The sequence below is a fragment of the Cydia splendana genome, chromosome 17 (genome assembly GCF_910591565.1).
Source record: "Cydia splendana chromosome 17, ilCydSple1.2, whole genome shotgun sequence".
NCBI classification, from domain to species: Eukaryota; Metazoa; Arthropoda; class Insecta; order Lepidoptera; family Tortricidae; genus Cydia; species Cydia splendana.
This window is the reverse complement of record NC_085976.1, coordinates 14160850-14272530: the sequence shown is the minus strand read 5'-3', so window position 1 is coordinate 14272530 and position 111681 is coordinate 14160850. Positions and strand designations below refer to the sequence as shown.

The 111681-nt window shown below is 38.4% G+C and overlaps 3 protein-coding genes across 3 annotated transcripts; 1 reads left to right on the top strand and 2 right to left on the bottom strand.

The window, feature by feature from the left end:
* Positions 1-703: 703 nt before the first annotated feature.
* Positions 704-67512, top strand: LOC134798857 (neuroendocrine convertase 1-like). The gene is made up of 15 exons (XM_063771248.1): positions 704-1057; positions 18738-18839; positions 21126-21302; positions 22066-22212; positions 32333-32434; positions 34055-34172; positions 42452-42570; positions 44294-44373; positions 44912-45044; positions 45206-45306; positions 45691-45783; positions 45874-45993; positions 49800-49957; positions 65681-65814; positions 67151-67512. The coding sequence occupies exons 1-15, from the start codon at positions 833-835 to the stop codon at positions 67475-67477; spliced, it is 2136 nt and encodes a 711-aa protein (XP_063627318.1). The 5' UTR covers positions 704-832; the 3' UTR covers positions 67478-67512.
* Positions 67513-73281: 5769 nt separating this feature from the next.
* LOC134798850 (alpha-tocopherol transfer protein-like) lies at positions 73282-82585 on the bottom strand. Its single transcript, XM_063771241.1, has 5 exons — positions 82398-82585; positions 80132-80226; positions 78519-78660; positions 75680-75873; positions 73282-73756 (listed from the first exon to the last, which is right to left on the bottom strand). Exons 1-5 carry the CDS (start codon positions 82537-82539, stop codon positions 73463-73465), a joined length of 867 nt encoding a protein of 288 aa, XP_063627311.1. The 5' UTR covers positions 82540-82585; the 3' UTR covers positions 73282-73462.
* An 8564-nt stretch (positions 82586-91149) lies between these two features.
* LOC134799018 (clavesin-2-like) lies at positions 91150-96813 on the bottom strand. The gene is made up of 6 exons (XM_063771441.1): positions 96672-96813; positions 93865-93959; positions 93144-93288; positions 92558-92751; positions 91958-92106; positions 91150-91306 (listed from the first exon to the last, which is right to left on the bottom strand). The coding sequence occupies exons 1-6, from the start codon at positions 96811-96813 to the stop codon at positions 91150-91152; spliced, it is 882 nt and encodes a 293-aa protein (XP_063627511.1).
* Positions 96814-111681: the final 14868 nt, after the last annotated feature.

The following is a 111681-nucleotide window of genomic DNA, read 5'->3' as shown; positions in this document are numbered from 1 at the left end:
GCGACTTTTTTACTGACAAGATTTGCTTGACCAGCTATATTTACGATATAAGTGCGAAAAATAGGAAATTCGCAACGAGTCCCGAATTTTAAAACATGATCGAAGGGAGTGTTTTAAATCGACACGAGTTGCGAATTACCTTTTCGCACGTGTATTGTACGACGTTTTACAGTACATATGGCCATTTAAATTTTCGACGTAGTTACGTAATGTGCTTATTATAGCACAGGGTGTCGTAATTTATGTCGTAGAACACCAGATGTACTGTAAAAACACTAAAGTATCCCAAAACTCTCATATTCACAAACACCCCACTAATAATATTGTTTATTGACGTTACATCGATGCTCACGGCCGAGCCGATGATCCACTGACACACTCGAAACATTTTATAAATAAAACACTAAAAATATACACGGTTTATAGCGCTTTGGTAGTTTTTGTCTGCATACAATGTTTTAAACTTACGGGTATTTATTTCACGCCTCGGACCTTTTACAAGCTTAAAAGTAAGTAATGTAAAAATTTGGTAACTAACGAGCAGCTACCGCATTTAGCGAAAAAAAAATTATAACTCAATCTGATGTTTGCGACGTGAACTGTATTTTGCGATTGAACGCGAGCAAAGCGCAACAATACATTTTCAATTCAATCTCAATACGTACTAAGCAAAGAATAGACACAGAACGTTTGCGCACTGAAAGCCATGCGTCAAAGGACAACGCCGGACAATACCTACTGAATCGGCCGGAAAACAGTTTTCGCAGTTCTTTCGCGGCAGTGTTTCACTGGCCGCCAACTTGAAAACAACTTAAAAAAAAACTGATAAAAAATGTTACTATTCCAAACTTTATTAGTGGCCAGTCTTCTTAACACCATATTTTCATACAGTCCCTTTGATTATGAGTCTGTGCTACCAGGAGATCATGGGTATTACGGAGTACATGATGGCATGGAGCGAGCTGATGGGATGAATGAGTGGACAGTGGAGGTGGATGGTGATGAGGAGGTGGCGCAGCTGATCGCGTTGGAGTTGGGATACGTGTATGGAGGGCCGGTAAGTTCTTATGGAAGTTCGTCTGAATAATGTCTCGAGAAATAGTTCATTACGATACAAGTACGAAAAGTACCAAATTCGTAACGAGTGGCTATAAATTAAAACAGACCGATGGGAGCGTTTTAAATCGACACGAATTGCATTACGTATTGATTCGTACGGGTATTTCAACATTTCTACTATTTGGCCACTTCACTGGATTTGGAAGCTAATTCCATTGTGTATTTTATTCTTCGTAAAAAGTTTAACAACGTCTGTTTGTTTACCAAGTCACTAATATCATTAGGTATAATGTATTTGAAACTAGTGACGTTGAGCTAGGAAAATTGAACCAAGCCCATGATTTTCCTGGTTTTTGACAATATTTAAATACGGGGATAAATGTTTTGTTTTCCCCAAGGGGGCCTTAGGCGCGAAAAAAGGTTGAGAGTCCCTCTTACAACGAAATATTGTATTACATTACATACGGCCGGTCTGGCCTAGTGGGTAGTGACCCTGCCTGTGAAGCCGATGGTCTGGGTCGAATCCCAGTAAGGGCATTTATTTGTGTGATGACACAGATATTTGTTCCTGAGTCGTGGTTGTTTTCTATGTATTTAAGTATTTATAAATTATATATATCGTTGTCTGAGTACCCTCAACACAAGCCTTCTTGAGCTTACTGGGGGACTTGGTCAATCTGTGTAAGAATGTCCTATAATATTTATTATTTTATTATTATTTATTATACCTACTTATATATTACGGTTCTAATTTCAGTTTAATCTCATCAATGTGATACATAGCAATAGACATTCGATCAAAAGATGCGTTCAGATTATTTAATAAATATGTGTCTAATTCAAAACGTTATGGCTGTGGGGTGCAGGGTCATACATACAAACGTATTCAGCTGAGCTTTTCTCGTCAGCCGAGTAAAAAAAAATCTTTATTGCAACTTTGAGTCATTAACTTATTACTAAGTATATGTAAAGCGTTTGAATCCACGATATAGGAAAAAACGTAACTACGTAGAAGGTATACCCTCTGCGGTTCAGTACTCAGTACAGTCACCTGCAATAATATGTTACTCTTCGAAAGCCGAAAAAATATGTGACACGCTCTTATGGCTCTACAAATAAGATCGTGTCAGATATTTTTGCGGCCTTCGTTGTGTAACATATTATTGCAGGTGAGACTGTACCTGGCTCTCAAAGTAGGTTTCCCTGTCTCTCAAGCAATAACAAGCGTAAGGTTACCATGTTAGACATTGTATTAAGTAATAAAATTTCAAAAATATTAAAATTAAATTAGAGACGTTGTAACCAATTACCTCCAAAGCTTCAAAATACTTATAAATTTAGAACATCTAATCTCTTAATTAGGAAAGGCTTTAGATTATAATACGCCCAGTTTCCCCAGTTTTCTGATAGCACAAATTAGATTTTAGGAAAAGGGAAATGATTGGAAATTGTTATTCACCTAATTAGGGTTCCGTACCCAAAGGGTAAAACGGGACCTTATTACTAAGACTCCGCTGTCCGTCCGTCCGTCTGTCACCAGGCTGTATTTCTTGATCTGTGTTAGCTAGACAGCTGAAATTTTCACAGATGATGTATTTCTGTTGCCGCTATAACAACAAATACTAAAAACAGAATAAAATAAAGATTTAAGTGGGGCTCCCATACAATAAACGTGATTTTTGACCAAAGTTAGGTAAGCAACGTCGGGCGGGGTCAGTACTTGGATGGGTGACCGTTTTTTTGCCGTTTTTTGCATTATGGTACGAAACCCTTCGTGTGCGAGTCCGACTCGCACTTGCCCGATTCTTATTAGGTGACGTACAATTTCCAATTATTTCCCTTTTTACATTATTAATGTTTTTACATTAGGGACCTAATATAATTCAAAACTTTATTAATTATTATTAAATGAGAATTTTTGCCTAATTTTTTCAGTGACCGTTGTCTGGTAAATGTTTTTAGAGTTCCGTACCCAAAGGGTAAAAACGGGACCCTATTACTAATTAGGGGTCCGTACCCAAATGGTAAAAACGGGTCCGTCCGTCCGTCTGTCACCAGGCTGTATCTCCTGAACCGTGATAGCTAGGCAGTTGAAATTTTCACAGATGATGTATTTCTGTTGCCGCTATAACAACAAATACTAAAAACAGAATAAAATAAAGATTTAAGTGGAGCTCCCATACAACAAACGTGATTTTTGACCGAAGTTACAGCCCGTTCACTCAGAGTCTCCGTATTTACGGTACCCGTTTTAACGGATACGACAAAAAATTATGCTTTGTTCACACATAGGCACCGTATAACGTTCAACGTATCCGGCATTAACTGAGAGCCCGTTCACACATATGTAGTCTCCGTCCGGGCTCGCTTAACACAGTTTTTGTATAGGATTTTGCTTTGTTCGTCATTTCCGCAGCTCGGCCTTCGGCCTTGCCCAAAATTACTGGGGGTGGGGCACGCTTGGACATTCGGGATGAAGCTCCGGGCCTAACGGCCCTCCGCGGGGTCGGCCTTCGGCCTCCCAGGCTGATGCTCGCCCTTCGGGCTCGCTTAATCTACTTGGAAATTTGAGTTTGGCCCGTGTCCGCCGCCATTTAGGATTTGTTTTTTTTTAATGCAGTTTGTTTTGTATGATAGCACCGTTTAAAAGTTGCCATACAAAATAAAAGTGGCCAGTTTTCCCACAATTGTAGAATTTTTCTAAAAAAAATTTTCCCCTAGGGATCTAGGGGGCTCCGAGATTCCGTGACCACAATTTCAGCGCGCTATCTTGAAAAAATTTAAAAAAAAGAGTCGGTCATTTTGAAAAAAAAATGCGAGGCCGAAGGCCGAGCTGCGGGAATGGAGTGCTCGCATGCGGATCTTTTCTTTCTAGCAAAAGTACAACTTCATTTCCTTTTCCCTCTGGAAAACCAACTACTACACAAAAACTACAGCACCAACAACAGCACAAACAACAACACCAACAACAACAATATATTTAACAAAAGAGCTCCCCCCGCCCCGCACCCCACACACAGTTTATATCCAGTAAAAACGTACGGATACATGACGGATACGTATTCCGTTCATCCAGTATTTCGATGACAAAACGGAATGTCATAATTTAACGGACCGACATTTTTTACTGTATACTGAATACTGTGTCATATGTGAAGTCGCTCATACAACTCCATACGCCATCAATGAAAAAAAACGTATACGATAAAACGGAACCGTAAAACGGAGACCCTGTGTGAACGAGCTGTTAAGCAACGTCGGGCGGGGTCAGTACTTGGATGGGTGACCTTTTTTATAGATAATGGTACGGAACCATTCGTGTGCGAGTCCGACTCGCACTTGGCCGGTTTTTTACATTATTAATGTTTTTACATTAGGGACCTAATATAATTCAAAACTTTATTAAATGAAAATTTTTGCCAAATTTTTTCAGTGACCGTTGTCTGGTAAATGTTTTTATTTTTGTTGTCGTTTTTTTTTTACTCAGATTTCGATAAAATCATTCCCCCTAGTGTAAATTTAAGTCGATAGCGTGACGCGACGCGTTGAGTGTCATTTTGTATGGGCGTGTGAGTTTCCAAAACGTCCCGCTTGGCGCGCTGTTCAAAATCCCATACAGAAATAGACAAAGTAATGCAAACGCGAACGCTCGGCATGCTATCGAACGAAATTTACACTAAAGGGGCCCACTGATTAACATTGCGGCGGACGGTATCGGCCTGTCAGTTAGAACAAAATTTTGACAGTTCCGAGCAACTGACAGGCCGATACCGTCCGGCGGACTGTTAATCAGTGGGCCCCTTAAGGGTTCTGTCTGGTACTTCTGGTGAATGGATAGAGTTCCGTATTTTTTGCAATATATATATATAAAATCTTCTCATGAGTTTCGTAACTCAACGGAAAATTATATATGTACAGTCAACTGTAAAAATATGGGTGCACAAATCATCTCAAAAATATGCCCCATAGCTGTTATGTCAGCGAATTAAGAACTATGGGACATATTTTTGAATAAGTTGGCTACTCCCATATTTTTACAGTTGACTGTACCTACCTTCATTCTAATTTTTTTTTCCTTTTTCGAACTTATTTGCATATGGAAAATCAAAGCGATGACGCCGTGGATATCTCGAGTGGCCATCACAGATAAGAGACAGTATATTGCGGCATATCGCCACTAACTGATAACAGTGATAACATGGCTCTAGTTATTGGACGCTTAATTAATTTTATGAACTGCTAGTAATAAAATAATAAAATCTAGTAAACTTTCATGACGTAGTGTAACGTTAGGTACTATTTTGTTGGAATTCACCTTCTCACGAATTTTCATTTCACGTGCAATGTTTGTTTATTTGTTTGTTGCAAGCACATTTTGATCTACCTAATGTAACAACAAAAACAACAACAAAATACCGGACAAGTGCGAGTCGGACTCGCCCACCGAGGGTTCCGTACTTTTTAGTATTTGTTGTTATAGCGGCAACAGAAATACATCATCTGTGAAAATTTCAACTGTCTTAGCAGGCGTGGCTCACTCCGCGATTTCGTCGCTTTGCTTAAAGTACATCCGTTCCACACCAATTTTGGGGAAAGCCATAATAAGCCGCGCGTGGCGCTGTCGCCAGCTAGCGGCCATATCTGTGCTGATCGTAACAGACGCGTTTTGTTAGAGAGTGAGTCTTCTGTACTATTATTTATTCTGTGCTATAGCTATCACGGTTCATGATGCCACCGAACATATATATCCATATATGCGTCTGGTGACAGACACACGGACATACGGACAGACGGACAGTGGAGTCTTAATAGTAATAGGGTCCCGTTTTTACCCTTTGGGTACCGTACCCTAAAAACTATGCCCGATAGGGCTGAAATTTAGCATTAATAATATCAAAGTAAAATGACGATGGGGATTTTCATCAAATACTTTTAACGAAATAATAATAAATTATTTTAAAGACTATGAACTCTAAGTACTAGAGAAGTAGAGTAGAATTTTACTAATACTGTAGTTATGTAATAGGCAGAAAAAAGTTTGGGGCGATAGACTAAAAGTTTAATTTTAATAATCTGAATTAACAGAACTGTTATTCAATATTGACTTGAAAATTTTACTATTAAAGTGCCTTTATTACGCAGAAGCTTAATTAGGCTAGCTTAGCTTAGAAATAAGTTCATTCGAATCCTAAATGCAGGAGGACCTCCGAATAATTCAAACCTGTACAGTACGGTTACCATCAGTTTGTCACTGACATAAACGCCGTCGAGAACGTAATTTACTTTCTATACGTCCCGTTTGCACTAATATGCGAGTGCGAGCGAGATGTATAGAAAGTAAATTACGTTCTCGAAGGCGTTTATGTCAGTGACAAACTGATGGTAACCGTACAGATGTAGACTATGTTTTCACGGAAACGTAAGTACGAACGTGCCTTGCTATTTCAGTCAGTCTCGGTACAAAAACTACTGAGGTTGACAGAAGTGACAAATACGATGGAAGATGGAAGACAATTTACGCACTACATCTGTATAGGCAATAGGGGATATTACTGCTATGTTCTGCCGCCAGAGTGCAGCACTACCGACTCTAGTAAATTCATAGACTAACTTATACATACTGTGCCTTAAACTGTTTTTTGACAAGTTTTCACAGACAATAAAATATGACATTGATGCATCAAGACGGTTTGTTAACAAGGGCCTACCGGTATACGTGAAAATCGAAATTTAGTTATCTGCCTCTTTATCGCTCGAATATGCAAGAGTGATAGAGAGGTTAGATAAGGAAATTTCGATTTTCTTGTTTCGCGGTAGACCCTCAAATTGTGTCAGATAGTGGTAGTGGCGCTACCTACGCAGAGTTTCGCGTAATATTCCCTATTAGGCATTATCATTATTATTCATTATCAACAACAAATTGAAACAAATGTCTGTCGAAAACCTTTAAACATACTACATATATTGTACCCAATTTGATCAGGAGGTTAGAAGTTTAAGAGGGTTTAAAACTATCCCAATATCGATTGATAAAGTTTTGCTTTCATTTCAACATCCACACGGCCATGCGAGCCTCGTGTGAGTCTATGTACTTCTAACTATCCTAAAACTTCGCTGTTTATGCTCACCTGGTAGCAAAGGCATTTATTTACTCTGCTAAGGTAAAACAGAAATCTAATCTGTGGTAAAAAGCACAAAATAACCTGATTCAGATTTAACAATTTGTTATGGGTATGAACTAGTTTTGACACGACCTTGATGACTTGACTCGTCTTGGTGATTGGCGCACATCTCACGCATGAATTCCACTTAATTTCGCAGCTGCGATCTTAAAGGTCGTATCAAAACTAGTTCAAAATCATAAGCCATAAGTTAGGGGTTGTGCCCTTCGAGCAACACCGGCTTAACGTTGTGCCACTTGTGCCACAGAATCAATAATAGTACTAGGTACAGAAGACTCATTCTCTTACAAAACGCGTCTGTTACGATCAGCACAGATATGGCCGCTAGGTGGCGACAGCGCCACGCGCGGCTTATGGCAAACCCCAAAATTGGGGCCGAACGGATGTACTTTTATGGCTCCTCTTCACGTTGGGCCAACGCCAACGCCAACGAGGGACGCATTTATGCGTTAGAGGGAGCAAGTGATATTGCTATCTCATTCTACCGCATGGCTGAGTCCCTCCTTGGTGTTGTCGTTGGCCCAACGTGAAGAGGAGCCATTAGCTACCTGTAGCAAAGCGACGAAATCGCGGAGTGAGCCACGCCTGGTTGTGCACAAATCACGCGAGGTGTTTTTGGCTACTTTTTGACCCCTCCCTCCCTCTTGGTGAGGTTTTTATTTGAAGAGGTTTTCGGCTACCCTCCCTCCCCCACATAGCCTCACGTGTATTTTTTTTTATTTTTTCCATCCGACTGGTCAGGCAATGTCGCTCCAACTCCAAATTCCAATATTTCGTAAAATAGACTCGCTATTTTGAAGTGCGGAGTGAAGATTAATGTTTAACGAAAGCGAAAAAATGTATCTACTCATGTGGTAGGTGTATTTTCTTAGTTTCGTTCACTGTAGAAAAAAATACACATCCTTATACCCCCCTCCCCCGACGTGATCTGTCGTGATTTTTTCGTGACCCCCCCCTATCGAACCTCGCGTGATTTTTGCACAAGCCGTTACTTAGACATCGCTTGACGTAGTTCGGGTAATAGTGACAAACGATCGTCAGTTTGAATCATTTGTTTCACTTACCTTGCGCGTCACATTTACATACGAGTAGGCTTTGTACTAGTATTGTTGTAGAAAATAGAAAAACGGTTCGAAGAACTAGCGATGTATCATGCATTTTGTTATTTCCTGAGTTTCATGCCACATTATGTTCAAATACTTCAAATCACTACCCCAACACTCATAACCAGTTTATATAAGGAATTTGTTGCCCGAGAATAAGAATAGTTATTTGTTTTACAAGGGGGCAAAGTTGTTGTTTAACCGCTCGTGCTAATATTGATACCCGAGCAAGCGAAAGATTCCAAAATTGAATCACGAGCGTAGCGAGTGGTTCGAAAAATGGAATCTTGAGCGTTGCGAGGGTTTCAAAGCACGAGGGTTAAACAAAATTTGCCCCCGAGTGTAACACAAAATTTTTCACCACACCAACCCGAACCAAATATTAAACGTAAAATATCAAACAAAATCAAACCAAATCAAATCCAAATGAATGTTATTAAACATTTATCATCCAAAATTTTCATTTAAAAGTCAATTCTACTAGCAAACATAAGAAAACAACTCAAAATTTGCATTTGATTACTTTGCCTCACATGTGAATAAAATGCAACTTTGCTATCAGTTTTTGAAGCGCAAAGTAAGCCTTTCCGAGCTGGTGTGGTGAAAAAATAATTGAATGAGTTTTCCAATGGCAGTTGCGGCTGTTATGCTAGGTGCGGCCAATTATGAAATGACTACCTATACCTTCATATATACAGGGATCATATTTATACCTATCCAACGATTTAAAGGCTTTTTCACCAGACCAGCTCGGAAAGGCTTAAATACTTTGCACTTCAAAAACTGATAGCAAAGTTGCATTTTATTCACAAGTGAGGCAAAGTAATCAAATGTAAATTTTGAGTTGTTTCTTATGTTTGCTGGTAGAATTGACTTTTAAATGATGATTTTGGATGATAAATATTTAATAACATTCATTTGGATTTGATTATGTTTGATATTTTACATTTAATATTTGCTTCGGGTTGGTGTGGTGAAAAATTTTGTGTTTCACTCGGGGGCAAAATTTTGTTTAACCCTCGTGTTTTGAAACCCTCGCATCGCTCATGATTCCAATTTTGGAATCTTTCGCTTGCTCGGGTATCAATCGACACGAGCACGAGCGGTTAAACAACAACTTTGCCCCCTTGTAAAACAAATAACTATTATTTTTATTCTCTTCGATTTTTTGCGTGCGACATTTTCAATGTGTTCATGGAATTTATAACTACTTTAGAAAAAGACTGGATAATAAAATAGAGAGAATTGTATAGGTACTTAATTTACTTAAATAATATTTTTAAACTATTTTTAACCGGAGTTAAAACTGTAAATCCAATAAAAAATCAAGTTAATAGAAGAGACACAAATCCTCTTAGGCATCTGGGTAGTTTACCTATCCCTTACGTTTACCAGTATTGTCTGACCTCTGACGACGTTCAGTTCTTACGAAGTTAGGGGTCTAGTTAGAGCGGTCATTATCCGACAGACAAGATGTTTAGTGAGCAGTGACCGGACGAGTGGTCTAATCGTCTCTGACACTTGTCTTGCACCACGCTTGCTTTTCTTGCTGCAATACTTAATTTAAAATTAAGTTTAGTAAATGAAATATAATGAAGTGTTGTAATGGGTTATATCGTTGTTAAATTTAAATTATATATACATTCAAACATTTCATGTGTAATTGCGATAATCGATGACAATTATTATGAACTTCATTAAAATAAAATTTTTAAATATGCATTTTTTATTTTAATGCCGGCCCACCCAACGCATTTTTAGGGTTCCGTACCCAAAGGGTAAAACGGGACCCTATTACTAAGACTCCGCTGTCCGTCCGTCCGTCCGTCTGTCACCAGGCTGTATCTCACGAACCGTGATAGCTAGACAGTTGAAATTTTCACAGATGATGTATTTCTGTTGCCGCTATAACAACAAATACTAAAAACAGAATAAAATAAAGATTTAAATGGGGCTCCCATACAACAAACGTGATTTTTGACCAAAGTTAAGCAACGTCGGGAGTGGTCAGTACTTGGATGGGTGACCGTTTTTTTTTTGCTTTTTTTTTCGTTTTTTTTTTTGCATTATGGTACGGAACCCTTCGTGCGCGAGTCCGACTCGCACTTGCCCGATTTTTTTTTTACAGCATCGCACTAAAAATTCTGAATACGGTTATCTAATGGTTGTTACGACTGTTGTGCGTGTGTCGTCGGAAAGTTTCCAAGATTGCTAAGTTTCCATATTCCAATATTCCGGAAACTTTGGATGGGGATCGAAATTTTCTGTTTCCAAAATAAAAGTTTCCTAGTGCCCTATGAAATTTTCCTGAAATTTCCAAAAACTACGTGGAACGGTAGGTATATGACAGGCGTACAAGGGTAGAATGGAGACAATTCCTGGATTTCGTCTGTTTTCAGCATGTTTTCAGGTATTTCTATAAAACTAGCGTCATCTGCTTGCTTTTCAGCAGTATGGCAACCCAATTATTTTTCAGGGCGGCGCTAACAGTAGATTTGGCGTCGCTTCTACCAGGCACTCATAACAAAACAGTAGTAATATTTCAGCGGCTTCAGCGTCGGAGCGAGACTGTAATATCTGAAAACAAAGGGCGACGCCACGCGAGTGACAGAGATATCGACGTTTTCGGAGCTCCTACGTCGTGCTAAAAATACCCAGCTGAGGAAAGTGATTATTATCTTCCTAATTAACATATGGGTGTTACATGTTTAGCGGCTGTATTAACCTCGTAAGTCCCCGCGTACTTTACAAGTACAAATTAAATTCGAGTTTTTAACTCTTATAGAAATAAAAGAAAGTTCCAAATTCAAAAGCGCAAAAATTTGTTTAGTTCTTACGAGGACAACGTTCGAAGATGTAATAAGGCACGACTTTTAAATGCTTGCAGTTCTTGCACAGTATGTTTTTTTCTTGGAGGATATAACCTAACGGAGTAGGTATTAACAGGCGTTCCCCTCTGTCGAAACTCTATGACCAATGGTCATACACATTGTATGGACTGACGTTTATCTGACATGGCTAATTTTAGGTACGTTACGTATACATTTGACGTGCCCCTCCCCCGCAAAAATGGGCAGACTGTTTTGTACAGAAAATTACAGACAAAGCGTCTCCATATGGATATATCCTCCAAGTGTTTTTTTTTGTTCTTTTTAGCTGTGCTTGTAATAGATCAAAAGTGGCTCCAGGAACTTTAAGCAAGGCAAATCAATTAATTAAAAAATATGGGCTCGTTAGTAGGTAGTAAATAATTAACTCAAGAAGAGTGAGTAGGTTCGTTCGTTAGTTATACTGGGCATTTTCCGCAAATCGAAAACAATTGTGCCTAATATTACTGAAAATGGGGTAGCGCTAGCGGTACCGACTTAAACCATTCCAGCTTCTCAACGAAACCTAGCAAGGTATTCAAGTTGCTAACTGCCTTCTTTTGCCTACACGCAGACTTGTAATGTGTAGGTAAGTGTAATTCCTATCAAAATGGAGGTAAGAGTGGTAAGATTACTGAATACATTACAATATGTGAGTTCTATAATATATAACATGCTTATTTTGTACCCAGACATAAAATGTATGTCAGTTTAGATATGTTACATCCGTCTTCCTTTTCCCTGTAAATAAATAAGTACCTATAATATTATCTCACACACATCCGTCAACCCTTCTCCGACCTACCCCACACGCACACAACACACGAGCTCCTCGCCCGTCCTGATCGCCTGGTACATATGTGACTGCAAAAACTCACATGGCTCCAAAACCGTCACACGTGACACATATGTGTGACGTGCTCATGGTGCAAACATTTCTGAGGCACTGAGGATTGGTCTGAGTCTGAAGCATGTAAATACATATGTGTAACATGTTGTGAGTGATACATATGTACATGTACTTAAGTCAACTCATATTGGATTTCATATGTGCGAGTTAGATACATACGTGATACACAGGATACGTGAATGTACGCATTGTATTTTAAGTAAATGTAGCTGTATAACGATTTTACTTCTACTATAAAATTAATGAATACCTAATTCAAATGCCTGAAATCATCACATAATTATGTGATAATTGATTGTGTGATATGTGATATGCAATAGGCTGAAAATCACAGTTGGCAACAATGAACACAAACACGTGTGAATCTATATCTCAAAGTTTATGACAGCCTAGTACGTACTTTCGTTTGGGACATCACATGACGGCATCCATTTTATGACACGGGACGGGAAGGTCAATGCCCTCCACGACACACCCATCCTACTTTGATAATTTTTAGGGTTCCGTACCCAAAAGGTAAAACGGGACCCTATTACTAAGACTTCGCTGTCCGTCCGTCCGTCCGTCCATCCGTCCGTCCGTCCGTCCGTCTGTCTGTCACCAGGCTGTATCTCACGAACCGTGATAGCTAGACAGTTGAAATTTTCACAGATGATGTATTTCTGTTGCCGCTATAACAACAAATACTAAAAACAGAATAAAATAAAGATTTAAATGGGGCTCCCATACAACAAACGTGATTTTTGACCAAAGTTAAGCAACGTCGGGCGTGGTCAGTACTTGGATGGGTGACCGTTTTTTTTTGCATTTTTTTTCCGTTTTTTTTTTCATTATGGTACGGAACCCTTCCTGCGCGAGTCCGACTCGCACTTGCCCGGTTTTTTAAAACAATTTCAATGAATAATAATGATAGAGGTTTTACTTACAATAACTAAAATATTCGTTGAAGAATTATAATTTAACGTTAATTATCTGCACAGAAATATACTAATTTATATTTAGTGTGCATTTGATACCCTGGCATCGTCCCATGTTCCAAGCACCAAAGGTGCTGCTGGCGCTGCGGCTTCCTCAGCCGAAAGCCTCAAGCACCGCAAATATGCCGCTCTGGGAACCAGCTACATATTTGCGGCGTTTGGTGTCGAAACTTTGGGGCCATGGGAGCTAAGCAGCAGAAGTTGCTAAGCGGGCCAGGTGTTCAAAATGATCTTGACGCAACTTTATTGTTAAGAGAATAAGAGCGTGTCAAGGTAATTTTGAACACCTCGCCCGCATAGCAACTTCTGCTGCTGACTGTTACAAAGACTTGTCGGCGCGCCTTAGAGCCTTCTGGTGACCAGTACGGTTACCATCAGTTTATGTCAGTGACAAACTGATGGTAACCGTACAGAGGGCTGGCCACTATCTCGCCCAGCGTATTAGTATCGCCGCGTGTATAGTACAGCGGGGAAATACGGCCAGCCTTCTGGGCACCTTGCCCGTTGACGGCGATCTAGGTCAATTTTTTTATCTGTAGGTTTTAAGTTTTATTATGTTTATTTATTTCTTTGTTTTTATCAATAAAGTTACATTTACGTGTGCATTTAGTTAGTGTTAAATATAAAACGTTCCTACTGTTTTATACTAGCAAACTTTACCTTTTATCTCAAGCATCTCTATTTTATACAGGAGTTTTTACATTCTAAAAAAAAAAACAATTAATTCAATTCAACGTATTTAAAACTAATTTTGATCCGACTATTTTTTTTCTTCACCTAGCGGCTACGACCGTGAAATTACCTGAGATTTCATTCTATTTTTAAGCAATCGTTGTACAATTTCTCATTATTTCTGTCTATTTATCTAACATTGTCTGAGATCCTCCCCGCCCAAAATCTGAGCCGTAGGGCGCCGCCTACATCCCATTGTCTTAGACGTCAAATACTAGGACAATAGAAATATGCAGGAGTAATGACACAAAGGGGCGGGTGCAAGCGATGCAATATTTGGCAAGGGGTGAGTGCTCACACCAATCAATATTGCACACATGTTCGAAACGTGTGCCCAATATTTTACACCCTACGATGTGAAAGAGACGGAGTCTATCTATAAAATATTACTAGTGGAAGTAGACCTTACGAACCATCATAGTTCCGCCATTTTGAAAAATAAAACTGAATTGCCAAAAAAGTATTTAAAGCAGGTTGGTTGCCCACCAAATTTCACGCGAATCGGTAGATCATGCGACAAGTAAAGACGAATAGCCGGACAACCGGACATACATTCGAAAGCATTTTTGTCCAAGCTGAAATGGATAACTTCACTATTGCTCGGTTAATTAGGTTTGATTGGGTGTTGTGTATTACTAGATTAAGGGCCAGTTGCACCAACCACAGTTAACAGACTGATCAACGTCACGCAGCAGAGATCTATGAAACTTCCCATGCAATAAAATTTAGCGAACGATCAAAGCTGTGACCGACGGTTTGGTGCAACCGACCCTAATAGGTACAGTCACCTGCAATAATATAATACTCTCCAAAGGTCGCAAAAATATGTCACACGCTCTTATGGTTTTACTAATAAGATCGTGTCAGATATTTTTGCGGTCTTCGTTGTGTAACATATTATTGCAGGTGACTGTACATAGGTACAGACGAACATGAACACGCCAGCCTTTCTTAACTTCCTTCCAATCGAGTGTTCCACGTCACCCACAATTCTTTTGTTTTCGAACATCACGGACTAAAAACTCAAAACTAAATACACACCTAATTGTTCGTTTTCACTTCTGTCGGCACTCCCGGAGTGATGATGATGATGATGCATTCCTGTTATCCCTCATTAGGGACATTAGGGCTCGCAGAAGAATCCTCCATTTGTAACGATCTTGAGCGGCTTCTTCCAGCTCTTTCCACCCAGTCCACAGAGTCCAGTTGAGTTAGCCTCTTTCTCAACTGATCGCCTCCATGTAGTACAAGGCCTCCCCGACCACCTACTGCCGGCCGCATGCCAGCGGAGACCCTGCTTGGCCAGATGGCTGTCCGGCCTACGGAGTACCTACGTGTCCGATCCAGCGCCATTTCCTTTCGAGGATTTCCCTTCCTATGGGCTTCTGTTCCGTCATCTGCCATAGTCTGACGTTTGAGATGGTTCGTGGCCAGTAGATCCCTAGAATGCGTCGCAGGCATTTGTTTACGAACACCTGCAGACGATTGGTGACATCTTTCCTCACAAGCCATGTCTCGCAACCGTACAGCAGGACCGACTTGACGTTGGAGTTGAACATCCTGATTTTCGTACGTCGAGTTATCACCGTGAGGTGAACGTCCATACAGGCTTCAGCTGCGCATATGCTGCTCGCGCCTTGTTGATGCGCGACTCAACATCGCTGTCCGCTCCCCCTGAAGGGTCGACCGGAGTGCGATTTTTTTTATATTTGTGTATTTTTTTACGTACCTAAGTAACTACCCTAATTATTCTCTTCCCGATGAAGCGAGTCAAATTGAGTCATGCCGTGGTCAGACTATATTGAGTGAAACTTCACACTCAGTTCACAGTGGCACAGTATGGAAGTTCGACCATAAACTTCAAATTCTTATGAAAGTCAGATGATTATATGTAGACGTATAAAGTGGCACTACCACATTTAGTCACTTCAAAGCCTTTGCTTTGCAAAGTTAGCTTAAGTACTTACCTTACCTTTAAGGGGCCCACTGATTAACAGTCCGCCGGACGGTATCGGCCTGTCAGTTAGAACAAAATTTTGAGTCTTGCCTCGGACTACACTCCCGAGCTTCCGCCCAGGAAACGTGTGCGTCGTCCGAGGCATGTCTTGTTGGATCCAATCGATCAAACAACGATAGACCAAAATCGAGAGGCAGAAATCGACAAAGGTAGGCTTGTGGCGAATAGTGGGAATGCCCCTACTATTCGCTACAAACCTAATCTGCGCAGACCTGTGGGGTTCAGTTAGGGCTTGCAATATCGGATGGTTTCCAATTCCGGAACTGATTTTCGATATTGGATTCCAATTCCGGAATTCCGGAACTGGTTCCGGAATTAGGGTTTATCATAGTTTTATTCGATTTTTTAGAAAAAAACAACAAAAAATGTGAAATTCTCATACTTAAGTTTATTAAAGTTAGTATTGTTTATAATTTATAAGGTTTAAGAGAAATTTAATTTGAAGTAGGTACGTTTTTTTACCACCCATTTTACCACCTTATTAAAATGGTTACTTTTATTCACTGTAATGATACGGGGTATTTATTTGGGGAAACTATAGTTGCTAGCAAACCATTCGATGCATAATTTTATAAAATAGTTAAATATAATAGCTTCCTCTAGTGATGCACTTACCGACTATTGATTTGGCCGACTAGCCGACTAGCCGACTAATCGGCGCTCGAATGGCCGATTAGTCGGCCGACTAGTCGGCTAGTCGGCCAGATCATTAGTTTCGTATAAGTATCAGGTGAAAAACAATAGTTTTGCTCCTTTGGTTGCGCCATTCATCATAATTTAGCTTGGCTAAAAGGTGTTCTCTGCAGGTTCAAAGACCTATCACAAGAATCCTCGTTAAATTTCTGTCTTTAGTTCTTTTATTTTGCGATCCTGAGTAGACCGTCAGTACAGCTTGTAGGAGGTATTTCCAAGGCTCTATTTCCTGTACGTAGTCGTCAGTTAAGAACCTATCCCCTGTGGTCAGCGTCTTTACGAGCAACGTGCCCTGACTAAGTCTCTTAATTTTGCAATAACATTAATAGTTACTCATGGCTCCAACATTTAAAATGAAACAAAAACTGAATAATAATAAAAAATAATAACTATCGAACTTGCACATGAAATTACACAAGAATCAGTTGAGATCGACCTGTAGAGGAAAACACCAGCCCACCAACATTCGATAACGATCAAACGGTCAATTATATGAACAAAAGTTTTCATATGCACCCTGAATAGGTATTTTAGTAAAATAAACATAAAACATACTGTAACTATTGACTGTTGATTTCTTTTTTCTGTTTTTCTTTCACTAATGAAGTGCCGATTAATCGGCCATTTTTGTGACTAGTCGCCGACTAATCGCCGACGACAAATGTGGCCGGATAGTCGGCTTTCCCGACTAGTCGGCGACTAGTCGGTACATCCCTACTTCCTACTCTTCCTAACCTTGTAGTTAGTGGTGTTGTTTAAGAAGTTGAAGGTCTAAGTTTGGCTTTTTCCTTTGTAGTTCCTAATTATGATTCAGAATATCATATATTATGTGCTTCTACAGGATTCGAAATCGTTAATAAAGAAAACCTCTTTTTCTCTGAATTCAAGATAAAAAGTCAAAATATTATTAAATTTCAATTCTACAAATTCGCTTATGTAGGATTCAGACTATTCTGACTATTCTAAGCAAGTAAATCGCTCTGCTTTATTGTATTTTTATTTTTTTATTATGAGCCCATATTGTCCCACTGCTTTAGCAAACGGAAAAGTAAAATATACCTATACTATAGCTCACTGAATGACTAAGAAGCACTTAATAACGACAAAAAACACCCCTACAGTGTAGTTTCTTAACAATTTTTAATAATAAAGGTATTAAAACCTACAAAAAGTACTTAAATCCAATTCCGGAATTTTCGATATTGAGTGGTATCAATTCCGGAATTGTAATATCGGAAAATTTGTCCGAGATTCCGGAATTTGGAAATTCCGGAATTCCGGAATGCAAGCCCTAGGTTCTACTCTCGCCGCCCCCATTGGGAAAATAACGGACCGTGCAGGAGTTAAATACTATTATTAGTATTTAATTCCTGCAACTACCTCATAACATTCTGAAATGGCGTTATTGTTGCTCCGAGTTGAAAACGTCTCTTCTCTATTCTTTGCTTGTCTCTATCCTATTTCTCTTCTCTATTCCTTGCTATCCTTACTCTGTAAATTTCCTTTCCCTTTCTTCCTTGGTGGTGCCGCGGACCTTTCGGCCACGACACCAATATCTTCACACCAAAAGCAGTCGCTGGTCACTGTGTCGACCAAACTGTGTAACCACTTAAAAAAAAAAATTGACAATTCCGAACAATACAATTACATATTTGCCGTGACTTATTTTTAAAACGTGTTTTTCAATAAAAACACATCAAGGTTGTTTACCTTTATTTCTAATGCTTAAAAAAAAGACGAACTATAATGACGAATGTTATTATTTCCTGTTATGTTTTGATTTTTAGGGTTCCGTACCCAAAGGTTAAAAACGGGACCCTATTACTAAGACTCCGCTGTCCGTCTGTCCGTCCGTCCGTCTGTCTGTCTGTCTGTCACCAAGCTGTAACTCATGAACCGTGATACCGTGATAACTAGACAGTTGAAATTTTCACACATGATTTATTTCTGTTGCCGCTATAACATAACAAATACTACAAACAAAATAAACTAAATATTTACATAAGTGGGGCTCCCATACAACAAACGTGATTTTTTTCATTTTTTGCGTAATGGTACGGAACCCTTCGTGCGCGAGTTCGGCTCGCACTTGGCCGGTTTTAATGAAGTGTTACTACTGCTACTACTTACCAATACCATTGAGCATACTTAGCATGTATTAACTATTATTATGTATTTGCATTTGAACACTTTACAGGTGGCCGGTTTCCCGAACACCTACTCGTTCCTGAAGTACCGTCACAGCAAGCAACGGCGCACATACAGCGACTCGTCGCTGGCTCTCATCAAAGACCGGAGGGTAGGTTTACTCCTTACTAGCTCTGGGAGCCTGGTACATGGGACGTCCGGGTTTTGGTACACGTGGTCCCCCATTGTCGCTTTTCTTAGGCGCGTACCAAATGCAAACATACACGGTACATTTTTAATACATTTGCGAAATATACGTCCCACTGCTGGGCACAGGCCTCCTCTCATGCGCGAGAGGGCTTGGTTTGGGCTATAGTCCCCACGCTAGCCCAATGCGGAATGGGGCCTTCACATACACCCTTGAATTTCTTCCCAGATGTATGCAGGTTTCCTCACGATGTTTTCCTTCACCGAAAAGCTAGTGGTAAATATTAGCATATTAGTAAATATCAAATGATATTTCGTACATATTAAGTTCCGAAAAACTCATTTGTTTTTGACAGGTTTTCATAGATTATTTGTTATGAATAATTGACATTGACATCAAGTTTGTTTACAATTTTTGCTAATGGCGCCCCCTACGCAGAGTTTTGCGAAATAATCCCTATAATGCAAAGAATACAGCTATAGTGTCTCATTCAGCTAATTAATCAAAAAAACATTTTAGTGAAATCCTGAAGAAGTCACTCAATGCTCTCATTACATGAGTACTCCTTGTTACTACTGTAAGCCTGGTATATGGGACGTCCGGGTATTGGTACACGTGGTCGTTATAACCGAACCCAGGCAGGGATCGAAAAACTTAAGTCTAATAAAGACAACACGTCTCTAGTTGGTACCCATGTAGCCCATGTCAGTAGAAAAAAAAACTATATTTAGGTGCGAAGGGTCGATCTTCAATAAGTACATGAATTTCTAGTGTCCGACCGAAGGTTCGGTTTCGGTTTCGGCTAGTTTCGGCAAAAAATCATGTTTCGGCTGAAGTTTCGGTTTCGGCCAAAAAACGGCCGAACCTTTCGGCCGGGCCGCACCTTTCGGCCGGGCCGAACCTCTGAAATGGTACTTCGGACAAAGACCAAAAGTTGGGGAATAAGTAGGACAACAATATTAATACATACCTGCATATACTGATTCATGTATAGGTACAGAAATTAACTGGTTTATTATAAAACACAATTCCACTAATGAGAGTGCCACTGGACGGTCGACGCAGTCTTAAGAGGCTGTCAATACCTATAACGCGCACACTGTCTAATTGTATCGGAGTGAATGAGATAGCACTGTCGCACATAGCCGTTGGCCGAGTATCAGCTCGGCCCGAGTCGAACGATGTTTTTTCGCTCTTTATTCACTCACTTATTCAGTCATTTTTCTATCTACCTCTAATGGCAAATTTTAAGCGAGGCTAAAGGCTACGCTCAACTAGGGCCGCAAAGTTGATTTTTCTCAATAGTTAATATTTTGCGAAGCTGAACAGCTGACTATTGATTAAAACGAAGAAAAAACCCTTAAAAGTGTCCCCAGTACAGTTTTTCATACGAATGCTTGACCTTAGCCTCACTTTTTACCTCAATTTACCTTTGGTTTGTGTTCCACATGTCCTCTACTTCAGCTTAGCCTTTGGCCTCGCTGCGCCATGCTCGGCCTGCGGTCTCGCTTTTTAATACAATGGACATTGGTTGGAGTCTGTGCTTAACTACTTATCCTGAAGTCTGAAGCACGGCTTTGACTTCGCATGAAAGTTCGTCTCACTGGGGCACTTCGGACTTTTAGGCCCAGGTGAAGATCGGTACCCGGCTTTGCGATATTGTTAACAAAAAATTTCGCGCTCGCTGCGCTCGCGGCGTTTTTGGTTGGTTTTTTGGTTGACCCTGATCTACTTGTTAACTTGACTGGTGAATGAATAGAGTTAGACCAAGAAAATTCTGCAATGATTTTGATAGCATACGCAGTGCTACTAGTGCAAATGTTATTTATACGTCATAATTTCATAAAAGCTTTGACGTTTAAAGTAACACTTGCACTGCATGTTGCATGTGTTATCAAAATCGTTGCAGAATTATCTTGGTCTAACTGTAGTAATTTTCTTAAAACACTGCTTAAGCAACATCAATTTCAAGGAAATTGGGTGTTGACAGCCCCATAATATGTGTGTAAAAGCGGTTTTATGACATTTTTTCAACGATTTTAACAAGTCTACAAAAGTTTCGGTTTCGGTTTCGGTTTCGGCCGAAACTAGAGCCAAAGCCGAACATTTGGTTTCGGTTTCGGCAAAAAAACATGTTTTGGTTGGACACTATGAATTTCGCATTTTAGAATAAACTTTTTTCGATTTTTAAATTTACTCCAAAACTGCTGTATTTCCTTGTGCCTAACCTCAATATTCAACCGATTGCAGATAAGATGGGCTGAACCACTATTCTCAAAGTCGCGAGTGAAGCGTTACCCAACCCCGGAACCAGATGCGTCTCTAGAGCGTGTGAAGAGGATAGACACTCAAGCAGAAAAGAGACAGAAGAGGGAGGTCGACAGGCCTCTGTTCAACGATGAATTGTGGGAAGAAGAATGGTATTTGGTACGTTATGCTTTTTTGGGACATTTTATTTTTGCGCCAACATACTCTTTGCCGAGGCGGCGATGAACCCCGACAAACATGGATGGCCACTATACAGACGACCCGGGACAGACAGCAGACAGTTCTGGCGAAGAATTACTAGGAGAGCCGACCCCAAATGATGGGCTTAAGGCTAGGAAGAAGAAGAGTACTTTTTGCCGACTGTATATATTCCAACGAGCCCAGACTAATGTCAACTATCAAATGACTAATGAGGCATGTATAGCTTCAAGGTACCGCAACAGACGTGCACATTTATGTGCTGCACATAGCACATGACTATGTGCTGTTATTGACTAATAAGTACATATTGCATTGTCATTCATTTTACACAAAAGTAATCGAAATCATACAAATAACGGGAAGTGGGTCCGGAAACGGGGTGATGATAAGTGATAACCTAAGTATATCGTACGTATAACTGTATAACCGAAACTAGTCCTAGGACAACAATTCAATCAATAATTATTTTTAAGGGTCTTAAGCAAAAATAGGTCTTCTTCTTTCTTATTTTCATCCTGTTACCCTCTGTTTGGATGTAGTGTAGGGCTCGAAACATATTCCAGTATCCCTGACTCCGGTCCTGGGCAGCAAAAATAGGTAAACAACTAAACACTCAAAAGAAAACCGTGAATAAAATAAAAGCACCATTTAACTACACGTTCATGCGCATGACTTAGTAATCATTTTTGGTAATGAAAACATTTTTTTTTGTAAATTCCAGCAACACTCGCTCAACGTACGCTCGTTACACCGCCTAGACCTGAACGTGTTACCCGTGTACGCCATGGGGTACACCGGCCGCGGTGTCCGCGTGTCCGTGCTCGACGACGGCGTAGAACACAACCACACCGACCTGCGTGATAACTATGTGAGTATGTCCAAGTGACGGAACGTGTCACCCGTGTACGCCCTGGGGTTTACCGGCCGTGGTGTCCGCGTGTCCGTGCTCGACGACGGCGTAGAACACAACCACACCGACCTGCGTGATAACTATGTGAGTATGTCCAAGTGACGGAACGTGTCACCCGTGTACGCCATGGGGTTCCCCGGCTGCGGCGATAACTTTACATCGTTGGACGTACAGTTAACAGTGTGGGCGATGTTACTATAGCAAACTATTCAAAAAGCAATTAAATTCATTTTTAACACTGTCTAACTGCCGTATTCGAACTTAAAAATATTCACAAGAGACGACACGTACTAGATCCATTCTAGATACGTTATAGTTTAGATATCAACTAGTTCTCTTTTGCAGCGCAATTCGGGCAACCAATGTCACTTTTACGTTAGATAGAGTAAGATATCTATTAGATGTGAATTGGATTAAGGCTCTTATAGAAAGAACAATATTTGCAAACACTACAAACTACCTATGTAAAGCCCGACCAGAAATATATAATCATTGTCAAGAGGGCGCTGTTATTCTCATGTATAAGGTGACAGTTCAGGTTAGTATGAAACATTTTGTTCCAATAAAATTCCACAATATAGCGCGTGATCAGATATTACTGGTCAGGCTACCATTCTGTCGCCTTAAGAAAAAAAACCATAAGTGACAATTTTTGCGAAATTGAGTTATTGACACCCTCGAAATCAGGAAGAAAAATGTGATTTTTCTATCTAGTAGTTATTTCTTTATCTCTAACAGGTCACGATTTAGACAAGCATAACTACACGCCATTTTGGTAAAGTTACTGCCTTTTTGAGAAAGAAAAAGCATAAGTATATATTCATAGACAGAAAAGTACTAAATTGAACGACTTGTGTTTTTTTCCTTTGTCTTGAATTTGAGCCCAACAATTATTCCACAAGAAGAAAAACCATAATATTGGTTTTCTATAAAATTTATATGTAAAAAACCCATAAGTTGACAGAAGTGTTCATTCTTGTTAGTATAAAATAATTAGGGCGAGCGAAGCGAGCCCTATCACTAATCGACGAACTATGCATTCTTGTGGTACACTTTACGGAAAAACTACTGCACTGTTAGGTTTGAAATTTAACATAGTAATTTAAATTCATGTCTAGATGTGTTATCAAACATAAAAATATCATTTTATAAACCTAAAAAAATAAAATAAAGTAATAACACTTTGTATTACTACTAGCGCCATCTGTTTGCAAAATGATGAATTAACATTCGTGCTAATGTTAATTATTTCTTTCTCTAACAGATGGCGTTAGTAATAAATAAATAAATAAATAAATATTGGACATTCTTATACAAATTGACTACTTAAGAAGGCTTGTGTTGTGGGTATTTAGACAATACGATACCTATGTGGTGTTTTCAAGTTCAATAATGTCGATGGCGCTTACGCCATTAACAACGATGAATACCAAAGTGGGTACAATTTTGGATTCAACCCACCTCGCTTCACTTGGTTTGATTCCCATTTTAGCAATTAAGTTTTTGTGAATACCTACTAGAACAATCAATCTTGCTGTATATTTACTGCGGAGGTCAATTTACTCGTATGTTTTGTGACGCTGACGATGTGATGATCAGTCATGTTGTGTTAGCAAACTTAAATCGGGTATTTTCAGTTCGAGATACAGTTTTGGCGCCATTCATTTATTACGTAAGACGATTTTGGGGTGGAGGGCGGTCGAACATATCTTATTTTTTCTTACAAGGGGGTGGGAGGGGGTTTTCATAGTTCTTAAGTAAGATCACAAAGATGCGATATTTTTTTTAATTTCTATGAAATTATGACGTTTAAAATAATACTTCCACACTCTATGCTATCAAACACGGTGCAGAGTTAGCTTAAACGAGCTCAAGTACCTTTGTACAGGTACAAATAAACATTCATAAAAATATTTTTTTGAAAATAAATTATATTGGTGGCTGGACGGGGTCAGCCTATTCTTATTATTTCTTACATAGGGGAGGGAGGGGGGGTCAAAAGCTGGCAAAAATTGTCTTACGTAATTTAATGAATGGCGCCTTTAGTGTTACTATTGCTTGGAACTGCTAAAATTATAAATAAAGATAAGCATAATTAATACAAACTTCAGTGACTTAGGGCCGATACAGACGGACTACAACCCGACTGCAACTTGTATGGGAACTGCACGCCAATCGAAACGTCGGCGTGCAGTTCAGCAAAATGACCCAGTACCCTGGCAGTACCTAGTGACACTCGGGTTTGGTGAACAAAGGCACATTATGGTTGGTCATCCGACTCATCTTGATGAGCACTTAGGAGAGTAGTACCCAAGATAGAGCCGATGCCGAACCCTGGCAGTACCTAGTGGAGCTCGGGTTTGATGCAACATACATAGACACACGCTGTTTTGGATATCCGACTCGTCATGATGATCACTGGGTAGATCAGTACTTTCAGTACCCAAGATAGCTGATGCTGAACCCTGACAGTGCCTAATGGAGCTCGGGTTTTATACAACATAGGCACACGCTGTTTTGGTCATGCAACTCGTCTTGATGAGAACTTAGGAAAGTAGTACCCAAGATAGAGCTGATGCTGAACCCTGGCTGAACCTAGTGGAACTCGATCAGGTTTGATGCAACATAGACACACGCTATTTTGGACATCCGACTCGTCATGATGAGCACTTGGGAGAACAGTACCCAAGATAGAACTCATGCTGAACCCTGGCAGTACCTAGTGGAACTCAGGTTTGTTGCAACATAGGCACACGCTGTTTTGGCCATCCGACTCGTCTTGATGAGCACTTAGGAGATTAGTACCCAAGATAGAGCTGATGCTAAACCCTGGCTGTACCTAGTGGAACTCAGGTTTGGTGCAACATAGGCACACGCTGTTTTGATCATCTGACACGTCTTAATGAGAACTTGGAAGAGCAGTACCCAAGATAGAGCTGATGCTGGACTCTGGCTGTACCTAGTGGAACTGTGTGTGTTAGTTTATGTGCGGAGCAGCGTGATTACCGCCAGTAGGTGTCCAGACGGGATAGTTTTTCGATCAATTGTGTGGAGTGGACGCAAAAATAAATTCAAGAACATTGGCTCGCTGACCCAACATTATGTAGGAAAGCCAGTTGGGTTCCTTACAAAAAGTACTGGGCGACCGTGTAGGATGTAATGCACTTATGAAATTGTATATTACGTGTGGATGATATTGGCAATTTGATTTTGTCGTCTGGACACGTTTTTAAAGGACAAAGTAAAAGCTGTAACAGACAGGCGTACCGGACAGCAACCGGTTCGGTACGTTAAGGTAGAAAACCTCCGCGAGCCCTTACAAAGCTCTGCTTTTTGCTAGTTATTAGTCATAACTCTCGGAATCTGAAAAAAACATAAGTTGCACGTTGTGTTTTTTCTATCTCGTATGACTCTTCCTTATAAATGCTTGTTCTGTTTAGTGTCTGTTCCAAAAAAGTAAACTTGTGCTTTATTTATCAAACGTTGTTGTCAGTTATGCTTTATCAGGCTAGTAGGTAGTCCCCCTCCGGTCCCCTATAAGGACAGATTTCGGCCGGTTCACTCCTGGTAACTTTCCTTTGGAAGAGGTTGCGCGTACGACGCACGTATTACTTACTCCTGTGCCTACTTCAAAAAATATTAGAAGTGTTAATGTGTATACGTGATTGTAATAAGTGTCAAAAAATATTCGTAAGTAAGTATACTTATATCCATGTTACGTTTCTCATCTTGTCGCGTATTCCAGATTTTGCCTATATTTTTTAATAACTTTAGGTAATTTGTCGCGGTCATTTTATAATAGTAGCTACCTACGTTAAGGCTTGGCGCGCGTATTCAAATGTATACCTATGCGTATCTGGAATTAACATTATCTATTTATTTATATTGGTGTTAAGTAACTTGTCTATTGAGACTGCTGTTGAATATCTACCTAAAACATATTATAAATAACCCTAACCACGAATTTAAGGTACAATTGTTTAAAATAACGTGGCTTTAAGTTTCGGTCCTATGTGTGATCACTCCGGCACCACCAAGCTTTATGTATGTTGGAAAATAACACGTACAGTTTTACATTGGCACATGGCTTAATTTTAGTACGGGATACACCGCCCAAAGTCATGCTTGTTCATGAAACACGCATTTTGCACATGCACAGGCAAACCTCATTTCAGTTTTGTATTACATTTGACATTTTAAAGGTCTCTAATAGCATTTGTACTTAGGTAGTGCAATCTAATTGTGCAATTTTTTAGTTTTATATTACATTATTAATCAAATATCTCTAAAAATATCTCATTTGTTATCTTTTAATAAATAATTCTGAATCTTCATCGTATTTTTATGAACTCCTTTAACGAGATAAATCATAATTTGATAACGTTAACTAAGCAAAAAAAAACATAAAGTACGCAATTGTGCTTTTTCAGCTTCGATATCGGTCAGTAACATAAGCACAACTGTGTACTTGTGTTTTTATTTCTTAGACATCGTAGTGCAAAACTAACACAAAAACCATAAGTACACACTTATGTCATTGAATGTTAGTAAAGATATTTTTATTTTATTTATATCACGAGGCAGTAACTATTTTTTCTAAATAACTTATTTAAATAAAAAGATAATCGAATAATTTACAACGCATAAAAATTCTACACAATTACTTAGTTCATTAACAAAAGTTTAACTTTGTACTTTGAATTTAACCTATTTGAACAGGAGTGCAAAGTTTTTTGGCTTTTTCTCGAAACTTACTTTTTGTCAGTTATGGTTTTTAGGGTTCCGTACCCAAAGGGTAAAACGGGACCCTATTACTAAGACTCGCTGTCCGTCCGTCCGTACGTCCGTCCGTCCGTCTGTCACCAGGCTAATGGTACGGAACCCTTCGTGCGCGAGTCCGACTCGCACTTGACCGGTTTTTTTTTCTTAAGGCGGCAGCATTGCGGTCGCTCTTGGCCGACGGCGAATATTTTGCTCGCGAATTTTATGCTGCCTTGGTACCGGAGGAGCGTTGGTAGCACCCTAGCTCGACCTAGACAATGGAATTGGAAACATCGGTGGCTGTATGCGAGTGCTTTCTTCACGCTACGTGACGCTACTGAGCGTCGAATGACTCGAATGTACTTCATATTCCTAATTTAAAATTTAAAAGAGTTCGTCCAGTTTTCAATAAAACCAGTGTGAAGTGAAGTGATTCGACGAGTTCCTGGTTATTTGTGACGTCCCACGGTCAAAGGTACCTTATGGCGGGTATGGAGTTATGCATACCCCAGTAATCTACAATAAATAAGCTATCGATAACACAAAAGATCAACCTTCTAGGTTGCGTAGTTACAGAGATATAATTTTTTGAAAATAATGTTGTGAAATTAGCAACTTTACGATAGAGAAGTTTTAAGTTTAGCCGCCTAAAAAACTATGTTCCTGAAGTAAGTTACATAGTTGACTACAAATAATAATACCTTATATATGTGAGATTAAAAAAATATTGCGACTTGTTCTGTAATGCAAATAGAAACTTTTGATATCGACTGATTTATGTGTATACTAGCCAATCTCTTGAAAATAAAGTTTTATTTCATTTTCACGATTGATTACAATGAGCTCTCAAGATTTAAATTCTATCTATTAGAAAACGACACTGACAGACAGTTTAAGCAAAAAACAATACCGATTTAGAGGTGAAAATGTATTTTCTGACTTTTTCATATAAAATCACAAAATTGAATATTTTTACTTTTAATGTGACACACAATCAATTTTTCTGAGCACATATGAAAGAAATTCTGTCATTCAAATGAAATAAATCCTAAAACCCCAACTAAATACTATATTTAACCCCTTATGCCACTTTAAACTTACATAACAATAACAGTATTTGCTCCATACATTTACGAAAAGGTACCTTATGGAAATAAATCTAATAATACATCACTACAAAATATCAATCATATTACAGTTTATCTTTTATGAATAGAAAATATTAATTTACATTAAACTGCCCCAAATTTAATTAGTTCTTCGTCATAATAATCTTAAAAAAGACCAATAATTTGTATGTAATGAAAAGGTACCTTGTGATTAAGTTACATGATGAGGCATGATGATGATGGAACAGTTAGGATAAACTAATAATATTTTGGGGTTAAGATGGTATAAATCGTCTATTTCTTATCAATAATATATTTCGGTTGCTATTGAAGATAAGCGGCATTGAGGTTCAATGACCTCAGATATTCCATAAGGTAATGCGTCGGGTATTGGCATTTTTCAGCAAACCAATGGCTGATTTACTGCATGCGACCAAACCAAATGAAGATTATTCTAGTTAAGAAAGACTTGACGAGAGTAACTTTGGTATAATAGCAGGCTACTTGGATTTGTGATGTCGGTCTATGTACGGTTATAATATTTGCGAGGCGCCCCAACCAGAACTGAAATTATCAAATTAGTTTTGCAGAATGCTAATACAGTTCTCTACCAAACTTCTTTTCCCGTATTGACTAGTTTTTTTGGGAATTTTCAATCTTTTTTCCATAAGGTACCTTTTCTACTAAACTCTGAGACGACATTACTAGGCTTATAACTAACTTATAACAAAAATAAAAACAGGTAAACAAACGTTACGCATTAAGGTTTCAGATCACACAATAAAAAAAAATTGAGCATTTTTTCACCTCTTTACAAAACATTTCATATCTCCGAAACTAGAAACCCTCATAAGGTACCTTTTCCCGTGGAACGTCACATTTAACCCATATTGCCTCGCTTGGTAAGCGATTGGGAATGGGAACCATAGTGGACAACATAAGATGCTATAACTAAACTAATAACTACGTATGTGTCATGAAGTCCTAGTATTGCAGAGGGGTTCGTAGCACCAGTTAGTTACCCCAAGCACACTTTGGTCGTCGTCTTTTACGTGTTGCCAATTAAGTTTCTTATTACCAGTGTATTAAAAAATACTATCTTTTTTTAAACATCATTGTATAATTATATTTGTGGGGTCCACATTGTCTTAGATATCGGATATGTTATCAACTTATCATTGTAAATAATAAATAATGTATTAAATTTATAAGCAATATCCTCGCAAATTCCTGTTGTGAACGTTGATCACGAGTTGATCACAGACAAAATAGACAGAATGAAGAACTGTCACTGTCAGCTCACTAGTAACGCAAACTATGTGCGGGTTATGTTATCCTAGTAGCAAAGAGGTGGCCGCAGTGCCCGCGTGCTTCACGAGACTCGCAGATCCTGTTGTTGGCGTATGAGTATAGAGGACGCCACTTGTCCCGGGACATCATGGAGGCGTTCATTCACCTTCCTTCGCAGACTACTACCAGCAACATCCTCAACTTATTATTTTAAACCTTAAGAGATTGCATTAAGGTTCACAAATAGACAGTTAACAGTGTCGATGATGGTACATTAGAGTTATGCGAGCCTATTCTCGGAGAGGTGGCCACAGCGCCCGCGATGGGTTCACGGGCGTTGCAGACTAGTCACGACGGTTGAGTTGAGCTATGCTTCGTTCAATACTTGTTAAGTATGATTGCCTGGTAGCCGCGAGATGCATGATGAAAATTCTAAGCAAAAAGGCTCCAAGGGCGTTGCTCGCTCTGATCTCGCTCTAGTTCACTGGCTCTTTTAGTTCACTAGTTCTTTTAGTTCATTAGTTCTTTTAGTTCAGTATGGTTCAGACTCAGTGTACTTCTAGTTCAGTTGTTCTTACTGCCATCTGGTTCAGTTAGCCAGTTAATGATAATTATAGTCGCCTAGGCTATTCATTAAACGCCGGCATCCAGTTTGATGCCTAGGCCAATAGTTAATTGAACTAGAGTCACTCAACGTTTAACAAGTTGGCGTATGAAAAGGCAGCCCTTTGAAAACGACTGGTTCAAATAAATACAAATAACAAATAACCACTTAACCGATCCTCAATAATCCTTATAAATTCATCATTCATCATTTTCATCAATGTCCAATTTAACTAGGGAATGCAATCTCGATCTCGCAATTTCAAGATGTCGCGAGATCTCGCACGAATTTTCGAGATTCAATCTCGTTGACAGGAAATCTCGAATTTAGCAATCTCGGTCGAGATCTTGATTCTTGATTAATATTTTCGAAATCTCGAACCAGATTGAAAGATTGATCCGTGTAAATTAGGTACTTTGTTTTGAGTAATCTTTTTGACCTTTTATGTTTATGTTGTTCAGGCAGTGCTATTGTATGCGCTCGGCTTTAGCTGACGATAAAGCACTGTGGCGCGCTGTGTGCGGAAAAATCGGACGAACTTAACGTACCCAGTCACAAATTATTTATGAGATTTGCTCGCTTACCCTAGATTTTTGTAAGTTGCTGACTGCTTGTCAAGAATATCAACTAAGCATGTTACTGCCTCTGCTTACAATTTTGTAAAATTAAAAATATTTTTATTTAATACCACTTTTTCATAATTACATGCAAATTAGAGCAACATACATATTAGTTGTTTTTTTTTTTATAAAAGTAGTTTTTTTTATAAAATGTTGATTAATTTGTTGATCTTCAAAATAAAACATGACGTACTCTAAATAAGTAGTAGGTATATACGGAATTCTTAGAGATTTTTGCTCAAAATAACACATTTTTAATTACTTTGTCAAATCTCGATCTCGAAAGTGTGACGGTCGAGATCTCGAAACAACCTATCTCGATTCAGATTTTTCGTGCGAGATCTCGAATCGGCAATCTTGGTGCAAGATTGTATTCCCTAAATTTAAGTAAATGACTACACGACGTTCAGCGAAGTTCGTTAACGTTATGTTCAGTAAAACGTTGCGATCAATGACTTTGCTGGTTGTTCTTTAGCCATTTAATTCGATACCGGCGTTTAATGAACGGTCTAGGCGACCAATTACCAGTTGGCTGCACCATATCCTTATCCATTGCTTTAGGTAACATATTAACTACGCGACCGCGGGTCAGTGGAATTCTCAAATATCCAATGTAACATGACCTGTACACTAATGACAATAATGTGTAACAGGAAATCTTACTTACACTAGTCATCTTCGCTTTGACTCGCCCATTTGGGATAGTATGATTGTAAATATGTGACGTTCCACAGCAAAAGGTACCTTATGGCGGCTGGCGCTTTACGTCACATAGCGCCGCAATAATATTGGAGCGACGTTAATAATAGCGTAAGTGCCAAGCGCCATAAGGTACCTTTACCCGTGGGACGTCACATATTGTAATGCCACCGCTGACGCGTATGACACTACCAACTAACTCATGCGGCCCTGGTAAGTTCGCGGCCGATGCGACGCGCCGCCGCTTCACCGGTTGTGCGCAACGCGCAACCGTTCGTTCCCCTCCATCTTGAAATTAACTCAATGCTCAACGACGCTCTGCCATCTGCCAAAAATCCTTCGTATTTACAAACAGACGCATGATTTATTTGATTAGAATCCCAAAACCAGGGGTCTCCACGAAAATTATTACGTATCGGTTTTGATTCCTCCGTTTATGTACCTATCTAATGGCACAAACTATATCTTCTTTGTCGTTCTCTCATTATTGAGGATCGCGACCACATGTTTCCATTTAGTGCGGTCATAAGTCATAAGCCATGTGGACTGCCGCCAGCCGACCCTTTCAAAGCGTTCAAATCATTCTAAGTTTATCCACATCATGCGTCGGAGGCCGCGTAATATGTCCGAAACCCTGAAGAATCTAAGAGCTCGCCCATATCCATGTTGAGCTCTCTAATGGACATATTTGTCCTTGTAGCTGTCCAAGTCCCATGGCTTGTGCTTCACCAAAGAGTAAAGAGTATTATGGCCTTCGCCAACACCACATCCTGCACCCCCGCCATCATCTTTGCCTCGTTCGTCACACTTTTTGAGGCTCCTCGAAAGAGAACTTAATACTTACTTACTCCTCTGGCGCGCGATCCAAAGTGGCCTCGAACACAGAGACAACGAAAGAGAACTGTGTGTGTGTGTGCGTTTAGTCATACATTTTTGACGAATTTTGACCAACGGCTACATTACAAGTTCTTCAGTCGTATTATTTTCTTGTCCAGGATCCTGAAATCAGTTGGGATTGCAATGACGGCGACCCGGATCCGTCTCCGTCACAAAAAGATCTAAGGCGCAATTCGCACGGCACCAGGTGCGCAGGAGAAGTAAGTAACAAACAGGCGTATTCGGATTTCGAGATAATCACAAGATCTTGAAACGATTTAGAGATCAACTAGATCTACATTAGATGTCGACTAGATGTGACTTGGATATCTAAGTCATAACTTGTCGAAATCGTTCAACAGGACCTCCAGAATCGCGGAAACGTCAAATTTGACATATCTATCTTACAAATATCTTTAAATTATCCGTATCGTAACTTGTTGAAGTCTAGTAGAAATCTAATTCATTTTCCGAATCGAGCCGTAAGTATTTTCATCTGTATTTCCAGAATCTGGGGTCCGTTTCTCAAAAGCTTGTAACTTGACTAAATTGTAAATCTTGTAATACAAGCGGACGTCACTTTTTGAGAGCTTTTGTTAGAAAGGAACTTCCACTTGTAAGCTTTTGAGAAACGGGCCCCTGAGATCATCATCACTGCGACCCGGACCCGTCCCGAAGAAAGATTTGAGGCGCAATTCGCACGGCACCAGGTGCGCAGGAGAAGCAAGGACTGGCTTCGGCTGAAGCAGGGCTAAGGCGACAACCATAGGTTGGAGCGCTCGGACCTTTCTTTCCCACCTAATGGTTGTCGCCTTAGCCGAAGCCAGTCGCGCAATGTTGTGGCCAGGCCGTGAGATAATCATACTCGTATGGTGGGGCTGCTACAATGACCGGCCCGTCTCCGTCGATAAAGATCTTCTTATGAGACAAGAGTCCTGAGATCAGAGGGCCTACCGCGAACACCTTAGTTGGGACTGTAGGCGACCTGGATAGGCACGTCCCCGTCCCGGCAGATCTTCGGCGCATTTCGCACGGCACCGGATAGATGGCGTACCTATTTCTGATTGTAATAACATTAGGTCATGAATTTGATCTGGACTTGTTATGCATAGGTAGGTACCTATGTATGATCTGTCATATGTTAGTGACATTTCTGAAGAAATGTCAGTTTTGACTACTTTTGACACTGACAGATCATATTCATATCCCTAAAGAATCCAGATCAAATAAATCCAGATATTCCAGATGCGTGTAGTGTAGTGTATACCGTATACCCGATAGGTATCTTAGGCCTCTTATACAGACCTGACCGATAGTAACATTGCACCTCGGAGCATTGCGGCATCCATCGATTAAATTCGTTGTGCACTTTACCTTAGTAGCAGCAATAATTATGCTCTGGCAAGTCTGGCACAGTCACTTGGTCAGTAGAAAAAGGTGCGTAAATTATGCATTCCCACTCCGTCAAAAAAAAGGTGGGAATGTATTGATCTCCGAATAAAAATTTGAATTTCGTGCCTTTTTCTTCTGAGAAGTTGGGTGTGTTTGAGTATAGCTAGCTATAGTAGTATAGTATAGCTATATAAACATATCTAAAATCGCATAAAAGTATTGGTGGATTGTAAAGAGGTCCTTAATAAAATTATGCTCTACCAAGTACCAGTACCCTTTACCAAAGATTCTACTTGCCTTTACTCAATATCAATATTGGAATCAGAAGATCTAGTGATTCTGCGAGGAACACAAAAATATACGTTGTGGGTTCTTTCTTGGTGATAATTATTAGAATAGGAATTTTATTGTGAATAGATAAATATGTAAAAATATTAATTTTATTGTAGATAGCGATGACGGCGAACAACGTGAAATGCGGCGTGGGCGTGGCCTGGGGGGCGAAAGTGGGCGGGGTGCGAATGCTCGACGGGCGAATCACGGACCGCGTCGAAGGAGAAGGAATAGGTAACGTACACCGTCTCGCTCTCATGCTCGCCTGGTAGGTTCGGTTCACGTTCAACTCAAAATGTCGTTCATGTGCAGAGGCAGTGAGTGATTTGCCATTGTCGATAGAGGTCGCTTGTATCGCAAAGAAACAAAATTAAATTATTAATTCAAATTCCGCTTTATTTAATTCTCTCAATTATAAATTAGATCAAGTCAAACACAATTTTCAAAATATGACATCACATTACATATAATATAGTATAACATCATAAACAAGTCTGCAAAAAATCAGAACTACCGGATTTGACGCAAAAGAGCCAGGTTACAAAATTCGACAAAGTTACTGGATTATTGTATTTGCGTCAAAATTGCGTCAAAAAAGTCTAGTGATGCTGATGATAGTGCTCATCCACTAAGTGGCACTAGTTGACCGATATCGATTATTAATTTATTTACTCATGGACAAATTTAGAGGATCCTAAAAAAAAAGGTTTAATTACTGGAGGTTTTATTACTACCTGTAAGTTCAAAATTATTAAACTTTTTTTTGCGATCTTCTAAATTTTTCTATGAGTGTAAATAATTCTTACTTTGGAAAGGCCGTGCCAGGATAAGCAGTCTGCTAAGTGATTCTGCCCCCCCTCGAGTTTGGGGAGGAACCCGAGGAACTCCCTAAACTTATAGGAAAACGAATGTAGAGAGCCACAGTACCATAAAAATTATACGCCCAAACTCGATGGAGTCAGAATCACTTGGCTTATTCTGGATTTGTTATTTTTTCTCTGTTACTTATCAATCGCCTGATCCCTATATTTTATTTATTACTTACATGTTGGTAAGTACAATTCATTATGTGCATTGCGGTTAGGGTTGCCAGATGGTCGGGATTTGGCGGGATTCTCCCGATTTTTAGCATGTGTTCCCGATTCCCGACAAAGTGAAAATTGTCCCGAAAAACAGCTTCATGTTATAAACCAATAATTTCAAGTTCCGAACTGTCGTCGAGCGAGCGAGTGACCCACGTCGAGCGTAGTGCCAATAATGTAAAATATAGTTGTTTTTTATACAATTACTTTAATTTGAATGATTTTTTTTCCCGACTTAAGTCCCAAAATCCCGAAAAATTTATATTTTTTCCCGATAATAGCGCCTTTCGATCTGGCAACCCTAATTGCGGTAGGCACTTTAATTGTATGGTATCCTGGTGATGTTCATGAAATTATGACGTAACGGTGCGCGAGCTCGCTGTCCCCTTCCTTGTATGAAGGGCGCATGTGTTACACGTACGAACACGAACATTGCAGTTCAAAGAATGTAAATTGTATCCCAAGAGAGCAAAATTACATATTTACGGCGATGGCTTACAATGGATCTTGAACGAAGCGAAGGATTCTTTAATTGAATCCTGAGCGTTGCGAGGGATCAAAAATATAATCCTGAGGCTAGGTTCACACGGCGTTAATTTTTCCCGTATACCGTATACGGGATTTTATCGAATACCGTAGTGACAGCAAAATTTGTATAGAGACGTTCAAAATCGTTCAGACGGGTAGACGGCTTTCCCGCATAGACTTTGAACGTTTCCTTACAAATTTGGCTGTCACTACGGTATTCGATAAAATCCCGTATACGTTATACGGGAAAAAAATACGCCGTCTGAACCTAGCCTGAGTGTATAAAAGCTCTTTTCACATCACCTATTCGGAAAAGGGCTTTTTCTTCCCCGCTAGGAGGGTTCAAAGCAGAGTTGGGCAACAATTAACTTGAATAAGAATAAGAATAAAAACAGAAATTTTATTCTTATTCAAATCGATTTGAATTAGAATTATTCTTGCACTAGTTATTTTAGAATAAAATTAAGGTGAATAAATCATGTGACTCTTATTTTAAATGCGGAATAAAAAACAGAATAATTATTCTAGAAGTGGGCCTATTCTAACTAAGGTTTTATTCAATTAAAATGTTATTTAGAATTAAGTTAATTTTTGTAGTACAATCGGTTATAAGTTGATTTTCACCCTTCTATTTAAAAGTCGGATTGATTTGATATTTGTTACTATAGTTTAGGTATTGTACACATTGAAGAGTTCCGCTATACACTATCTAGTTCTATCATCCGATCAGGGTGCTTAGCCAACATACCAAACGTTGACCCTCCGTAGAGTTGCGCATAGTCTCTCTCTATCACTCTTACATATTAGTGCGATAGAGAGACAGATAGCGTTTCGTTGTCGTAGCGCAAACGTTTGGCATGTTGGCTACGCTCCCAATGTGCCTAGCCAAGATGCCAATTTTTGTTTTTATTTTAATAAGCGAATCATTAGGTAAATTTAGCTGTTCTGGGGGCCTAGCCAACATGCCAATCGCTTGCGCTCCAACAACGAAGCGTTTTCTGTCTCTATCACTATTACATATTAGTGCGATAGAGAGACAAAGATAGCGTTTCGTTGTTGTAGCGCAAACGTTTGGCGTGTTGGCTACGCTCACAATGTGCCTAGCCAAGATGCCAATATTTGTTTTTATTCTTATAACCAAATCATTAGGTAAATTAAGCTATTCTGGGGGCCTAGCCAATATGCCAATCGCTTGGGCTCCAACAACGAAGCGCTTTCTTTCTCTATCACTCTTGTATATTAGTGCGATAGAGAGACAAAGATAGCGTTTCGTTGTCGTAGCGTGAACGTTTGGCATGTTGGCTACGCTCCCAATGTGCCTAGCCAAGATGCCAATTTTTGTTTTTAATTTAATAACCAAATCATTAGGACAATTTAGCTGTTTTTAGCGCTTTCTTTCTCTATCACTCTTACATATTAGTGCGATAGAGAGACAAAGATAGCGTTTCGTTGTCGTAGCGCGAACGTTTGGCATGTTGGCTACGCTCCCAATGTGCCTAGCCAAGATGCCAATTTTTGTTTTTAATTTAATAACCAAATCATTAGGACAATTTAGCTGTTTTTAGCGCTTTCTGTCTCTATCACTCTCCTACGTCCAAAAATGGACAAACCCACATGAAAATACTTAGTAATACTTAGTAGTTTTTAAATTCTTTTCTTTGTAACTTTATTTCAAAATAATACTCATACTCTAAATTTAATTGTAACATTTATATTTGGGAAATAAAAGGCTTTTATTTTATTTATTATTATTACTGTCTCTATCACTCTTACATATTAGTGCGATAGAGAGACAGAGATAGCGTTTCGTTGTCGTAGCGCAAACGATTGGCATATTGGCTACGCACCCAAGGTGCCTAGCCTAGATGACAATTTTTGTTTTTAATTTAATAACCAAATCATTGAGTAAATTTAGCTGTTCTGGGGGCCTAGCCAAGATGCCAATCGCTTGTGCTCCGACAACGCAGGACTTTCTGTCTCTATCACTCTTACATATTAGTGCGATAGAGAGACAGAGATACCGTTTCGTTCTCGTAGCGCAAACGATTGGCATATTGGCTACGCACCCAAGGTGCCTAGCCAAGATGTCAATTTTTGTTTATGGACAGCCCCTAATATGTAAGAGTGATAGAGACAGAAAGTGCTTCGTTGTTGAAGCGCAAGCGATTGGCATATTGGCTAGGCCCCCTGAACAGCTAAATTGTACCCAAAGATTTGGTTATCAAATTAAAAACAAAAATTGACATCTTGGCTAGGCACCTTGGGTGCGTAGCCAATATGCCAATCGTTTGCGCTACGAGAACGAAACGGTATCTCTGTCTCTCTATCGCACTAATATGCAAGAGTGATAGAGACGGAAAGTCCTGCGTTGTCGGAGCACAAGCGATTGGCATCTTGGCTAGGCCCCCAGAACAGCTAAATTTACTCAATGATTTGGTTATTAAATTAAAAACAAATTGTCATCTAGGCTAGGCACCTTGGGTGCGTAGCCAATATGCCAATCGTTTGCGCTACGACAACGAAACGCTATCTCTGTCTCTCTATCGCACTAATATGTAAGAGTGATAGAGACAGAAAGCGCTAAAAACAGCTAAATTGTCCTAATGATTCGGTTATTAAAATAAAAACAAAAATTGGCATCTTGGCTAGGCACATTGGGAGCGTAGCCAACATGCCAAACGTTTGCGCTACGACAACGAAACGCTATCTTTGTCTCTCTATCGCACTAATATGTAAGAGTGATAGAGACAGAAAGCGCTTCGTTGTTGGAGCGCAAGCGATTGGCATATTGGCTAGGCCTCCAGAACAACTAAATTTACCTAATGATTTGGTTATTAAAATAAAAACAAAAATTGTCATCTTGGCTAGGCACCTTGGGTTCGTAGCCAATATGCCAATCGTTTGCGCTACGTCATCGAAACGCTACCTCCGTCTCTCTATCGCACTAATATGTAAGAGTGATAGAGACAAAGCGCTTAGACCAGCTAAATTTAACCTAATGATTTGGTTAGTAAATTAAAAATAATACGGTTACTGAAACTATGCATTATGCGACAGTCAATTTGTAAGATTTTATTCCATAAAATAGGTATAAATTAGACAAGAGACTAACTACTATTACATCTACCTAACTATACGTAATTAGTACCTATACGGTACCCGGACTACATTTTTATTCGTGGAATATTATTTCGATTAAAAATCATGATTATATTTATTTGATTAAGAATAAGTTATTCTCATTCAATTTTTTCTCATACGAATTATTCCCGACCAAAATTATTTGAATATTTTTGACGGGAATAAAATCGAGATCATTTTATTCCTATGAATTCTTATTCAAATAATAATTTTATTCTTGAATGCCCAACACTGGTTCAAAGTGGCACTTTTCCTCCCTGCTAGGGTGGATCAAAGTGGCACTTTTCTGTACAAGAACTTTTTTGTTATTTGCATTCTTTTTTTAGCTTGAAACATAATAATTGTGTCAACACTAAGATTTTTTTATTTTCCTCATAGTTGATGTGAAAAGCAGTATGTGTCACACGGTATCAAAATTATTTCGTCTTGGGCGTTAACACTTGAATCCCTCATTACGCTCAGGATCCTACTTTAGAATTCCTCACTACGTTCGGCATTCTATTGTAGAATCCATCGCTTCATTCAGGATTCAATGTACGCCCTTGACGGAAATATATCATTTTGATCCCTTATAACACAATATTTGTGTACGTTTCTTCAAACAAAAACGTCACTTTTGACACTTGGTTGATACTGATATATCCAATCCATATGGTTTCAATATCTAGTATTTGACGTATCTCATTATACTTGAATTTTGACAACCCTAAATAGCCGAAAGGGATAGTGCCATACATTAGAAAGGGACAGCATGATTCGACCCTGAATTGCTGTCAAACTTTGGTTTTGTAGGAAGTGTCCTTTCTGTACGGTAGTACTATTAGGTATTTATTCTGTGCCTTTGCTGCAGCCATGGACAGGCACTTCTTCACAACATGATTTTCGGGTCTACGCATCACATGTCCGAGCCACCTTAATCTGGATTCCTTTAGTTTCTCGGTAACCAGTGCCACCTTGAAGGTGCCCCGAATGTATCCATTTCGGATTTTATCTTTGAGGATAAATCCTCCTGCCCAACGAAGCATACGCATTACAATAGTGGTAATTTTTAACCGACTTCCAAATTACAAAAGGAGGAGGTTATCAATTTGGTTGTACGTTTTTTTATGTTTGTTACTCCATACCTCCGTCATTACTGGACCGATTTTGAAAATTATTTTTTTGATTGTATGTATATGCATGCAGATTCGTCCCGTTTTTGTCTAAACCCAGTTCTGATGAAGGGATCCATGAGGAATCGAGGGAACTCGTCAAATCTTAAAGGCAAACATATAGTGTTTGTGACATTTTATGAAGTGAAACTGCTGATGATGATCAGAACGGAACTCTTCAACGACGCATAGTTCACGTTTGGCGATTTGTCCTCTTCGTTATGTTTGTTAAGCAAGTTAAGTTTTTAAGCCACATTTTTGTCAAGCTCGAGTTCTGATGATGGGATCTATGAGGAATCGAGGGAACTCCTCAAATCTTAAAGGCACGCGTATAGAGATTTTTGCATTTTCATCAGAAAATCAAGCATTTTCATTAAAAACTGTCGCATTTGATGAAGTGGAACTGCTGATGATGATCAGAACAGAACTCTTCAATGACGCATAGTACAAGTTTGGCGATTTCGATTTCGACTTGGACTGGGACTGGGACTGGGGCCCGGACCTAGACTCAAACCGGGAGTCCGACCTGGACCTGGATCCGGGTTTCGTAGCCCACGTTTCACTACCGTATAGTAGAACTGGCCTAACGGCGGTTTTATAATATACCTTGCATTTTGTTTTTATTGGCAATTTTGGGTCTTTATCGAATAGGTGATGTGAAAAATAAACGATAACTTGGAATTGTTTTGAGTTGTTTCGGGGGCTTCACCGAAAAAAACAAATGCTAACCTACTAAGATTTAACAACGCCAATCGATTTGAGAAATTTTCATGTCTCAGTTGGAGAAGACATGGCGATGTTGTGGTGAATGAATTTACGTTTAGCTGCTCTTACCATCTGTTGCATTTATTTCTGGCACCCTTACAGTGGAACCAATTCTCCAAAAGCCCGATCTCGTCGAAACATTGCAACACGGACCTCTCGCGTGATCCTCGGCGCTGGCGGTCTCTTCAGCAGCCTTACAGCAGACCAACCACTCTATAGGCGCATGAATATCGAACAGAGAATCGATCGAAACAAAAAGAATCGATGGTTACTTTCCCACTATTCAGTACGGTTACCATCAGTTTGTCACTGACATAAACGCCGTCGAGAACGTAATTTACTTTCTATACATCTCGCTCGCACTCGCATATTAGTGCAAACGGGATGTATAGAAAGTAAATTACGTTCTCGACGGCGTTTATGTCAGTGACAAACTGATGGTAACCGTACTGGATTCACGGTTGGGGATCACTTCGCCGCGCTTGCAGACGCCGACTCACCGCTCGGTAAATTCTACTAGGAGCACATAAAGTGCGAAGTGTAAGTACGATCCGCAAACTCCGCTCGGTTCGCTCCGATCCGCACATGCTAAGATCAAACGAGTGTGACTGAGAGCGAGAGAGTCCGATATCGATTAAAGGAAGCTAACTTGCATTTGTAGATTGTGTCACAAGGGAGCAAAATTACATATTTACGACGAGGAAAATACAAACTTACTGTAGATTTTTATAAAACCCCGAATTTTTCTAACCTCAAAAGTAGTGGTAATGGTATTTTACTTTTTCTTTCGAATTGCTAGGGTTCCTATTATATACTGTGTGTTACTGACCATGGGGCTTTAAATCCAGGGCTCGATTCTACTGGCTAAACTGAGCTACTTTTACTATGGCACCAATCCCGAAATCCCGAAAAAAATTTTTACTTTTTCATACATTTAGGCTGATCAGATGTCGACGTTTTCTATGGAAAAGCCAACATTCTTTCCCCGATTTTAGGGTTGGTCCCATAGTAAAAGTAGCTCAGTTTAGCGAGTAAAATCAAGCCCTGGATTTAAAGCCCCATGGTCAGACACACCATGTATAATTCCTGTGGTGAAAAATTTTGAGTTTCATGTTCACTCAGTGACAAAAATGATTTTAACCCTCGTGCTTAAAACCCTCGCAACGCTCAAGATTCCCCTTTTGAACCACTCGCTACCCTCGTGGTTCAATTTTGTAATCTTTCGCTTGCTTGGGCATCAAAATTAGCAAGAGCGGTTACACAACAACTTTGCCCTGTTAATAAACGTTCTATCCAAAAAAAACACCGCACACACGTCTGCCGATGCGACGAGTCACCGCTCGGTAGTTTTTACTAGGAGCACATGAAACATACGAAAGTAAGCATGTTAGTATATATTCTTCACACTGTGTGAGGCAGATGACTATAATTATGTTTAGAACTTTATATTAACGACATAAGGTAATTTATTGAATGATTTAATTAAACTATCATCATTTATATAATACAATTTATTAATACATCACAACACTTCGTGCAGCTTCGCGCGTAAGTACATTTTTAAAATTTGCCGCCATTTTCTACTGACGGCATTATGGTAAGCCAAACTATATTTAGGAACACATAGAGACGGATACATAAACAAAATGGAAGTTGCCGACGCCGACTCACCACTCTGTAACTTCTACTAGGAACCCATAAAGATTGCCAACGTTGTTTCGCAGCAACAACAACATGGACACAAAACCACAGAATAAATTTAATAATAGTACATACTACAAAACGAGCGTATAGGCGTATACATATACATATATACCTACTTACCTATAATTTGATTTTGTTATAGGTTACGCCTGGGACAAAGTGGATATCTACAGCGCGTCTTGGGGCCCTAATGACGACGGGCGTACCGTGGAAGGACCGGGTCGCCTCGCCATGCAGGCGTTCAAGCGAGGAATCACTCAGGTAGATACTTGCATGTAGATGTAGCGCCATCTATCATCTTCATCTATCATCGCGCAGTACCAGTGGCGACTGAAATTATAATGTCATTCTTTTTATTTAATAGCGGTGGGTGGGTAAACAAGCATGAAAGAGATAGCAATATGACGTCAGAGTTTCACTATTATGTGTCAGCGCTTCATACAGCCCTAGTATGTTGGGCGGTCCGTGGAAGGACCGGGCTGCCTCGCAATGCAGGCATTCACAAGTCACACTGATAGATGAATACAGAGTATACAGAAATCTACAGTATGTCATGAGGCCCTAGTAACATCGGGCGCTCTGTGGAAAGACTGGGCCGCCGCGCCGCCATGCAGGCGTCCGTTCGAACGGGGGAGTCACTTAATTTATTTCGAACGCGCAGTGAAGGTTCGATCAGAAGTAAAATTGTCGGCCGCCGTCTTGCAAGTTGTATTTTATCATTTTTGCTCTAATCATGATAAAAATTGATATCTGAAGATCCGAAAGATGAATTCGTAGTCAAAATGGTAAAAAATGGCCGCCTTATTGATTTTTTTTATTTTTGCTTTCATCATGAAGAAAATTGGTAGGTATCTGAGGATCCGAAAGGTAGGAATATGAATTCGTAGTCAAAATGGCCGCCATCTTGATTTTCGTCATTTTTGTCGCGCGCGATCATATAATATACCTAATAAAAGTAATGAAAATTGATGTAATGAGAATCTGAAAGGCACTTAAAGATAAATTCGTAGTCGAAATTATAAAAAACAGCAGCCATCTTGAATTTCCATTTTTTGAAGTGAAAACTTCTTTAGCGGCGCTGTGTACTTTTTGTGATGGGGAAAAAATGTTAAACTCGCGAGAGCGTAAGACGTAAGATTCGTAAGACGGACACGTGACCTGATCGAAAAACTGTTACAATGTCATTGAGTTTTCACTTCTGCCAGCACTCCCGGAGTGCAACCCGTTGTTTTTTTTACTTAGTACATGTTAAGTAGGTTTAGTAGGTACATGTTTCTGATGTTTCGCGTTTCGTTTCGAGAATGGAGTGAATGTGCTGTCAACTCATTCGTTTGTTTATAGAATCATAGATAAGACAAACGACCCGATCCGACCTTAGTCGGAAGTGTCGGAACTCAGAACAGAACCATAGACAATCTCACAGATGGCAGTAGTTATTCTAGTAATAAAATTGAAGTATAGCTAAAGCGAGTTATGAGGTCCTAGTAACGTCGGGCGTACCGTGGAAGGACCGAGCCGCCTCGCAATGCAGGCCCGGAGAGCCAGCCAGACAATGGCGCGATTTGCCTTACCCCGAAAATAGATGGCGTTAGTAGTTACTTGTGGATATTACAGACCACACATATTAGTTTCTTCGTCGTTTACGGAGCTTCATAGGTAATTTTATGGTTTTCATCAGCTTCCATGTGCCGTCAATATCCGTTCAGTGAATGAATCCCATCAGATCCTGACATACTACAATTTTCCGCAACTCGACGACTATTAATCGCCTATTTTGCGAGATGGGAGGTCCGCAGGCTAGTCTTGCCAGCCCAGCTCCTCAAGGAATCCTATTAAACTTTTGATGTTGAGCAGGACCTCGGGGAGATCTCTCTCTCTCTCTCTCTCTCTCTCTCTCTTAAAAAAACTGTACACTCTTTTTTTAAAGAACCCCATACTCCCATACTCGAGAAAACCTCGGCAGTCGAAATTTTTACTTTCACAGGGTCGCAGCGGTAAAGGCGTTATTTACGTTTGGGCCAACGGAAACGGAGGAATCCATCGGGACAATTGCAACTGCGATGGGTACGTTATACGTATATTTACCCTAGCCACGGCCAAGCATAATGTACAATGTAATACTACTCTTTGGGTCAAACTAAATCTCACCAAACCTCAGTGGCGTAGAGGGTTCCCGGCAAAATAATACAACTGGTAAGAATTTTGAAAAGAATTGAAGTAAGATTTGGGGGAAGAGTGAGAGGTTTGATCAACAAGATCTTACAAGAGAAACCGAAAAATCACCAAATTTACCGTGATAAGAGTGTGGAAGACTAGAAGTATCATCATAAACAACAAATCACAATGAAAATATGTCGTCTATAGTGGCACTCCACACCTTGTTCTGTTAGTACAGACAGAGTTAGAGTCAGTCCAAGCTAACACGGCACTGACTTTGACAGCACAGATTGTGCAAGTGTTATTTTAAACATCATAATTTCATGGAATTTGAAGTTTAAAATAACACTCGCATAGTCTGTGCTATCAAAATCGCTGCCGAGTTAGCTTGGTCTGACTCTAGTTTAGTTTAGACGGACTATAACTATACCATGGTATGCCATAGGTATTCGTCATCGATCTACACAGTGTCAATCGGCAGTGCTTCGCAACATGGACGGTTCCCCTGGTACGGCGAGGTCTGCTCCTCGACCCTCGCCGTGGCCTACTCATCAGGCGCTCGCAAGGATCAGAAAATTGTAAGTTTTTATGCAGGGCTTTTTTATTTTATGTAAGGCTTTATTATGTCACGATTGCATATAATGCTACTGTATATAAATAACAATAAACATCTATGTAACAATTTGAAAATGGATGCTGGAATGTTTGTAAAAAATTGCCCAGATTTTGTCATTTGCAGGCGACGACCGACACAAATGACTCATGCACCCTGGACCACACAGGCACCTCAGCCGCCGCGCCTCTCGCGGCCGGCATCATAGCTCTCGCTTTGGAAGCCAAGTAAGATTTCTTCGTAGTTTCTGTTAGCCTGGTACTTTGGACTGTACGGTCCGTTTCTCTTCCACATCTTCTACGGTCCATTCGTAACGCAGCATCCTCTTTGAAAATAAATCATTTGTCCCGCACACGCTTTTGGGCACACCTAATTACTAAGTTGATTATTATATATTTTTATATCCCGATACTTAGATACCTAATAAAAATGAGTTTGATTTGTTCATTTACTTACTGCACATTCATCCTGCTTTTGTACCAATTTTGTACAAAAATGACAGATCGGTCGGACATATTAAGACAATTTAACCGTAATTTTATTTAGTATACTGTGCGAAATAAATACTGGGCTTGTCATTTAATGCCTATCATGAAGCATTTTGTTTATAGCTCTAATCTAACTTGGCGAGATGTTCAACACCTAATTGCTTGGACTTCAGACTCCAGTACATTAGCAGGCAACCCCGGTTGGCAAATCAATGAGTAAGAGTTTATAAATGTTATGGTATGGTCATTGATATGATTGATATATTTAGGTGCGTTAACACTAAAAGATTTTACAACTTTTTTTAGCGTCGGACTTCGATTTGACGTTCGATTTGGCTTCGGTCTGCTCAACGCTGAAGCCCTGGTGTCTAGAGCTCTGAACTGGATAACAGTTCCTGAGAAACTCATCTGCCACATACCACCACAGTAAGCATGATCTCCTAATACTTTTACCGAAAATGTGACGAACAACGGCTCGTTGGAAAAAAGCACGTCACGTCGAACGGTGAAGTGATTTTGCACAACCGGATTTATGCACTTACGGGTTTTCACCCAATTGATAGGTATTCCACTCCGGTTTCCGGGGAGTTTCTTGGGAAATCCGAGATAAAAACTTGTTTTGGTACTTGTACGTAGGCTAGACTTGTAGTTAGAGGAGTAGCTAGATCAGTGCCCCAAACGTGTTAGTTCCGCGTAGCATTATTCGCGGTCGCATTTTTCCCCACTAGCGTCGTGTCGTCGTTTCGATTTTTTCGCATTCTTTTTATTTCTTAGGCGATAATATTACCATGTGGTCTCACCGCACTGTTTTTTTTCAAAAAACATTTAGTTCACAACTTAGCTTGACGGAGCCCCGCTTCGCGGGGCTCCTATTTCTGGGCGGTTTGCCCTTCGGGCATCTGAAGCTACCTAACGAACCTAACCTACCTACACTTTTTTCCCCAAAGTGTAATGTTTTCATGGACGTCACACTAAATTAATAGGTTAGGTAGGGGCACTGATCTAGCTACTCGTAGTTAGTAAGCTACTTAAATTTGATGCGCGCAATGACTCTCGAACAAAAAGAAGTAAATAAATAAATCATAAATAATATATTTATTTGTAAACATAGGTTTTTACAGATATAATTGTACACTTAAAAAGAGTATCACTATGTTTAGCCATTAGGCATACAAATATTTTTCAGATGGTGCATGCATATTTACAAACTTAATCTATAAAAATAAAAATATAATTTAGTAATTTACATTCCTACATATACTTACGTATATAATTAATATTCTGTATCAGACAAATATTCTCTGATCGAGTAGTATGCTTTCCTAACTAAAAATTTAAACAGACTATTTTTAAACATATTTATGTCATCTAATTTAGTGATATCATCTGGCAGTTTGTTATAGAGTTTAGGGGCCATGAAGAAAATACTTTTGGCCATAAAAGCCGTTTTAATTGATTTTATATAAATTTTGTTGCAACGACGTGCACTATTAGTAACAGAAAATAAGCCAGAAAAGCTGTAAACCAACCTTCGTACGCCCGACACGCAGTCGCCGGATGCTACTGCCATGACAGACTTCTGGCGTAGCATCTGGTCGGTACCTGCCGGACACACCGAGGGGAGTTGGATGAGTGTTGTCGAGCGTAAGTGCGAGTCCATCGAACCCATGGGGGCAGTCATCATCAGCCCCGATGACGTGAGTTGTGCCATCCGCACGGCCCAGAACTGGAAATGTCCTGGGCCGGATGGATTGCACAACTTCTGGCTAAAGTGGTTCCGATGCTCGCACTCGCGCTTGGCAGCACAATTTCAACAAGCCCTCGAGCTTGGTTCTCTCCCACCTTCCTTAACAACTGGTGTCACCTTCCTGCTCTAAAAGTCCGCTTACCACGGAAGCGAAGAACTACAGACCCATCACATGCTTGCCTACACTATACAAGCTCCTTACATCCATTTTGAGAGCAAAAATCAACGCGCACATTGTTGCAACCAATATTCTGGCGTCCGCTCAAAATGGATGTAGGGTTGGGTCCCGTGGTACTAAAGAGCTCCTCCTCATAGACATGACCATCTGCCAACAAATCCGGCGGAACAAGGGGGCCCTCTCAGCCGCTTGGATTGACTACAAGAAGGCTTATGATTCGGTGCCTCATTCATGGTTGGGGAGGGTCTTAGAGTTGTATAAAGTTGATGCAGCTTTGAGAGCCTTCCTAAGCACGTGTATAAGGCAGTGGACCACAGTCCTTCGTCAACCAGGAGGCGGGGATGACCGCCCTGGCCCGCAGGATTTTATAAGGATTGAGCGAGGAATCTTTCAGGGCGACAGTCTGAGTCCCCTGTGGTTCTGCCTAGCTCTGAATCCCCTCAGCACCCTGCTGAAGGATTTGGGACTAGGTTGCCGGCTTCAGAGAGAGGGTGAAGTCATTTCTCACCTTCTGTACATGGATGACCTCAAATTATTTGCACCAAATAGCCAAGACTTGTTGGAGCTACTGAAAACCACCGAAGTCTTCAGTAATGCCGTCAACATGGAATTTGGTGTCGATAAATGTGCGGTTATGCATGTACAGCGGGGGAGGGTTGTAAATTCAACAAATTTACAACTCTCAGCGACAATGTCTTTCAGATCTATCTCTGAATCAGAAACCTATAAATACCTTGGTATGTCACAGTCGTTGGGTATTGAGGATGAGGGTATTAGACGGTCGGTGAAGGAGCGCTTTTTCAGTCGGCTCACAAAAGTCCTAAACAGTCTTTTGTCAGGAGGCAACAAAGTGCGCGCCTTCAACGCCTGGGTAATGCCCCTACTCACATACTCCTTTGGCATACTAAGGTGGACTCAGACCGAGCTGGACGCCCTGGATCGGAGGGTCCGATCACTGCTCACCATACATCGCATGCTACACCCACGCTCGTCAGTTATGAGATTGTACATCCCACGGAAGTGTGGAGGCCGAGGCTTCCTAAATGCCAAGGATCTCCATAACCGCGAGGTGTACAATCTCAGGAATTATTTCCTTAACAACGAGTGTGGGATGCATCGTGATGTGGTGGCAGTAGACAGGAACCTAACGCCGCTCTCCTTGGCAAACGAGAACTGGCGCAAACCTGTGGTACTAAGTACTGCGGATCGCAAGGCGGCATGGGAGAGTAAGGTGCTACATGGGCGGTTCTACAAGGCCCTCACGGGACCCGACGTGGCCCTGCTCGCGTCGGTGAACTGGTTACGATTCGGGGACCTCTTCGGAGAAACTGAGGGTTTTGCCTGTGCGGACGAAGTGATGATGACGAACAACTATCGGAAATATATCCTGAAGGACGGTACGGTTGACATTTGTCGGGCATGCCGCCGTCCCGGAGAGTCACTCAGGCAAATCTTTTCCGGTTGTTCTCATCTTGCTAACGGCGAGTACTTGCACAGACATAATCTCGTAGCCAGGATTATTCACCAGCAACTTGCTCTTCTATACGGCCTTGTGGACCGCGAAGTACCGTACTACAAGTACTTACCTGCGCCTGTTCTCGAGAATGGTCGTGCCACGCTGTATTGGGATCGATCTATCATCACTGTCAGGACTATTGTAGCCAATAAGCCTGACATCGTGATAATAGATCGATCGCAACGTCGGGCCGTGCTCGTTGACATCACCATCCCCCATGATGAGAATCTCGTGAAAGCCGAGAAGGACAAGTCCAGTAAGTACCTAGACTTGGCTCACGAGATAACCGCCATGTGGGATGTTGATTCGACGTTAATTGTCCCGATAGTCGTTTCAGTGAACAGTCTAATAGCGAAGAGTCTCGACCAACATCTTGAGAGACTCTCACTAGGTGGTTGGATCAAGGGTCAGATGCAGAAGGCGGTGATCTTGGACACGGCGCGGATAGTCCGCCGGTTCCTCTCTCTGCGGCCCTGACCACCGGTAGCTTGGGCCCTGCCCCGCTGCTGGCGGCACCCTAGGTTAGGTTTTTTATAATGTGTTTATATGTATTTTTTATTGTTTTTTATGTGTTTTTGTATTTTACTTTTATATTCATGTTATAAAGAACCTAACTTATGAAGGAAAATAAATACATATACTAATATATATAAATAATAATAGTAATATTAATAGTATTAGTATAATATTATATGTGCGATTCGAATAAAATACATGAAAACTCTGTTTACGCTGAAGGCTGAAGTTTAAAACGACCTATGTATTGAAGAATTATTTTTTGTTTTTTGCAGATACAAAATCAGTCAAAAACTATCATCAGGGCAACAAGTGAACATTTATTTTGACGCCCACGACTGCCCAGTGAACTACGTCGAGCACGTGGAACTCGTTATTAACATTCACTACAGCAAGCGCGGGGCGCTTGAGGCTTATCTGACGTCTGCACGCGGTGAGTACCTCGCTTGTTATGCACCCCTAGTACATTGACTCACTGTTACGTTTGAGAGAATAACTAGCGAAATCTCCGAGAAATGGTTTCGTTCGAATTTCGAACGTCACTGTCACTTTGGCATTTCAGATGTTTTTAGAGTAAGCTTTCTCCATCGATAGTGGAAACCTGTGATTTATTTTTCATTATTTTCGATAACGTTAAGCTAGCCTTGCCGCCAAGACGAAAATTATAACATTTATTTATTTTTCTATTAGGTATCTTTAATTTACTCCACTCGCTACATCACACATGTTTATGAAGATAGCTCCCGATTTGTAAAAGAGAGGTTTAAATAATACTGGCAACATTTATTCTGTTGCTAGTGTACAAATATATATTATATTCCCTTTGATAACAACTAAACCATAAATGGTTAGTGACTTGGAAATTGGAATACCTATCTTAATTCTTAATCAGGTTTACCTAAAAAAAAATGTTTTTTAACATTTTTATTTCATTCTCAGTTTTCATACATTGTATCAAATAATGTCCATCCTTCGTATGATTTATCGTATGGCGGGGTGCGGCGACAATGCGGTGAGATACCTCGCTTGTTATGGGCTCCTAGTACATTGGCTCAACTGTTACGTTCGAGACGAAATTAAGAGCAACCAAAACAAAAAAAATGCAATTTTGTGCGTTCGTAGTTCGTACTGTTGTCATTATAATTTTGAGGGATCTTCGTTCGCCCTTCGCCCCTTTGCTTGGCCCCTTTCGCCTGTATTTTTCACTAACGTATTCCACATTGCTACTGACAAGATTTGCTTGACGCACTATATTTTTCTTTTTTATTATTAGTTTAAGTAGGTATATAATAATATTTTCACCACACCAGCTCGGAAAGGCTTACTTTGCACTTCAAAAACTGATAGCAAAGTTGCATTTTATTCACATGTGAGGCAAAGTAATCAAATGCAAATTTTGAGTTGTTTTCTTGTTTGCTGGTAGAATTGACTTTTAAATGATGATTTTGGATGATAAATATTTAAAAACATTCATTTGGATTTGATTTGGTTTGATTTTGTTTGATATTTTACATTAAATATTTGCTTCGGGTTGGTGTGGTGAAAAATGTTGTGTTTCACTCGGAGGCAAATTTTGTTTAACCCTCGTGCTCTGAAACCCTCGCAACGCTTAAGATTCCATTTTCGAACCACTCGCTACGCTCGTGGTTCAACTTTGGGATCTTTCGCTTGCTCGGGTATCAATATTAGCACGAGAGGTTAAACAACAACTTTGCCCCCTTGTAAAACAAATAACTATTTTATTGACCGAAGCGAAGCGAAGGTCTACGTTTTGACTCGGGCATTTTGCTTTCGTATGTCCGGATGTTCTCCTCTACAGGTCGCAATTCGTAACCGATTCTCGTGAAATTTTGTGACCGAATTTTATGACTAAATAAAATTTTTTTGTCAATCCGGTTTTTGGAAATTTTAAAAAATGGCGGAGTCGTGATACCTGGCGCCTGAACAAATAGTCGTATCGATATCATAAGAGTTTTTTCTTTTTGAGACATGTTTACAGAGTTAATAGCAAAAAATGCAGAAAAAAATTATCGCTGGTTTAGGCGGTATTTAGATATTTAGTTTTGTATTTCCGGATGTTCTCCTCTACAGGTCGCAATTCTTAACCGATTCTCATGAAATTTTTTGACCAGATTCTATGACAAAATAAAATTTTTTTGTCAATCCGGTTTTTGGAAATTTTTAAAAATGGCGGAGTCGTGATACCTGGCGCCTAAACAAATAGTCGTATCGATATCATAAGAGTTTTTTCTTTTTGAGACATGTTTACAGAGTTAATAACAAAAAATGCAGAAAAAAATTATCGCTGGTTTAGGCGGTATTTAGATATTTAGTTTTGTATTTCCGGATGTTCTCCTCTACAGGTCGCAATTCTTAACCGATTCTCATGAAATTTTTTGACCAGATTCTATGACTAAATAAAATTTTTTTGTCAATCCGGTTTTTGGAAATTTTTAAAAATGGCGGAGTCGTGATACCTGTCGCCTAAACAAAAAGTCGTATCGATATCATAAGAGTTTTTTCTTTTTGATATATGTTTATAGATTAAAGGGCCAAAAATTCAGAAAATTTGTATCGCTGGTTTCGGCGGTATTTTGATATTTAGCTTTTACTTGAGAATGAGTAGCTAAATTTCGTCAGCTTTAGTAAGAACTATCATGGCGCATTTTGCAAACGTTCGCTTTTTTGTTTGCATAGGGAGGTCCCTGGTTCCATCCCCAGTAATTGTATGCTGCTACATAACTTTTTGTATTTTTTTATACTTAAATTTCGTATCAATTGTTGTTTTTAATTTTATTTTTTTATTTTGAAAAAATGAAAAAAATCGTATTTAAATCAAGCGCGGGCTAAGCGTATTCGTTTATTTTTTGCAAGAGATGATGGCTTTTTGCGCTTTAAAGAAAATTTGATTCTTAAATATACGGCGCCATGCCTATGGCCTATTTTTACTCATATCAGTAAAAGAACATGGGTCAAAATCATATGGCGTTCTAAAAATAAAAAAAAATCATTTATCCATACATATATACATTTTTTAAATATTTTTTTTCATTTTCATTTTAATCCTGTATCGAAAGATGGCAGTAAATTGACTGTGACTACAAAATTTAGTATGACAATAACCCTCTACTACATATAGGGACCGTGCGCGTTGGAGGGTCTGCCATCTTGTGGCCTGAATCGGAAACATGTACATTGCCAAAACAAGTTCTACCATCTACCGTTCTTGTAGGTACGTTTCCTTATGCATAGTAGGTTCTGTCATCTTGTGGGCTACATCGGAAGCATAAACGTCACATTTACGCCTCACGCCAAAAATCTACGGCTCCTATGCTACCCCTCTATAGTTCACGCACGCCCACTATAGGGACCGTGCGCGTTGGAGGGCCTGCCATCTTGTGGCCTGAATCGGAAACATATGTGCACATGTACATTGCCAAAGCAAGTGCTACCATCTACCGTTCTCGTAAGTACGTTTCCTTATGCATAGTAGGTTCTGTCATCTTGTGGGCTACATCGGAAGCATAAACGTCACATTTACGCCTCACGCCAAAAATCTGACGGCTCCTATGCTACCCTCTATAGTTCACGCACGCCCACTATAGGGACCGTGCGCGTTGGAGGGCCTGCCATCTTGTGCCCTGAATCGGAAACATATGTGCACATGTACATTGCCAAAGCAAGTGCTACCATCTACCGTTCTCGTAAGTACGTTTCCTTGTGCATAGTAGGTTCTGCCATCTCGTGGGCTACATCGGAATCATAAACTACACATCTACGCTTCGCGCCAAAGATCTGACGGGTCCTGTGCTGCCTCCTATAGTTCATGCACGTCCCCTATACACTTTATTCTCTTTAGATTAGATATTTAAATTCTTACTCGAGAATAAGTAACCAAATTTCGTCAGCTCATCTAAATGCTATCATAGCGCAGTTGGAAAGACGCTTACAAGCAAGGATATGGGATAGGTACCCGGTTCGATCCCCAGTAAATGCAACTTTTTTTATTTAAATTTTGCACTTAAACATCGTATTGCTGATTGATCAAGCGAGCGCGAAGCGCGAGGTAAGCGTATTCGTTTGAGTTTTTGTTTGAACATTTTTTAGCGGTTTAAGTTCAAGGGCATGGCTGTTCCAGGAGTCAATTTCCACTTACGTTTAATTAGCATGGGCGATCACCATCCATAAATCGCAGGGGTTAACATTGCCTAGGGTAGTGGTCGACCTTGGGATCAGGGAACTAGCTGTAGGTTGCTCGTACGTTGCGCTTTCCCGGGCTCAAAGTCTAACTAACATTATCCTAGAGCCTTTTAATTTGGATCGCCCCGCTAAAATGGCTCATAATTTCCGCAAATAATTTTTTCTTCGAGGCAATTACTCCGTTCTCATTTTTTCCCAGTGGAATTTCTTCGCTTTATTTAATTATTCGTGGACATTTTTTCATAAACTAAATTTTCCCTTTCTCAATTTATTCCCTTTTCTTTTTGATCCCAGTAGTTAAAATAACCAGTAGGCTTTTTTTTTTCACTTACTAAATATTCTCTATCTCCATATTTTCTCTTTTTTTTAATATTTTTATTTTATTTTATTAAAAAAAAAAATTCCAGGTATTTTTTAAATAGGTAGGTTAGGGTTATTTTTTTTGATGACCCTAAAAACGAAACTGCTCCCAGAGATAGGTAGGTTAGGATTATTTTTTTTGATGACCCTAAAAACGAAAGTGCTCCCAGAGATAGATAGGTTAGGGTTATTTTTTTTTGATGACCCTAAAAACGAATCTGCTCCCAGATATAGGTAGGTTAGAGTTATTGGCTGACAGCGTTTGGTTTTTTACTTGTAATTTTTTAGATTATGTTTTAATTTTAGTGTTTTTGATATTTGTTGTATGTGAAATACCTACAAGAAACAAATATAATTACTACACTATTAACATACAGTAACAAGAAAATATTATCCTTGATATTTAAAAGAACGAAAACTATACGGAAAAGATTAATTTAAAAATATTAAAAATAGGCGATTGCGGAAGAAAACCATTGGGAAAATATGGGAACGGAGTAATAAAATTGCTACCGAGAATGAATGATTTCGGGAAATTATGGGCAACGCAAAATATGAGAACGGAGTAATTGCCTCGAAGAAAAAATTATTTTCGGAAATTATGGGCCACACTCGACCGAGAAAAGTCTGCAGAGAGTTTGACACTGGCACAAATAATATTGGCACTGCGTCTCTGCAGACTTTTCTTGGTCTAACTCTATCCACTTTTCTATACAATTAGTATGGCGACGTGGATACTTAAGGGGCATCGACCGTACACTGACATCGGGATGATATTTTTATCATGTTATTTAGTAGTCATCGTGCGTCTCGCTTGCGCCAATACATATACGGACAAGAACGAGTGAAATGCACGATAACTAAATGACATCAGTTAGATGTCTTTCTTTTTTTTTTTTTTTTTTTGAGTAAATAAATCTTTATTTACATACAATATAATTACAGTGGTACTACTAAACGAAATTAATGTCTTTCTGATATCAGCGTAAGTTTGAATTGGCCTGTTAGCCAAAAATTGTTTCGTATGTCCATATGTTCTACTCTACAGGTCGCATATCTAAACAAATTCCCGAATTTTGTAAGCAATTGATAGTTAAGTTTTTATGGTCAAATTAGATTCTCTAAATTCTTCTAAACAACGGAACCATACATTTATTCAGTTTTAAGCTCTGCTCGCGAGGTCTACAGCTCACAGAGCCACTAGTACTAATTCTATTAATTAAGTATGTATTCTATTTGATTCTACTGGTATAAAAATTGTTTGTAAAGATATAGCTCCAGATTTGTGGCGAAGAGTGGTTTTCTTTCCAGCTAGATTTGTTTACAACTATTTTAATTGCCTTTTGTAATAAGTACATAATTGACCGGAGCGTAGCGAAGGTCTACGTTTCGACTGGAGCATTTTGCTTTTGTATGTCCGGATGTTCTCCTCTACAAGTCGCAATTCTTAACCGAATCTCGTGAAATTTTGTGACTGGATTCTATGTCTAAATATTTTTTTTTTGTCCGTCCGGTTTTTTGAATTTTTTTAAAATGGCGGAGTTGTGATAGCTCGCGCCTAAACAAATAGTGGTATCGGTACCATACGAGTGTTTTCTTTTTGAGATATGTTTATAGATTAAATGGCCTAAAATTCAGAAAATTTATTTCGCTGGTTTCGGAGGTATTTAGATATTTAATTTTAACTAATTTTAATTTGAGAAGGAGTAGCTAAATTTCGTCAACCCGTCTAAGAACTATTTAGCTCAGTTTGTAAACGTTCGCTTTTTCTGTTTGCACAGAGGGTCTGGGTTCGATTCCCAGTAATTGTATGCTGGGATATTATGACTTTTTGTATTTTTTTTTACACATAAATTTCGTATTGTTTTTTTTATTTACTATATTTAAAGCTCTTAGCACCATGTTATTTAAAGCTCTGCTCGCGAGGTCTACAGCTCACAGAGCCACTAGTAATAACCTACATGAATTATAAAGTGTTGGGCGATGAGTAGGGAGTACTCCCTCGTTTGCTATGCGCTCCTGGTACTTCGCCTCGACTGTTACGTTCGATTCGAGACGAAACGCAAACAGCCAAGAAACCATAGAAGGTAGGATCGTATAGAAGTGGTATACGCGTGCCTCCGTGAGGGACAAAACATACGCAAATGCGACACTGTGATTGGTCGAATTCATTTGTTGCCCACCATTATCCATACTAAAAACAAGGTGGGGAACAAATAAAATGTGAGACTGTGACAAGGACAAACAATAATAGCTCTTTTGCTGCTACTCCTACTGAAAGATACATAAGACCATCCCGTTCTGTCAGTTACCCCCACCACTCATGCCAGATCCAGGTATATCCTAGATTCATGCAAGAAACGCAATTTTTCCTTCGAACGAAAGAACTTCTGTCAGTGTCATTCGAAATGTTGCATTTGGAGGTAGCTGTTTAATTGTGAAGAAAGTGCATAATTATTTTTCCTTGCTGAATTTGTTATCTAATTTTTTATTTTATTTTGATGCAATATAAGTAAAAACCGAACGGAAATTACTGATTAATATTTTCATAGTCACATAGTTTATTTGACTTGCCACCACCAGTCATTGTTTATGAAGACAGCTCTCGCTTTTTGGTAGAGATGTTACTGTAACACTGGCAACATTGACTGTTGTAAAATTATACAGATTTCTTTCCAATAATTTAATGCCAATAATTCATAGGACAATAATAAAATGATTTTGAATTTCTTTTTGATTTTTTTTCTACAACACATGCAAACAAATGTATATTACGACACAACCATCTCACAACACAACGGGGAGAGGTACCTTGCTTTATATGCTCTCCTAGTACTATGGCTCGACTGTTTCGTTTGAGCGACGGAATGAACTAGCGAAGTCGCTCCTTGGTTTCGTTTTGATTTAATGATTTCTTATGGACCGCGACTCGCGAGCCACGAACAGATTTCCATGACCAATCGCCTCCCGGGCGCTAACTTGTATATTGGTTAACGGCTATGTATGATGATCCCTCATGGACGTCAGCTGGCGCTCCGTTGGTGGGTTGAGGAATGGCAGCCGTAAAAAAATAAAATAAATTTTGTCATCGCCTCCCGTTTGATACTTTGTCAGAAGATAGTTTAGATGTTATTATAAATAAAAAACAACCGTCAGCCGGTTGTATAGCGGTGGAAAGACCGTCAGCTACTTGCTGTAACTGAGTGATTCTCAAGATAGTGGCATCGACAGGTTAAAGTTAATGAAATTTTTTTTTGTAATTTTTTTTACTTTTAATAATGAAAAATATGTTTTACCACTACAAGTACCTACCCCAAATTTTCAAAAGGGAACGGAAAATGAAGGAGTTATTTTCAAGACATACAATACCCCATACATTGAATACAGGTTAAAGTTAAGTAGGTTACAGTAAAAAATACATTCATTTTTATTATTTTCCCTTGAACGGATAATACTAATACGAATGTCTCACTTTTAGCATAGATGAATAAACCTTCATACAATATTAAAATGATATTATTACATTAGGCCCCATACCAAATTCGTAAAATAATCGAGACAAGTTAAAGATAACATTCCGTTACAAAACCCCAGATTTCTGCCTTTAACCACTTGTCTCTACGAAACTACGACACTTGGGTCATAATGGTACCCTACGGTGGTTAGCTTGATACTTAAGTACCTAATATTTTGCCATAGTTATGATCTAAATATTTTTTTCTGTGTATGAGTCAGATGCAATACCGCGCATGTACAGGTTGGTACAGGTTAACAGAGAAAATATCCTTGGACAAACTTCGTGCGTGAATATTGTTGTAAAAAATATATATATAAGGCCTGTGCAAAGTACATTTTAAAAGGTATTGTTTATGTTATTATATAGCATGATATTTTATTTACATAAATTGGTGCTATAAAATCTAAAGAACTAAAACTGGAAGAGCTATGCTTTTGGACAAGACAGGTTACAGTAAAAAGTGCTACTCTTTATTTTTTATAAATACAAGTATTAAATTTAAATAAAAATAATGACTTGGCCTCGATAAACATTGTTTTAGTTTATCTAGATATATTTTTGTTTCATATGAAAAAGAGCAAATAAACATACATTCAATTCAAAAACTCGATGACAGGTTAAGATGCCACTATTTTGAGAATCACTCAACTGAACTAACATGTAAAAAATAAGCGCTGTACCTTTTTATTATAGTAATAAGTACATCATGAAACTTTGCATGTAGGATTTCACCAGGCATTTCAATAAACGCCTTATGGATTTGCGGACATGATCAACTGACGGTCTTTCCACCGCGATACAACCGGCTGACTATTTTTTTAATTCATGATAGTATCTAAACTATCATCTGACAAAGTATCAAGCGGGAGGCGATGTCTGACGATATTTGCTCCTGGCCCGCGGTCTATAGACTTTAGCGGATAACCAATATCCTCTAAGTTTGATTTCGAATTTTAAAAAAACCCCCTTCCATTTTTTTGTATGACGGGATATTGGAGAAATCGACGAGTTAAGTACTTCAAATACACAAGCACAGATGATGCTGACTGTTGTTACTTTTTTGCTCTTGTTATGCTCTCAAAATGTAGCATTTTGTAAACTGATGATGGCCTTAGTAGTAGTATTCGGTTATTATTTACTGGCCAAAATTTATCAAGCTGCTAATTACCTGACTACGGCAACGCAAATAGAGGGTTATGATTTTAGTATTTTTGGAAGGAAGTTCTTTATCGCACGGTACGGACTTGGCGGATGGTGGCTAGGCGAAAAAAAGTTTTCGTCACGTTTCTTAACTTCGTTTCAGGGTGGATTTCAAATTCAGGCGAAAAGTTACGTTTCGGTGTTTATAAAAAAAACTAGTAAGTTTTACGTATTGCAACTTTTTTATTTGTTTTTAAGTGGTCTTATCTTAAAGTTCCTTCAATTAACAACTCCGATAAATGAACAGTTTTTTTTATATAAAATGATTCATGTGTCTAAAATCATCACCGTCTACCAAAAAAATCTGAACCTCTAGGTTTGTGGTGAAAATTGTCGAATACCTAACGTACGATTGCGATTTTTTTTTAATTTTTAGATCACCCAAGGTGTTGTTTTACATATAAAAAAATATAAAATTATTCCGTCACAGAGTATGTACTTTAAAAATTTAATAAAGTTTTGTCACGAGTATTCGTCAACACCGTCAGCGTATTGTCAAAGTCGAGGTAGTTATGTATTTATACAGCAAAATATAGCCGCGTACTCCCGCCCGCTTCCTCAGTTCGGCTTAAGCAGCGAAAGTGAGTGCACGTTTCCTTATGCGCGCGCTAAGCAGAAAAATAGAGAAATCTGTTCCTCAAAAAGTGATTTGTCACGCTGTAGCGTCATAACCATCCAGGAGAAGTTTACAGTAAGTACTTGTCGGATATTAAAATCAATTACCTACGATAATGTGACTCCAAGGGAACATACCAGGTGTGACGCTGTCGTTGCTATGAATGTTAGTGTTCTAGAACAATCTACGAAAATGCGTAAAATCGTCAACACCGTAACCGTCGTCACCGGCTCTCAAGCAATGGACGGTTATGATCCCATATGTACGGTGATGACGTTTTTTCTAAATTTGTTCAATAACATTGCTTTTTTTAGACTATGATAACCATTTATTTCCCAGATTAATGTATCTTACGTCTACGAAAAACATTCTCACTTGTAATGCAACATTTTATTAAGTTCGAGTGATAAAGATTATTTACAATAATATTTTAGAACACGTATAAAATGGGACGTATATCATTGCATAGCAGGCCTCCAAACTCATTTATAAGCGAATTTTGACATAGTTGTAGAAAATGGTGTTTTAAACAACATACTAAAAAAAGTATTGGTGGGTGGGTGGTGAAGCTAAAGGGTAGAGAGGGGTTAAAGGTCCCTTTTTATAGTTTTTCGTCAATAACTCGTAAATGGTGCCCCATAGCGAAAAATGTTCTAACACAAAAGTAATCTACATAAAATTTTCTACAAAAAATATTCTATACACTTTTTAGCTAGGATCAATATTAAAAAAAATATTGAAGGGGGAAAGTTAATTATAAGCAATTCTACACAATTATGGGAAAGTATGTGTAGTGAGTTTGCGTTTTTATCCTAGGTGATATTGCTTGGTATGACTGTTCCTTGGATCATACTTAGTTGATCTAATGCCCTAGCCACGAGATTAACTCTTGACAAACCCCCAAATAGAGAAAGGGGAAAGCTGGTTCTGGCGGTTCAGATTGCGCTGTTTCTACCTAACTGTACCTTTTCATACAAAAAAAATTGTGCACAAAAATATAAGATATCTGTCATTTTCCTAAACGGCCTCCTAGCCTAGTCGGTAGTGACCTAGTGACCCTGCCTACGAAGCAGGAGGTCCCGGGTTCGAATCCTGATAAGGGAATTTATTTGTGTGTTCATCACAAATATTTGTTCCTGACTTATGGATGTTTTCTATGTACATATATATATAGCTCAATAAGTGGGACTAGGTCGATCTGTGTAAAATTGTCCTATAATATTTAATATTTTTCTATAATATTTTTGTCAATTTGTTGATTGTCCTTCACAATCACAGTGTAACTGTATGCAGTGAATAAAAAAAATTGACAACTAACTGATTGTGTAGAATTGCTTAGATTTAACTTCCCCCTTTTAATATATTTTTTAATATTGATTCTTAGTTTAGTAGTACCACTGTATATATATTGTATTTGAAAGGTATTAAATATGTTCTAGCGAAAAAGTGTAAAAATATATTTTGTAGAAAATTTGATGTACATTACCTTTGTATAATTAGTATAATGACATTTTTTTGCTATGAGGCACAGTTTACGAGTTATTGACGACAAACTTTAAAAAGGGACCCTTAAGCCCCTTACCCGTTATCTTCACCCTCACCCATCAGTACTTTCAGTATGTTGTTTAAAACATCATGCCCTACCACCAAACCAAAATTCGCTTCTACACGAATTATTTCCCCCATTTGGCAATTTGGTGAGCTATATATGTCACGAACTGACTAATATAGTATAGTAAATTATCAGCATATTTTTCTGTATTCTATTATATTTATGTTAGGTACATTTATTTTCGCCAATCCCCGTTCAAATATAGGTATACATTTTTGCCGCGTTTTAGGTTGGGACTTAAGAATTCCCTTTTCCTTTTTCCAGATTCTCGAGTTGAAAAATATATCCCAAATATTCATAATGAAGCTAATATATTATATACTAGTTATAGACACAAATCGCTACATGCCAAATGAAAATCTGTTTGCACTAAGTAGATAATTATTATTTCGTATTATGGGCGCCTAAAGAATCACAATACTAATCATTAAACGGAAAAAGGCAGAGATTAAAGGTGAGAAAAGTTATCGAAACAGAAATTATAATAATCGGTACGAAAAAAATACTAAGTATGTTAAGAATAGAAGACTGATTATAACTAAGTAGATGATTATTTATTTTTATCATGTTATGGATGCCTAAGGCATCACAACTCTTAATCATTAAACGGAAAAAGGAAGAGATTAATGCTGAGAAAAGTTATCGAAACAGAAATTATAATAATCGGTACGAAAAAAATACTATTTTAAGAATAGAAGACTGATTTTAACTAAGTGGATGATTATTAGTTTGTATTATGGGTGCCTAAAGCATCACAACACTAATCATAAAACAGAGAAGGAAGAGACTAAAACTGAGAAAAGTTATCGAAACAGAAATTATAATAATCGGTACGAAAAAAATACTATTTTAAGAATAGAAGACTGATTTTAACTAAGTGGATGATTATTCGTTTGTATTATGGGTGCCTAAAGCATCACAACACTAATCATAAAACAGAGAAGGAAGAGACTAAAACTGAGAAAAGTTATCGAAACAGAAATTATAATAATCGGTACGAAAAAAATACTATTTTAAGAATAGAAGACTGATTTTAACTAAGTGGATGATTATTCGTTTGTATTATGGGTGCCTAAAGCATCACAACATCATTAAACGGAAAAGGAAGAGATTAAAAGTGAGAAAAGTTATCGAAACAGAAATTATAATAATCGGTATGAAAAAAAAATACAATTTTAAGAATAGAACACTGATTATAACTCTGTAGATGATTATTTTATCATGTTATGGATGCCTTAGGCATCACAATTCTAATGATTAAACGGAAAAAGGAAGTGATTAATGGTGAGAAAAGTTTACGAAACGGAAATTATAATAATCGGCACCAAAAACTACAATGTTAAGAATAGAAGCTTGGTTAAAACCATATAGTTGATTATTTAATCATCTTGCTGATGTTGTTGTTGTTAATGTGCCTATAAAGCTAATATAAAACAATTAAAGTTGTAAATTTATTATTGCCAATTGAAATAAATAGCCATGGTTGTTGATTTGCTTAAAACAGTTGTTTTATTTACACCTTGTTTAATAAAACGTCACACATGATACATACACATGATGTCATCACCGTATTTAATAAAGTCATTACCATACCACCGTGGTCATCACCGTCGCATGTTATAATTTTTCAAAGGTCATAATTTCGAAAATATGCCATCATTTCGCGTATAAATATAACATAATTACTCAGTAAACATCACACAACAAATTAGAGTAGATATTCTCGCATTTATTGAATAAAAATAAAAAAATATATTTTTGTATGGTGAAAATTTTCTTGATGAAATCCACCCTTCAACCGAGTACGAGTATTCCGTGAACATCAAAATGATTTCCTCATATGTGATGTCAATAGCAGTAAAGTGAAAAAAGTGTAAAAGAGTTTTCCGTCACGAGTCACAACCCTTTATTTAACTTCGTTTCAAACGGGTGTCCCACGACACTCACGCATTTTTTTTTTATTTCACTATCTATTATAATTTTATATTCATGCTGTTCATATATCCTTATCAAATATTTGTTCCACGGGTGTCTTCCATCCTCTAAATAGTCTAAATCCTCTTACACCTAGCGTCCTCATACAGTGGGTGCACTTGGTACCTTGTTTGTTATGCGCTCCTAGTACTTTGGATCTACTGCTACGTCTGAGAGACGGAATGAACAAGCAAGCCAGCCAGCCCCTCACGAAAAATATGGTTCGTTCGTTCTATGTTCGTTCGAATTTCAAATGTCACATTGTCACTCTCTCGGAGTAAATATCTATGGAGCGGCCATTAACAGGCGTTCCCCTCTGCAAAAAGTCGGCGGCCGCCGGTCAAGGAGGTTATATAAAACTAGTTGCCACACGTCATACGCCATTCAGCAAACGTCAGTCTAAGCGGAATGATAGGAGCCGAAAATGCCGAATTGCAGCGTTTTCTCGTTCAAAATGAGATCGAAAACGTCTAGTCTACAAAAAGAACACGTTTCTTATCATATGTAGGTACTATTACATCTAAATATTATCAAATAGTGCATTAATTTTGCAAATAACTAAAAAACATTGTCAATCTGACAGTGATACCAGTGATATGGTATTAGATCTAATTTAGGGTAATTCTAAAGAAGACTTTCTAAATATTATTTAGGTACGAGTATTATTTCTAATAGGAAATATTATGCGAAACTCTGCGTAGGGGGCGCGACTACCACAATCCATCACAATCTGGGGGTCCGCCGCGGAACAAGAAATATTAAATTTCGTTATCTAACCTCTCTATCACTATTGCATATTTGAGCGATAAAGAGAAAAGAGAAAATTTACTACCTAGCTTAGTGCTACACTCTGGCGGCAGAACATTGCAGTAATACGCCCTATTTGCGTTGCTTTTTGTTATATAATTTATGTAACACATTACTTTTATATAACACCTTAGTTTCATATCAACCTAATCTATTTAATCAAATAAATAGATCTATAAGAATAAAGAAAAGGGGGACGGGGGATCAAAAAGTAGTCTAAAACATCTCGCGTGATTTGTGCACAACCCCTAAATAACGTAAAATTACCGATAGACTATTTTTTGAAAATTAATTTTTCCTTTAGTTTCTACATATAGCTGGTCAAGCAGATCTTGTCAGTAGAAAAAGGCGGCAAATTTGAAAAATGTAGGCTATTTCGCGCCTTTTTTACTGACAAGATTTGCTTGACCAGCTATATATTTTTATTTAGCATGTCAAATATTTTATTAATTTAAGGTATTTACGGCTGTCACTTTCCATAAATAGGCACTTTTAATTTATTACTCTGGTATCACCGTACCAATATTAGTGATGGGACACTATAAAAACCAATATCGGTAAAATCGATATAAACATAATGAATAATATACAGATGGTCATAATGCCTAGCGAACACCAGCCATATCGTACAAACCTCAAGGAGTGATATTCCTAGGCAGATTATGATCTGCCTAGTGACCACCAGCCATATCGTGCTAACTTCAAGGTGTGATATTCCTAAGCAGATCGTGAAACGCCGGCATGTCATGTTCTGACTAGTGATCACCAGCCATACCGTGCAAACCTCAACATTTAGGCATATCGAATAAGTAGGATGTCCTACATTTTAGCAAATGATGACCATTGAAATGGCTTGACAGCCTACTTATAGTACGTGTTTGGGTAGCGTATGATTTTAGTACCTACCTAGCACCTACGCATTCTGCTCCAAATGCCACATAGAATGCAGCACTAGCACTGGCAAAAAATGCAAAAGGCAGATTATTAAATGGCGGAGTTTCACGATATGCCTAGGAATATCTCGATATGCCCGATTTTAGGATCTACCGCCGATATATATACTAATTATCCCCTACTCAATATCCCTTAAATGACATCCTATGGCCGCGTTCCATCTCTGTCATCAAATCTGCATGCTCAATAGCATATTGCATTGCTTTCAGAAGTAAACCAACATGTAAAATATTAACTAATGAACTGATAATAAAAAATCATTCTATATCAGCTTGCAAGATTCGCCCTAAACAAATTGACAAACTATTAGAACAACATCTAAAAACAATACAAAAATTGAAAGTTAGTAAAATGCTGGTAGAAAGACTTGATATTGTAATATTATTATAATTGATAAAAGCAGAAATTAAAATTCATTGTCAATAAAATATCGACAATATTATCGGCGCGTCCCTCGCACTATCTAGGTTTACTTAAAACTGACGTCATCTCGTTCACGGACAGGGTTGTCTGTGTTTGTTCTTGTACTTGTGTGAATATAGTTTTTGCTAGTGTTTGATAATTTTGTCGTGTGCGTGTGTAGCGACGCATGCTAAAAATGCATTAGTGTTAACATTATTTGTGTGCGTTACCTCGTCCCCCGCGCCAAAAACGACAGAATTTTTCAGATAGAAATTAGTGCGCGTCTCTACTCCATAGATATTTACTCCGAGGTCACTCTGGCATTTCAATTGTTTTTAACTTTTTAAAGTCGCGAGTAGCTTCTCCATTTTTGGAATTATGGGGATAAAAAATATTTTTGAAGTGAAAACTTCTTTAGCGGCGCTGTGCACTTTTTGTGAAGTTAAGTAGCTAGTGTGCGACGAACGCAGCTTAACAAGATTATATATAACAATATATACTGTTATGATTACAGGAACGAGGGTACAGCTTTTGAGCGCCCGACCAGAAGATAACTCCAACGCTGCATTCTCGAACTGGCCTCTCATGTCAGTAGCCACGTGGGGAGAGAATCCTAAAGGCGAGTGGAATGCAGTGATATTAGATGATGTAAATATTTAACGTTACTTATAAATAAACAGGTTAATGTTATAGAAGATCTCTAATGCTACTGGCCTCTCATGTCAGTATTGCTACCTACTGGGGAGAGAATCCGAAAGGCGTGTGGAACGCAGTGATATTATGTAGATGATGTAAGTATTTAACTTTACTTATAAATAAATAGGTATAATGTTATAGATGTCTCTAATGCTACCTTCTTAAACTGGCCTCTCATGTCAGTAGCCACGTGGGGAGAGAATCCTAAAGGCGAGTGGAATGCAGTGATATTAGATGATGTAAGTACTTAACGTTACTTATAAATAAACAGGTTAATGTTATAGAAGATCTCTAATGCTACTGGCCTCTCATGTCAGTAGGGCTACCTCCTGGGCAGAGAATCCGAAAGGCGTGTAAAACGCTGTGATTTTGGATAAATGTAAGTAAGTATTCAAAGTTAAAGTTCCTTTTCCTCTTTTATCGACAACACGGCTGGACAATATCATGGCGGCCTTGTTCCTTGCGCTACGGAACAACGCAATCTACTAGCACAACAATTACCTACATATAACGTACCAGTTTGTAACTACGAAGCCCACAAGTCTTCTTGAACCAGGCACCCCTTTTGTCACATTTATTTCCCTAAATTATGATATAATGCTGATATAATAAACTTACCATGATATAATGATTTTATAAAAGTTTTCGATGATTTTCAATAATTTTCATTAATACTCGTATGTAGTTTGAAATGAAATATTTTGATACCATATGATTTAAGTGTGAAAATCTAAAAGTTATAATGTTTTTTTTGGAAAATGAAATGAATTAAAACAGTTGTTCAAAGACCTTGTATACATTTTTGATATGGAACATAAACTTACTGTAAGAATATTTTTTAAACTGAAATAAATGTCATATACTAAGAAAAAGTGACCAAGGCCTCCAGTGCCCCAGGCTGGCCAGGCGCCATCTCTCTCGCTAGCTCGGTATCATCATGAGAATGATCCAGATAGAAGGTTCGAACCATACTGTTCTACCTTAGAGATGGCTAGGGGGCGCCACAAGCCTTCAGTAGGAAGTGCATATACTTGGAAAATTTGACTAATGTCGCTGTGGCCCGGTGGCCGAGTGGTTCAGGCACCTGCCGCGATAGCAGAGGACGCTGGTTCGTTTCCAGCCTGGGGCACTGGAGGCCTTGGTCACTTTTTCTTAGTATATGACATTTATTTCAGTTTATAATTTATATAGTAGTGTTTCTACTTGATAAAAAACAAATTAAAATATTTTCTGAAAAATAATTTAATTTGTTCAAATACTTCATAGAATATTTTTTTATTTTTTTCAGACTGACGAAGCTAATGTAGGAGAAGTCGGAGAAACGACACTAATCATACACGGGACGAGCGAGACACCGGCCCACATGAAACATTTACTTAAAGATGAAATTTCAAATGGTGACACTAACTATGAGAACAATATGAATCATTTACTTGAAGAAGTAGATGACATTTCAAATGCTGATACCAACAATGAAAACATATTTAATAATTTGTTAAGTGTACCAGAGAATCATGTCCATGATGATGAAGTGGATCCAACGTTGCTCACAGCAGTGGAGAAGCAGCTTCTACGGATGCATCACAGGAAAGTGAACAGGGCTCCTGGCTTGTAAAGTGTCATTTTACTCTTGTAGAAACAAACTATTAATTAAATGCCGATGCTTAAGTTTTTCCAAGTATAACAAAGCAACTACTATTTTTAGGGTTCCGTACCCAAAGGGTAAAACGGGACCCTATTACTAAGACTCCGCTGTCCGTCCGTCCGTCCGTCTGTCCGTCCGTCCGTCCGTCCGTCTGTCACCAGGCTGTATCTCGTGATCTGTGATAGCTAGACAGCTGAAATTTTCACAGATGATGTATTTCTGTTGCCGCTATAACAACAAATACTAAAAACAGAATAAAATAAAGATTTAAGTGGGGCTCCCATACAACAAACGTGATTTTTGACCGAAGTTAAGCAACGTCGGGCGGGGTCAGTACTGGGATGGGTGACCGTTTTTTTTTGCCGTTTTTTTGCATTATGGTACGGAACCCTTCGTGCGCGAGTCCGACTCGCACTTGCCCGGTATTTTTAGCACTAGAACAAAACTACGCGATCTTGACATGTCTTTTAATTAAAAACGCTTTTTAAAAATCAGTAACTATCTATACATATAATAAAGCTGAAGACGGTCGAAAGTCTGTACATGGAAGATATTTGAAAAAAAGTTGGCTGGGGATACTTAGAATCGATAACAGAACACGTTCCAAAAGTTTTTAGAATTTTTGTCTGTTTGTCTGTTTATCTGTTTATCTGTTTGTCTGTTTATTTGAACGCGCATCACGTGAAAACGGCTGAACGGATTTTGATGAAAACTTTACTAATCTGTCGAGAAAATCCCCGGCCAGGTTATAGGCTATAAAAATTCGACCCCTAAAAGGGGGGGTAGCCACAACACTCGATTGACTTAAGTTTGCCCCTGAATCTTATAGCGCTACTTAGGAAGGAGGGGCAAACTTTTTTCAAATATGTGCTACCACTATTGAGTACCCTGGTAAACTAACAGATGGCGCTGAATTTAATACGTTGTGACATGAATAAGCCACCGAGGAAAGATTTTGCCAAATTAACTCTAAGTTTAGAAGGCACGGATATCAACAAAAATAATTGAATAATTATGTTGATTTAATAAATTAATAATATATCGAAAAATGTTCGCGCTCGCTTCGCTCGCGTTTTCAATAACTTTCTAAGATATGGCGACTGCAGCAGCATTACTCTGTTGTAACGTTGCTGCTACAGCACTGTCAATTTTCGTGATAAAATGATGTGACTGACTTCCATACTAAAAGTAAAAATGTACAACTGTCTATCAAATTGCGTTTTCATATCGAAAAATTTTCGCGCTCGCTTCGCTCGCGTTTTCTATCAATTTTTAAGATATGGCGATTGAAGCAGCATTACTCTGTTGCAACGTTACTGCTGTAGCACTGTCAATTTTCGTGATAAAATGATATGACTGATTTCCATACTAAAAGTAAAAATGTACAACTATCTATCAAATTGCGTTTTTATATCGAAAAATTTTCGCGCTCGCTTCGCTCGCGTTTTTAATCACTTTCTAATATATGGCGACTGCAGCAGCATTACTCTGTTGCAACGTTACTGCTGCAGCACTGTCAATTTTCGTGATAAATTGATGTGATTGACTTCCATATTAAAAGTACAAATGAACAACTGTCTATCAAATTGCGTTTTTATATCGAAAAATTTTCGCGCTCGCTTCGCTGGCGTTTTCAATAACTTTCTAATATATGGCGACTGCAGCAGCATTACTCTGTTGCAACGTTGCTGCTGCAGCACTGTCATTTTTCGTGATAAAATGATGTAACTAATTTACATACTAAAAGTAAAAATGTAAAACTGTCTATCAAATTGCCTATTTATATCGAAAAAATTTCGCGCTCGCTTCGCTCGCGTTTTCAATACATTTCTAAGGTATGCGACTGCAGCAGCATTACTCTGTTGCAACGTTACTGCTGCAGCACTGTTAATTTTCGTGATAAAATGATGTGACTGATTTCCATATTAAAAGTAAAAATGTACAACTGTCTATCAAATTGCGTTTTTATATCGAAAAAATTTCGCGCTCGCTTCGCCCGCGTTTTCAATAACTTTCTAAGATATGGCGACTGCAGCAGCATTACTCTATTGCAACGTTACTGCTGCAGCACTGTCAATTTTCGTGATAAAATGATGTGACTGATTTCCATATTAAAAGTAAAAATGTACAACTGTCTATCAAATTGCGTTTTTATATCGAAAAATTTCCGCGCTCGCTTCGCTCGCGTTTTCAATATGTTTAGGTGACATTCGGGTGGCAACTGCAGCAGCATTAGGTACTCCGTTGTAACGTTACTGCTGCGGCACTGTCAATTGTCGTGATAAAATTATGTGATTAATTTCCATTCTCAGCTGTAATGCGGCAATGAACGTCACTCAATTAACCAAAAAAAATCAATGTAATCTTGATGACCCTAGGGAGAGGGGGCACCATGGTCTAGAAATGCTTAGGGCATCAAAATATCTTAATCCGGCACTGGTCGTTTGCGGAGTCAAACGATTTGGGACTCGCATTTTATACGCATTACCATGCATTCCCGAAAAAAATCGAATCATTCCCGAAAGTCTCGCAACGCATTGAGGTTACAAGGGGCACGTGGTCTTCCTCAGGAGTCTGAAGAAGACCACGGTAAGTGGCGGTCTAGCCAGGCAGGCCGCTTCGCTTTCGCTCGCGCGCGTATACCTTAAGGGGCCCACTGATTAACAGTCCGCCGGACGGTATCGGCCTGTCAGTTAGAACAAAATTTTGGCAGTTCCGAACAACTGACAGGCCGATACCGCCCGGCTGACTGTTAATCAGTGGGCCCCTTTACGGCTTAGGTACTGTATCGTCCGATATACACCTACTACTCTGTCGTTTAAGTCACGTGTAAAATTTGAATAAGGGTGACTTGGAGTGTAGTTTTATTTAGTGGTACCTAATTGTAAAATATTTTATCTGGACTACAGTCCTCTAGCATATCCATCTGTCAACTTTACTTCAAGTTCCGCCTCCAGGGGAGAGGGAGAGAAATTAGGATTAGAAATTAGCCGCTTACTGACACAGACCGAAATCCACGCGGGCGGAGCCGCGGGCACAGCTAGTTACTTATAAAAGCAAAAGAATGTAAATAATCGTATATGATTCATAATTGTTACATATTTGCCGTGACTTATTTTTCAAAAGTGCTTTTTAATAAAAAATACACATCACGATTGTTTACCTTTTTTCTAATGCTAAAAAATACGAACTATAGCCAGAGGCAGGGGGGAGAATACCCACTAACATCCCTGCGGCGTCACCCTCTTGAGCGTCATGGGAACCATTGCGGCATTCTTAAAAGTATATAAAAGCAAACTACTACTATTTCACTGGCTCAGTGACCAAATGATCTTGGATACAAGAGGATGCCACTGTGCTCTATACTGCAGCACTTCACGCCAGTTGAGTAGGTATACTCCGAGGGCGGACAGTACGGTTACCATCAGTTTGTCACTGACATAAACGCCGTCGAGAACGTAATTTACTTTCTATACATCTCACTCGCACTCGCATATTAGTGCAAACGGGATGTATAGAAAGTAAATTATGTTCTCGACGGCGTTTATGTCAGTGACAAACTGATGGTAACCGTACTGGTCTTTTAGGGTTTCGTCACTCCATCGGTACCTGGGATCCGAGATCCCCAGATAGAGTTTGTGCACAGCTAATTATAAATGTTATAGAAAGATAACAGATATTTATGTACCTACAGTACTTAACTATTTAGTACGCATAACATTTATTAGCTATACCTATCTATACGCTGTATCTATCAAAAAATCAATGTAAGAATTAAAGATTGAATATTTTTATTTCGATTAAGACAAAAACTTCTTCTTTATCGAATCAAACATACCACCAATATCTGAGATATATCTGCCTGTAAATGAAGTACTTACTTATCTAAGTATTAATTCAATATAATAAGATAAACCCAAACGTTTGTTTAATCAATACCCAAAACAAATTAGGTAAGTAGTAAGTATAACATTCTTAAACATTCTTTCAGTGATCACCAGCACGGATTTTTGCAAAGATGGTCAACTGTATCCAATCTCGTTTTACTGAATGATTATGTCACTGAAGCGATGGATAGTGGCCTTCAGGTTGTCATATATACTGACTACAGCAAGTGTTTCGATAGGATTGATCATAGGTTACTGATATCCAAGTTGTGTGACATGGGAATACATGGGGATTTACTGAGGTGGTTCTCCTCTTATATTAATAATAGGTCTCAGGCCGTCGTGGTCAACAACTATATATCTGGATGGGTGTCAGTCCCAAGCGGCGTCCCTCAAGGGTCCTTGCTCGGTCCTTTATTATTCAACATTTTTGTTAACGATATAGGCAAGTGTTTTCTGCACTCTAAACTTCTTTGCTTTGCAGACGACATGAAAATCATTAACAAGATAAAATCCAACCATGACTCAATGTTATTGCAATCCGATCTTGAACGTCTTGATGAATACTGTAAATTAAATAGGTTAGAGCTTAATCCCTCCAAGTGCTTTTCAATTACATTTTCCCGTCAGCGCAGTGTAACCTCCACATCATATACATTAAAGGGCCACCCGCTTGAGAAAATAACTTATATGAAGGACTTGGGTGTTATTCACGATTCTAAACTTATATTTGACAAGCACATTGATAGTATTATTAGTGGAGCACTAAAAGGGCTAGGTTTTATAATGCGAAATTCTATATACTTCACCCAGGCTAAAACCCTTAAAGTGCTTTATTGCGCATATGTGAGGAGTAAACTGGAGTACGCGTCACAGGTCTGGAACCCTTGCTATAGTACTTACGTTGACCGAATCCAACGCGTCCAGAAGAAATTTATAAAATATTTATGCTATAAACTGAAATATCCTTATAGTTCATCCAATTATTTAAGTATTTGTAAGAAACACCATCTAGTCCCGTTGCAAAAAAGACGTGATATATCGGACATTACCTTTCTCCTGAACATCACCAGCGGTGTAACTGACTGTTCCGAGCTACTTGGTAAACTTTCTTTCAATACTCCCTAGTCCCTATCGTTCTAAAAGGTACTATCCCCCATTATCTGTTAAAACTGCATCATCCAAGTATAGACAGAATAGCTTCCTAGTTCGCGCGAGTCGAAGGCTAAATGAGCTATCGAAGGAAGTTGACATCGATATATTCAATTGTAAAGTTCCCAGTGTGAGGCATAGTTTGGTTAAGCGGTGTTTTGTGTGAGCGACCTTTCTACTATTGTATTTTACTCATGTACCTACACTTTCTGCTTTTCTTCATTAGGCGAGCAAATGCATTGAATTTATGAACTTAGTGTATTGATATACAGACATTACATAACGTATTCATTAACTACATTACAATCTGATAAATATTATTTTATTTTGTTTTCATCTTTTGAATTCTGAGACGTCTGTTATTCTAGGCGCTATAAGTGTTAAACTTAGCTATAAGTGTTAAAACTTAGGATCTATTGTAAGGCTTCTATTGCCATTTTCTATTATGCTTCTTTTTTTCTCTCTCTTTTTGTACGCATGTGTGTGTGCGTAGGTGATAGCATTCGTTTAAAATTTAATACTTTGTAACTACCTGTGAGTTCCTGTAATTGGCTTCCTGTTTTAATTTTGTTGTCTAATGTAAGTTTTAAAGCTGTTGGTTCTCCTAACATAAATAAATAAATAAATAACTCATCTTACTCATCTAGTCGCTTAATTATTTAAATAAAAAAATAAATTATTGTTTCTTTTATATCGCGAATAGGGTGAATGGGAACTTGAAATAAATTATGTAGGTAATACATATTACAACATATAATTAATACATTTAAAAAAGGTTTATTCGCATATTATAAATGTACTTACAAAAATGTATTTACCACGTCGAACATGTACAGTTCCGATATAACTATGTGTATATTTTCAAAAATAAATTGGCATTTTCAGTCTTATTCATTTCCTTCCTTCTCTTATCTACCTACTTTACCCGGTACCCCAAATCTCTTAAATCTTGCACCATAAAGTCGTCTTTGTACTTTTCAATTTTCGAAAGCCACTCTTCACACGTGACTAGGTATTTGCAATGTCCTCCGTATTCCGCTGGCAGGTACTGAGGGTGTATATGTTTGTGGAGAGACTCTAAACTTGAATGGAAGTGTAGTCTCTCCCAACCAGCTTGTGGTATGAACTGTTTGAACATCGGAAGTATGGAGTTGAACAACCAGTTGTAGTTGATAATGTGCAGGCCTTGGAGCAAGAGCGGGAACGCTACCTGTAAAGTTATGAGGCCTTGGTAAGTTCGGTGTTGCAAGTTAACCCTTTAGTGTCGGCCGCATTCCCCTGAATTCCCCGCCAATGACGTCGGGTGTATATTCCCGTTGCGAGCTGGAGCGAGTAAAATATTCAAAAACCAATGTAACGGGAGCTTTAGTAATTAGTATTCTCAGTAATCTTTTATACGAAAGCCTAGTAATATTGGTTATATTGGGCGTTGGAGTCGCTCACGCTTTATAGGCGGTTGAAATGACTCATTGGTTCATTCAATAATATCCTACTCTTTCTTGTATACTGCAATAGAAAGAGATATTCATCACTAATACATAGTATGTGAGTAGTAGTAGTAGCAGGTAGTAGTGTGTAGTGGATGCCTCAAAGCAAAACAAAGATGCTTCTGTTGTGTTATGATTGCCTGGTAGTTTGGGTTTAACCGTTAGTCTCGGTGGGAATACCGGTTACTTTTTTGTTTGCACACAAATAAAACGGTACTCAGTTGTTCTGCTTTGCAATAACAATGAAATCAAATAATTACCAGACATAGTAAATGTCATTTTTGTTACAGCGGAGTGGTGTTAACGGAATTGGTATAGATAATTCCAACTGAAATGGTAAATTAAGGGTCATTTGCAATTTTTTTGTAGCATTAAGAAAAGATGAGATTAAGTTTTCTTAATTTTCTCAGTTTCGTTACGAATGTTAGCTATACAAATTTGCATTTTTGTATGGTTAATTTTCGTTACGAAACTGAGAATGTTAAGAAAAAATTAGACAAAGGTACAAAAAAAATTGCAAATGACCCATTAACGTAATTAACGCTAATTAATCATTAGCAGGGATCGTACATTTTCCAGCATTTTTGGTGCACGAAGTGTTGTTAACGGAATTGGTATAAATAATTTCATCCCTAATGATTAATTAGCGTTTATTACGTTGATATTAACCTTAAGGCCGTTCCCGTACCCAAATGAAATCTACAATCGAGCCTCTCCTCACGCCACCCGTCCCGCCCCTAGATACAATGACGATACAACAGCGCCACGCAAGAAGTAGCGACTTAAATGAACTAACAGGACACTGATTTGTAAAACGTATTACTAAATACTGAAAAAAAGCATGCTGCATCTCATAGATGGCGTTAAAGTTAAATTGGAAAAATAAATGAAACATAGTGTAAATTAAATATTCATTTTAATGAAGTCAACTCTTATTTCAATAATATTTAATTATAAGGGTAAATACAGTTTATATTTAAACAAATTAATGACTGCACGTTTTCTATAATATCATTATTTATTAGGTATACTGTGCAGGTATATCATCGATATTTATTAAAAAGTTAGGGCATACCGATACAAGTGCGAAAAATAGGTAATTGGCACATGTATCGTACAACGTTATACAGTACATAATATGGCCCTTTAAATTTTCGACATAGTTACGTAATGTGCTAATTATCGCACTAATGCGGTAAAGCAGCACCATATTGTAATAGTACCTACATTACGTTTACAAGTGCGGCAAATAGAAAATTCGAAACGAGTGGTGATAAATTCAAACACGACCGAAGGGAGTGTTTTGAATCGACACGAATTCAGTTGAAATTATCTATACCAATTCCGTTAACACCACTCTGCTGCACCAAAAATGCTGGAAAATGTACGATCACTGATCTAATGATCATAATAATGTTGATAATGATTCCGTTAACATCACTCCGCTGCACCGAAAATGCCATAAAATTTACGATGTCTGCAAATTACATAGGCATACCGAGTTGGCACTTGATTTGCAATGATTTAATAAATTATTTCCTCATATTTCAAAGCCCCGCGCGGGGTACGAACATTTACGGGGAATTTACCTCTAGGTTATTAGGATTAAAAAACCACCAGAAAATAAATGCTAAGCTCATACTTACTCCCAATAAGCTGGCGAATTGCCCCGCTGTCTTCAAATTCAAATATCTCATATGTCTAAGACCGAGTCCCTTAAGGTCTATAACAATGGTGACCCCCAGAATTTGCAGTCTTGGCTGCATAGCGCATATTTCATCCAACAGCAACGCACAGCGAATTAGGTCCTCTGCCGGGGTATTGTCCATATCCCACTTGCCTTGAGAATATAAGGAGAAACAGGCAATCAATAATACAAAGGGGCTTATTATGTTTACTTCCGTATAACCAGTTTTAAAAGAAGACGGTCTTGTCGTGTAATTGTGTCGATTTTGCATTATCTTATGGAGAAATGTCATGTAATTATGGATGAGTATATTTTATTGGTTGTGCGTAAAAGGCAATATCTACATAGTTTGGTAAAGAGCAATTTTCATTTTTTTTTTACAAAGTAATTTGTTTTCTTAATCGGAATCTTTTGCTCTATTTTATCTAGGCAATAACCGAAAAGTTTCCGGTGCGTCACGGGTGAATAAAAATAACAAGAAAGTGACGATTCGGAAAGGACATCAGTACGGCTACCACCAGTTTTGACATTGACATAACGCTCACGTTTACGTAACTTACTTTCTATGCATCTCGCTCGTACTCGCATATGCGAGCAATAGTGCAAGCGAGATGTACAGAAAGTACATTACGTAGACGTGAGCGTTATGTCAATGTTAAAACTGATGGTAGAGGCTCGGGACCTTTTTGAATGAAGTAAATGAATAAAAAAAGTCTGATTTATGCAAGAAATAAATAAATAAGAAATAGGTAATTAAGCACATTATGTTTGAAAAACCCAAAAAGGTGTGTTCGGAAATAAAATGATGTTTATAACAAAAAATTGGAAATCGCTTAACAATGTGTAACCGTAGAATACGTTCACTTATACGAACCTGATTCGCCCGTGCCATAGAATGAAACTGTCATCGATACGTACAGTCGCCATCAGATAATATATATCGGAGCGGCCAAGGTGCTCACAAGTCACAAATATCTGGACACGCCTCTACAGGGTCATTTTTGGACCGTTAGCCATATTGTGCGAGGTGATTAGGTAAGCCATACTGAACAACTTTTTTTATGGGACCTTCTCCGAAATCACAAAAATTTTTTTGGCCGTTTCATAGATTTTGGTCGAGTGAATGTCGACGTTTTCTATGGGAAGGCCAAATTTTTTTTTTAGAGTTCGGGGTTGGGGGTCATCCATTAATTACATCACACGTTTAGGGGGAGGGAGGGGGTCAAGAAAATGTGACATGTTGTGACAAGGGGGAGGGGGGAGTCATAAACTTTGTGACGTCACTTTAACTTCATCGATCAGTAACCGAAAATGTATTTAAATTATGTTATACGCTAATTATCATTTAAATAACAAGGTTTTGAAACGATAATCGTTTTCATTCGTTTAATTTTATTTCTTAATCAGTTTTGGGTTATAAAATTACTAATATTTCTTTTATCAAAAATATTTTGATAAAATATTAAATAAATATTTGCCGATTTCGTTGAAGAAATGTGACGTCACACCAGGGGGGAGGGGTTTGCCAAATGTGACCAAGTGTGACAAGGAGGGGGGGAGGGGTAAAAAAACACAGAAATTGGTGTGACGTAATTAATGGATGACCCCTTGGTCCCATAGTAAAAGTTGTTCAGTATGACCTACCTAGGGTTTCTGCTCGAGAATTCTCGAGGCGAGAAATCTCAAGAAATTTGTCCTAAGTCGAGACGGAAAAAAAAACTCATAGCCTCGAGAACTCGAGAAATAAATCTCTTACGATGAGTAAAAAGAAAGCCAGTTAAATAAATGTGAACTATGTTTTTTTTTTACATTTTCAGGTACATAAAACATTTATTAGGTAGTTAATAAACTAAATAAAAAACTAAGGTACCAAGACCCGTCGTATCGTTCAAGCTTCAACCGATTTTCATATTTCGAAACTCTTGAATTGAACTATCATATTCATGACATTCATTACGTGTCTTTTTATTGAAAAACGCTTTAAAAAATTAGTAACTATTACTTATGAAAGCAAAATAATGTAAATGATCGTATATGATTTGTAAGTGTTAAATATTTGCCGTGATTTATTTTTCAATAAAAAGACACGTCAAGATCACTTATCTACTTTCTAATGTTAAAGAAACTAATTATAGGGCCATGTAATAACAAATATTTCAAAACAAAATTACTATTGATAAATCAAATCATCCCGATATTATTATATTCCTATTAGCAAAATATCAAAATTTTAACAACTTCATTGCTACGTTGAGTAAGTATTGATAATTAGATAATTACGTAGTAAAATTTCTGTAAGTTTGTCACATCATGAATATTCTTGTCTAATAAAATACCATTTTGTGGTTTGTTTACATTTTGTTAAATACCTAAAGAAATACACTATAGCATATCACATCGCCGGTGCACACGCCTGCAGCTATTGTTTTTTTTGCTGTTGATTATTTGATTCTTAAATGCAATTTATGGTGACAAAAACTTTAACCTTATGAGTCTAATTTGTAATAAAGAAAAAAAAAAAATAACATGGTGTTGTTTGAAACTTTCCAAATTTCTCGAGATACTCGAGAAACTCGAGAAATCTTGGTCGAGAATTCCCGTGCCTCGAGAAATTAAAAAGGTCGAGAAACCAGAAACCTTCTTACCTAATCACCTCGCACAATATGGCTAACGGTCCAAAAATGACCCTGTATAATAGATGCCAAACAGAGCCGTGTTCAGATACCTATGTCTGCGCCCCTCAGCCGCTGTGATATAACCATTGTAGGGTTAGCTGAAAAGTAACGTTTGTCAGTTACCCAGCCTCATGATGGTAATCCTGCCATTGTCAGGGTTGTCGGGAAAGGTGCAGGAGAACACATCCTTGACGCGTTGCAGGCCGAACGCGTCGCAGTCATACAACTCGGGGTTTTTTGAGCGGAAGTCTTCGTAGCGTACCATCTGAAATGATTAAATATGTTCTTTTAATTTAATTTGAAATACATATGTACTTGTAATATATACTTGTATACCTACTTAAGTCAATTTAGATCGGAAAGACTGACATGAATCATGAAGACTACAAAAATGTTTAAAATATTCGTTATCGTCACGTTTTAGTAGTTGTACAATTTTCCCATTTGCGACGATTCGAAAAAAACTCCACAAAATATGGGACATTTTTAACCAGCTCCAATTGCTCCAAATAATAAAATAAAATTGTAAAAAATGAGCGCTGCCTTGCCAAGTTGCCAACAAACTGCATTTTAAGTAGTTTGGCGAGTAACTTTAAAATTGATTATGTATATGTTTTGAAAAAAATAAAAAATAAATCGTCGCGCACTGTGTGCGGTTTAGGAAGAATTTCCTCTCGCGGGCGCTCGGGCTGTGGAATGAGCTCCATGCTGAGGTATTCTCGAAGGGCTGCAGTCTGCAGTATGAGGTTCTTCAAAAAAGGTAAAAAGGTAATTACAGGTAAGTACCACAACCACATAAAACATGGTGTTGACCTATAAATTGTCTCACACACGTACAAATTGTACCGATTTCTAATACAATTAGTCACGAGAGTCACGATCGCGACGACTCAATGAGACGTGGGTGGAAAGAGGAATTACTGTTTTATATCTTGTGCAACAAAAGAAAACCATCCCACATAATTTTTAAATTGTCGTAAATTGTAGACTGTTTACTAAGTATAATAATATAGTTTATTTTATACACCTACAAATAAACGATATAACGTGACGAATCGGAACAGTAAGTAATTTGTTACAACTTTGAACATAGCCATTACCAAACTGCGTCACGAAAATTTTTAGTATTTAAGATTTTATTTTTTTTACTTTTAGCCTGACAATTTATTACAACACTTTTAAATAAATATAAAACATTAAATTAGCTTAAAAATAATAATACAAACTATCTCTAAACTACTTAAATAAACTAAAAATAAAAAACCTTTAAATAAAAAACGTCCCCCAAGTCACTGCCGATGGGCAGTGTGCCCAGAAGGCTGGCCGCATTGCCACGTTGTATGGCAATACTAACGCATTGAGCAAAATACTGGCCAGCCCTCTAAGATTTTTATTATTGTATTTAATTATATGTTAGTTTGTAACGTATGTATATATGTATCTATGGGCCTTAGCTGCCTGAAAATAAATGCTTTGATTGATTGATTGGTTATAATTTTTATATCAAAAAAATTAAAAAAATCGTAATATAAATTTGGGCCCAGCAGCCAACCATGCTTCCACTGCGCATGTAATTTTGGGATATTTTTATGTAGTTTTTAAAATGTTTATTGCTAACGGTTGTAATATAATTATGTAGGTACCTATGTCTTTTGTGTTTTTCATAAAAATAAGATAAAAATCATATGAAAATTTCAATTTTAAACCTCCTACATTCCGAATATTCCATTCCTTACCAATCTATGTGCCAAGGCAGGAATAAATCTTCGGCACCTCAGAAATCTCAATAAATACGCGTCGTCCGTCCGCCGCGGCCGACATTCCCCCTTTTCTGCAACAAAACTTATAGAGCAAACACCTCTTACTAGACATGGAGCCCTGGTGTATCGCACTAGTCGGTACACTATTTCTACTAGTCCCCATTTCCCCACTAGTGTTGCCATACAGGGTGTCAATTGAAAATTTTGTTTGATCCACGTTTGGGCAATGTTCATAAGCAAAACTTCTTTCAAAGGTTTACAAAAGGCACGTAAGATAAAAAATTACAATAAATTCGCAATTTGGAAATAGTTCTAAACAAAATGGGGTTATAAACTGAAATAAATGATATATACTAAGAAAAAATGACCAAGGCCTCTAGTGCCCCAGGCTGGAATCGAACCAGCGTCCTCTGCTATCGCGGCAGATGCCTAAGCCACTCGGCCACCGGGTCACAGCGGCATAGGTCAAATTTTCCAAGTATATGCACTTCTTACTGAAGGCTTATGGCGCCCCCTAGCCTTTCAGTTTATAATTTATATAGTAGTGTTTCTACTTGATAAAAACAAATTAAAATATTATTCAGAAATAATTTAATTTGTTCAAATACTTTAAAATGGGGTTGTTCGAAACTGCTATTAGTGCTTATTTACATAGATACTTCCTTGACTTCCTTTTGCATTGAGCAGAAAAATCTTGGTCCATCGTAATTACCGAACATTTAATTTCCAAGGTATTTTGTTCATTAAAATGGAGAGACTGGAGAGTGGAACGCACTCCAGAGTCTCCAGATTTATGAAATTTTGACATAGGAAAAATAATAAAATGGCATATTCACTTCTATATGACTGCTCTAAAATTTCAACTATACTTCGTGTTTTTAGCATTAGATAGAACTCCACAGTAGTAAGTGTGCAAATTTTATCAGGCTCTTTATATGTTATTAATAATGGAACTATGTACTCGTAGTATGGTATCTAAATACCTACTTACTTATACAGTGAAACCTGGTTAATTGGCACCTGGATAAATGGAAAACCTCAATAATTGCAACCAAAAGTCCGGTCCCGGTCCCTTGAGACCAAAAGGCCTCTATAATTGAAAGTTTGGAACCTCTATAATTGCAATTTAGATTTTAGTGCTTTTCGTAATTTTGCCTCTGTAATTGACCACATCGCAACTAAGACCTCTATAATTGACACTGTGCTAAAAAAATCCGTTATTTTTGCTTTTCTTTTTACCTCTATTATTGAAATGAGTCTTACTTATTACCTCTGTAATTGAAATAATGTAGTTGTATGCAGCAGAAACAATATTTTAATAGCAATGATCATTTTATTTATATCTTCATCCAGAATTCAATTTATTTATTGGGTATCTATCACAGCCTGTAGTAGGTGAAATAGTTTTGATTTAATCAAAAACAAAGTATGCTTTTTACATTCTAATTAAACTTTCTTCTACAATTCAAGGGAATTTTTAAACCCAAATGATTAATAAGAAAATAAAGTGGTAATTAATGTAGTGTAAAAGTACAAGTATAGACAGAAGCAATATATAGACCAGAAACCCAGAATTTAAGCGTGTAAATCTACTTTCAATGGTTATTTGCACCTCCATAAAAGAAATTTGTCAAAACGCAACCTCTATTAATGAAAACCTCTATAATTGACACAACGATTTTTTGAACCTCGTTAATTGACACGACCTGCTTAAATGGAAAACCTGGTTAATTGACAAAAAATGGCCGGTCCCTTGAGATTGCAATTATCCAGGTTCCACTGTAATTTACTTAAACATTTTACTGCAAAAAAGTGCTCGATTTGAATCCACAAGCTTACTAGTGCGAAGTTCTTTGTTTGTAATGCTAAAAAAAAACGAAGTATAGTTACGGTAGTACTATTAGTTATTCTGTGGTATAGTGAGAGCAACTGCCATGTAGGGATTTATGGAAATGGCGCCATATACATTTGTTACGTTTTAACGCGAAAAGTTTTTGGTCTATTTATGGACTATGGAGGGTTGGCCGACTTGGACGACCTGCCTCATAGAAAAAAAAATACGCAACTTTTTTTTTTTCATTTTTCCTAATCAGAACACGGTACCGAATATAATTGAACTGATCCCTACTATTTTGTTACAGCTGTATAGGTAAATCACAGACCAACCCCTTGTTCTGTGAGGTAAATACTTCGACCGGCCCATTGAATTGCAAGAATCTCCCAATACCATTCAGTTCCCTACCTTTAAGCAACCGCCTCAGCTCCTCGATAGCTGTGTCCCTGGTATCGGGATTCTCGTCGCAATTCCTTCTTGAGAATTCCTCGAACTCGGCATCCTCGTACCTACTCACGTCGGCTTGGAACGCTATGTCTATGAAGGGCATTTTATGACTGAAAGGCAAGGAATTAAGTTTAAAAATAAGTTTTTGGCAAAAATATAACTTTTGATAGGACAAGCTTTTATCGCTGACTGTATTTTTCTTTCCACATGCAGCTACTCATCGAGACAATTCTAAAAACCCCAAATATAATTAGGTTGCGTTGTTTTATCAGTTATCACAGAGTTCCTATAAATAAAAACTTGTATAATAACAAAAACAATAATCATAAGATCTTTTTGTACACACAAAGCAATGATTAAATGACATGAAATGAAAAACCGTCATCGAAAAAAATTACAATAAAACGGCTTGGATCCTACACAGACTAGACGGTAAGTAATTAAAATATGCACATTTCACTCATATATGCACAGAAAAAACACTGACACACACGTTAAACTTAAAACCCAATAATTTAAAACCTCTGTTTCTCTCGAGGTCCATTAAACATCTGATACTTGTTGTGAAGTAACAATGATAAGGAAGCGATACCAAAATAAAGTTATATATATAGGTATATAAGTAGATAAATAAATACTCGGGTCAGTTTTGTTATCGACAAAAACATGTTGCGCATGACTAGTTATCAATTTAATCGTTCTCAAACGAGCTTAGTGATATCGTCATTAAATATAAATAAACCGTCGAACTTGTATTTAATACGTTACATTTAATTTGGAACAAACGTTTCTTATCAACGCCGGTTTGTACTAATAAGTATTTTATCCCAAGATCTATTTTAGGATTATTTGTGTTCTAGCAGATACGGCAGTACTATTAGTTATTCTGTGCTACTACTAGCGACCCGCCCCGGCTTCGCACGGGTTAACAAATTATACACCTAAATCGTCCTCAAGAATCACTCTATTCATAGGTGAAAACCGCATGAAAATCCGTTGAGTGGTTTTTGAGTTTATCTCAAACATACAAACACACAAACAGACAGACGCGGCGGGGGACTTTGTTTTATAAGGTGTAGTTGTAGTGATACTAGTTAGATTTACATATTTATTACGCGTAGACGGATATGTTATCTATCTATCTATCTATCTATAAAGGGGCCCACTGATTAACAGTCCGCCGGACGGTATCGGCCTGTCAGTTAGAACAAAATTTTGACAGTTCCGAAGGACTGACAGGCCGATACCGTCCGGCGGACTGTTAATCAGTGGGCCCCTTAATACATTTAAACGAGCAATTCTTGTATATTTATTTATATATTTCGGGGATCTCGGAAACGGCTTCGATGAAAAATCGATCTAGCTAGGTCTTATATCTGGATAAACGCGCATTTTTGAGTTTTTATATGTTTTCCGAGCAAAGCTCGGTGTCCTAGATATTTGTATATATTATGTGCCTATACGTGAACAGAATGTGAGAAAAAAAAACATGTTAATATGTAAAGGCAATGACTCTATAAAGTAAGGGCATAAAACAAAGACATGTAGCATGACTAACATACACGTGTTAATAGAATACATACATGTCCTTTTTATTTCTGCTTGCAAACAACACACTTACATATATTTTGTATAATAAACAAATATTTATGCACCTACTTATATCATACAAACATTCAGCATCAGGATTCGTATAGAAAGGGCTCAAGGCTCAAGATAGGTAATTACATTTTTGCCAACAGTGTGATCTACGAGTACAAAACGGTAAGATTTTTCAAAAATCTGCTCTCTGAACCTTCGGCTGCTTCGGCATCTTAATTTAAACAATGTGATGTTACTGCCCAGTCAGTACATGACTTCGAGTATAACACCGTCTTCCGACACGTCGGAAGGGAGGGCCCCAAGCGATATCTTACCTCTGCGCTAAATCAGTTGATCTTGTACCTAGGCAGAGGGGAAATAGTGCGAATGCCGCCTCCCTTCCGTGTTGCTCGAAGGTACATGACGACATATAAATACTTGGAGGTAAATAAAATTTACTTAATCCTTTTTAATTGACAGGGATTATCATTTATCGCTTTTGTTTCGAGACTGTAAAATACTTAAACGTCTTTCATTGAATATTATTTACAGCGCATTGTTCAGTAGGTATACATATATGTACATATTTAATTGAAATATCTTACATAACTTGGCCTCTGTACCTACATATATGTTACTAAATGATGACTAACTGTATTTGTGTATAATATATGGTTGATTGATAAACCTCGCGAACACATCAATAGATTCAATAGTTCACTCTAAGAACAAATTAAATTACTTTCAACTCTCGCGTTTTGTACACATATTTAATTACACAGACGGGTCTACCGCGATATAATTTCATTCTTTTTACCTTTAATTCCGACGTTTCAGCTGAGTTGCACCAGCTGTGGTCACGGAAAGACTGACGTCCCAACAAATGTCAATGGAGATATTAATAAGACACCACTAAACTACCCGAAATTAGTTTATAAAAATGTAGTAGACATATAAGACATAGGGGTAGACAAAGAAATTGCAGCTACCCGTTAAAGTTTAATGTTTATTGTCCACGGCACGACACGCAACACCAAAGAGTAAAGTAAGTATATAGGTACGCAACACTCACAGATTTATTTTGTTGGGACGTCAGTCTTTCCGTGACCACAGCTGGTGCAACTCAGCTGAAACGTCGGAATTAAAGGTAAAAACAATGAAATTATATCGCGGTAGACCCGTTTGTGTAATTAAATAAATTACTTTCTATGAAAATATTTTAATTTGTGTTAAGTATTTGTAAGTGCATAGCGAGTGGCTCGAAAAGTGGAATCTTGAGCGTTGCAAGGGTTTCAAATGTTTCAATGCACGAGGGTGTTACAAATTTTGCCACCGAGTGAAACACAACATTTTTCATCGCACCAAAAAATATTTTCAAATTTTAAAACCAGCCTATTATTTTACTTAGACTGTCAAGTATTTAATTTACTTACCTTTGTATCAAACTGTAGCCACTGTAGGTATGTTTATACCAAAAATCCACATGTGTTGTATAAAAACTTCATTCCGCTCCGAAAACAACCAAATCTGTTTAAATACGTAATTAATTCATCGGCTACATCGCAACAGACATGGTTTTTTCTCTCCGCCAACAATGTATTTACAATATAAAGTAAAACTTTAATTGTAATTAAATAATTGGACTAGGCTCGCATAACTCGCGACAGTCTTCCAGTGCGATCGACAATTACTGACAACAGTGACTGCATGGCCTAGTGGATAAGGGTTATCAGTATGCCTTCCGCGTGATGACCCTTGGCTTGGCGATTCTTTCAAGTTGACTACCTCATATAGACTTCGCATAATGTAATTCTTGGTCAACAGAGCGACTGTCATTCAATGCGATCGACAATTACTGACAACAGTGACTGCATGGCCTAGTGGATAAGGGTTATCAGTATGCCTTCCGCGTGATGACCCTTGGCAATTCTTTCAAGTGGACTGCCTCATATAGACTTCGCATAATGTAACTCTTGGTCAACACAGCGACTGTCGTTCTATGTGATCGACAATTACAGCAGCTGACAACAGTAACTGCATGGATAATAGGTACTTATCAGTATGCCTTCAGCGTGACGTGACCCTTGGCGATGCTTTCAAGTTAAATAGGTATACAGGTAAACATGACAAAATAGAAAATGTAGACACGACACAATTTATAGGCCTATTAGATAATATGTGTCGTTTTCAAGCAAAAGGTACCTACGCTCTGACAGGTTATTCGTATGAATATACCATCAAATTTAGGCATCGTCACCTGTCGTGAATAATTTGTTTTCAACTGCTTGCCAGGGCAAGCCTTCGCTGAGAAAAACGAGAGCGAGGGGTATGCCTCTCGTATCTGCTAAAGCGCCTATGTGTCGTATGTTCGTATTACGGGGATCATTGGTCGTCTTATTGCTCCATCTAGTAGATGTGTCATCTGTGTTTCAAGTGAATCACGCATACTGTACGAGTTACTTACACTGTCCTTTGTTTTCTTTTTAACTGTAGTTTTGTAGATACGGAATGTAGATGGCGTTACACTAAAATTAATTAACGATATATGAGAATAAAGTGATAAGAAAAATGAAAATAACAGATTCAGGTTGTAAACTGTGTCTTTTAAGTAAAAAAGAGTGGTAAATTGTTATCGGAAATGTCCGATAAAAAAAAATATATTCCACTGAAAATCTGATCATCATTGAAAATATTTGTGATGTAAGTTATCAAGTATATTATACTGTTGTCCGCCTCTGTCCCCAGTTTAAATGTGGGACGTTTTATTATTAAACATAAACAAAAGTTACAAACATTATGTTGATTTTCAGAAAATAAAACAAACTTTTTTGTAAGTATCACGTTTAATTTCAGTAGGTACAATGTAAGGTTTCAGGTAATAATCAATAAAATAAGTACCTGCAAATCTCTAAAATTTAGTAAAAAAGTAAAAAAAAAGTATCAGTAGGTACATTCATAACTTAAAAATAATTGGTTATATGGACATATTGGACAATTGACGTCAAACATCAAAATAAAATACCGACGTAAAACTTAACTCTTATCAAATCTTAAATAAAACAATTAAAAAAACAGAATTAGACCAAGAAGCAACGATTTTGACAGCACACGGAGTGCAAATGTTATTTATACGTCGTAATTTCAAATAACACTTGCACTGCGTGTGCTATCAAATTCGTTGCAAACTTATCTTGGTCTTACTCTGAGGCCCTGCCACTAATCGATATTTAATTTAACATACATACTTAGGGCTGCCAACTCTAAAATTTCCAAACTCGGACAAAGACTTAAAAAAACCCGGACATTTGGCGTAAATCGGATTTGTTCCCCGGACTTGTATTTGTTAGTGTCCGACCGAAACATGTTTTTTTGCCGAAACCGAACCCGAAACCGAAGGTTCGGCATTGGCCCCAGTTTCGGCCGAAACCGAAACCGAAACCGAACCTTTTGTAGACTTGTTAAAATCGTTGAAAATATGTCATAAAATCGCTTTTTAGAGGAGTGGCAAATTCGTAGAAACTACCTTATTTACGATTTTCGTAGGACCGAAAAGGTTTATATTAGGGATGTTGCGGATATTCACATCCGCATCCGCAGAACATCCGCATGATTTTCAACATCCGCATCTGCGTCCGCATCCGCATGAAATCGATGCGGAGCATCCGCATAATGCGGATGTCGACCAAGTCGGTAACAGGAACGTATTAGCGGCGGCGCCGGCGGCGTAAGTCCTAGGTAATTTCGTCATTATTATATAACGAAATCGTCTAGATCCCGAAAAGTCGGCCAAGTTACTGTTTATTGAATAAAACGCACCTATATTCTTGCTCAAATACTAAACGTTTCGTTTTTTTTTTAAATAAAAATTGCTAAATTTGTAATATTTGACGTTTTTTAAGTATCAAATCTTGACATCCGCATCCGCATCCGCATCCGCGGATGTGAGACTTTAAATATCTGCATCCGCATCCGCGAATGTCCAAAAATCTGCATCCGCAACATCCCTAGTTTATATACCGACAAGCGGTATTGTTGGAATCAGCATGGTCTATAGTTCGTTTTTTTAGCATTAGAAAGAACTTGAAAGAAGGTAAGCGATCTTGACATGTCAAATCAGTAACTATTACTTATGAAAGCAGAAGAATATAAATGATCGTATTAGATTCATAATTGTTACATATTTGCTGTAACTTATTTTCAAAATGTGTTTTTCAATTAAAAGACACATCAAGATTGTTTACCTTATTTCTAATGCTAAAAAAACGAACTATACTACTATCAAAATGCATGTTGTCGCTTCTTAAAGTGGTGGAGTGAGTTTTTATGACGTCATAAAGTCGGCAGTAGGTACTAAGTTTTTAACTTTTTTCTTTTAAACATACCATGTGTGCTACCAAATCGAAAGGGCTTTGTGAGTAGATTACAAATATGTAACATACTATAGCATTTTCACTACTTGGTCTAACAAATTAGAAGAAAACGTCCTAAAAGTACACAATGCAGAGTTGATTTTGAACTGCTCTACATTGAAAACTACTGAATGGATTATTCTAAAATACATAGCTAGGTACCAAGTGATTGTGAATATCCTCTATATAATGTTCAAAAATAATTAGCCAGAAATATTAAAAAATAAGAGAAATAGGTACATTAATTTGAATAACAGTATAATTTTCTAGTACCTAAACTTCTAAAATACTATTTCTTTCACTAAAAATATACCATGTGTTAAATGAAACCGATTTATGAGTAAATTACAAAAAAAATATAACATACTATACTAAACCATTTCCACTATTTGGGCGTTTAAATATATATTGTAATCTACTGAAAATATACCATGTGATGTATTAAAATTAAATGAAACTGATTTATGAGTAAATTACAAAAAATATAACATACTAAACCATTTCCACTATTTGGGCGTTTAAATATATTTGTAATCTACTGACAAAGCCCTTTCTTTTCAGACCCCACAGACATAGTATAGAAAATATTCACAGTTCTTTTGTATAAAATTTGGACTAATCCATTCAGCCATTTTCAATTTAGAGCAGTTCAAATTCAACTCTGGATTGTAATTTTTTTTAAGGTTTCTAATAATTTGTTAGACCAAGTGGTGAACATGTTAGACTATGTTATAGGTATATTCGTAATCTACTCACAAAGCCACATGCATTTTAATAATCAGTAGACCATGCTGATTCCAACAATACCACCTGTCGGTATATACCTTTTTTAGTCCTACGAAAGTTGCTATTCTTCAACTTGGGCACTCCACTATTTATACACATTAAGACTGCGTCGACCGTCCAGTGGCGCCTTGATTAGGGGAATTGTGTTTTCTAATAAACCAATTAATTTATATTGTTGTCCTACTTGTTCCCCAACTTTTGATCTTTGTCACATGTTTAGTTTCATAGTACGAAGTACGATTTCGTAAGTTTCGGCCCGGTCGAAAGGTTCGGCCGTTTTTTGGCCGAAACCGAAACTACGGCCGAAACATGATTTTTTGGCCGAAACTGGCCTAAACCGAAACTGAAACCGAACCTTCGGTCGGACACTACCGTACAAATACTATTTGTACCGTTTTTACCTACTTTGTACACAATAATGCCGGTAAATAATTAAATTCAATAAGGTGTTTCCTCACATAAAAGTGTCCGGGTTCCCCTCCAAACTAGGACAAATCCGGGGAAACCCGGACGGATGGGAGCCCTACACATACTAGTAATAACATTCAGATTAGATTTTTAAGAGTCACACTAATTTAGCCGCCTCCATACAATCGAATTAACGCTCTCATTTTAAAAGTACATTCTAAAATACATGAAATTTTACTTGAACATTCAAATACGAGTAACATTTGCTTATGCATATATATGTCCGAGGCGGTATCATGTCGCATTTTTATCACCTGTCATGTCCTGCGTCACTTTTGCACTTCTAGAACGTGACAGGTGATAAAAAATCGACCATCTTAGCCCTGCTGAAAATTGTTTTCGGGCCTAGAAGTTAGAAGTTCAACTCGCTCTATTTTCTTTGTACTTTTGTAACAATTTTCAGTAAAGAAAACTAAGTACCAGACATCAATAAACATTCTGCTACGTTTTTGTTCATGTCAAGTTTTATGTAATTTAAGCATGTATTTTTAAAATGAGAGCAAAATTTCGATTGTATATTAGTTACTTTTCAGCGGTGGGTTTGTGTGACTATTAAAGTACAGATTCTCGTTTGTATAGTATTGAACACCATGCGTTTAACGCGTACAATTCCAATGAGTTAATGAGTTTATAATAATTATAATAGAAGTCTTAAATTTATATCTACGGCATTGAGATATATATGAAACTGTCAGCACACAAATATGAAAATAGTGCATTTAACGACAAGTTCTTCAAGTGTTTCTTAATAAAATTTGCTTAATTTATACACGAAACTGATGTAAAATGGACGATATTATCACAGACGTCTGCACTATTTTTACAATATTACTCGTATTTAATATATAAATTTATTTGTATCTTGTTACATACTTATATTTATTTTAAATGAAGTCATCAATATTTATTTAAATTTCGTTGTAGCTAAATATAAAAAAAAAATTACTCTCCTTCTGGCGCAGTCGGGTGTAAAATACCCTTACTTTACTACCTGCAATTCTTTTGCCTCTGTTTTTGCCTTTCAGTTCTAAGAGTCACATGCTCTTCCACCATCTTTGTCAAATTTGTCGCATTAGGATCCCAGCAGCGGTATCATGGTCGCATTTTTATCACCTGTCATGCCATGCGTCATTTTGCACTAACATATTTGTTAGAACGAACGTGACATCAGGCATGGCGACAAATGATAAAGAGCCGACCATATTAGCCCTACAGGTTTTTTTTTATACACGGTGGCTAAAAAATAACTACATTTTCCCGTTACCAGGGAGGTTTTGGGATTATACTGAGCAACTTTTACTATGGGACCAACTGCGAAATCGCCCAAAACCTCCCTGGCAACGGGAATGCAGTTATTTTTTAGCCATCCTGTATCTAGGTAGATTAGATAGCTACATTTCATGACTACTCCCAACGATTTAAATAGTAACTAGTAGGCTTACTAGCTTTTGATTACCCTAAGGATTTATTTAAATATCTTCATAATCGGCTGTGTACCCCAGCTTGCAGATATCGTCATCGAAGGTCTTGTTTCTATAATGCTTGATCTTCGTCAGCCATGTATAAAGCGAGGTTTCTTTTCTCTTCCCTCCGTAGCGTATTGGCAGACACTCTGGATCGATGTATCTGGAGAATAGAAACATAATATAAAGTAAAATACAAACAAAAGGACTTCCCTTATTTTATCGCTAGCGAAACCTAAATTATAGACAGTGAGTCGCATCATCATTGCGATATCCCTGATAGATAATCATTTAGGGGCTTTATAGGGCTCATGTCAAATAGTAGGGATAGGGTCTACTTAAATCAGACGTGCGTTGCTTAACCACCAGATTTTATTCAAACCGATTCTACAAAATACTTCTTTCTACTCTTCGATTTTAATAGTTGAACTGAAACTTCGTATACTAAACTACATGTAATTGCATATTTTTTACTATGGACTCCCGACTCAACTGTAATGATTTCTAATGAAACGCTTGCAATTACACAATAAATATGCAGACGCCGATCTGTACATTATCGTATAATGCATGAGTCAAATTTTCTCTCGTGTGTGCCTTTTTCTATACAATCTATACAATGTATAGTGAAGGAGTGCTTGTGGTGTACCTACTGTGGCGACTGTGAACAAATAATACAAAACAAAGAAAAACTTAAGCTAAGTAGATCGTTGTAAATCTGGTTGTAAAATGACCTTCTGAAGAATTAGAAGAGTTTCGAAGGGAAGTTGATGATATGGACGAAGCTTTGGACAAATATACAAAATAGACAAACCTATGAAGAGAAGCAAAGTCGTTGTGGAAGTAGACTTTCTTCCAGAGCTCGTCGGCTGGTGCCAGCCTTCTAAAGAAGTAGAACAGAGTCTCAAATACACGGGAGCAGTTGACCACGTGCACACCGCGTTGGTGAAGCGGGAATGCGTACTGGAAAAGAAAAAATATAACATTTTAAGTATAGGTATTAGCATCGATATTGACAAATGTATAAATCTAATACCTTTAAACGAGCAAATCTTGTATTAAATATACAAGATTTATACATATGTATGTATATTTCGGGGATCTCGGAAACGGCTCTAACGATTTCGATGAAATTTGCTATATGGGGGTTTTCGAGGGCGATAAATCGATCTAGCTAGGTCTTAATCTCTAGGAAAACGCGCATTTTTGAGTTTTTATATGTTTTCCGAGCAAAGCTCGGTCTCCCAGATATTAAGAGTTATACACAAACCTAAAACACGAAACCTTGTTTGTACTTTTTCCGAATGTAGGTACGAGTACCACCATTTTACTTTATTTACCACTCTAGCAATATTTATATAGTAGAAAGGGTGATTGGCTTATTATACTAGGTCTTCAAGAGTTCTTTACTTACTCCTAAAACGTTCATAGCTTGCAACGCGATCGACGGTGTCAAATGCCTCATATGTTTCATGGTGATTCCCGCACAGTCCACCATGGCCACTCCACCTAAGACTTGGAGCTTTGGCTGCATGATCCCAACTTCCAGTAGGAGTAGGGTGCCACGGACGAGATCTTCGACTGGAGTCGTGTCTGGGTCCCAGAGACCTGAAAATTGACAGTGAGACATTTAATGCTGTTACTAGTATTTTGTCAGTTCGTCTTCGTCAGTAGCGGGACTGATGTTACTCTGAGAGTTAACCCGACAATGACACATTTGTTGGTGTTATAAAATAAAGGCAATAATGTAGTTCTGATACGGTAATTGCCGCAAAATGCGGCAATTCAGGTGCATGCCCATGCATGTCCCATACGTGTGGGAGCCGCAAGATGGGTGAAGAGCTGGTAGATCCAGGTGGAGATGGTGGGATGACCTTGTATATCTCAACGGCTGGCCGGAGATCGCTGAAAACCGAGACGGATGGAGATCGCAGAGGGTGGCCTTTGCCCAGCAGTGGGACACCATATTTAGGTTATTTTATTAATAATTTTATTCTTACCAAGTCGGCACAATATGAGTCTGCCGACATCAGGCCGGTCATACAGCACGCCCTCGAACACGTTGCCGAGCCGTCGCATGCTGAACCAGTCGACACCGCGCCATAGGTGCGGGTTCTGTTCTCGGAACGTGCAGTAGCGGACCATCTGGACAGTGAACTGACATAGGCTGTATATACAAGTTGTCCTTACCAAGTCGGCACAATATGAGTCTGCCGACATCAGGCCGGTCATACAGCACGCCCTCGAAAACGTTGCCGAGCCGTCGCATGCTGAACCAGTCGACCCCGCGCCAGAGGTGCGGGTTCTGTTCTCGGAACTTGCAATAGCGGACCATCTGGAAAACGATCAGTGCTTTTTTGAATTTGCAAAGGAATTTTCGGTTTATGTATAACTTCGTCTGCGTGGAACGCGTGGAATGATGATGATGGTGTTGTTTGATTAAAACTATCTTATGTTCTTTCGCGGGCATTAAACTATTTCCATACCTTTCATCTATTTTTTTTTCAAATAATATTATCATCTAAAATGGTTCAAAAAAACAATAATTGAAACTTATTTTTGTACTTTTATGTATCAATCCCTTCGTTATTAGGTTATTAACCTACCTAATTGTTTTATGAAGCAAGTAACAATAATTTCAAACGCCCAACCAAATTAGCTTTTTACGACACCGTTATACGGCTTCCATCTATTTATAAGTACCAGGGCAACATAACTCACCAGGCGGTGCGCACGCGCGGGCACCGAGCGCCTGGCGCGCAAAAACCGCAACAAAAAAGCGTCGTCCATCTGCGGCGGCTGGCATTCCCCGCGCTCTGTGAACGAAAAGGCGTTGATGTTATTCTTTGAGCGTTATGGGAGCCTGGTACCGAATAAAATCTTTCATAACGTAACAATTTATTGGCAAATGATATCAAATGAGTTTCTTGGTGGTTTGGTTGGCTGATTCACATTCTGTGTTTTTGTAGGTAGTTTATGTGATGAGACTCTTATGGCTATCGAATTAAAGTCTAATTTTGTTAAATTCATTCCTATTCGTGCGAGGTGAAAAAGGTAAAAGAAACTTTGTAAGTGATGGTATGTTGTTCAAAGCGTCAATCTGATTAAAAGTTTAAAAGATCAAGGCGTCTCCGGATTTTTAGAGCACCGTACAAAACTTTGTTCACGGTGCTCTTATGGGATCACTTCGGTCTTGCAAATCGGTTAAATGCGTTTTTCTCAAAGACCGTTTGATGTAGGTACCTAAAATTTGGAATAGTTATGGCAAGTACCATCACTAACACTGTGAATAAGTCAAAACTGCTTATTTCTGATTTTAGGGGGAAATTTAGGGGGTTGAGAGGGGTAGCTTGAATTTTTTTTTATTTGTAAGAATCGTGTGGGGTGCCATTAGAAAGCTTGCAAAAAATTGAGTCGATGGACTGATTTTGACTTCATTTTAGAGTGCAATAGTTTCGATAAAAAATGCATTTAAAGTTGCAAGTTTTCATACAAAAATTTTCACCTCTGTCCTGGCGATTTTCGCGAAAACTATAGCTAACAGGCAGCTGACCAGTCAAGGGAAAATTATCAGCTTAACTTTATCTTTGTTAGTTTTTCAACTGCAGCCTGATCTTTGGTTGCTTAGGGCTAGCTAACTGATGCTTACACTGGTCATTTCATATTAGGAAGTAGTTTTAGCGAGAAAGATCCTTAGTTAAAACTTTGGCATTGAAATTTATGACTTATGTCTTTGATACAAAGTTTAATTCTGCTTGCTTATTTTAGTGGGATATTTTTTTTTCTGAATAGCCTCTATAAGTATGAGAGAGATCTACAAAATACAACCTTATTATATTGCAAATAAGTTTAAATTTCGAACAGGCTTTCCAACCAATTGACTATCTCAATGTGCCCAGTAAGAATCATATTTATTATTGCAGTTTATCTGAAAAAATTCAAATTAAGAATTCCGTTCTTCACTGTCGTTGTGTTTTTTTTTTCACAATAGGGCACATAGAGTTAGTAAGGCGTATAGAGAAAGGGAACGGTGCTCTGAACACCGTAGTCTTGACTGCGTGCTTGGCCAATTATTTAATTTTATTATTGGTTATAGTCTAATCTCATAAAACCGTCATTGTAGATCTGTGATCTCAGATCAGAGGGCGTCTCTCTGGCACGACAAACCTTTTCTCTCGCAGCGAGGGAGCTGGGAGACAGGGAGAGCACAGAAGAATTCTAACTGTAATTTTCTGTGTGGGAGACGCACGCAGATTGTTATCGTGATCGTACATTTTCCAGCATTTTTGGTGCAGCGGAGTGGTGTTAACGGAATTGGTATAAATAATTTCAACCCTAATGATTAATTAGCGTTAATTACGTTAATATTAACCTTAATTTACCATTTCAGTTTAGATTATCTATACCAATCCGCTGCACCAAAAGTGCTGGAAAATGTACGATCACTGGACTTATCACGATAGACTCTGGTACTTTAACTTTTTTTACTTTTCTATTTCATTTTGCTTTCGTTTACCAAACTTGTTTCGTAATTTAGATGTTTTCACTTTCATTCAGTCTTTCCTTCGTTCAATTGTTTGTCCCTTTTTGGGTACTTTATTATGACCAAGTAAATGATTTTGGTAAGCCTATCAATTATTATAGTGTTATAATCAAGGTTATGTGATGTGCTGAGTTAAGTTAAGACGTCACACCATTAGCACTGTGCCATGCCATTAGCCTATTTTTATGTTGGTCAACGTTGACGTTGGTACTTAGAATAAATACGTTCATTTATTTGGCTTTGGCTAAAACTACTTGGTTTTGACTATTTTAGAATACTTAGATTGCCACAATTAATTTGTTTCAAAGAACTGTGTACCTATTATTATTTATAATGAAATTAAATAAACACCAAAAACTAATGAAAATAATAAGAAATATGAAGTTTATACTTACTTACTTTTACATTTTCAACTGTTTTAAAATTAGTTATAAAACGGAAATGTTCTCATCATTCATCATACCATACCATACCCGTCAAGTACCATTGGGATTAGGATTAGCAGGGCAGTGCAGTAGTAGGGACATCGTGTAAACACTGGCCGAGATACGGTTTTTGGGTGGCAGTGGCAGACGAGCGTCAGACATCTCCCACCGGAATGACACTATTGGTCTCCAGCCACAAATGTCACGTTACCGTATATCATGTCCCGCAGCTACTATATCTTGCGCGCTCTGCTGTCCGGGTCCTCGGCGCACAGGTTCCAGGCCTCCTCGTCGAACTCGGGGCTCTCGTGGCGGTCGCACTCCGCCTGGTATGCGATCTCCCACCGGAGCGTTCCAGACCATTTAGCCACAAATGTCACGTTACCGTATATCATGTCCCGCAGCTCCTGTATCTTGCGCGCTCTGCTGGCCGGGTCCTCGGCGCACAGGTTCCAGGTCTCCTAGTCGAACTCGGGGCTCTCGTGGCGGTCGCACTCCGCCTGGTACGCGATCTCCCACCGGAGCATTGCGGAGCATGTAGCCACAAAATGTCACGTTACCGTATATCATGTCCCGCAGCTCCTGTATCTTGCGCGCTCTGCTGTCCGGGTCCTCGGCGCACAGGTGCCAGGCCTCCTCGTCGAACTCGGGGCTCTCGTGGCGGTCGCACTCCGCCTGGTACGCGATCTCCCACCGGAGCATTTAGCCACAAAATGTCACGTTACCGTATATCATGTCCCGCAGCTCCTGTATCTTGCGCGTTCTGCTGTCCGGGTCCTCGGCGCACAGGTTCCAGGCCTCCTCGTCGAACTCGGGGCTCTCGTGGCGGTCGCACTCCGCCTGGTAGGCGATCTCCTCCCACCGGAACGGCATTATGGAGTCCTGGTGAAAGAATTAAATACCTATTGATTTTGAAACTTGAAATTGCTGCGTGGTGAATTTGCGTATGTGTTTGGACGTCAAAAACCTTTCAAACCTCGATCGTGTCATACAGAAAAGAAAAAAATGTATAAAAAATACAAATGCAAAAAAAAAAACTGCTGCGGCGTTGATGCCGATGCCGTAGCCATATCTATTCGCAAAGCAGCGGCGAACGTCGCTCTGTTTCAAGCGCAAATATCGCAAATCTACGCGTAAATCCGAATGTTGTCATTATTATGTGCAGCCTGTGCAGTGCATATAGCTATTTACAAATGAAAACTACGTAAGTACGGACTTACATCGAACATGCATTCCTAAATGAACGGAGATGATTATAGTCATTAGTCCTTATATGCATTATGGACGTACAAGATGTACAGGTAAACTATGTATGTACAAAGTGTTGCATAAACCGAAGTAATTTGTTAGAACTGATAGATCTGAATTGACCAACTTCCTAAATCGCTTTTTAGCTGTCGGATACCGGCGTTGCAACACATAAACTATCAGGCGTTATCAAATCCTTCTGGTGGCAAAAACCACCCTTAGTACTTAAGCAATAAAGTTAAAAATAACATAAAAAATAGTGGATTATGATATTGTACAAATCCTGTAATGGTTGTAATCGCTTCTGCTGATTAGGTATCTATTATAATGATTAGTAAAGTAGGTATGTATTTTTTTTTTCTAAAATTCTAATCATACCACGGATTTACAAATAACCCGGATAGTATCTACAGCTGTGGGTAACCTAGCTAAAGTGTCATTCTATGGAACTTGCTATGTAAACAAACCGTCATATTGAAATTATCAAAGAATGATGAATTTACTAGTGACTTTTGTTTACATAGTTAGCAACTTCGAGCAACACCGGCTTCCGACACATCGGAAGGGAGGGGCCCAAGCGATATCTCACCGTACAAATCTTTCTGCCATTTTTCGCGGGGGGAAAGGTGCACACAGTCGCATTTCTCACACACTTACATACAAAATCCAATCTGTAATGACGACACAAATACATAGAAAATGACACACGTCAAAGACAAATCTTGCAAACCTCGATCTCTTTTTGTGTACGGACGAGTGACAAGTGTCACAACACGCACACTAACACATTTTCGTTGAAGTATGTTATTGTATTCTGAGAGATGAGAAGTCGGATTTGTCGCTCGACCGATCCGCAATTTGTACTGAGCGAGCAAAATCGATAAATCCAACAATTACATGAGACTAAAATATAATAATTGTGTTTGAATGTAATTAAACGTATGATATGTAAAAAAAAATATTACATGTGAAATGTAACACTTTCTTTTTGTAAATTTGATGTCCCCGACCTCTTTTTATAACAAAAAACCGAGCAAACAGGCATTTATGTGCAGCAGTGTTCACGCACGCGTCTGGACTCGGTCTAGTGAAAAATCCAAGTGCAACTAGTTTTATTACCCGCGCTAGATTAGATTGACGCGCTAATCTTGTACCTCGGCAGAGGGGAAATAGTGCGAATGCCGCCTCCCTTCCGTGTTGCTCGAAGGTTAGCAAGTTCCATAGAATGACACTTTACGTAGGTAACACAGTACACTAAGAACAGTAGTGAATCTAAGGCCGCACGGCAAGTTATTTGCCTACTCTTGCGTTGGCGCTTAGGGTTGTCACTTTTATTTTTAGTTAAATATTATTTGCGTATTATGAGTAGCACTATGTTTCTATTTATATAATATAATGAAATGTTCCATCAATTCATAAATGAGGTATAAATAAAACGCTTTTTAAATATTTACATTAGGAAATGGCATTTATTAAAAAAATATAAATTTGATACAGAAAAAAAAATCCTCCGGTTTCTACATGTTCGGAACGATTTATTGTTAGCGGTTATAGTAAAGTAAATTCTCATCCTTACGTATAACTTTAGTAAAAAGGTTTTAGGAACGCATGGGCAGGGCATCGTAAATTCTGTCTTAATTGTTCGTAAAATGACGTGCCGATTTTAATGTTGATGTGGTCCTTTTCAAACGCTTTGCGATACACCTGCTCCATCCATCCTTTATCGGGTGGGTGGGTGGTACGTGTGTTTGCTACACCCTATTCAGGGTCCATGTGATACCAGAAATGTATATACCACCCAAAAATGTACCATGGAAGCAAGAAATAAATGAATACTGAGGAAATTTCGATCTGTGCCATAATTCCTGTAATTAATGTACCTAGTTTCTGCACTTATAAATTGCATGAACGTTGATTAACATCGACGTAAACTTTTAAAAATTCACAGTGCTTATGGTAATCAACATATTTTCATTATGATCAAAAAAATGCGAGCGGGCGTGCAGCGTACTCGAATGCGCGCGATCACAGTTGCGGTACGGCCCACACTGCCGCCACCGTATTCCCCCGTATATTATGCTAATGTGTGCGTGGCAGCGCGTGCGTACACAGCGCCCGGCGCGCACGCACACATTCAAGCCGGCAGCGGCACATTTCTATGAAGATTCCCTACTGTTCTTGTACTGTGTAGGTAACCTACTTTTAGTGACAAATTGAACCAGATCATCGTGCAAGATATGTAGGTAATCATATGAGACTATCTAGAGAGGTCCGATCTGACCACTTTCGCTTATTATAAATATACAAGTCCCATATTACTGTTATCTTAAACAATTTATTATCCCAGTTCACAGTGCCATATTATTGTTAATTGACGTCGTTACGTTACGCCCGTTTTGAGTTTGGTTTAGTTTTTTTTAGTTTCAATTTTTTGGCCGTATACAGCACAGCCCGATGTATCTAACATACGTTCGTGATTCATACACATTACAAACATGTCAATCAAGTGTAAATGCCAATTGAAATGAATAGTCGTTTTACAGGACAGACTTCTTTTCGATCCTATTAGTACATACTTATTCGCTGTAGTTTTTCTTCAAATTCGGGACTGATTTTCTCATAACACCATGACGTTCATTAAATACCTCTGTATACAAGCAGTGCTAAATGTTGAAATATTTAGTCGAGCGCCACTACGAAAACCAATGTAATTAACTATCTTCGCACATAATTAACTGACATAACAGTAAGGTAAGTAATTGAAGATCAGTTAATTCTAGTGGATTGAGAAGTAGAGTTCGGCAAACGTTTGGAATTGTATTCGCAGTCTATTACCTGCAATTGCTATTATAAAATAATCGTAAATCGAATCTAATGATTTTATTGCCTCCAGCAACAAAATAAGCACACGGGCATACATTTATTAATGTTCGTATACCTAACTATGTAGTTTTAATTAACAACATTTTTTTGCCGTCCGTTTTGGGGTGGAATCTCTTAGTAAAATCTGTACAATAATCTAGTAGATACAAAATCTGTTCACAAAGTAGGTACCTACTTATGGCCGAACGTTGAAATAACAACCTACAAGGTTAGAAAAGTTATACTTTTACCTACCTACGTTATTTTATTTACACCAAGCATAATTGACCCTGCCTGACGAAGCCTGCGCTGTGAATCTGATGGTGTGCTTTTGTTTTTTTGGTTACTAAAGTTCTGGGGATAGTAAAAGCGTCTTGATAAGCTCACGTCGGGCCTAAGTGATTATTAAAACTTTGTATTAGAGCTTTGTATGTAACAAATACTTATTCGTTTTATGCGAGATTCTTTAAACTTGGTGCGTAGAAATATAGAAGAGTAATTTTAAACTTTTTTAAAGCATAATAGTAGTTGGATTCAGATTAGTATTTAGCACGTAAGTAGGGGAGACCGAGGTGAGTTGTGACAGAGTAGAGTTGTGACATTATCGATTTTTTGGAATCTATTAAGTAACTAAAAACAAGGTCGCAATAGCGCGCGTTTGTTAGTTCGAGTTGCGAGCTAACAAGTTTTTAGTTAATAGATTCTCAAGACAATTCTCCTCTGTCACAACTCACCTCGGTCTCCCCTAGTATGTATACTTATGTAGTTACCTTTTCCAAAATTAATTCAAGCAATAAATTTTTACGTTAGTTATTTTGTCATAAGCTTAAAGTTAAGTGAAATCAGGCCTAAATCGCTCCATTTTCATATCTGTCCTTAAGAAACGAGTAGAACCGCCGGCGTAACTAGTATTTACAAGTTAACATTCACTAGCCCTTCACTTGTACTCAAATTAAGTAATAATAAGTACCTAATGAATATGGCGCACATGAACCGAGGCCACCGAAGGGCAACTTTATTGCTTAACAAATTTCGGTACAACCATAGAGAAAAAAATACTTAGAGTGCTCACTCCATACATCAGTCTTAGTACCAACACGACTATTATTTTCGTAGTCGACATCTAGCATCGAGTAGCGGAATTATCAGTACTGCTACTTGACAATAGATGTTGCAACGACCGCAAAGTGTAAGGGTAACATTCCATTTCTGACCGCAGCTGCACTACTGATACTGAACGCGTCGCTGTTACTGTCAATTTCCATAGTAAAATTGACAGTAGTGCAGCTGCGGTTGGAAATGGACTGTCACCTTAATGCTCAACAATCTTCAGCTAATATTAAACCCGATCAACCGGAACTCTATTTTCAACTCCCTCTGCTTTTAATAATATGTATATAGTTGTAAATTGTTGTTCAATACAATTTTCGTGAGTCGCGACACTAGAGAGTTCTAGTATCAAGTAGCGGTACTGATAATTCCGCTATTCGATGCTAGATGTCGACTGTGAAAATAATAGTCGTTTTGGTACCTCTACCACCTACCAAAAGTGTTGTATGGAGTGAGCACTCTATTCTGACTATATTTCCCTATGGTACAACGAATTTGATTATTTTTATTACAAGCTTGTTAACGGGTACCTAATGATTCTCCGATAAACTTTTAGCAGATTATCGATTCGCCGACAACGATTCGCCGAACATCGTTTCGCAGAGTCATTTATTTGTCAATGTAACTTCTGGTCAACTAACGTTACGTAGACTCTTGGTTCACATACCGTTCAGTTTGCTTCTGTCTAAATTCGCAGAACTATTATTGGACGATTTCCATTTGGCAGAGTAATCGTTTCGTTTAAGCAATGTTTAGTCGAATAACGTTTCACATTTTACATATAAGTCGTTATTTTCGAAACAAAAGAATGAAATAAAATATTATCATTTTTTAAGTAGGTAAATGCGTTAAGTATATGTATATAAAGTTACGAAGTAGTTAGCGAATATGTAGTGTCAAAGGTAAGGCTACAGTTGCACTTCATGAAATTGGTGGATTTCAGGAGGAAATGCTTGAGTTACTTTAGAAAATACCGAAATCATAATACACATGCCTTTAAAAATTGAGGGGTTCCGTCAATTCCTAATGGATTACAACATCAGATCAGAACCAAAATTATTATGGGAATACCTCGCAGGTAACTTTTTTCAAACAAAAAAAGAATAACTCAAATCGGACTATGGGTGCTGGAGTAATCGCTAAACATACTACTTTAAAAAATCATCATCATTATCGTCAACAATCATCATCACCAGGTGCACTTCATCAATAATTGGAATTTCACCTTATTTTATATATTTTTTTTTGCATTAGAAAGAAGGTAAACGATGTTGACATGTCTTTTAATTGAAAAACGCTGTTTAAAAATCAGTAACTTAGTATTACTTATGAAAGCAGAAGAATATAAATGATCGTATTAGATTCGTGAATGTTACATATTTATTTAAACTTTCACGATTATTAAACATTATCAAACTGCACAACAGGACTTAATCGCGTATTTAAGTTCTAAGATTTATTTTATTTAGAGGACGCCGACCTCGAAACGTCGGAGGTAAATCTTAAAACTTAAATACGCGATTAAGTCCCGTTGTGCAGTTTGATAATGTTACATATTTGCCATGACTTATTTTTAAAAAGAGTTTTTCAATTAAAAGACACGTCAAGATTGTTTACCTTTTTTCTAATGCTAAAAAAACGAACATTCAATATTAATGCCAAATGAACATTCGACCTATTGTGTTTGGACCAATGGTTTCTCGGGTAATTATGACAGTTACTAAATGATTATTCTACGAATAGTAAATATGCGTATCAATGTTTTGCTTATTGACTACTCTCGCAAACGACTATTATGCGTAACGAGATTCGGCGAATCGTTACTCTGCCAAACAACCCGTCTGCGAACCGTTGTCGGCGAAACAAAAATCGGCGTATTTTTTTTCGGAATATCAATAGGGCACCACTAAAGTTACACGTTTTTAAATGAAGTGTCAAGTGGCTCATAATAGCGTCGCCAAACCGTTTGTATAAATACAAAAGCGAGTGACAAACGGTAATGAGTTGGTAATTGCAGCGGACTGCCGTTGTCGTGTCGTCACGGTGTACAGTTCTTGCGTAAGACGGCGAAAAAATGGCTGCTTTGGACCTAATAGAGAGTATAGAGACCCCACAGCAAAGAATATCCCCACAGCGTCTTTAGATTAGAGCAGCGGTCGGCAACCTTTTAGCAGCTAAGGGCCGCATAGCAGTTAACAAAGTGGACGCGGGCCGCACTTTGTTAATATTGATGACTTTATCAGACATTGTCGTTTGTCAATATTACATACAAAATAGCCAGGGAGGCTCGCGGGCCGCAAGTGAGAGGTTCGCGGGCCGCATGCGGCGCGCGGGCCGCTTGTTGCCGATCGCTGGATTAGAGCATCGAAATCGTCAGCGCTATGGAAGATGGTGTGGCTGCGCAGTTGTACCAACTTAGCGTCGAGCAGCAGCCATAGAATTGGCTAGACAGACGCCGACGCTCGAGTGACGCTAGTGTGTGGGGTGTCTCTAAGAGAGACCCACACTAGCGTCTTTTGAGCATCGGCGTCTAGTCAGCGCTATGGAAAATGGTGTGGCTGCGCAGTTGCGCCAACGTTGCGTCGAGCAGCAGCCATAGAATTGACTAGACAGACGCCGACGTTCGAGTGACTCTAGTGTAGCATGTCTCTAGAGGGACCCACATTATTAGCGTCTTTAGACACCAATGTCTAGTCAACGCTATGGAAAATGGTGTCGCTGCACAGTTGCGCCAACGTTGCGTCGAGCAGCAGCCATAGAATTGGCTAGACGGACGCCGTCGCTCGAGTGACGCTAGTGTTGGGTGTCTTTAAGAGAGACCCCACATTATTAGCGTCTTTTGAGCGTTGGCGTCTAGCCAGCGCTATGGAAAATGGTGTGGCTGCGCAGTTGCGCCAACGTTGCGTCGAACAGCAGCCATAGAATTGACTAGACAGACGCCACCGCTCGGGTGACGTTAGTGTGAGGTCACTCTTTGGTCCATAAGTAACTGTCGTTTTTTCGGCCGTGTTACGCAAGAACTAGGTGACATTCAAACATCACTCAACCAACAAATAATGCAGATATCTCTGCCCTAATTAGCTATGCCGCCTACAATTTTAATTCCTCCTAAATATATGTGAAAACAAGTTGCCAGCTATTGGAATTAGAGCGTTTTCACATTGTCTGATCCGATGCCAAATAGCATTTATTTATTCATTGTTCAAATGTTTATTAACCCAAAAGATAACCTTAAACCAAAAGCCGTAGGCAACTCTCTAGCACAGAATTCCCCAAACTATGGGTCGCGAGCGAAATTTGAGTCGGCCCTGAAACATTCTAAATATACTATTTAAGACGGCCAAGAGGTGGATCCCGAATTTGACAGTTTTTGTTAGGTGGGTCGGAGCCCAGTGAACTTTGGGAACCACTGCTCTAGCAGCTTCTTTTCTCCAAGGACCATCCGACATCCTAATATATTGGATCGTCGAACCGAACTATCTGTCAAAGTAGTAAGTATTAGTTCGTTAAAATTACTCGAATGAAAAGTATGACTTGTAGTCATATTGTATCGTCAAGGTGCAGTGTTCTTGCACAAGACGAACGAAAAAACGGCAGTTAATTACGAATCTAATGGCAGGTGATTCTCAATCATCAGTAGATACATAGCGTAATAAGTAGAATGACCTTATCTGATGATTAAGCTGTTTTATGATTTTGTTTGCAACAAATTACTTACTTAATGTACTTAAACATCAACCGGGTGATTCCGAGGTTATGGTTCGGAATGAAAGTGATGAAGATGATCACACTGAACAACTTTTCTCGTCGAACTATAACGCGAAATAGCAGAGGCCGGGAAACGATGGGATGAGTTTCGATTTCGTCGACGCGAAGCCATTCGCGCCTACATTTTTTTGGGTTCCGTACCCAAAGGGTAAAAACGGAATCCTATTACTAAGACTTTGCTGTCCGTCTGTCTGTCCGTCTGCCTGTCTGTCTGTCTGCCCGTCTGTCTGTCACCAGGCTGTATCTCATGAACCGTGATAGCTAGCCAGTTGAAATTTTCATAGATGATGTAGGTATTTCTGTTGCCTCTATAACAACACATACTAAAAACAGAATAAAATAAATATTCAAGTAGTGGGGCTCCCTAGCTGTATGGGACGTGATTTTTTGCCGTTTTTGGCGTAATGGTGCGGAACCCTTCGTGCGCGAGTCCTTGCGCCTTGCGCCAAGTGCACTTGGCCGGTTTTTAGAGCACCGTACAAAACTTTGTTCACGGTGATCTTATGGTATCACTTCGGTCTTGTTTAAATTTGCCGCCTTTTTCTATTGACAAACTGTCCGAGTATAGATTAAAATAAGTAGGTACCTATATGTATTCGTGCAGATACAGAAACCAAAGTTTGCTGTCGTCAACGTCCTTTTATCATTGACACAACGCTTATTAGCTTCAGCGAGGTTTTTTATAACTAAGGAACTTTTTATGGCAGCTAGATAATATAAGTCTGTTTTCTGGTTTGGCACTAAAGCCGACCACTGACTAGCAGGTCGCCGGACGATATCGGCCTGTCAGTTAGAACAAAAATTTGACAGCTCCGAACAACTGACAGGCCGATATCGTCCGGCGGACTGGTAATCAGTGGGCCCCTTGAGGCACCATACACGTCCGTCTTTAGTCGCGTTCATTGTTGCCTACCAAGCTTTGGTAAGAAACAATAAATACGTCTACCTTATTGACGTGTCACTTTAGGACTTTTTTGAAGTAGGCAGGAATGAAAAGAGACTATGATAATTGATAAGAACAATAAAAATAGCACTTTCTTTGCTTCTCCTACTGAAAGTTCTTTAACCGTATATAAGTCTCCCGTAAGTAGGTACAGAAATATGCTGCGATGGCTGGCTAAATTTGTGATTATGGGGGGCGATACATGGGCGATACTGACGATAACTTTGCAATTTGACATTATTTGACATTTGTAATATGAGAAATATGACAATGTCGCCACTTATCGTAAGTTATTATGTTCGTATCGAATAGGGCCCCGTTCTAAAGTGACACTGTTCTGACCTTACACGCGGTTGTATCAATCGCGTGTACTTATTTACCGTTACTGAGTACTTGAGTAGGTATACTTAGCTAATGTCAACATCGTCATTAAGTGCTAAAAAATAAGACGACTAGCGTTATTACGTAATACGTTTTAACAGCAAAATTGACCAATGGATGGTAATTTCGATTTCTTTTTGAAGTGACAAATTAATGAGACATAAAAGTTAAGGATGACTCACGCTAGACCGGGCCGGGGCCGGGCCGGGGCCGGGTCGGAGCTTCCGGCGCTTCGTTTTCTATGGAAAGCACCACGTGATCACCGACCTGCCGTCATAGAAAACGACATGTCGGACGCCTCGGCCCAGCCACGTCCCGGTCTAGCGTGAGTCATCCTTTATCCGGGGGTTTGGCAGTTGTTCATAAGTGGAGACCAAAGTGGCAGGCAAGATTTGGTAGTAAAGTCAATTTAAAAGTTGAGAAATTTTTCGCTTTGAAGTGAGTTTAAAATATAATATTTCTTTATATAGCTATATACCGACTCACCCATGGTATAAAAGTTAGAGGAAGAAGACCCAAGTTTTTGATTTGTTGCACGGATTTTTTTTCAATAATTTTAAAGCCCGCCATAACTAAACGGACCGCTTGTAGCTATCCGACTGCTTCAAGCGGTCTGTCTATGGCAGGCTTTATTGTCAAAAGCCCGGCGAATCCGAAGCTGCGACTGCTTGAAGCTGTCGGACACTGACTGTTCTAAGCAGAACTTTTTTTAATTAAAACATTAATTGTATTTATAAACCTTAAGGTACTTACTTAGGTTGTGATACGAGCGTACGCGGACCTTACGGATAACCATACACACATGACGAAGCTATATAATAATAAATTATAATCTGTTTTTTCTACCCATAAATGACTTCTTCACGTCCCGTATTATCGGGTCGTTTCGTCCGAAATTCGAACTGGAATTCGAACGTGAACTCAAACTTTCGAAGATAGTTTACTGTTCGCCCTTATACTGTGATATCGATCACAATTGCACAAGTGTGTCGCAAGAGCAATGGACCATGCTCTAATGATGATTGCATTTGCAATATCTGGGGCTAATGGCTACATAGGCATTCGCTGCAGTTACAGAACTAACTTACACAACATTTTCAGCCAAAACACGCTACACAATCCAAACATCCACTATGGCGTTTCTTATAAACGATTACTACTGGACTATAGGCACCCTGGCCTCATAATTGTCGGCGGCCGATCGTAAAATCAGGGATCATAAAAATCATTGTCGCGTTCCCTGAGTCGACGGAGCCCCGCTAAGCGGGGCTCCTATTTCTGGACAGTTTGCTCTTTGGGCATTTGAAGCAACCTAAAGGCTCCTCTTCACGTTGGGCCAACGCCAACGCCAACGAGGGACGCAGCCATGCGGTAGAATGAGATAGCAATATCACTTGCTCCCTCTAACGCATAAATGCGTCCCTCGTTGGCGTTGGCGTTGGCCCAACGTGAAGAGGAGCCTTTACGTAGGTACCTATCTATTGGTGTGACTGCCGTCAAAAGGTAGGTACACAGGAACTTATACTGATTTTATTATTTTTTGTTTTACTTTGATGGCCGGGGCCGGGACAGAGCTTCCGTCGCTTCGTTTTTTCTATCGAAAGCACCACGTGACCCAGTTGATCGGTATTAACCGTCATAGAAAATGACAAGTCGGACGCCTCGGCCCGGGCACGGCTTGGTCTAGCGTGAGTCATCCTTAAATTGCGTTAGAATGGCCTTAAAAAAAATATTATTTTATAGTGTTTTCAAGGAGGTAATTAATTTTTCATAGGTCAACACATAACTACGACTAGGTCAAGTATTATAATTAATAATTATTAATTATGCCAATGCAAGTTCATTTAAATAAATTTGATCGAAACACGCTGAACTGCTTTCGACATTCTTGTTTGCACTTTTAAATGTGGCCTCAGCTTATTTTGATCCAAGATAAATCTTTGCTCAGATTGCAACGACAACCCTGAAAATGTGAAGAAACGCGAACAAGCAAATACTTACCTACTTACAATTGTGACGTCCCACGGGTAAAGGTACCTTATGGCGGTTGGCGCTTACGCTATCATTAACGCCGCTCCAATATTATTGCGGCGCTATGCGACGTAAGCGCCAGCCGCCATAAGGTACCTTTTGACGTGGAACGTCACAATTTATCTCGGCTATTTGCCTTAAATCTAGAATGTTACTTTTGTTTCGTTTTTTTTTTGTTTTTTATGTTACTTTGTGTTTGTTGTTGTTTTTTTTGTGTTGTTTGTTTTGTTGTTGTTAGTAGTCTATCTTTACCTACATACACTGTGTAAGACTTGTTGAGTTGTTGGTACCGTTGGCAGTTGAATACCTAAACTTTGTTTATTATAATTAATGTAACTTAGTTCGCCCCGAACGGAGAACTCGCAGTTAATCAAAAATTATTATAGAGCGATTGACTCTGTTGCACCTATTTAGGTACTCGTATAGGGCGACATAAAATAGTAGAAAATAAATGAGGGCACCACTTTCTACGTAACTGTCATATTTTTGACGTAAAATGCTTACGCATGGCAACAATTTAGTATTGACATTTTTGAGTTCCATTTTATTTAATTTCTACTATTTTATGTCGCACTGTAGGCGGCAATGGATCAAAAATCGCCTGGATTTATTGCAAGGTCTGTGGAGCCCTTGACTGATAGATTTAAGCAAAGAGTAGTATAATATGTATAATATTTACGACAAAGAGAGCCCTCTCGTGGAACTTTTTTGCATCCATTTTGAAGTGCCATCTGTAATTCTTAACCAAAAATATCAACGTCAATATCAGGGGTGGAGGGGCATAAATAGCGTCTAAGTATGTTGCGAACGTAAAAAACTTTGACTTTGAAGAAAAAAGGCTTCAGGATATTTATTAATACACGAAAACAGATTCGGTACTTTTAACTTGACTGTTGATATAAATAAATTACCAATCATACACGGCAGCGGAATAACACACAATTGGCCACGAAACACAATTTCACGCAGCAGGTTGTGAATCTACCCGCAAAATATTTTTCAAAATTTTTTGATAATAAGGTCTCTGCAACTGTGATGGCGTATGAAAACTTTGTTTCTTTTAACATTGTAAAACTGAAAGTATTTTTATTTATCGGAATTATGTCCTAGTACAGACAATGAATGGGTTACAATATTTTGAGTTTTATTTGACAAAGTTGTTTTTTTGTGACAATCGCCTCCATGGCAACGATGGCCATAAATAATCTGGTCTAACAGATGTTTTTTTTTGTTTGATCCATGCGCTGGATACAAGACTTTTAAGACGTTCTGACGAAATATAGTGATACCATATTCAAAAAAAGTTTAGCGTTAAGTAATATAGATTTCGCTATTTTTTCGAATAAAGTGCTTTATATACAACTGTCCCTCCCCTGGAGTTAAGTCATCATAGAAAATTTCATAAAGATTAAAATAAACTGTATCTGTGCTAAGCCGAAATATTTCCTGTCAAATGTCAAATACCTATATTATGTTTATATTAATTTATTTTCATCTTGCTAATTATTTCAAAATGGTAAACTTAAAAACGATGTTATAAAAGTGCAAACCGAGCACTTTCATTTGATACTAAATTCGACCATGTTTTTTGCAAATAAAATGACCAGAATAGCCAGACCTCTCACAAACAGCTTTTTGGCCTTCTAAGCTCTTCTACCTCAATAATCCCTTGATCGAGCCTGCTCATAATTTAATGACTAAAATATAATGCCCTCAACTACAAGTTTACCCAATTTCATTGAAATTAGAACAAATTTATTTAAGTTCTTGAGTATCAAACTATCTTCTGACAGTTCAGCTTAAAAACATCGAAATGCCGGGACGTGCCGCTAGCCAGCCGCGTGATCCAAGTCGAATGTAAGAACTTCGCTTCGCTTCGCTTCGCTTCGCTCGCTCGTTCGATTATAAATTATAATATTTCAATGGTTTGTCTAGGCAAGGATAAGCTTTTCACACTATAACCAAACTTTAATAGCAAAAAAAATGATTTCGAGTAACGGTTTTATCTATGCTTGCATCAACAATTAGAATGTTTGGATTACATTATAGATTACATAGAAACAATCGATTAGAGCACCATTAGCACGTTCTTTCACTTTTTCTTAATTTCTTTTTCTTTTATAAGTTTGTAATGTTTTTAGTACCCATGTTAAAAGTTGTCTGATTTTGCTTTAAATTTTTGAACATGAGGGAGTTTGATTTGACTGTATACATAGGATCTATAGAAAACTTCTTTGTGTTGTTTTTATCTGTGGGCGTATTGATGGGGATATGCACGTGATAAAAATTGATTGGAACACAAGTACCTACGATTACTGAGTACGCGCAATCATCATACCTATCCGTGATCATTATACGGATTATACCTATTAAAACGAAACAACACGAGCTTTCTTGAGCTTACCGTGGGACTTAGGTATCTAGTCAATTTGTGTAAGAATGTTCTATATCTATAGTAATATTTATTTATTTATTATTGAGAAAGGTTTAGGTGTTTAATTTATTAGGTTCTGTGTAACCTGTGCGAAACCGGGGCGGGTCGCTAGTGTCATATCGTCGGGTGACAAGTAAAAGTCACTAACTAGCACCATTGAAATTATAGGACAATAAACCGTGTTACAAGTGTAATAAAGTGCATTGTTACTTAAATTTTTTGATAGTACTTAGTGACTTTTGCTTGGCACCCGACGATATCGACGCTTAAGAATCAATACTGTCTAAACTAACATTTTTGAAGTTTTTTACCTTTTAATGCAGTTACTTAGGTGCAGAATAAAATATCGAATAGTATGCCATAATTGTCTAAGTTTTAAATTATTTGTTACTTAGACAGTATTGATTCTTAAGCGTCGATAATGTCGATATATAACTTTTAAAATATTTTACTTTTTCACAATATAGTAGTATACCCTATAATGGACACGGAACCAGTAATGGGACAAAAAAACACAATTCCTCTAAAATAAGTATATAAAAGTAGTTTATAAACACTGGATATATTTTTATCATAAATAAGAGTCCTAGAGCTGATTATGTTTGAATGTTTATTAAATTCGGTTATTTTTTAAGAAATGTGCGTCAACCCAAAAGTTGTCGTGCCACCGAAAAAAAATATCACTAAAAATTCTTAACAACTTCGCTAAGAGAGGTGAGTTAATTTATTAAATTTTAATTAATTAATACTTGATGAAAACTAGAATGTGTTTTGTTAATTGCATTTACCATGA

What these genes read in the sequence shown, in the direction of transcription:
- LOC134799018 (XM_063771441.1), bottom strand. Translation starts at nt 96,813, where the DNA reads ATGCTCCGGTGGGAGATCGCGTACCAGGCGGAGTGCGACCGCCACGAG. An exon ending in AAGCTATGAACGTTTTAGGA is followed by an intron (nt 92,107 to 92,557) that starts GTAAGTAAAGAA and finishes TTTCTTTTCCAG; the next exon opens with TACGCATTCCCGCTTCACCA. An exon ending in GACTTTGCTTCTCTTCATAG is followed by an intron (nt 91,307 to 91,957) that starts GTTTGTCTATTT and finishes TCTATTCTCCAG; the next exon opens with ATACATCGATCCAGAGTGTC.
- LOC134798850 (XM_063771241.1), bottom strand. Translation starts at nt 82,539, where the DNA reads ATGCCCTTCATAGACATAGCGTTCCAAGCCGACGTGAGTAGGTACGAG. An exon ending in CTGCCTTGGCACATAGATTG is followed by an intron (nt 78,661 to 80,131) that starts GTAAGGAATGGA and finishes TAATCATTTCAG; the next exon opens with ATGGTACGCTACGAAGACTT. An exon ending in GATTACCATCATGAGGCTGG is followed by an intron (nt 75,874 to 78,518) that starts GTAACTGACAAA and finishes TATATTCTCAAG; the next exon opens with GCAAGTGGGATATGGACAAT.
- LOC134798857 (XM_063771248.1), top strand. Translation starts at nt 833, where the DNA reads ATGTTACTATTCCAAACTTTATTAGTGGCCAGTCTTCTTAACACCATA. An exon ending in GACAATTGCAACTGCGATGG is followed by an intron (nt 44,374 to 44,911) that starts GTACGTTATACG and finishes GGTATGCCATAG; the next exon opens with GTATTCGTCATCGATCTACA. An exon ending in CTCGCAAGGATCAGAAAATT is followed by an intron (nt 45,045 to 45,205) that starts GTAAGTTTTTAT and finishes TGTCATTTGCAG; the next exon opens with GCGACGACCGACACAAATGA.